The sequence below is a fragment of the Callorhinus ursinus genome, unplaced genomic scaffold (genome assembly GCF_003265705.2).
Source record: "Callorhinus ursinus isolate GAN/ISIS: 27379988/994484 unplaced genomic scaffold, GSC_fseal_2.0 scaffold53, whole genome shotgun sequence".
Lineage (NCBI taxonomy): Eukaryota > Metazoa > Chordata > Mammalia > Carnivora > Otariidae > Callorhinus > Callorhinus ursinus.
Window position 1 is genome coordinate 8,291,253 of NW_027397115.1, and position 142,302 is coordinate 8,433,554.

The following is a 142,302-nucleotide window of genomic DNA, read 5'->3' on the forward strand; positions in this document are numbered from 1 at the left end:
GACCAAGGTGACCAAGCACGGCAGGGAGCTCGGGTGTTTACAGGACCTTTGCGACCATCTCTGGGAAGAGGCGCTGGGGTCAAGGGGTCTGGCCCTGGGACTTGGGGCCCGCCCTGTCCCCATTTCGGGTCTGAGTTCAAGGCAGGCTTTTCTGCCACGTACTTGCTGTGTGATCTTGGGCAAGTCATTGGTCTTTCTGAGCCTCAATTTTCTTATCCAGGGGGATAAGGGCTAATAATGGCATCTATAACCCTGTCACTCACCTGCGCCCAGCGATTACTAGGGATGAAGTTGAGATAACATAGGTCGATAATCGAGCCCAGGGCCTAGCTCATGCTACTCTCCTGATAAATGTCAGCTGTCAATCATTATTTGTAATGCTATTATTCATTATCGAGCGCTTATTTATGCCAGGCTCATTCCCTCCCTGGGAGTGAGGATTATTATCAATTCCATTTTACACACAGGGAAACAGAGCCTTGGAGAGTGGACCAGGCTTGGCGAGTTAAAATTGCTAGTGGGGGACACAGCTGGAATTTGAATTTATATCTGCCCTCAAAATGTGTTCGTGTGTTCGTTCTGGGTTCTGTCTCCTGTGAATCAAACCAGGCTCCAGAATTTGGGGAAAGAGTAGTCCGTGTGACCCTCAGCATCCATCCACACCAGTGGGCGCCCCTGCCTTTCCTAGAGCCAGCCAGCTCAGACCACACACATGTCCTAGGGTGTAGACAGGACACGAATGATGGCTGCCCCAGGGCAGCAAAGGGCCTGGAGAAGCAGAGCCCTAGGCCAGCCTGAGGCCTTCCTCTTGAATCAGGAGTCCAGCCGGGCACCCGCGGCCCATCAATAAACGTGCCCCAAAATAGCTTGCTGGGCCCGGCCAGGACAGAAGACCAGGACGTCCTGTTCCCACTGGCTCTGGCCGGAGAGTGACCGTGTACTTGGCCTTCCCCATTGGAGGCTATTGGAAGGGAGGGCAGAGCTCATCCTGCCTGAGGACTCATGGGAATAAGCTGGGCACCAAACCTCCCGACCTGGGCACCGTGGGGCTTCCGGAAGGCACCGCTGGTGAGGGAGATGGCTTCGGGGGCTGGGGGGGGGGGGGGTTGGACTGGGCCTCTCCTCTTAGTAGGCAGCTTCCCGGGCCGTTCAGAGCGCGGACGCCAGCCTCACGAGCTGTCAGGGTGCCCTCTGGGCTTCACCCGCATCACCGACTTAGCGCTCACACCCGCCCCGGAGGGGGCTCCCGTGTCCCTCCTTTCCAGACGGGGAAACCCTGGCTCACCCACCCAGGTGCACACAGCCAGTTACGCAGCCGCCCCAGGATTTAAACCCGGTTATGTGTCCCGTTGCAACTACAACACACTATGGGAAACTCAGTGGCTTAAAACAACACAAATGGTCGGAAGTCCCAAATGGGTCTCACGTGGCTAAAATCCAGGTGTCAGCAGGGCTGTGTTCCTTCCGGAGGCTCTGCTCCTTGCCTTCTCCAGCTTCCAGAGGCCACAGTCCTTGGCGCTGACCTCTGTTCTGTTGACACATCAACTTCTCTGACTGGGACCTTCCTGCCTCCCTCTTAAAAGGACCCTGTGATGACGTGGGCCCTACGGGATCACCCAGGTTGATCTCCCATCCTAAGACCCTTAACTTTATCCCATCTGCGAAGTCCCCTTTGCTGTGTAAGATGACATTTTCTCAGGTCCTGGGGATCAGGACGTGGACATCTTTGCGGAACCCTCATTCCACCTACCATGAACCCCGAACCCACCCTTTTGGGCTTTGCCTGAGAGCACTGCAGGCTGCAGGGCCAAGAGTGGGCCGAGGAGATGTAGCGTGGTGGTCGGAAGAGTGGGTAACCTGGGTCTCTCCGAAGTGAGCCTGGGGCCCTTATGGGAGAAGGTTCCTGGGCGAGAGACGGCTGGCCCAGAGACGATGAAGTGGGCCAGCCTGGGACATGGGGACCCGGGGTGCGGGGGTACCCAGAACACTACTCCCACTGACTGGTGCCAAAGGAGAAGTAGGCCCAGGTGGCCAGAGCTGTTGACTTTCCAAAAGAATCTGGAAATCCTGGGTTTAGGTGACATCTCCAATTTTTAGGAGTCAGCAAATGATACCAAATTAAGAGGGGGCAAGCCCCTACTCACATGTATATACACACGCTGTGCAGGAGGTCACACAGAACACGTCTGAGGCCAGACGGGACCCATAGGCTGTGAATTCCTGACCTCAGGCCCTGCCCGGGGAAGGAAGGCATGTCCTCGCTGAGGGGAGGAGAGGCTGGGACATCTGTGCGGGAGCCAGACGGAGCTCCCCGGCCAGCTCTGCCAGGTGGCGGAAGCCTGGACAGAGGGTAGTCAAGAAAGGGACAGCGGGCTTCAGCAAAGAGCAGGGGCAGACAGAAGCCAGAAGACTTGAGCTCCACTTCCGGCCGTGACCCCAGGCAGTCAGGTGGGCTGTGTGGCCTGGGACAGGTTACCTGGCCTCTCGGTGCACTCCCCAGAGTCACACATTCTGGTCTATGAGCCAGGTGCCATTCTGGCCCCAGGGACTCAGCACCGCGCAAAGCAGGGCAAGCACCTGCCTCCTGTGGCCGTGGATGGGCCACTGATGTGGAATGAGCCTGGGGCTTACTGAGGAGGAACTGAAAACCATCCAGTTCCTCCACTGACCCCTGGTTTCCCTGCCTCGCCCTTAGTGTGAGGCTAACGGAAGACTTTCACTCATTCATTGAGCACCAACTCAATGTCCTATAGTCTATCCTCAAAACCTCTGAGGCTGGTGTTACTGGCCCCATGTCACAGGTGGAGATGCCGTGGCCAAGACACACAGGCCACATTCGCCAGACTTGGGAAGGAGCCTCTGCCCCAGAAACTATTCTCTTGGCCCCTGTGCCTTAGGTCTCAGCTATTTATCAGTCCTGGGGAAGCTCTTAGGGTCACTGGCCGGGGCAACCTTGCAGGTAACATGAAGGAAGTGTCCTCTGTCCGCTAAACTTTGTTCTGAATTTGCCTCTTTCCAACTTCAAACAGGCGCCAAGTCCCGACCTTGTTGACCAAAGGCCCTTGGTGCCTTTAGAGATTTCAAACAACTGGTCATCTTTCAGCCTTCTGGACTTGAGACCTGGGCAGTTTTCAGCCTCTGCACCCGAGGCTGGGCTGACTCCCTGAAAGCCATTTTTTTTTAAAGATTTTATTTATTCATTTGAGAGAGAGAGAGAGAGAGAGAGAGAGGACAAGCCGAGGGAATGGTGGAGGGAGAGGGAGAAGCAGGCTCCCTGCTGAGCAGGGAGTCCCTCCGGAGGGCTCGATCCGGGGACCTGGGGATCATGACCTGAGCCCAAGGCAGACGCCTAACTGACTGAGCCACCCAGGCGCCCCTCCCTAAACCGTTTTAAAATAACAGTGGCCAAGGACAGGACCTACTGTGCGCCAGGCACTCGACAGACACGGGCTCACTTAACCTTTAACAAGCCTGCGGGGCGGGCGGCTAGGACGGCTGAGGGAGCTAAGAGGCTGGGTGGGATGACGTCACGTGCCCACAGCCACACGAGCCTAAGTAGGACAGATCCAAAGCCACCCTGGGAGCCCTTGTGCCATGTGGCTCCACCAGCCACTGGGTGGGGAGAGGTTTCTGCTCTTCACCAAGAACCTCACCCTCCTTGTACCCACTTCACCGGCAGGGCGGATGCCTGAGAGCTGCAGTTTTCACTAATCCCCTGTTTGAGGGCTGCTTCCTGGACTGGGGGCCAGGTTGCTAACGTGTTCAGGGGGTCCCTTTCCAAGCCCCTTCTCTCGTCTCGTAAGTGGGCTTCCGTGGTGGGGAAATCCTGTCCATTCCCCCCCCCCCCCCCCCCCGCCATGGAGTCTCCTTTGTGGGGGAAGGCGACAAGGGAATTGATGGGGACGCCTTGGGCAGGTTTTGGGGTCCCTGATTCTAAACGCCCAGGGAAAAGCTGGCAGGAGGGTGGGTGGGGAGTTGCCCAATTCAAATTTGGCCAGTTCTTACCAGCTCCAGAGTTCTAGCAGGCGGTGGAATCAAAGGAGCCCCCGGCTGTTTATTTCCCCCCCCCTCCTTTTTGGAACAAGGAGATCAAAGCAAATCCTCTGCTCTGCCCACCTCCTCCCTCCTTTTTCCTTCTCTCTCTCACAAGCCTGAGAACCAAGAATCCCAGAGCTGAGAAGGTTTCCCCGGCGCAGCTTTGCCCTGAGCCCTGGGCCGAGCATTTCATGGGAACAATGGCACAGGTCGTGCAGATGATGAAGCGACAGCTCGTACTAACCCCACTGGCAGAGGACAAAACAGACACCCTGGAGCCACTCTTCACAGGTGGCTCAAGCCTCTCTGACTCCCAGCTCAACACTCTTAACAGCTCCTCGAGCCACATTCCTCCTCTAGATTTGTATTTCCGCCTCGAAAAGTGAGCACAAAGGTACCTAACAGCAGAAATCCAGCTTCCCAGGAATGTTCCCTGGACCTCTCTGCTGTGCCCAGACCCGAGTTCAGGGGCCCCAAACTCCAGTGACCTCAGGGCCCGGGCAAGACACATGGATAATTGAAGGTGGTCAGGTGGGAGACAGTAGGGAGGGGTGGGGACTCTGGTGAATCATAAAGGCCCCGAGTTTCGACTCAGCACCAGCCCATGGCTGTCTTGGGAAAAGGAGGGCCCATTGTTGCCAGGGTTTTCAGGCAAGTCAGAACTCCAGAGGTTTCATGTGAAATCTCTGGATTTTTTAAAATCTGGTGTAAGACAGAATTCTATTTTTTTATTTTTTATTTTTTAAGATTTTATTTATTTGACAGAGGCACAGCGAGAGAGGGAACACAAGCAGGGGGAGTGGGAGAGGGAGAAGCAGGGAGCCCGACGCGGGGCTCGATCACAGGATCCTGGGATCACGACCTCAGCTGAAGGCAGACGCTTAACAACTGAGCCACCCAGGTGCCCCATGATTCTATTTTACTTTAGTAATAAATAAACTGATACTGTACTATGCTGGCACCCTGGATTAAATATTCTATTTTTCCCAGCGAGTTGAAATACCACCTTTGCCATAGTCCTTCCCACCCTTCTTCTATTTCATATTTTCTTTGTAAGCCCCGACATTAGTTTATCCAATGAAAAGACCCCATGGGCCACTACTTGAAATTGCATTAAGTTGATATGTGTTGGCACATTTGTCGTCATTAAGGATGTGGAATCTTCCTGTCTTAGTCTCATCTTATTTTGTGCCCCTTAGGAAGATGCTTTAGTTTTCTTCCAAAGTTGATTTTCAAGTGATGGCAAAATTCCAAGCTGTTGGAATTGCACGGGCCAAGGAACACCTCCTGTGGGCTGCGTTTGGCCTGGGGGGCTCCCTGTTGCCCCCCTGAGATTCAGGGCGGCCTCACCCCATGCGGGAGACTCAGCATGCTGTCATTCAGTGATAACCCTGTCCCAGGCGGAGAGATCTCCAGGGCCAGGCAACTCTGGGCAGTCTGGGCTGAGAAAGTCTGGGATGTTCGCCGTTTGACCCACCCTGTGGGAAGGCAGGGCACCCACTTCCTTCACTCACGGCCAGATAAGCCTGTGGAGTCTCCCACCAGCTCATTTTTGACCAACACTGAAAATAATAAATGGAACCTAACCCAGATGGTTTGCTTTTTAAAAATCAGATTTATTTTTTAAAAGATTTTATTTGAGAGAGCACGTGCGCATGAGCATGGGGGGGGTGGAGAGGGAGAAGCAGACACCCCGCAGAGCAGGGAGCCCTATGTGGGGCCCGATCCCAGGACCCTGGGATCATGACCTGAGCCACCCAGGCGCCCCTAAAAAGTGAATTTTAAAAAATATTAGAAAATACAGTCAATTGATTGGGGAATGTCTCTCAAGGCCAGCTGGGGCCAGGCACTGCCCAAGGAGCTGTGGACGGGGCACATGGGACCGGCTCCTGCTTTGTGGGTCTTACGGTCTAGCGGGGAACACAGATGAGGAACCCAGAACCACGAAAAGCCAAGGCACATCGCAGTGATGACTGATGCATGAAGAGACGAAGAAAGTTTACAGGATCAAGACAGACCAGAGGACCACTGTAGACAGGGGCTTGCAGATGCCTCTCAGCAGAGGTGACATTTTGCTAAGACCTAAATGATGGAAAAGAGGCAGCTGTGACACCCAGGAAAACCACTGTGACATTTGGGCATCTATAACTGCCAACTTTTTCACCTAGCTATATTTTTGTATATTACGTACATAAAAATGTACTTAATTTCTATTTTACATGTTTATATTTTCCAGAAAAACAAAAGTGGCCACACATCGTGTTCTATAACCACCTTCTTTTCCCACTTGGAGCCTCAATTTCCCGGCCTGGAAACCAGAGAAGATCTTCCTAACTACCCCTGGTGAGGGTGAAGATCACCCTGAGTAAGTGGCCTCTACAGCTCATGTGACTGATCCCAGGATTAGCCATTGTCGGTATTTTAAAAATCACTTTTCAGTGGCAGCTCTGAGAGGTAGAGATTATCGCTTCCATTTTGCAAGGGAGAGTTTAAGGCTCGGAGGCCCCAAACGTGGAAGGCTGAGATGTGACGCCGCTTGGGAGCCGGCAGCACGTCATTCCTCAGCCCCCCAGCCCCCGCCCCCTGGCCCTCAGAGCAAAACCTCAGCCAGACATTGCCCCTTCCTCCCCAGAAAGGAAGTTGAGACTGAAACCAGAGGCTTCTTTTTGGTGGTTGTTTTTTTTTTCCTCTCCGTGATGTTGTTCATTTTTATGAGCATCACACTTATCTGATGTCGCAGGTTTTGGGAACCCAAACCGCAAACACAAATATGCCGTGTTATTCTTTTAAGGATTGTGCAGCAAGATAAGGGAGTTTGGGGCTGGGGGATACCACGCAGGGTTTGTTTCTGCAGAATTGGGAGTGGCAGGGTTTGCTCTCTGGTTCAGTCGTCAGCATCTTTGGGGGGAGCTCGGTCACTGGTCACCCGGGCCACACTGCGTGTGCTGAGAATGCATGCCTGGCCCAGCACTAGCCAGAACAGCCAGGCTGTGGGCACAGGGGAAGCCCAGTGACAGCACCAACACCCAGCATCAGCATCTCCTGAGGATGCTGCAGAAAAGCCTGGTGGCCTGGCGTACCTGGGGCTCAGGCATGCTGCTGGTGTCCATCTTGGTAGATTCTGAGTTAACCTGAAAATCCTGTTTGGTTTTCCTGTGCTTTTTTTTTTTTTTTTTCCTGTGCTTTTTGAGAACCACACTCACACACCTGAATCCCCTCTCTGACCTAAGTGTCACCGGGCCTACAAAACCTTGCTTCCTGCTTTTCTGCCCAGGCCCCCAGGCAGACTGTTATCCACACGCAGCCAGAGGGATCCTGTGAAAACCTAAGTCAGGTCACGCCCGTCCTCGGCTCAAAACCCTCCTGTGGTTCCCTTCTCACTCAGGGTCAAAGCCAAATCCTTCCTGTGGCCTACCAGGCCTCTGTCTGCCTGGTCTTCCCTCCCTTCCTCTGCCTGCTCCTCCTTCATCTCTCCCACACATTGCACTGGCCCCCACCAAGCCCCTTTGCCTCAGGGCCTTTGCACTTGCTGTCTTCTTGCTTCCTTCACTGAAATACCTCTTATCAGGGAGGCCATGCCTAACCCCCACCACAAGTGTCTTTCTCAAAATAACTGTTTTCTTATCCCACCTAATTTTTCTTCCTAGCTCTTTGTTACTGCCCAACATCTTAGATATTTATTCTTTTGTTTATTATCCTTTTGTGTTTCTCTGGTGCCTGGAAACTGCCTGGTGCATTGAGTAAGCTCCATAATTTCTTTTTTTGTGTGAATAAATGCAAGAATCTTGGGGCCAACCACTTCACACCAAAGGGGTCAGCTCAGATCACAGGACAATGAGAATCATAAAGGACTTTTAAACCGGGGACTTACATGATCACTTGGTGTAGGAACGATCACTACAGCTTCTGAGAAAGGCCACATGCCCCGAGTGTGAGGCGTGCCCCGTGCGTGGGCCACCAGATAGATGGTGTGGAATACAGACTTCATATCAATGCCTCCCTGGTGGGGATGTCTCAGGGATTAAACCAGATGCTTTGTGTGTGAGGCTTAGCCCCACGCTTGGCATGTGGTTAAGCACAAGCAAATGGTCACTAGAAGTACCAGCTGTAGTGAGCCAGGGAGCATGCAGACAAGAGGATTAGCTGACATCCAGGTTCCTGGACTGAGCAATGGCCAGGAGGAGAATGCATGAGATTGGAAACAAAGGAGGAGGAAGTCTGGGGGGGGGGGCTTGACGTCACGGGTACCAGGGTCAGAGCAGGAGAAAGGATTGGGGGTTCTGCGAAGCGTCTAAGGGAAGGCGTCCAGTTGGCAGCGGGACTTGGCAGAGAGGCCTGGCGTGGAGGTACCGATCTGGAGATTCTTGGTACAAAGGTGGGGACTGAAGGCTTGAGAATGGCCCTGAGTCAGAGATGGGGTGCAGAGAAGGAGCCGAGGTGGGGAGGGAATCCTGAGGGACTCCCAACGTCCCTCCTCTGCTCAGGGCTTCCATCCTGAGACTGCACTGATCTCCTCAGGCTGGAGAGGGAGCCCCCTCCTCGAGCACGCCGGCTGACGGTCCCTCAAATTAAAGAGGATCTTCTCGGCCAGGAGAAGAGCTGACAGGGCTTGAGGACTCCGCAACATCAGCCACACCTCTGTTAACCAGAACTCTTCTGTCCCGTCCTCGCCTCAACTCCCGGCGATCTCATCTCCAGTCCCACTACTAGTATCCGTCACCCACAGCTACAATCATGCTGCGTAACAAACGAGCCCGAACCGTTTATTCTCTTGAATATGGAATGGCTTCCAGTCAGCTGACCCAGGGTGGGCTTGGCCAGGCGGCCCTGCTGGTCTCGGCCGGACCCGTTCCCAGAGCGCTGTTCAGCGGGAGGTCAGCAGACCCGGGCTGGCCTGGCTGGTGTGGCTCTGCTCCACACGTCTCTCATCTTTTTCTGGGACCCGTGGGCCATCCTGGGTGTGTCAGGTGACGGTGGCAGAAGAACAGGAATCAGGTGGGAGCACGCAAGTTCTCCTATTAAAGCCTAGTCGCCCGACGGATGAACGGTCACTTTCATCTCACTGGATTGGCCAAAGCAAGTCACGTGGCTGAACTCAAGGGGGGATATGCTCCGCCCTTCTGTGGGAGGGGCCACAGGTCTCCTGTCAAGAGGTGTGGATACAGGGAAGGGCCAAGAATGGGTTTCTCTTTGTTCTCCCTTCTCTCCCTCAAGAATATTCATCTTCAAGATCCCCCTCCCCAGCCCGATGAGATAAATCAAGTCTCGGGACAAGCCCACACACTGCTGATGGTAGTGTAGAAAAAGAGAAAAAACACACGGCCCTGATAACATCATTGAATCTTTGAGCTAACAAGCCTTGCACGACTTGTGCCCACTTGATACCCACTTTCCCTTGTGTCTTTGTTTACGGAACTCTGGTTGTATTTGGGGTGGCAGGGGTCAGCTGAAAGCACCCACTCTTCTAGACTCCCTCGCACCTGGGAGTGGTCATGTGATCCTGATATGACCCAAATTTGGCAAGAGGGGTTCCTGGGAAAGCTTTTAAAAGAGAGACCAACATGGTGGGCATGCTGCTCGCCTCTTGACCCTTCTTCCTGCCTGTAATGCAGATATCCGCTGGAGGTGGAGTGGCCATCTTGCAGCCTTGACCAACCATGAGGACAAGAGGGCTGAGCAGAAAGTGGGAAAGAACCTGGGCCTCCAGTGGTATCACTGAGTCACTCAGCCCTGGGTGCCTACCCCTGGATTTCTAGTACAGGAGACTGACTAATGGTCAGGTTTTGTGTTACTTGCAGCTGAATGCATGCCTGATGGACCCACCACACTGTTTCTGGTTTCCGACCATATGAGATGCATTTTCTTAATGATTAAGCCAATTTGCTTTGGGTTTTCCTGTATTGCATTTGAATGCATCTTAATGAATATCTGAGTTTTGCAGTGAGTTGACTTCTGATAAACTGAGATATGCCTAATCTTGGACTTGGGTGAAATGGGGGGCAGGGGGGGCCACTCTTGTTCTCCCTGGGAAATCAGATGGTGAGACAGAGGCAGTATGATTTCCTGGGATCTTTCTGCTAGGACCAAAAGGACTAAGGACTCAGGGTCTTCTTCCATGTTAGGTATCTGTGGAGAGTTCTGACTAATGAAGGTGGTTGGATTTTTGGGTTTGAAGAGGGAGGCTAAGGTTCCAGGGGGCAGATTTACCACCTGAGGCTCTCGGCCAGAGCTGGGTCTGCCTGACTGTGGGACTGTCTTCTCTTTCTCCTTCCTGGGCTCCTGTCTTCTCATCAGTGGAATGGGATTACTCAAGATCAAAGCTTTGCAAACATTTCATTTCAAAGTAGGTAAAACCCTTTTATAGCCGAACCTTGACTTGTTGTCCAACCCATAAAAAAAGATAAAAGAGAAATTGCTCAGAGTAAGGCAGGTCAGGAAGCCTGCAGCCTCCTCCCCAGGCCCCAGGGCCCACAGGCACCTCGCTGCAATCCTGGGCTCGCCCTGAGGCTTTTAGGAAGCACCAGCTGAGGTTATCCCAAGGCCTTTGGAAAACCCTGAATCAAAGAGGGGAGTCTCTGATCTTGCAAACATCCCTCAAACGTCTTGCAGAAGACAGGCACACACTCGGCAACAGAAAACCAAACTTTCCAATGGTGCAAAAGGACAAGGAGCAGAGTCACCTCCCTCCCATCTCTGACTCACCGGCCTCCTGCCTCCCCCAGAGATGGTCTGTGCTCTTGCAGCAAATATGGACGTGTATTGCCCCCTCGCTCCTTAAAACACATGCGCGCGCACACACTGTGGTGTTCTAGAATCACTATTTGCAACTTGTGTTTCTCTGTTAACATTACATCTTGGTGGTTTTTCCAAATCCGTGCTCAGAAATCTGCTTCATTCACTTCATTGGTTGCATGATATTAGAATACTATTTCATGTACATGGCTAAAAGTCCCCTATTTTTGGGTATTCAGGTTGTTTCCAGGCTTTTACCACACCAAAGACCCCACAATGAAGCTCCCTAGGTCCGTATATGTGCGTCTTGGTGCATCTGTGTTATTTTAGACACTCGGTTTCTCTCTCTCTCTCTCTTTTTTTTTTGCTTATTAGCATTTTCAAATTTTTATTCCATGAATATGTTCCATTTGTATAATAATTAAAAAGATATGTTTACAGGCCCAGGCCTCCAACTTCAGCCAAGTTAGATAAACAGCCCCACGCATAAGCACAATTCGGAAAGAACAAAAATGGGCCTCTGCCACCGAGGCCTGTTTGGCTGGGAGGTTGTGCTTCTAGAGAGTCGTGTGCCAAGGCCCAGCCCTGCCTGCCGCGGCGCACCCTGCAGAACAGGGTCTGGGTTCGAGACCTAACCATGCCATCAACTTGCCAGGTGACTCCAGGCAAATCACTAAGCCTGGCTGGGCCATCAGAAGGGTGTTTACTGCATGCCAGGCTCTGAGCTAAGGTTGATATGGTGTCTGGGGACATTGGTGTTATCCTTACTTCTCAGATGAAGAAAAAAAAACTCAGGGGGGATGAAGCACTTGCCAGTTTCCTCTAGGTCAGTCAGGGAATCACCATCCATCCAGCCCAGGGGCCCGTCCTGATTCCTCCCCACCTCCCCTGAAAATATCAAATCATCCTCAAGCACCAGCAGCTCTATCCTCAAAATATAGCCCTGTCTCTCACCAAATCCTCACTGTGGCCTTTAAGACCCTCCGTGATCTGCCCCCACCAGCTTTACAATGCCATTCTCATCCCTGACCCTCTCTGCCCCATCACACACAGCTGCATTCTCAACCACAGGGCCTTGGCACTTGCTGTGTTCCCCTCTTTAGCTGCAGGTCTAGGCCCAGGTTGAGACAAGTGAGATGCCCAGGGTGAAAAGTTTAAGGAAGCACTCACTCTTAAGTGCCAACCTGCCCTTGAACGAGACCGAGAGCAAGTGTCCCCTTACATTCTGCTCACTGGGTCACTCCCTGGCCTCACCCTCATCCAGCACTGCTTCCCAGACATGGTTCTTCTCATCCACGGGGTCTTGGCTTAAGTGACCTCCCCTGCTCAGAGAGACCTCCTTGACCATCTTAGTGAATGCTGTCCCCATTACCATCTGGCCTACTGCATTGTCTTGTTTCCTTCATGGCTCTTATCACAAAAGTGACTGTTTTGTGCCCATCTCTGTCCACTGGGTTAGAAGCTCTATTGAGGGTAGGGACTGTGTTTGCCTCCTTCTCGGAATATCTCCCCAGTGCCCGGCACTGTGCCAGCATTCAAGAGATACTCAATATATGTGTGGGATGAATGAGCGAATGAGCTGGCCAGCCCTGAAGCACGATTCGAACCCAGGTTGGCCTGACTCTAAAGTCAGTCCTCCCGTCCGTGACTGAGAAACACGGAGTGTAGATCCAGTCGGCCAGGGGACTCTTGACTGTGGCCTGTGTCACAGCCTGTCCTGTATGTCTCAAGGACAGGCTGCCTAAGGAAACTTCGGGTGGGGAGGAGCTTGGCCAAGTGGAGGGGACTGCTCTCAGCTTCAGGCCTTCCTTCACGGGGCCAGCTGTGCCCCCCCGCCCTGCCCTGCCCTGTCCCATTCTAGTTTTTATTTTTAGCGGCAAGTTTTTGGGCACGGAGAACTCTCCTTAGGAAAAGTCCAACAAGAGGATGAGGGAGGCGGTTTTGAAATCCGGTGGGAAAGTAGGTCAGGCCGGGTTGCTGGCCGGGGTCCAGACGATAAGGCCTCGGTGGAAGTTTAATAACGTGAGTGGCCGTATCCATGACATAATTCATAACTGAGAGGAAATGACAATTAAGGAGCAATTGTGCAACGCGGGACAAGCCTCCTTCGCAGCTCATAAAAGCAGAGGAGGAAGAGGCAACGCTGTCATATTCTGGGGCCACTTGGGGCTCAGCCTCTGCATCGGGGGGTTCACACCCATCTACCCTTCCCTCTTTCAGGCCTCAGGGAACTGGGAGGAGACAATAAGCACATACTATGTGAGCAGATGGGCTCAGGGCTGGGGTGAGAGCCACGAAGCTGGAGTCTTGCTGTGGCTGAGAGATTCGGACACAGCTGCACCATTTTGATGTTACCTTGTCAAAATGGAGAATCGCTTTGATTATTGAATAAACTGTACAACAGACACCCCTGATCCTTATTCCATCTCCCTCCTCCCTGCTCCAGTTACTATGGATTTTCATTTCTCCTTTATACATTCTCTATTTTTTGATCTTTCCATGAGCACTCTTTGCTTTTATAACCAGTCACACACACACACACACACACACACACACACACACACACACACACACCCCAGGATATCCACCCGGGCATGTTTTTCCTCCTTGAACAAATCAGGTATGTGCCCACCCCAGGGCCTTTGCACTTGCTATGCCCTCTACTTAGAATGCTTTTCCCCCAAAACATCCACAGGGCTCACCTCTCAGCTCCTTCAAGTCTTTGCTCAAATGTCATATTCCCATTGACGTCTTAGCTGACCAACCTTTTAAAAACAGCAAACCCATCTGGTGTTCTCTACCTCTCCTGTTTTATTTTTATCTGTAGCACATACTACCAATCAACCCTCTCCATCTGCTGTTCACTTATTTTATGGTCTATTTGGTCCTCAGTATATTAGCACCACAAGCAAAGGGATTTTTATCTGTCTTGTTCGCCGCTGCATCCCCAGAGCCAGGAACCATGCCTGGAACACTGTGGGTGCTCAGGAAATAATGGTGAATGAAGGAAGGAAGGAATGTTCGCTATGATTACTGGCTTATTAAAAAGGCTGACAATGTGCTGGTTTGGTTTGGAAGGCTGCCTTAAAATGGTCCCCAGGTCAAGCCCTTCCTGGACGCTGCTGGTGGGATGAGGAGTTGAAGCAATCGGGGCTGGGTCTGTTGGCCCAGGTGTTTGCAGCTGACATTCGGTCTGAGCGCTCAGAGGGCCTTGTGAAGATTTTATCTCCTCCCTCCTCCCCGGGAGCTCTTTGGCCACTTCAGATAAGATTCTAAATGCATCGATCCGCTGACCCCGCCCATCTACGAACAGTCTCACGCGACACCACAAGCCTCTGTACGCACAAGGGGTTCTATGCAGAGCACGTCACAATAGTGCACATGCACGCACACACACTCAGTGCTCCCCCACACACTCAGACACACCTGACCTGGAGGTCCAGACCCTGCGACACACGCTCACATATGCATGCAATTATGCACACTCATTTTGTTATTCACACACGCAAACACACGCTTACATGCTCAAACGTGTTTGTACACACAGCACACAGATACCTACTCACACCCACACCCACATGAACACACATACACGTGCTTGCTCGCCCTCTTAAAGCTGTACATTCACACTCTCACATGCGCTTAGACATGCAGCCACCCCCACCCGCATGCACACACTCTGGCGTCCCACCCCCCGCCCCCCACCAGCATCCGCAGCCGTGTTCCCAGCCCTTCCTGAAGGTGGAGCCCTGGGGAGCCAATCCTCAGCTGTATTTTGAGAAGTGGGACAGACCGCTGGCCCTGACCCCAGTCCACCTTGGATCTCCCCATGCTGACCCCGCACTGCCAGGAAGCCACCCAGCGTGGGCAGACCGGGTTGGGGCCAGCTCCGTAAGCAGCGGGTGTGTGATGCCCACATCAGCCCTGACTGTGCCGCCTCGGGGCACGTCTGCCTGGCTCATCTGTGCCCAGGGCACCCGCCCACTTCCTCCCCATCAGAGGACAGGCTGGTCCTGCTGACATCAGGCGGTTTCTGGGCCTGCCTGGCACCCAAAACAGAGGAAGGAAGCAATCTTCCCCAGCCGCGGGGGCCAACTGGAGGAGCCCGGGGCGTGCGCGGTGCCCTGGGCCCCGCTGTGGCCGGGCTGCCCGCCCCTCGGTTTGGAGGACGGGGCTCTCTGAATTAGCCCCCAGAGGTTGCGAGCACCTCCCCCTGGCGTCCGTGAGAACAGCGACAACAGTGACTGATACTCATGGAGCTCTTCCCGTGTGTCAACCACCGCTCCGACTCCCCGTGGCCTATCTCATTAAACGCCCACCAGAGCCCTACTGGTGCTCGCAGCACCCCAGCTTACACAGAAACGAGGCATAGAGAGGAGTGGGGACTGGCCGCGGGGAAGGATCTGATCCCCCACTCTCCATCACCCGCATCCCCCGCCCCGGCTTGCACGTGTGCTATTTCTTTGGTTTGCTTGCTTGTTTTTGTGAGCCTCCAATACCCATGGCCTTGCACGGTGCATCTGTCTGAATCTCGGCAACGATCTCACGAGCTGGGCACCAGTATTAGCCCCATTTAAGAGAAGAGGAAACTGAGGCTTAAGTGACCCTACTGGGGCGGACAGCAAGGAAGGGGCAGAGCCGGGTTTGTCTCTGGGTCTGAGGGCTCTCTCTGTGATGTCAGGTCATCCCTCTACCAGGACGGGGGAGGGGAATGGGGGCTGACGGGGGCCTCGGTGGCCATAGAACGTCAGAGAAATAATAATAATAATACATTTAGGACGACACCACTTTTGTTACTTTTTAAAATAGTGGGAAATAACGAACCTGCCCTAAAATCCATAGACATTTATGGGTTCCAGTCAATGAGTTCTGACAGATGCACTCGAGACTCAACCCCCTAAAACAAGATACAAACACTGCTACAACGAGGCTTCCCCAGGCTCCTTCCCAGGCGACGCTCGTCACCCATAGCCCCAGGTCACCACCAATCCGTGCGCCGCCAGCCCTGGGGTATGTGGGGCGGGTTCTGTCTCATCCAGAGTTTCAGAGTGAACCATGCGGTGTGTGCTCTTTGTATCTGGCATCTTCCAAGCAACATGACACCTGCAAGGCTCCCCCCTCTGCTGCAAGGATCCACAGTTAGTGTCCTTTATGGCTGAGTGGCGTCCCCCCCAGGAGAGCCCTCCCTGGCTTGCTTATCCAGCCTGCAGGGGAGGGCGTCTGGGTTTCTGACTGTTGCGAACATCCATGCACACTGAGCACCTACTTTGGGCCAATTGCGGTCCCGACCCAATGTCCTCTGCAGACACCGTGTCTGGTAATCTCCACGCGAGGTAGATGCCACTGTCTGCACTTGGGGGCAGGAGGAAACATGGGCTCAGGGCAAGAAACCCAAAGACACACAGCTCACTGCGGCCAGGGTGGGATAGGAACACCGGGCAAGGGGCAGAAGGTGACAGGCAGGCAACCCCTGGGAACGCATGTTTAGTGGAAAGTGAGCTGGAGCAACCACAGGGATATCAGCAGACTGCCTTTATTAGGCACCCACTATGTTTCTGGGCATGGATCCACCCATTCAGTCCTCCCAACAGCCTCTGTTATCCTGTATCTCCACTGGAGAAACTAAGGCACAAGGAGGATGAGTCATAGCTCCAGGGTCACATAGCTACTGAGGAGCGGAGCTCAATCACTCAGGCGATCGAGTCCTTTAACCAGAAGGCTATGCGGCCACAGTAGTCCTCCTATTTGGTGAGTGCCCCTAGTGGGGCTGGCTCAGGTCCTGGGCTACCCCGGAGGCATTTCCACTCACAATTACCTCCCCTCCTGTCGGGGATCTCCCCCGGACCGGGAAGTTCAGGATCCAAGGGCCTGGTGCTGGGAGTGCAAGCAGAAAGGTTGAAGGTCAAGAGCAGGACTCTAAAGTTTATTTATTTTTTTTAGTAATCTCTACACCTAGTGTGGGGCTTGAACCTACGACCCTGAGATCAAGAGTCACATGTTCCGACTGAGCCAGCCAGGCGCCCCAAGAGCAAGACTCTAAATAATAGCCTCTGAATCGGGCTGTGCCATTCGCTGGCTGTGTGACCTTTGATCAGTCACTTAACCTCTCTGAGCTTCCTTTCCTTATCTGTAAAATCAAAGATGATAGCGATGATGACCTCAGGAGGATGCAGTGAGTACAGCATGGTATTATTAGAGCTGACATTTACCTACATTTTCCTCCACAGTAGCCTTGCAAAGCACACGCTGTTTAATCCCCATTTTACAGATGAAAGACACTGTGTCTCTAAATATCGTCCCCATGGCAAAAATCTCCACACATACATCTTCTGCCAGGATGTCTCACCTGAACTCAGGCTTGAATATCCAGCTGCCACTCAACATGCCTAATCAACAACTCAGACATCCAGGTAAGAAATAGAACTTCTTTCCCTCCCACACGACCCCGCCCTTCCTGCAGCCTTCTTGGCTCTGGAAAACGCCACCTCTATCTTTCTGGGGGCTCGGGCCAAACCCTTGAGTGTCCTCACTGACTTCTCTGTGTCTCTAACCCCCAAACCCCCTTCATCCCAACCATCAGTCTTCAGGAGGCAGCCCCACCCGGGCGTGAGTCACCCAGTGCTTACGTGGATTATGACATTGCCTTCCAAACTATCTCCCCCATTCTGCCATTTCTCCCTAACCAAAGGAAGTCAGATCGTGTCTCTTCTCTGTTCAACACCCTCCTGGGGCTCCCAGAGTGTTACCCAGAGTAAAAGACAAGGTCCTGACAGTGGTCCGTAGGTCCTGCCTGGTCGGCCCCCACCTTGACTCTCTGACCACTCCCCTCCAGCCACACTGGCCAGCTCCCTACCCCTGGAACTTACCAGGCAGGCTGCAGCCCCAGGGCCTTTGTACTTGCTATTCCTTTTGCCTGAGACTCTCTTCCCAAGAGATAACAACACGGCTCCTCTCTCACTTCCTTCGGGTCTTCACTCAGATGTGAATGTATCCAGGAGCTTCCCTGACAACCCCATTGCAATGAATAAGCCCCTTTCACCAGCACTCCTTGCCCCCCTTTCTCTCCAGGGCATCCATCACCAACTGACATGTGGAATTTTAAGTTTTGTTAATATCATCATCATGACCAGTTTTGAATGTCTCTGCCCACTGTGCTGTACAAGGGTGGGATTGCTCTGGAATGTCCATGGCAGCACCCTCAGCACCTCCATGTCTGGTTCGAAGAGCCTGCTCAATAAATATTTGTCAGATGCACGAAGGGGGATCAGAAGGGGTTAACTGACCTCCCAGGCCATCAGGTTAGGACATGTTATAGCCAGGATTGAACCCGGGGTCCATGTCCCAAACTGTGTCCTTAATCTCCCAAGGCCTGGTTCCCAAGTCAGCACCCCAGAGATGCTGGGTGGCCGTCAGTGCCATGATTTTTAGGGCGATGTGCCCATCCTTCCCCACCCACAAGGGAAGACTAGGGTGCAAAAGGGAGTGGTCAGGCTGACTGTGGCCTCCAGCCAGTAGGAGGTGACTCATCAACCCCATGATGACAGGTGACATTCCATCCTCTTCCCTAGGGGACTTTGGCCCGAGATAAAGGGAGCCCTGCTTCTGGGAAGCAGGAGGACAAACTGGTGGGAGAGGTGGCTGGGCCGCTGCTTGGGGGATGGCAGGCCTCAGCCGGGGGGGCCACAGGGTCCAGTGATGAAGTGGGGACAGCCCAGGTTAGATTGGCCAGCTGGATTCCCGAGCCTCCCTTCCAAGGTCAGAGATGTGGAGTCCTCTTACCAGGAAAATGGAGCGAAATTTCCCCTGTGAAGTCAGCACCCCAGCCTCTACGTCAGGCACCCAGGGGGAAAGCGTCTTGGCGACCTTCCATTTACCCCCAGCATTTTTGCATGGGTCAGAAGGACTTGAGCCAGTCGGCACACACATCTTGAAAAGGAATTTCAAGGGGCCCCAGACTCTAGCCAGATAGGCTATATTTGATATAGATCTTAGTTTTTAAAAATCCTAACCATACCAATAATACTTGAATGCAGTTCGTTGCAAAAAAACGCAAGCAACACACTTCCTACTATAGGTTTCCTGCCTCCCCAGGATTGCCTTTGGCCTCAAGTAACAAATAACAGTGGTTTTGCCAGCAGGAGATTCCATGTTTCTTGTCTGAAAGGAATTCCAGAGGTGGATTCATTTAGGGACATCATCAATGAGCAGCTTCCCAGTCTCCCACGTTGATACATGACTTTCAAGCCCGTAGCTCAAGTGGGCTGCTTCCCTGTCTGGCATTGTCCACTCAGCCCAGGCAAGAGGACAGGGAAGGGGCGCAGGGCGTGCCAACCGAGTCCCCGCTTTGATCAAGACATGGTAGCTTTTCCAAAGCTTCACGTGGTAAATTTCCAGTCACTTCTCATTGACCAGAATCAGGTCACGTGGCTACCCCCTTGTACTCGCGTGCCTGCAAGAGGAGTTGGGGAGCTGATTCGTTTGCTTGAACCCATTGCCATCCCCTTCAGAATCAGGGTCCTATTAGGGAGAAAACGGGGTGGTGGATGATGGGCAAGCACCATTGGATCTGCCTCGGATTTGTTCTGTGTTAACTGCATGGGGACAGGCTATAAATGTGGTTTGTACCTTGCTTTTTTTTTCACCTAACAATAGGCGTTTAGAGATTTACCTTATCCTAACGTTGATCTGCTGTGTAGTATTCCATGGGATGGATGTACCACAGTTGATTTACCTAATCCCATGTTCATGGAAATTTAGCTTTTCCCCCCAAAATGTTCACCATTCTAAGCAATGCCTCAGTGGATGTTGGCCTCATGCAGCACTCTTGATGCCCAGATGCGTTGTTACAAAACTAGAACGCTCAGGTAGAGAAGCGTGTCCATTTAAAATCCTGGAAGTGTTCCCAAATCAACACCAGGGTTTTGCCAGTTTATACTCCCTTTGACTGTGTACTGAGAGGACCTGCTTCCTGCACACTCACCAGCCAGGATATTGTCACTAAGATTCTTTTTTTCCCACTGAGATGGGGGTAAAAAAATCATTCTTGTCACAATTTGCATTTCCATGATTAGTATGGAGGTACTATCTGATTATCATATTATGTACTTATCATATTATCATTTATGTATTGGTTATCTGTATTTTCTGATGTATTAATTTGCCTTTTTTTTTTTTTGAGAGAGAGAGAGAGAGGGAGCAGGGGGAGGATCAGAGGAGGAGGGAGAGAGAGAATCTTAAGCAGCCTCCACACTGAGCGCGGAGTCCTACATGGGGCTTGATCCCACGACCCTGAGATCATGACCTGAGCCGAAATCAAGAGTCGGATGCTTAACCGACTGAGCCACCCAGATGCTCTTTCTGTTAATTTGCCTTTTTAAATCATCTGGTCATTGTTTTCTATTGAGCTGTTGTTTTCCTTCCTCATAGGCATGAGACCTTTTTTAGTCTAGCTATATAAATCCTTTTTTCAAAAAATCAACTTTATTCAGGTATAGTTTATGTACAATAAACTGCATCCGTTTAAGGCAGGGTTTCTCAGTCTTGGCACAATGGACATTTTGGGTTTGATACTATTTTGGGGGCCTGCTGTGCATCATGGGATACTGTCAGCATCCTTGGCTTCTACCCCTAGGTGCCATTAGCATGCCCCCTGCCCGTCATGACAACCACAAACGTTTCAGGACGTTGGTAAATCCCTCCTGGGGGGCAAAGTCATCCTTGGTTGGAAGCTCTCATTTCAAGTGCACAGCTGTTGAGCTCTGAGAGATGTGTGCCCCCAAGAACCTACTACTACCTTCAGGAACTTCATATTTAGGTAGCAAATATGTCCCTCAGCCCGAGGCTTGGCTTCAAATCCAAGACCTGCCCCTTCCTATTGGAATGACCCCAGTAGCGTTGCTACGTGACTCTGAAACCTCAGTTTCCCCAGCTGTGAAATGGGGATGATAATTCTGACCAGGCAGTGATTTGTGATAGTTGAAGGACCAATGCTGTGGCTGACACGTAGGAGCTGCTCAAAAATGCTAATTCCCCTGTCCTTCTGCACTAAGTACGTATTCATTTAGTCAGTGCATACTCCCTGAGCACCTGCTATGCGCCAGGCCCTTTGCTAGACTCTGGACACAGTGGAGACCAAGACAGCCAGGGTCTCTGTGCTCAGCTCGGGGAGAGAGACAGTAAATGAGCAAACAAAGGATGCGTGAGAGCGATGTTTGTAAAATGGTCTTATGATGCTGCTGATCGGTGCCAAGCCATCAGTCAGATGATGCAGTGATGCAGCTGCCTGGGTGAGCCGTGGCTTTTTGGGGAGAGCGAGAGGAGGAGCTGGAGCAGCAAGGAAGGGCGATCTGGGCAGAGGGAACAGCAGCATGAAGGTAGTGAACCTGGAACCAGCCGGACACATCTGAGAAGAGCAGTGGTGGCCGGGACAGAGCCATCATGGGGAGGAACAGAGGTGAGACCCAAGGTCAGAGAGGTAAAGAGGTGGGGGCAGAACATGCAGGGCCTTGGCTACTGCGGATGAGAGTTCTGGGTTATTCTAACATGCATTGAGAAGCCACTGCACAGCTGTTAGCTGGGGAGAGACGCGAGTCCCTCATTCACCAAACGTTGAGCTCTCGCTCTGCCTCCTTACCCTGGAGGAGACACATGGGATCATGGTGTGCCAGTTCTCCAGGCCTCTGCCTGGATCTCCTCAATAGTACCTTATGAAGGACACAAATAACCAGCTTTTCTCTAGAGGGACCCAAGGCCTCAAAGCCCCATTTCCCATCCATGTCTTACACCAACCCTGAAAAGCCACTCGGGGCTATGGGTGCCTATTTGGCAGATAGGAAAGCTGAGGTGAAGCTACACAGAGGGGAAGCACCAAGATGGGCCTTGAACCCAAGGCTCTTGCTGCTAAACCTGCTTCTCCTTAATCCCTCGAAGCCCTTAGGGTGGAGGCGGGGGAAGGATGTTCTCCCCCTTCTTTAGATGCCCCATGGAGCAGGGGCTCACGTCCACAGTGCCCATATCAGGCAAGGCTCCTGGGCTGCCCACAGGGGAGGAGAGCCCTACCCACCCCCTCAGGAAAGCAGGGAAGGGCAAGTACTCGGGTTTGGGCCCAAAGCCAGATAAAGCCGCGGCAAGGCAGGAAGTGCGGTGGGCCCAGAGCCAGGTGGGATTAGGGTTTGGGACCTGCCCCACCTGTGGGGCACCCATGGCGCTTCCTCCTTCTGGCTATGGACTCTACACTGTTTCTGTGCCAGTGCCCGGGATTCCCTTGGCTACCCCATCAGGTGGGGTCTTGCAGCCCCAGACCCAGCATCTGTTGGGATTCTGCCGGGCCAAGCTAGCCTCACTGGCCCCCTCTGTCACCTGGACCAGGCTGGGAGTCCCAGGATCTTAGGTGCAACAGGAGCCCAGAATATGTGTGTGGAACTGAACTGGGGCGTGCCTCAGGTTCTCCAGTTTGCACTTCCAGCCTCTGCCATTTCTTCTCATTTGCTGTGTGCCAGGGATGTTGCTCGTGGCTGGGGATGAAACAGGGACCGCCACGCACGGTCCCCTCCCTCAGGGAGCTGGCCGCCTCGCACCAAGCAGGGAACACTGTGCTCGGTGCTGAGGGTGAGTGTGGCAGGGCCCACCAGCATCCACTGTCCTCCATCATCTTTTTCCTCAGAAGGAGAGAATTCTGGAGGGTTAGCAGGGCACATGCTGCCCAAGGAGTGGTTATACTTCTCAGCCTCCTTTGCAGTTAGGTGGAGTCCTATGACTAAGTTCTGGCCAAGGGAATGTAAGTAGAAGTGATGTGAACCCACTTCTGGGTCCTGCCCTTAAAAGTAATGACACTTTCTCTCTTCCTGCTGAGCGGAACGTGGACGTGTGATGGAGGGGCTTGGGAGCCATTCTGGACCTCACTTGGAGGCTGTGGAGGGCAGAGAACTAGATCGAAAGAACCAGCGTCTCTAGAATGAACTTGCAGACCTAAAGCAACTCACCAACCTTGAACCTTCCACCTCCATGCTGGAAATGATGTTCTGTCCCATCGAGCCCCTGCCGATCTCCATTATAGTGGCTCAGATGGTAGCCTGCCCCATACGGAGGAGCAAACACATGTTGTTGGGAGGGCCTCGGAGGTGTTTAACCTGGCCTTGCGCGGATAGGTGTGGAGAGCTTCCTAGAGGAGGCAACTTTTAAATGAAGTCTTGACAATGAGGAGGAGGATTTTTCTAGACAAAATTTCCAGGCAGAGACATAGCATCTGGGCAAATCTAAAGGGGTGAGGGAGAACACGGAGCTTTCAAGGCACCTAAAGAAGCTGAGGGTGGCTGGAGTGTAGAGAGGAGGCACGGGGGCAGAAGAAGATGGGGCGGGGCGGTGCAGGATCCACTCCCAAGGGCCTGGAAAAGCCACATTAAAGCATTTGGATTTAGGCCTGAAGGTACAGGGGAGCCATGGGAGGCTCGAGGCAGGAGGGGGAGGTGATTTGAAAGCTCTCTCTGGCGATGGGGTGAGGAATGGATTTTTTTTTTCGTTTATTTGAAAAAGCTGAAGCTCTGCGATGTGCCAGGCACTGAGGATTATCAGTGAACAAAACAGACTTGGTTCCTACCGCGTGGAGTTTGCAGCCTGGTGGGGTGAGGCATGAGTCACATAATCGCGCACATAAATACGAAGTGTGGTATGGTCAAGGCAGGGAGATGTGCAAGGCTGTGAGGGAACGCAATGTGGGGGGGTACCTGGAGGAGTGAGGGGAGCTTCCCTGAGAAAGGCGATGGGGACCAGCGGCGGGAAGAATTCCAGGCAGAGGGAAGAGCGCAGAGGGCAGCACGGGGAACAGGGAGGGGCAGGCGGAAGATGATGGCAGACGTGGAGACAGTCAAGCGCAGATGGTGAGAGAGAGCAGGGAGTCTCGAGGGCCAGCCAGCTTCCAGCTTGAGCGAGGTGGCCGACAAGAGAGGCTGAGGACGGGGAAGTGATTTGAAGAGAAGACCCTGAGTTCAAATATGGCGTGTTGGACTTGACATCCCTATGGGCCATCCAAAGTGGAGATGGTGAGCCAGTGGTTGGATACAGGGGTCTGGTGCACAGAGGGGCTCCCTGGTCAGTTGTGCTGCCCTCCCAGGCCAGAGCTTGCCAAGTGCTGGCCTTTGGGGCACCTAATATATGCCAGGAACTATTCTTCTGGTAGACACAGTGATTGCCCACTCACATCCTCTTTGCTGGCAGGATCCAGTTTTGCTGGATGTGCATCTATCCAGGGTCTCGGGGGCAGGGGCCATGCCCCTCCCCAGCCTCAGAGTGAGTTAGAATGGGTCTGAGCCAGTTGTGGGAATTCTCACTTCCCTCACCAGTGATTGGTTTGGAATTGGGCACGTGATGTAATCTTGGCCAATGAGAAGTCTGCAGGGGGGCTTCTGGGAATGATCTTCTTCCTCATAAAAGGAGACCCACGGCAGGAGGAGGAGATGCCCCTCCTCTTCTTTGCTTGATGCTCTTAGGTCTGTATGTGATGCCTGGAGCTGTAGCAGCTACCTTGAAACCCTAAGGACACACATCCATAAAGTGCTAGGTGGGAAATGGAAAGAATGTGAGTTTTTGTTGACACCTTCCAATTAAACAACCTTTTTAGATAAAATTATGAATCTCCCTTCCCCTGTTTCTTCTTTTTCTTTTTCCTTCTCCGAAGGTGACTGACAGCAGTGGCTGATTTAGTTATGCTGCTAATTTACTTCCAAAGTTTTGTTTAGCACCTTAGAAATATCTTTTCTTAACGTTTCTTTTTCGCCACCTTTAGGCAAGCGTTCTATTCCTTGTGGCTGAACTCATTCTGATTGATAAAGTGCTTCATTATGCATTCTCTCGTGTAACCCTCTCAATGACCCTCTGAGATGGACACTACTATTGTAGCCCATTTTACAAAAACAAGAAACAGAGGCTCAGGGCAGGTGAGTGAGGTTCCCAAGATCACAAGTTACACAGCTGGGATTTGAGTCCAGGCTGGTCTGATTGGAGAGTGCAACTGGGCTAATGCTACACTCTCCTTTTAAAAGTCTTTCCCTTAACATGTTTTAGTAGGAAGCCATAGCTCTGTTCTTATTTTTCCCTGGAAAACTGTGATTATGGTTGGTGGGAAATTTAGAGTGGGCTGCGTTTCTCTGTACATAGTTAATGGCTTTGATTATATGTTTCTGGCTTCTTCATTCTGAGAAAGGCAACCATTGGTTGTACAATATAATCAAATCATTTCTTATGTAAACAGCCGTCTGGCACAGAGTCAGCGGCAGTTCCATCGGCGGGAAGGTGAAAATGAAACTGTGCTCCCAGCTCCGGAAAGCAATCTGCTATTCAGCAGGAAAAGATCAAGGGTTAATGACACGGAGTTGGGCAAAGGCTGCTCTGTGGCTCTGAGCATTATCAGGAGGCGGGAACAAAGAATGGTTGTTAAATGGGTTTGTTACAAAAGTTATTTCCTAATGTAATTCATGAAATGCTTGCCAGAACATTAGGCACATCCTTCGAAAGCACAAGGGAACAAAAAAAAAAAAAAAAAAAAAGAAAGAAAGAAAGAAAGAAAGAAAGAAAAAAGAAAGGAAGGAAGAAAAGAAGCCTTCTAATGTCAACAGTTATAAAACTCTTAGAAAGGGTTAATATCTTTAATATACAAAGAGTTCTTGCAAAACAATAAGAAAAGGTACACACCTTATTATAAAATGGACTATTCACAAATAAAGAAATACAAAAGGCAGGCAATCCTATGAAGGCAAGATCCACCCTGTCAGTAATCAAGGAAAGGGAAATAAAAGCTGCAATGATATGTCATTTTCCACCTATCACATTGGCATAGAATGGCAGTGTGCACCATGACATCCAACGGGCAGGAATTTTAAAGCAACCCAGAAATTTAGCTTTGGGGCATTTACCCTGAGGATATGATGGGCCAAACATCCTCCATGGACAAGGGTGTTCCTTATAGCAATGTTTATAACAGTGAAGAACTGGGGGAAGAAACCCAAAACGCTACACTATGGAGGACTCGCTAAGAAAACTTAATTAAATACTATATTAAAAATTAAATTGCATTAAATAAATATGAAAATTGTATTACATTGTCATAAAGTACTAATAAAAATGGCAATCTAGAAAAATGCCACAACGTGTGGTAGAGAAAAAAATGTTCACACGCACGTTCTAATTTGTACTAAGTTGTGCGTGCTTTGGCACATGTTATCAAAGAGAGTGTTCTACAGGAGGTTTACTGAAATGTCAGCAGTGTTTATTTCTGGGTGGTAGGATTTTCAGTAATTTGTCCTTTAAGTCAGACTTTCTCAGCCTTGGCACTATTGACACTTGGAGCCAGATGATGTTTTGTTTCAAGGGACTGTCCTGGGATGCTTAGCAGCATCTCTGGCCTCTCCCCACCAGATGCCAGCAGCACCCCCACCCCCAAATAACAACCCAAACTGCATCCAGACATTACCACGGGTCTCCTAAGGAGCAAAACCACTCTCCGTTGAAAACCACTGTTTCAAATACTTTTCTACATTATTTAAATATTTTAGCAGCAAGCACGTATTGTTATCATAATCAGAAAAACAAACATTTTTAAAAAACATTCGGTAAAGTCATTTGTGGCTTTGTGAATTGGCTGTGGGTTCGGTCGATGGAATTCAATCAGAGAGCAGAAAAATCTGTTATCTTGCCTTTGATACAAGGTTCTGGTGAAATATCTAGACATTGGCAACGTTTTCCCTGGACTGGGAAATTTGTTCTTCACTCAAAGAACAAATTCTCCAGATTTTAATATAATTAAGCTCCGGGAGTGGGTGTTTTGACTCTCTTGCCCCCTTCTCTTGGTGACTACTCTAATTTGAGAGAGTAGCCACACCTCGCATGCAGCCCTCCTTTTGAGGGGAGCTAACTCTCTCTGGCTCCAAACATAAGCTAATTTTCTAAATCTCACCGTCCAACTGTGGCTACTGTGTCAGGGATGGACACGGAACCAGTTTGGTCCCTTGAGTCTAGAGGACACTCAGTGTTATGGGCTTCTGGAAAAGATGCATTCCAAGTACTCTTAAAAGCCACTCAAAGAGATCTTCTTCATCTTAACAGAATGAGGCCTGGAATTGCTGTACCCATTTTAACACCATGAAGAAAACCAGCTAGAGGAAAAAAATCAACACACAGGATCACACAACTGGGTGAAACACAGAGGAAAAGAGCTAGAGCCCTGATCGAACCACTCCTGAAGCTCATTTTTTTGCTAGGCTTTTGTTTATGGGAGCCAATACATTTCCTTTATAGTTAAGTTGGTCTGAGCTGAGTTTCTATTACTTGCAGGCCCAAACAATCTGTTACAGCCCCCTTTGATGCCCCCCCCAACTTATTTCATGTCATTTCAGCAAATGCTTTGGACACTTACAGGAGGCCAGGCCCAATGCCCCGATCCTGGAGGAGCAAAGACGACACAGTCCCATCCCTGCCGAACATGCTGTCTGGCTGGGGGGCAGGGATGGAGAAAGGCGAACAAATAGGCAAGGCAGCTTGTGTTCTGATGACGGGGACACAGGGACACAGCCCAGGCATGGGGTGGGGAGAGGAAATCCTGGCTGAGCCCATCTTAAAGGGAGAGTGGGGAGAGGGAGCAGGGTGTTTGGACAGAAGGAGCAGTGGGTTTGCCAGGCTGGACATTTGAGATTTTATTGGGGCTCAGGGCAGGGAACCACTTAAAGGAAGAAAAGAGCTGCTGGGGGAGGGGATGTGACCCCCAAAGACTGTAGGGGACCCGGTACGAAGAGGGCCCAGGTAGAAGAACCCTGCAGCTTTGGAGTGTGGACCCCTGCCTCCCCTATCCCTGGTGCAAACCAGCTCTTATTGGAGAAGGTGGGGGCTTGGGGAGTCAGCACTTCACAAAACCCAGCTTTTCCATATTCCAAGGATGGAAAGACCAACAAATCACTAAAGATGACACTTCATGCCTAATATTCTTTCAACAGCATTCAATGCACACAAGCACTACTAAGGTGGAAGGCAAAAATTAACCTGGACTCATGGCCTGGTAGGAGACAGATAATCACCTAATGACTCTAAAAAATGTAAACTTCAGCCGTGCTCTGGGGTGTCTGATAGGGGTGTTTGACATTCCAGGAAGGTCAGGGAAGGCTTTCTGGAAGATGTAACACTTGAGCTGAGAGCCGAAGGATGAGGGGGTTCTCCGGGCAAAGCCAGGGAAGACGGGGTTGTAGGCAGAAGGAACGGCTAGTGCAAAGGCCCTGTGGCAGGACGGAGTATATGAGGATGAAGGACTGATATTTGAATAAGCCCTTTGCCTTTACCCTGTGCTTTTCATGGGTCCTGGCAGCAAGCATGTATGTTATCATGCTGTCTGGTAGGCCTTGTTATTCCCATTTAACAGATGAGGAAACTGAGGTATAGAGAAGCAAAGTGACCCACCCAAGGACACACAGTCAACCACAGGCTTTCTGTCTGATGGAATGTTTTTCTTCTTCGGGAATTCAGCCGTTCTCAAAGCGCGGTCAAGGATCTCTGGGGGTTCCCAAGACCCTTTCAGGGATTTCACATGATGATTTGCCTTTTTCACTCTCATCTCATGTGAGGGTGAAGAGTTTGAAAAGTTCACTGATAGGTATTTAGATTCCATATTTAAGTGAAATTTCAGAAACCGCCACTGGTAAGTATTGGTGTAGCGTCAAAGAAGAATATCACGATATTACAGCGTCCCCCGTTTCCAGCAGACGCAACTCTGACGATCCAGGTGTCTCCTCTTAGGCCAACCATTCGGGAAAGTTGCAAAATGTGAATGGGGCCACTAATGCCACTTTTCCTGCTACGTTTTTTTATTTTGAAATATATAGCTATTTACTATAAAATATGCTAATTATATTAACATGGACTGGATTTATTACTTTGTGAAATGAGTAAAATATTTTATAAATTTCTTAGTTTTAACTTCCAATGTGGATATCGATTGATATAATCCACTCAAACAAAAGCTCCTTGGGTCTTCGCTCAAAAGGGATCCTGAGACCAAAATGTTCGGGAATGCTGCATTAACTGATCCTTCCTCCCTCTCCTCTGCGCTCCCTGCCCACCCTGCCCACCCCGCCCCCGGCCCAGCGCGGGCCCCTCCCCCACATAAGGCAGCCCAGCCAGTTTGGGCTCAGTGCCTCCTGGGAAGGGATGGGACACTAAAGCAGAAATCCCAGGAGGCTTCCTGGCTTTGGAGTTTCAAAAGCCAAGGGGAGCAGGAAGGACTCGTATTTGTGAAAAACAGCGTCTTGCAGAGAGCAAGCCTCCTCCGTCTAGAGCCAGAGGCAGATTCCGGGGCTGGGGCAGAGAGGAGAGGGGGCAGTGTGGCCAAGGCCTGGGATTGAGCTCAAGGAGGCCAGCACCTCAGTAGGAACGACTTCTCTGGGATTCTGGGAAGGCAGGCTCCAGCCAGCCCCTAGGACTGGCCAGGAAACAGCCAAGGGACCCGGGGACACAGGCTGTGGGGAAGGGACAGCCACAGCACCGCATGGGGCCTCATAGGTGAGAACTAGCCCATCCCAGACCCATGGCCCTACCCTACTCCCGTCCCCAACACCTCGGCCTCACGAAAGGACAGGAACCCAGGAGAAGTAGGGAAGGGGTGACGGGAAGGAAAAGGAAAGAATTGACCCCCCGATGAAGTTTCCACCAGCCTGACAGAATGATGGCACAAAATGGAAATTAAGTTCCACTTGCAAAAAAAACTACAAAATCCATCCAGCTTCACAGTTTGTGAACTGGAAAAACCCCACTTGTGTGAAGTGTGACAGCTGGGCCAGCCCTCTTTCTCTTTGGGCATCAGAGAGGTTGTGTCACTTGCTCACGCTGCACAGCAGGAAGGGGCCGAGCTGGAATTTGCACTCGGGCCTGTCTCTGGCCCCCAGGCCCTTGACCACCAAGCTCTGCTGCTGAGGGAGGTTGTTCATCCCCCAGGCCTGGGCAGCCTCTGCCAGAGTGCGGGGCTCAGAGCCTGAGGCCGGCCTGGGGTTGTGACCCCCGGGATTGCAGGTTTGGACCCCACGGGGCCCTCAGGTGGGGCAGAGGGCTGGTTATCAGCGTCAGGCGTGCAGGGGTGAGGCCAGGCCCTCTTGCCCAGACCTTGCCCCGGGGTGCCCCCTCTGCCTCCTGAGCACCCGGGAGGGGTGGGTGAGGCCAGCAGGACGGGTTCTTCAAGGTTCTCTGCCTGAGCTGGTGGTTTCCTGCACCCTCATGTTCTTCCTGGAGAGAAAGACACAAAGATGCCCCAGAAATGGGCCCCGAGAGGTCAAGAATTGGCCAGGGGTCACACAGAATGTTGTGGGGAGAGCCAAGGCCGCGCCCGAGGGAGGCTTGAGGGGAAGCAGAGACCCTGGGGGGCAGAGGTGGGTCCCCAGGAGGATGCAGGGGCCAGGTTCCAGGTGGGTTTCTGACCTAGGCTACTTGGCCATCGTCCCTGATGCTCCCCCTCTTGCCACCCACATCCAAGCCATTGTAACTGTCAGTTTTTTTTTTTTTAAGATTTTATTTATTAATTTGAGAGAGAGAGAGAATGAGAGATACAGAGCACGAGAAGGAAGAGGGTCAGAGGGAGAAGCAGACTCCCCACTGAGCGGGGAGCCCGATGCGGGACTCGATCCCGGGACTCCAGGATCATGACCTGAGCCGAAGGCAGTCGCTTAACCAACTGAGCCACCCAGGCACCCTGTAACTGTCAGTTTTATGCTTTCAATGTTTCTCAGACTGGGCCCCATCTCCTCACCTCCAGGCCCCCTCCCTCCCACCCACCCGAGGCCAGGCCACTGTCTCCCACGGGACAGCGGTAATCGCCTCTTCCCTGCTCTCCAACCCTCACCCAACGACAGTCCCTTCTCCTCATGCAGCCAGAAAGATCCTGATCTCACCCAAGTCGGATCCAGGGCTTCCTCCCCCTACAACCTTCCATGGCTCTCAACTCACTCAGGGAAAACTACGAGCTCTTCCCGGCGGCCACAGGCCCCTGCCCAGCCTCCCGTCTCAGAGCCACGGCCCACCACGACCACCACCAGCCCCCTCTGGCCCGTGGCTGCAGCCACATGAAACAACGGGCAATTCTCAACGCCCTTCGCTCTGTCCAGCCTCCAGACTTTGGCACATTCTGTGTCCTCAAACTGGAACCTTGTTTGCGCTGTTTTTTATTCTTTTTTTAAGTCGAAGTGAAATTCACATAACACGAAATGAAGCATTTTCAAGGGCCAGTGACAGTACCTTCACAATACTGTTCAATCATCACTCTAACACTTCATCTTTTTAGTTGCCTAGATGTTACCTTCCAGAATGTTCCCTCCCCCAGGAAGCCCATCGAGACTCCACCTTCCCATATTTTGGCTTCAATGCCTCCTTGTGTTTCCCCACTGCAGCTTTGACCTGAAAGGGTTGTATTTGCCTCCATGTATCTGTGTCTCCCTCCAGAGTGCGAGCTGGCTGGACGCCAGAACCATGTCTGATTCTTTTCAGTGTCTCTGGCACCTACACATTGTGTGGCCTTGGACTAACCGGCTGCCACGATGAAAGGGGACAGAGAAGGGGTGGGGCCAGGGACTCGGTGACAGACAGAACAGACACTGTGCCCATCCCTGTGGAGCGGACGTCCCCCCCACCCCACCCCACCCCGCCGCCAGGGGAACACAAGTTGAGACCTGACAACTTCAAGATAGCATCACCAGGTCTCTGATGGCAAATCAGGGAGCACCTACGGGACTCCTGACCCGGCCTGGGGCTGGGAAGGCTCCCTGTGGGTGGCGTCTAAAGGGACCTGAGGTACAGAGAGGGGTGAACAGGATGAGGGGGGAGGGCCGGGCAGGAATATTCCCGAAAGAGACAACAACACGGACAGAAGCTGAGCCCAGTGGTTCCCAACCAGGTTGATTTTGCTCCCCTGGGGAGTTCGGCAAAGTCTGGAGATATTACTGGTTATCTGGAGATGGGGGTGGACGTCAGGGGTGCTGCTCAACACCCCCCAGAGCACAGGGCAGACCCCACCACAGAGAATATTCCCATCCCAGGTCGAGCGACCCTGGCCTACCTGCCGGCCCTCAGGGGAACTAGCTGAGTCTGGCAGGAGTGAGGGTACAAGGAGAGCTCAAAGAGAGGGAGGAAGGAGGGTCAGGCAGCAGCAGCCTCATCGGGGCTTTGCATAAGGGGACTGGAGGCTTGCAGGGGTGTGAGTGTTTGTGGGGGGGGTGGTGCTGGGGTGTTGAGATTCCAGGCAGGGAGGATTTAGGCAGGAGAGGACCTTGCTGAGATTCAGGGTTCAGAAAGCTCCCTCTGGCCACACTGTGGACTGGACTTTAGGGGTGCCATAGTGGAATGTGGGAAAAATAGGTTTTCTTTAGTGCTGCGGAGTCAGGGAGGGCCTGCCTGAGAGGGTGACGTTTGAGCCAAGAATGAGGTAGTTGTGCAGTCTAGGGGCTGAGAAACCTAGGCAAACATGCATAGCAAGTGCAAAGGCCCTGAGGTGGGGACCAGCTGGGTGGGTTCTGGAAACAGGGTGGCTGAAGGGGAGAGATTAATGGGAAATGCTATGTGGGGCCTTGGGGGCTGTGACAAGGACTTGGGGGTTATTCTAAGAGCCAACAGGAACACTCGGGGGCTTTTTCACCAGAGGCGGGACATACTATACCTTGGGTTCTGACAGGATCCCTCTGACTGTGTGGAGAATGGATCATAGGGGTGATGGCAGAAGCAGGGAGACCAAGGGGGGAACCACTGCAGTGCTCCAGGTGAGCAGTGATGGGGCTGTGCCCAGTGGAGGCAGGGAGACAGAACGAGTTATTTAGGAGGTTCGATGTCGGATGAGAAGCAGAGCAGCGGGAGTGGCTCAGAAGCTCCTAGCTTGTTAAAGGGCCTGGATATGCATCCCCATGGGTGTTTCTGGATGCCCTGAGGGCCGCACCTCCCACCCCTTCCTGAGCTGTTCCACCCTTTCCATGGGTGCCCATAACTCAAGCACCTGCCAGGAGCCGGCCCAGGGCACGTGCCTGCAGGATTTTCTCAACGCTGCAGCCCTATCGGGCCCCTCACACTGGCTTCTTAAATAAAAGTCCAAAGAGGAAACGTCCCATGTTCCAAAGCCAGCTCTCAGAAGCACGGCTTTCTGCTGTCTGACAGGCCCGGGTTCGGATCCTGCCTCTACCATCACACCCAGCTGTGTGGCCTTGGGCAGGTCCTTCATGGCTCAGAACCTCGGCTCCTCATCTGTCAAGAGGGCACAACAGGTCCTCCCTCCGAAGGTTGGTGTGAATTCCAAAATAAGATAACCTGGGGAAGGTCCCTGGCACATAGCTGGAGCGTTCAAGAACTGTCAGTGAACACTATTAGCACAATGTTATTATCCGGGCACAGAAAAGCATTCACTTTAAAAGCTCCCCTCCCCAGCTGGAAGGGCTGGTTCGAGCTTCAAATCACCAGAGACACTGGAACTGACGCGGGCCCACAAATAGAGGCCAGTGCAAAGCTCCCAGGAGGACAAACCATGGGGATGTTACCATCACAATTGACAGCTGGCGAAAAACTGTGGTTTTCGAGGTGCTGGTGAGGACAGGGGAGGGCTTTGGACCTGCAGGAGCCCAGCGCCGAACCCCGCCCTCATGCAGATGCTGTGGGACCTGGGGCACGTTCCCGAGCTTCTCAGAGCCTCAGTCTCCCCATCGGCCAAGTGGGAACTCTAAGCCCCTGCCAAGGTTGCTGGGAGGCAGAACTATACCCTCTCTGCTCTGCTCTCCAGACACGGGCAGTGACAAGCCTGCGGGGACAGCATCCCGGCCCCTTTGAGAACCAAGGGCTACTCCGTGTCAGGCGCTTGCCACTAGTGTCTCGTCGATGCTCACACCGTCCCTTCATCTCCTTCTCGCTGCAGACGAGGACGTGGAGCCCCAGCACCGAGGCCGTACCAAGCGTGGCACCCTCCCCGTCAAGGTACCCCTCTCAGCCCTCAAAGACAGTCACAGGGACCTGTCATCCCACCCAGGAAGTGGGGTCAGATGGTGGCAGATTCACGGGCGTCTGTTGCATAATTAAGTGAGGGTGAAAAATGTTTGTCATTAAACAAGGGAACCAATACATCGTCAGCCCCAGCAACAGCTGGGATGGCTCAGGAAGGGGAGGCTGCCCTTCTAGCAGCCTGGAAGATTCTGCCTGGGCTGCGTCTACAGAGGTCCCAGCCCCCCCTGCCCCCCTCCCCGTGCCTTCCCCACACATCCCCAGCACCACCTCTGAACTGCATGGCCTTGGGTCTGACCCTTCTTCTCTCTGAGCGTTGGCTACCCAGCCAGCAGCAAAAGCAGGGTCCGTCCCAGTTCTGTCTCCCCAGTTCCCACCTCAGGGCCTTTGCACTTGCCATTCCCCCTGATGGAAGGGTGTTTTCCACACCTACATCTTCCCAGGGAGACCCCTTTTCCTCCTTCCGGACACAGCTCAGATGCCTCTCTTCCTAGAGTCCTCTCAACTGCCCTGTCACTGTCCTGTCACCCAGTTCTGTTTTCTCCAGAGCACTCACCATCCGAGATCATCTTGTTCATCTCCGTGTTGACTCATCTGTCGCCTGTCCTAGAGCTGGAATGTCAGCTCCAGAGGACAGGGAGCTTGTCGCCTTCACTGCTATGTCCACAATACCTAGTTCAGTGCCCGGCACATAATAGGTGCTCACTAGGTATTTGTCAAATAAACAAAGGCCCCCATGTCACTTTGTCTCCTTCTGTTTCACTCTCTAGTCCACAACTGTGGGGCCATTTTATAGATGAGAAAAACTGAGGTGGGTGAAGAGGGACACACCTCGCCCGGGACAGCCTCCACATCGAAAGTACTCCATGACAGCCATGGAGCCTCCTCTCATGATCCACGGTTCGGGGACTCTAAAGCCAGGCCGACCGGGTCAAATCTCCGCTCTGCCACTCCCTGGCTGGGCGGCCTTAGACCAGTGACTATTCCTCTCTGGACCTCAGTTTCCTCATCTGTGAAAAACGGGATGGTTATACTTAACTCCCAGGGTTATCGTTGCAAGGGTCAAATGAGTTAATACACAAAAAGTGTTGAGGCTAGTGGTATCCAATAAATGTCAGATACAGTGTCCCATAAAATATTTGTTGAATTAAGGAGGTGTGATAATTGTCCCATTTCACAGGCAGGGAAACTAAGACACGGGGAGGTGAAGCTAATTAGGCAATGGAATGGGTATCAAGTCCATGTTTTTCCAACTCTAAAGGCCGCCCTTTTGCAAAGAAGGTAACGCTAGCCAGAAGCTGGCCTCAGGCCTCCCAGATGATGGAAGACCAGTGCTGCCTGCCAGCCCCCATTTCCTGTAAGGAGCCCCTCCCCACCATTCCCAGTCCATGGGGTTTGAGGGGGGCTGACCCCACTTCCAGCTTCAAGGATAGTCACATGAACTTTGTCACCAAACCCAATGGTCACAGAACCTGGCCATGGGTCATAGAGTTTGGTTCAGAAATGGCTGCATAATCCAACCCAAGCCAATGAGATCCAGTCCTGGGACTTTCATAGGAATAATTGAGAAAGAGCACTCACTTTTTCTGGGTAGTAGCAGTAATATTAATAGTAGTAATAAAATAATAGCTAATATCATAGAGCATTAGGTGTGTCAGGTGCTGTTTAGAACTTCACATATATTAATTAACTCAATCTTCCAGAGAGACAGAGAAAACTGATGTTATCATTCAAACACCTGGATCCAGCTATGCCTGAAGCAAGTATACCCCTGGATTTTTTTTTTTTTTTTAACATGACCCAATAAATTCTCTTTTGCTTAAACCGGTTTGAGTTAGGTTTCTGTCCCTTAGAACCGAGAGAGCCCTGACTAATCCACCTGCCTTCCAGACATTATCTACGCTTCTGTCTCTCCATCATTACTGAAGCCAGGGTGGCACGCCCATTAACTGTTTTATGCCCATAGCTGACTCACAGGTTTCCGCTCTAGTACTTGGTCCATCCTGCCCATACGGAGGCTTGCAGGTCTGCCCCCTTTCCCACGCACCCCAAGCCGAAGAGTGGGTGTGCAGATGTGTATGCACACCCTCGTTCCAGGAAGGTGCTCTATGGGGTTTGCTTGGCCCCAGAACAGACCTCATTATTAGTGTGATGACTATTAATAAAGAGTCCCGGTTTCCGCGCCAGGCCGGCTGCTTTGCATACATGGTGATCTCACCCAGTCCTCCCGACAACCCTCCGAGGCAGGCTTGTCATCCCCATTTTAAAAATGAGGAAGGTGAGGATCCAAGAAGCCAGGCCTGAGTCACACAGATCCTGAGCAGCAGAGTCTGCCTTCTCAAACGCCAGCGCTGGGCCCCCTCCAGGACATGGGGTCTGCTTACCCTGCTGTTTGAGCTCCAGGTCAACTGGGTATATAACACAAATGTTGAATCTACACGAATGGAGAATACACACACGCAGGTATTGTAGAGGTGTGGGATCTCGATGTCTGCAGATGTGTGTAATATATGTGTAGACTCCATGCATGTGTATAGTGTATGTGTAAAACTGAGTGTCCATGTCTGTATGTGTAGCATCTACATGCGTGTTGAGTGTGAGTGTGTGTGTGTGTGTGTGTGCGTGCGTGCGTGTCTCACATGCGTGTAGAATCTCCTGGGTTCGTCCCGTACAGCGGGAGGCAGTTGGGTGATCAGAGAAAATAGTGACCACGTCTTCCCAGCTCTATGGTTATTGCGCCAGGCCAGCCACTGTCCCCTCCCCTCTGGACTACTGCAGTTGCCTCCTCCCTGGCTTCCTTGCTTCTGCCCCTTCCCTGGACCCAGGGTCCATTCTCTGTCTTGGGCCAGAGGGATCCTATTAGAACCTAGATCAGATCAGGGCCTCCTGTGCTCAGAACCCTCCACGGTCCCAGGTCAGTTGGAGTAAAGCCAAAGTCCTCACAGGGGTACATAAAACTCTGCCTGGTCTGGCCCCTGTGATCTCCCTGACAGTAACAATCTCCCTCTTTGCACCTAGCCTCAGGACCTTTGCACTTGCAGTTCCTCTGCCTCAGATATGACTTCACTCAAGGGTCAGCTAAGTGTCACCACCCCAGAGAGATCACCCAGTTGCTCCAGCTTCTCATCCTGCTTTGATGGGCTCAAGATCATCCCCACGCAGCATTCTGTGCTGGGCTAGTGCTTGTCGGCCCATTGCCGGGCCTTCCACTAGGAGCTCACCTCCACCAGTGCAGAGACCTTGTCGTCCACCCCCCCCGGCCCCCATGACCACTTAGCACAGGAAGTCCTGGTGCCTGCTGCACAGGATGTCCTCAGCCAGTAGCCGATGGGCCACAAACCCAGCCAGGATTCAGGTCAGCCTTTGCCTTGTCAAATCTCCTTGCTGACCATACACAGGCCTCTCCCCACCACTGTCTTCTCTCCTCAGCCCCTCCCTGAGCCGGAGGCCTCCTGTCTGGCTCCCAGAAAAGGCTCAGATTCCCACACAAGGCCTCTCAGGTCTCTCCTAACCCTACAGTCCTGGCCTGACTATGGAGCGTTCTATTCCTTCAGGTCCATGGGGTCAGAGAGCGACAGCTCAACAGGCCTCCCCAGCTGACCTCCCCTTTTGGGGTCACCACCACCTTCCTAATGCTCACAACGGTCTCCACTCTGCCCACACAGGTGAGACAGGGAGAAGGCAAGGGGCAGGAAAGCAGCCCCCCTGCCCTGCCAGGCCCATGCACCAGAGTCCAGAACCCTCACGGATGGATACAATGGAAGATGCTGGGCCTGGTCTTTGGAGCTGACCTGAACCACCGGCTTACCCTACTCCATTTCCTGGCCGTTTAACAAACAGAAGCTTTCTCTGTTTGCATTTAACGGTTTATGTTTAAAAGGAGCAAAAAGGGAAGAGGCAGGAGCAACTCCCCCATCCTAGGGCATTTATCGATGCTGAGCCCAGGTGGGAAATTCTGCCTTCCAGGGCAGTCCCTCATGCTCTTCGGGAACCAGTGTTCTGGATAGCCGAATGTCTGGATAACAGAGGATGACCTCCTTAACCAGGGAGCTGAGAAGTGCAGCCTGTGGTTGACTCTGACCTGCTGAGAAGCTCTGTGAGGCCAACACTTGCTTTTTCTGTTTTTCAAGCTTTAAAAAAAAAATTTTTTTTTAAGTAATCTCTGCACCCAACGTGGGGCTCAAACTCACGACCCCGAGATCAAGAGTCACATGCTCTACTGACCGAGCCTGCCAGGCGCCCCAACACTTTCTTATTTTAACAGCTTTATGGAGATATAATTCACATACCACACAATTCACCCCTTTAAAAAAGTGTACAAGTCAATGGTTTTTTAATATCTTCACAGAGTGGTGCAACCATTACCACAATCCATTTCCCTCCCCAAAATACCCCACGTCCATTTACAGTCACTTCCCATTTCCCCTCACTCCTACCCCTGGTGACTACTGATCCACTTTAGATTTGCCTCTTCTGAACATTTCATATACATGGAAGCATACATTATCCAGCCATTCTTGTCTGCCTGCTTTCACTTAACAGAATGCTTTCAAGGCGCAGCCACACTGTGGCTGAATCAGTGCTTTACTCCTTTTTGTGGCTACGTAGTATTCCGTCGTACGGCGACACACGTTTTACCCTCCATCGGTTGATGGACACTTGGGTTGTTTTTGCCGTTTGGCTGTTATGACTAGTGTTGCCAAGAACATCCATGTGCACATGTTTGTTCAGACGTAGGTGTTCAATTCTGGGTACACGCTTGCAAGTGGCATTCTGGGTCATGTGGTAACCGTGTTGAACCTTCTGGGAAACGGCCGGACTGTTTTTTCCAAAGCGGCTGCGCCATTGTACCCTGCCACCAGCAGTGTGTGCGCCTTCCAGTCAGTCCACAGGCTCGCCAACGCTTGCCACTGTTCATCTTTTTGATTATAGCCATTCTAGACGGTGTGGGGTGGTAGGCCGGTGCTTTTTCTCAATTAGCCAGAAACATTTAAAAACTGGGAGAGCTGAGGGGTGCCTGGGTGGCGCAGTCGGTTAAGGGACCGACTCTTGGTTTCAGCTCAGGTCATGATCTCAGGGTCATGAGTTCGAGCCCCACATGGGGCTCCACGCTCAGCAGGGAGTCTGCTTCTCTCCCTCTCACTCTGCCCTTCCCTCCCACACTCTCTCACTCTCTCTCAAATCAATCAATCAATCAATCAATCAATCTTTAAGAAAAATTGGTAGAACTGATGTAAAGATCTGGATTTCTGGCTTCTCTTGGCAGTAGCTCCTGGTGCGAGTGGGGCCCATTCGCAGAGGGAGCCGGGTCACCACCATCCCCAGGCCACCGTAGTCCTCCTCCAGCTGCCCACCTCGTTGAGAGGGCCTTGGGCCTCTCTGCCAGTGAGGTCTGTAACACTCTCTGAGCCCAGCTGAGGTTTGCAAAGATGATGACCTGCCATCGTTTGGCCTTTCTGGAGTCATCTCCCCTCACGCCAACCAGGAGGTTAGCTGTGAGTGTGGGTCATGGTATTCCACCCAGACGGGCTGTATCCTCGTGATGACCCTGGAAGGATTCATTGTCCCTGTTTCCAGATGTGGAGATAGGCTCCCAGAGGAGAGGGGACATGACTGCCCTAGGTCACATGCTGGTGGGGACCAAGGCTGGGATCTGGGGTCAGAGGTCCGACCCCACAGCCCTGTGTTCTCCTGCGACATCACAAGCTCCCTCAAAGTCCTCTGGCCCTTCTCCCCACACCCAACACCTACCTTTACCTTTGCAGGGGAGGCCTTGGGGGAAGATCTCTTTCTTGAAAGAATTACATGAAAAAGCCTAGAAAGGCCACAGTGTTCCCAGCTCAGTGTCTCACCAGTTCTGATCTTACAGGTATGAGTAGTCTCGGTTTCATGTGTCAGGCCTTCGACTGACTGACCGTCCTCAGGGGTCCGTGGGCTCCGGGCGGCAGGGCCCTTCCCTGCACACTGACTTCCACGGGCCCGGTACAAAGCACCGGCGGACACAGACTCTGCTACGGGAATATCTGTTTGATAGGAATAAGTGAACCGATGATACCTTCTAAAAAGGAATTCCCCATTTTTTTGCTTCTTATTTTTCTACAGAGGTGTTTTGTTAAATATCTAACCAAACGTGGTTGAATTTCTATACCAGACAGCTTGGGTTCAAATCACGACTCCTTCGCGTATGAACTAGCTAGCCTCTCTGGGTCCCATTTTCCTCATCCAGAAAATGGGGAGAAGCACCATACCTATCTTGACTGTTAACACACCTAAGTGCTCAGGACGCCATTAGGTTTGGTAGCCACCATCACCAACACCATCGTCAGCATTTCTGTTTTCATCTGTGAACCAGGCCAGGGGCTTACAGGACCCAGGTCAAGGGAGGTTCGATGCTGGGGTGACTCAGGTTCCGGGCTGCATCACGGAGGGTTCACAGGAAGGGCCATGGTGAAATGACCAGGAACCGAGTGTTCCATGGCATGAGGGGAAGTGAATGAATGGCGGTTAGCATGAGCTGGAAAACGCACACTCACCTGAGTTGCTCAATCCATCTGGTGACGGCAAGGCCCCCTGTCCCCCTGGGGGAGTCGGGTGCGGGATCTGGGGCCAGAAGGGGCTCAGGGTGCAGTGTGGAGGTGCTGGGGAGTCTGACTGCATGAGGAAGGAGGCCCAAGCCTGAACACTGGAGGCTCTGGAGCGTGTAGTAAGACCCCCAAGGCCTCGAGGGGAAGGCCCTCAAGCCGCGGTGACACTGCGGGGTCTTTGAAGGAGTGAATGCTGCCTCTGCTGTTCATGGCTTCAGACCAGGGTGTTCCTCAGCCTCCCGCCTTCCTGGAACCCCTCTCCTTTCCTCTCAAGATGGGGAGCCTGGAGTCTCCCCCACCTCAGCGGCAGAGGTGGCTCATGCTTCTTACAGCTTCATTACCTGCTTTGGTTGCATCCTTTCTTTCCACCTTAGTCTCCCCTCTGGAGGCTGCCAGTCTCGTTCTGCACCTGCCACCCACACTGGGTCAGCAGAGTTCCTCTGTCCCTTTCCCCAAGGAATAACAACAACAGCAGTAATAGTAATAGCTCACGTTTGTTGAGCACTGACCATGCACCTGTTACTGTAATGGAAATAATTCATTTAATCTTCATAACACCCTGTGAAATAGGTGGTCCCATGACCATCCCCAGTTCACAGACGGGGAAACTGAGGCCCAGAGAGGCCAAGTTTGAGTGTCATGGAGAAGCTGGTAGGTGGTCTCTTGGGAGGCCTCCTGCCTGAGCCCTGCGGACATTGCCAGGCCACAGAATGTGTCTGACAGCCAGATGAGGATCTGTGTGTCCAACCTCCCTGGCAGTGAAAGTGACCTCTACTCAGGAGGCAGGTGGGAAATGTCGAGAGCAATTTGGAAACAACAGCTTATCTACAGGATTTGGCACATTGGTGCAATGCTCTTGGTTGTAAGGAATAAGAACCCAACCTAAAGAGGCTTTAAGAACAAGGAAACTTATTATCTCATGGACCCTTGGAAGCGATGGGGAATCAAGGACTGGTTAATTCAGCAGCTTAGTGACATCAGCAAAGACCAGGGTCTCGGGACTTAGGCTTTGCCCTCCAACTGGTTTTCTTCATTCACTCAAGTTGGCTGCCATTGCTCCAAACATCATGACCTCTCCCCCATCCAACACTAGAGAGAAAAGAGCCTGTTTCTTTTTTTTCCCCTTTAAGAACTTTCATATATAATTGCTTTTCTTTTTTTTTTTTTTTTAGAGGGAGAGAGACAGAGAGAGGGCACATGAGCAGGGGGAGGAGCAGAGGGAGAGGGACAAGCAGACTCCGTGATGAGTGCCAGCCCCACACCGGGCTCGATCTCACGACCCCAAGATCATGACCTGAGCCAAAATCAAGAGTCGGATGCTTAGCCGACTGAGCCACCCAGGCACCCCTAAATTTTTTTTAATGTTGGTATCACTGGAAACTCCACAAATGTTGTTTTATAAATACTCTTTTTTATTGTAGTGACAGCATTTAACATGAGATCTTTTTCACAGATTTTTAAGTGTGCGATACAATGTTGTTAACTATAGACATGATGTACAACAGATCTCTAGACCTTAATTCATCTTGCATAACCAAAACTTTATACCTGTTGAATAGCAACTCCCATTTCCCAATCCCCCAGCCCCTGTGAACCACCATTCTACTCTCTGCTTCTGTGAGTTCCACTATTTTAGATACTTCACATAAGTGGAATCGTACAGTAATTGTCCTTCTGTGACTGGCTTACTTCACTTAGCATAATGATCCAGCAATCCCGCTTCTGGGTATTTATCCAAAAGAATTGAAATCAGGATCTCTTCAAGAGATATCTGCACTCCCCTGTTCACAGCGGCTAAGATGTAGAAACAACCTAAGTGTCCATTGGCACATGAATGGATAAAGAAAATGTGGTCTTTACATACAATGGAGTATTTTTCCATCTTAAAAAGGAAGGAAATCCCACATTATGGTTAATGAAATAAGCCGCTGACTCTCTTGAAGAGCAAGGAACCCTTTCCCAGAAGCCCCCAGCAGATTCCCCAGAGGGTATCACGGGCCAGAATTTCGTTCCACGTGCAGCCTAAGCCAATCACCGGCAAGGGCAAAGGGGTCACTGTGATTGGCTTAAAACAACTGGAACTGGCCACGCCCCACCCCACCCCGTCCCCCGGAACTTGACGGAAGCCCATCTTCTCTGAGTCTATGGGATGGTGGGCAGGGGGGGCCTGAGCAAAATGCATTCAGTAGGAAGGAGGATTTGGGAGGAACGACCGAAACAAGGAGTAGCTAGCTCATTACAGGATCAGCACATCCACCTCGTGCTGTCTGGACCCTCGTGCTTCTGTCTTTGTTTCTGTGTTTTTGTTAACCTGATTCTCCCTCCCCTCATAAATTCTGCAAGCTCCCCTGTTCCTCCAATAAATTCCCCTCCCAGTTAAGCGGGCCAGATGTGATACCCACCCCCCGCCTCCAACATCATCCTCAGCCCGTTATCACCACCTTATGATTGCCGGTATATATCCAGCGCTTGCCACATGCCAGGTCTGGTGCAAAGTGCTTTCCTTAAACCAGCGGTGAGTTTACCCCCCAGGAGACATGTGGCAATGTCTGAAGACATCTGTGCTTGTCACAGCTCCAGGCATGGGTGCTACTTGCATCTAGTGGGTAAAGAAATGAGGGTTCTGCTCAACTATCCTACAGGGCACAGGACGGCCCCGCGACAAAGAATGATCGGCCCCACAAATGCCGATAGTGCGGGGACTGAGAAACCCTCTCCTAACCAATTCTGGAGGAAGAAATTCTGATTAGGGCACTTCACGGAGAAGTTCTGCTCCAGAATGCCCTTTATGTCCAGGTTTGAAAAACTTGCCTGACATTATCAAGCAAAGAATGGTCAAGAAGCATCCTCTGCGTGCCAAGGCCCATGCTGAGCAGCCATCGGGCTGAAGGCCTGGCCTTAAAATGAGCCCATTTTACCTCTTTTAGGTTATTCTATTTGCCCCCCTGCCTTGTTTCAGAAGTTGCTCAAGGCAGCTAGAACCAGTGATCATTACTCGCATCATCCAAGAGTGAGGAAAGAAAGAAGCACATCAGCTCCGTGGGTAAAGATTCAGAGCAGTTCCTCGAGAGGTAATTTCACACAGGGCCATGCAGAGAGGGCTAAGCAGTGAGATGGCAAGAGACAGATTGTGAAGAAAGCTCATGTCTTTGTCAGGAATTCTGGCAATTCAAGCAATGGAAACCTAACCCAAAAAAGCTTTAAAAGAGAGAATGAGAGAGAAAAATATCTTGGCTTCTATCACTAAGAAGTTCAGGGTTATTCTCCTTCAGGTACAGCTGGATCCAGGAGCAGCAATGATGTTTTTGGTACTTGAGCTGTGTCCATCTCTCAGCTCCACTTTGCCTTATATTGGCTGTATTTTCAGACACTCTTTGCTATTGTGATGACACAGAAGCCACTGTTGCTCCAGGCTGATATCACATTAGCTCAGCCATCTCAAGGCAACGACGTCTTCTCTTCTTTTCCAGAGAATTGGGTTCTGTTGGCTTTGATTGGATCCGTGTCCATCCGTGAACCAATCACTGTGGCCAGGGGCCTGGGAAGTTCTGATTGGCCAGGCCTGGGTCCTGAGTCTACCCCTGGGGATGGGGTCAGCTCACCTGATACACACAGACCAAGAAGGTAGAGATACCCCAAGGAAAATCGCAGCCTCTTCTCCAGCAGAGAGGGCAAATGGGTGCTGGGTGGGTCCAGAGCACTGCAAATGCAGCATCTAACAGTTCGCTCGCCAGATCTAACCAGGATCTGCTCGGGGCCTGGCATCGAGCCCAGAAATGAATCTGGCACCTTTCTGCCCTCTGGGAGGAGGGCAAGATATAAATAAGTGTAATTCAAAGCGCTGTGTGATATGTCCTGGGAGAAAGAAACAAACAAAAGGCTATCGACATTGGAGGCACGGCCTCTAAAGTCATCCCTGCGGTGGGATGAGAAAGGGCACCAGGTGGCAGGAATGGCATGAGCAAGGCTGAGGAGGTGGGCAGGGACAGGGCGTGCTGGAGGAGCCCAGGGTGGTCTGCTTCACTGGCCAGGAGGGGGGTGAGGCTGCAGAGGTCAGGGGAGATGGCTCAGGGCCAGGCTAACCCAGCCCAGGTGTTTGGACTTTATCCAGGTGCCAGGGAGCCATCAATGGTTCTAGAGCAGAAGAGAGACAGGGGCTAGAGTTGTGCCTTCTGAAAATGAACTCGACGGATGTGGAAGAGGAAACAGGGACAGGCTGGGAGGGCAACTGAGCAGCTGCTGCAGTTTTCCTGGGGCAGGTGCTGGGCATCTGGACCAGGACAAAGGCAGTGGCAAGGTGCAGGCCCAGGCAGCGGCTTTCCTTTTCCACCTCCAAAACACCCCAACTCAGCACCCCCTGCACTGAGCACAGCCCCTGCTCCCCAGGACTGCGCCTTCCCCCTCGTCCCCATTACAGAAAATGGTCCCACCAGCCTCCCAGTTATGAGACCAGAAACCCCGGAGTCGTCCCAGACTCCTCTCCTTCCCCTGACAGGGCCCCCAGCAGGCAACACTGTAACTCCCACTTTCAAAATACGCCCTAGGGGGCGCCTGGGTGGCTCAGTCGTTAAGCGTCTGCCTTCGGCTCAGGTCATGATCCCAGGGTCCTGGGATCGAGCCCCGCATCGGGCTCCCTGCTCAGCGGGAGGCCTGCTTCTCCCTCTCCTGCTCCCCCTGCCTGTGTTCCCTCTCTCTGTGTGTCTCTCTCTCTCTGTCAAATAAATAAAATCTTAAAAAAACAAAAAAAACAAAAAAAACAAAATACGCCCTGGATGCCATTTCTCGCCATGTCCGTGCCAGCACTCTGGGCCAGGTTGCTCATTCCTGATCCCCATCCCCACCCTCATTGCCACCCCCCCCAACCAGTGTATTCTCCCCAGTGCAGCCACAGGGATCCTCTAAAAGGACAATGCTTCTTTTGTGACATGAATTAAAAAGGCAGTTCCTGCACTGTCCTGCTCAGAGCCCTCCAGTGGGTCTTCATCACCTTTAAAAGGAACTCCAAGGTTCCCTGGCCTGGAGGCCTTTTCGTTGTCCCCCGGGGGCAGGGCACACAGTAGGTGCTCAATAAATGTGGGGAGAATGGAGGACCGGAAGACAGAGGCCTGAACCCTGGCAGTTGCTTGCGGACAGAACGGGGGTCTGTGGGCAGATGTCAAGTTACCCAGTTACGCTGAACGAGCCCCCAGAGGCCCGCTGGGCCCCGGGGAAGGGAACACAGAGACCCCCTCCCCCGCCCTACTGCCCACATTTACAGAGCAGCCCCGGAGCCTGCTGCACGCCCCCAGCCAGGCCAGGGTGTCAGGGGCAAAGGAGGAAGGAAGCGAGAGGACAGAGAAAGCTTGTTCTTTGCCTGGGCCCCAATCCCCTTCTCCAGCTCCTGGCTCTCCCCAGGAAGTCAGGGACACAGAGCCAATGAGCAGGTGGCAGGAAGCCGGACGCAGGAGCTTGGGGGACCACCACACTACCTAATCGGGCTCCAAGCCTCTACTTTCATTCTTTCTTAGAAAGATGGGATGGTCAGAAAGCCGCCTCCTCGACAAACATGTTGGACTTGACAAACACCTACCCACATGGTTCCTTGTGCCCGCGGCAGTACACTGCGGCTAGGGTTATCAGCCGGCTTTGCCCCTGGCCCTGAGAGTTCTAGTCGCTATTGTTGACAGAGGGGTGGGAATCCTGGGGGTGGTGCAATGGGGGTGGTCAGGTTCCAATACTGAGGGATGTCCTGAGAGAGCAGAGACCGTTGAAGCCTCTGGATAAGCCATGGCCAGTTGGGGAAACTGAGTCACGGATCCCTCGCAGGGGCATGAAACCACCAGCTCATAGCACCTGCCAGAGCCAACCTGTCTTCAAACCCTGGAGACTAAAGACAGGAGACATCCGGCCCAGGGAGGGCTAAGCAGATCTAGAAGGGAAGAACAACATGCAGAAAATGGAATGGCGACCCCAATTCCCAAAGCGGGCTGACTGGGCTCTCATGCTTCCACATTCCCCACCCCTGGACCACTCCCCAGGGAAGACTAATGAGACCCAGGTTCCACTTATTATGCGTCAGGCCCTGTTCCAGCATTTTACATGTATTACGGGGTTTCAGTCACTCAGTAAAAATTCACTGAGCACCGACCACGTGCAGGACACTAGTCTAGACCTTAGTACTGAGCAAACCCGGACTTCCTGCTTTCATGGAAGTTCCACAGCCAATAAATATAACATGGGGTGTGTTCGCAGGTGGCAAGGGTGTTGGAGAAAGAGAAAGCAGATATGGATAGGTTATCAGAGGCACACTTTAGAGGTCAGTATGAACGCTGGCCCCATTTTGTAGATGAGGAAAGTGGAACACAGAGAGACTCTGTGACTTGCTCAAGGTCACACAGCTTTTAAGTGGCAGAGACAGGATTTGGAGCCACGCCCTCTGGCTCCAGAGTCCCGGTTCCTGAGAAGAGGAGGATGCCAGGTCCTCTGTCTTTAGCGCAGACGCCCCCAGAGCATCGGGACAGGAAGGGACTTGGGGGAGGGGTGGGCAGGCAAGGTGAGGAGAATGCAAGCCGGCTCTGGCATTGGGCCCGCTCCCACACTTCCAGCCTTGGAAGGCATTTCTCCTTCCTGGGTCTCAGTTTTCACCTCTGCAAAATGGGGAGTTGGGCAATTCCTGCTGGAGTGCGGGCACCCTGAGGTCACGGCCGTGGGACTGCTTCGTGAAATGCACCATGGTAGCCCCGCCAACAGCGTTTATGCTTGCCCCCCAGTCCACTCTCCACCCACAGCCAGAGGCATCTCCACAAAACTCCACCAGACCTGGTCACTCCCGATGCAAGCCCTCCCTCCAGCTCCATCTTACTCCGAAGGACGGTCCCGTGGCGTCCCCCCATCGCTCGCTCTGCTGCAGCGGCCCTGCTCCCCAGCAGCTCCTGCTCAGCCCCCCGCCTTCTCCTGCCTCCTGGCTTTTGTGCAGGCTGGCTCCTCCATCCGAAAGCCCTTTCCTCGCTGGGCCTCAGCCGAAGCCAATGCTCTGCAGTCCCGTTGGCGTCAAGACCCTCCAGAGATAGACCCAGACAGGCCCACTCAACACACCGGAGCACGCAACCAAAACTCTACGGAGACGGGGCTAACACAGAGGCAGATACAAAAAACGGGCGGCTACACACGGGGAGACATACCCTGGCGGACGCAATAGACACCAAAAGCCACAAGGCTGCTCAGACACACCACCGCAGTGTGCAAGACGTGTGTGGGCCCATTCAGAGACAGTGTGAGCAACACACACCCCTCTGTGCGCGCACACACACACGCACACGCCTCCCTCGGGCGCCCGGAACAGCCCCACACCAAGTGTCCTGGGACAGGGACCGCCCGCAGCCAGCCATGGCAGCAAGGTGTCCTGGAGAACAATGGCCCCCTCCCCCACCCGCCGCACAGACACAAGGAGCCATTGTCAGCCCGGCTGGCCTGGCAGCTGTCCCTGCATGTGGGGGCGGAAGGCAGGAGGCTCCCCAGGCCCACTCGCTCCCACCTGCCCACCCAGGGACCCTGCCTCCTCCAGAGCCTCCTGCCTGGTCCTGCAGACCTCGAGGGGCTTAGCTCGCTGGCCCACCTTCTTTCCCCTTGGGGTGGATGAAAGCTCTTCCAGGCGCAGGATTACAAGGGGCAGGGCTTGGTGGTCCAAAGTGTGGAACGTAGATCCAAACCCACCTGTCGTGTGATGTTGAGCACGTGACTTCGCCTCTCCGGGCCTCGGTTTTCGTGACTGTAAAAGGAGACAATGCTACCTGCGACTTCACGGGGTGGGTAGGATGATACGTGGCAGAGCACACAAAATGCCGAGGCAAGCGGGCAGCCCGAGACCTGGGAGGCCTGGGCTCCAGGGCCAACCCTGTCACTTCCTTGCCATGAGGCCTCGAGCGCTGGACAGCCCCTCTCTGCACTGTGGTCTTCTCATCGTGGGAGGCGGATGACCACCGTCCCTCCCTCCGAGGACGCCCGTTCCGTGAAACCCTCACACAGGAGGCCCACGACAGGCCTGCACACAGTAGGCACTCAAACAGCACTGGCCATGATCATTATCTTATGTGGACTTACTTGTTTATTCATTTATCCCTTCTTTTCGTTCACGTGACCAATATTTTCTGCGTACCTCCTAGGTGCTGTGACTGGTGCTAAGTCACCCAGAACTTGCTCTGTTCCTCTAGGCCGCAGTGGGCCCCCACAGGTGTTTGTTGACCGACTGAGGGAGAGAAGGCAATTCAGTCACCGTCAGCATCGCCAGGGACCCCCGAGTGTCCTGGGTCAGGTCAGGTGGCCTAGGTCAGCCTCGCAGGGGCTTGTGACCTCGGATGAGAGCTCTTTGTCTGTAAAAACAGGCACAGGACCGCCGAGCCCTGCTCCACACGCAAGGCTGTGCTGAGGTCAAAGCCAGGCGGAAAGAGGGGAAGTGCCACTCCGTGAGTCACGATGATGCCGGGGCCCGGTTCCCTCACACCCTTAGGTCTCTATTCCCGTGGAGCTGCCCCCAGGCCGCTGTCCCACCTTCTAATCCCTGTTGCCACCCTGGGATCAGTTTCATCAATCAGGACACTCTCAGCACTGACTTCAGATTGTACATGTATTGATATGTCCGGTTTATTATCTCCCCCTAAACCAGGGTTTCTCAGGGCGCCTGGGTGGCTCAGTTGGTTGAGCGACTGCCTTTGGCTCAGGTCACGATTCTGGAGTCCCGGGATCGAGTCCCGCATCGGGCTCCCTGCTCAGCGAGGAGTCTGCTTCTCCCTCTGACCCTCTTCCCTCTCGTGCTCTCTCTCTCTCATTCTCTCTCTCTCAGATCAATAAATAAAATCTTTAAACCAGGGTTTCTCGATCTTGGACGTTGGGGCCAGATCATTCCTGGTCGTGAAGCGCCGTCCTGTGCCCTTCAGGAATCATCTAGCAGCTCCCCTGGCTTCGACCAATGAGATGCCCTCCCCCACGTCACTGTGACACCATGGATGCGTCTCAGCGGTGCCGAAGGTCCCTGGGGAAGGAAACAGTGCCCAGCTGAGAGGGGTTGGCCTCGATAACCAGCTCCAGGAGGGCAGGGACTTTGAGCTCTTTGGTTTCCTGCTATATTCTCCGGTGCATACAGTAGGCATTCAACACATACTTGTCAAGTGAATCTTGAACAGATGAATTCCATGGACATGTGCTGTTCCCCTTTCCTGGAATGCTTTTCCACTCCTTTGTCTGGTGAACTCCTATTCGTGCATCAAGATCCTAGTAGGCAGCATATATTAGGAAAGCGGGCTGAGCGGGGACTGGGGTGAAGAGGAGAGGACCTACTATGTGCCGCTCTGAATGCGGGCACCCCCAGCCCATTCCCGCCTTTCTCTGCCCTGCAGGGATGTGGCCCCAGTCTAGCTAGATCTTCTCATTTTTCTTTTTTTTTTAATTTTTTTATTGTTATGTTAATCACCATACATTACATCATTAGTTCTTGATGTAGTGTTCCATGATTCATTGTTTGTGCATAACACCCAGTGCTCCACGCAGAACGTGCCCTCTTTAATACCCGTCACCAGGCTAACCCATCCCCCCACCCCCCTCCCCTCCAGGAACCCCACATTTTTTTTCCTGAGATTAAGAATTCCTCATATCAGTGAGGTCATATGATACATGTCTTTCTCTGATTGACTTATTTCACTCAGCATAACACCCTCCAGTTCCAGCCACGTCGTTGCAAATGGCAAGATCTCATTCCTTTTGATGGCTGCATAATATTCCATTGTGTATATATACCACATCTTCTTTATCCGTTCATCTGTCGATGGGCATCTTGGCTCCTTCCACAGTTTGGCTATTGTGGACATTGCTGCTATAAACATTGGGGTGCACGTACCCCTTCGGATCCCTACATTTGTATCTTTGGGGTAAATACCCAGTAGTGCAATTGCTGGATCGTACGGTAGCTCTATTTTCAACTGTTTGAGGAACCTCCATACTGTTTTCCAGAGTGGGTGCACCAGCTTGCATTCCCACCAACAGTGTAGGAGGGTTCCCCTTTCTCCGCATCCCCGCCAACATCTGTCGTTCCCTGACTTGTTAATTTTAGCCATTCTGACTAGTGTGAGGTGGTATCTCATTGAGGTTTTGATTTGGATTTCCCTGATGCCGAGTGATGTTGAGCACTTTTTCATGTGTCTGTTGGCCATTTGGATGTCTTCTTTGGAAAAATGTCTGTTCGTGTCTTCTGCCCATTTCTTGATTGGATTATTTGTTCTTTGGGTGTTGAGTTTGATAAGTTCTAGAGGGGGGAGGGTCAGAGGGAGAAGCAGACTTCCTGCTGAGCAGGAAGCCCGATGCGGGACTCGATCCCGGGACTCCAGGATCATGACCTGAGCCGAAGGCAGTTGCTTAACCAACTGAGCCACCCAGGCGCCCCTAGATCTTCTCATTTTTCAAGTGAAGCTGGAGAAAATGGATTTTATGTGAAATCTCCTTGTCTTTCAAATGTTGGCAACTGAAACACATTTTTAAAAACATTTCAAAGGCCAAACCAAACATAACCCTGGACTGGATTTGGCCTGTGGGCAGCCTGTCAGCAAGGTCTGCTCTAGGCAGCATAATGGGTACGGTCACCTTCGAGTATGCTAAAGGGTTAGCAGACTGTCCTCCCGAGAGTCTCACTTGCATCCCCTTTGCTGTAGCAGTTGTGGGAGGGGCCCTCAGACAGCCAAGGCAACTCTGATGGGCAAAGAGGCAAAACCTCCAGCTCTAGGTGAGACCCACAGGCAAAGGCCCAGCCCACCCTAGACTAGACTTTGTGGCTCCCAAATTCCTAAATGCCAGGCCTAGGGAAGACCACACTCATGTCAGGCCTGTTCCTCCCCAGACTACTCAGCCTCTCTCAGAAGTAAAAGCAGGGAAACCAAGGCAGGGCGGGGCTTCGTGGGGACCTTGGCTGATAGTCTGTTGGGCAGGCTCCGAGGGAGCCAGGAGACAGACTTCTCTGGAAAGTCCCTCTTGTCCAGGAACTGGCTGGGTGCCGGGGAGAGAGGACACCCGAGTCCCCTGGTCTCTGAGGCTCCAGCAGCTAGCTCCTTGAGTGTCTGCCCTTCCTGGGACAGAATGTTCCAGAAACAGAAAATTGAAAAAGCCCCTCTATGGGAATCCTGAGCCCCCTTGATGGGAACTGTGAGACTGCTGGGCGGGGACATGAACCTGGTCCCAAGGATCAGTGTTGCCTGGAGACCCTCAATGCCGGAGCCAACTCCCCACTGCCCTCAGCCCTCTCAAGGGTCTGAAGGGCCCCATCAGCCATTTCCCTCAGCCTGATACTAACCAGCCAGCCCAGTTCACATCCATCATTCAGGAGGCCGAGAGCCCCACAGACAAGACTTCAAAGCCTCTTCCTGCTGTGTGAGCTGAGGCAGATCATTGGGCTGTCAGGACTTGGTTCTGTATCTGTAAAAGGCATCCTTCTATGGCAGGAAGTCAATGAGCACATGGCACAGGATTGGTGCCAGGAAGGGAGAAAAGGAAGTAATGTTTAGTGAGCAAGTACTCTGCTGGTGCCGAACCATCTATGTACATCTCTCTTCATCCTCCCCGTATAAACCTGCACTTGTTCAGTCAACAAACCTTTGGGGAGCTTCTACCATGTGTCAGGCTCCAAAGAGTACATGGAGAATAACATAGAACTGAACTCTGTGTCCTTGGAGCTCAGGGTCTGGAGGGTGGGGAGTAACAAACTTCCAAAATTATAATGTTAAGTTGTTGGGGGAAATCAAAGCCCGGTAAAAGGATAAAGAGTAAAAGCGGTTTAAAAGAGGAGGTCAGAGCAGGCCTCCTGGGGGCATTTAAACAGAGACCTGAATAGGGTAAAGGAGAGGTATCTGGGGGGAAGGGTGTTACAGAAAGAAGGAACAGCAAGTGCAAAGGCCCTGAGGCAGGGGTGTATTTAGCATGTTTGGTGGAATAACAAGGAACTCAGTTTAGCCAGAGGGGAGGGAACGAGCGAGAATAGAGGGAGATGAGGTTGTAAGGGGGAGTGGAGAGCAGATCACGTGGGGCCTGAGTAGGCCACAGGGAAGATCGGTTTTTCTTTTTCTGCCAAGTGAGGTGAGAGCCAACGGGAGGATCCTGAGTAGTGGAGGGCCATGACCTGCCCTGCTACTATTATCCCCATCTCAGAGATGAGGAAACTAAGGCTCAGAGAGGTGAAGTTACTTGCCCCAGGTCACAAACCCAGGGAATGGCAAAGGTGGAATTTCAGCCCTTCTCTGTGTGATACCCAGAGTCTTTCCATTTCCTTGACGGGCTCTGGTTCTGGCGCGAGTCAGGGGGCCAATCAGGTGAGGGGGGAGAAGTCCTCTTAGAGCCACTCTTTGCAGTCTCCTGCCTCTCTTCCCCACTTGTGCTTTCTCCCTCGCCCTCAGCCATCCCATAGCTGTCCGGGGCCTGGGTGAGCGCCTGACATTTAAGGCCATCCCTACCCATGTGCACACTGGATTTTCGGTGATGGACAAAAGAGCCATTCAAAGGATCCCAGCATGAATGGAGGGTGGCAGGCAAGGGCCCAGGGCCTGTGGAGTAGCTGTGGTTCTGCCTGTAATTTGCAGAGTGGCCAGGGCAAGTCCCTGGCCCCCAAAGTCACCCTGGCTTGAAGGACAATCACTTTCTTTTTCTTGTAAAAGGAAGAGAAATTGTCAGCTCTTGGGTTTCACTCTGAGCTTGCCGATGTCTTTCCAGTAACTGAAGAACAAGGGGCTGGGCCCCTGCCTGGAGGCTGCCTGCGGAGGCCTTGGGGGCTGTGGTCAATGCCACCTGGCCCGCTGGCTTCACCCTGCTCTCTGCACCCCTCCCGGCTCCTGAATAATTGCGGTATTTGGTTTCCCTTCAACACCAAATGCGAAACTGTGCTGGAGGTAAGACAGAAAGGAATCTGTGTGAATTGAATCTCTGAACTGTGGTTGAGGGAAGGTATTCTTAGGCGCCTGCCTGTGAGGGTGATGAACTTCTGGTGCTAAAAGCAGAATTGCTTTTCAGTAAATGTTATTACTCAAAAGGAAGTTGTCACCGCCGCCGCCACCTCAAGCCTCTCCCAACAGCCACACTGTCTGTCGGCGTGAGGGGTCTCTCGGGGGCTCCCAGGGAAGCTCTGGCTGCTCCCGCTGACTCCCCGGCCGGCTGCCGCTGAAGCGCAAATGCCCGCTGCCTGCCCGGGCGTTGTATCGCAAGGTGCCCCCTGTTTTCTGACTCAGCATTTCAGTTTCCAGGCTCACGTGGTCTCCGCGGGGCTAAGCCCAAACGGAGGGTGGGGTGAGGGGCCCAAGCCTGAGCAGTCAGTTGACTGGGCTTTGTTTTGTTTTGTTTTGTTTTGTTTTCTTCGTGGGTTTTTTGAGATCCATTGTCCATCTTGGCAACTCACCTCCCTTAATACCTGTTTCCTCTTCCCTAAAATGGGAGGTGCGGTGATGATACCCCAATGTACAGAGTCAAACACAGTAATTGACCACGGTAAGGTTATTATTAATAGTGTAAATGACTCTGGATTCAGATCATACGGACCAGGACTTCAGATCTCAGCTCCACCCTCGACGATGTGCATGATCTTGGACAAGTCCATCCGCCCCTCTGAGCCTCAGTCTCCTCCTATACAAAGTAGGGATAGGAGTAATGCCTCCTGAGCAAGACTGTAAATCAACGGGCACACCGTAGGTATGCAGCATCGGCCCCATGCCTTCTTCTCTTGATTGCCTGAGAGAGGCTAGCCCCTGGGTTGTTGCTCCACCTGAGCAGCCTGGCCCACAGGAACCAGCTGCCTTCTTCCTTCGCAGAGAAAAGTCCGTGACCGTGACAGTATGCACTCAAGTCCAGAGGGCAGATGAGAACCAACCAGGCCAACCTCAATGCAGCCTGTCCAGTAGCTACTCTGCAGGATGGTGGGTCACCATCCCACCCTAGAGCTATCAGAAGATGCCTTGTGATCGCTTCCTCCACCTGGCACAGCCCTGAAAGGTAGCAATCACATCGGCTGAGCAGCACCTGTGGGTGAGCACTGTGCTCCGAGTGCTTCCCGTCCCCGAGCCTCCGCAGCAACCCCTTGCGGGAGGGCCTCTCAGTGCTCAGCCTCTTGCAGGTGTGGAACCCGAGGCTCAGGTAGCTGAGAGGTCTGATAGGCTGAGATTTGAAGCCAGGCTGTCCCACTGAGAAGCCGCACGCTTAACCACCACACCACGTCTGATGTTTGAGTTTCTGGCGGCGCCCCCATGCCACCACAGACACAGTTAGATTCAGAAGTGCATGGGTGTAGGGGCGCCTGAGAGGCTCAGTCGGTTAAGTGTCTGACTCTTGATGTTTAGCTCAGGTCAGGATCTCGGGGTCTTGAGATCGAGCCCCGCATCGGGTTCCGCACGCACTCGGTGGCGAGTCTGCTTGAGATTCTTTCCCTCTTCCTCTCCCTCTGCCCCTCCCCACCTAAAATAAATAAATAAATCTTTTTTTTAAAAAAAAGAAGAAGTGTATGGGTATAAAAAATTGTATTTGTGTTCTTTATTGAATTTCTTATTTCGAGATTATTGTAGATTCACAGGCAGCCATAAGAAATAAACAGGGATCCCATGTACCCTCTCCTGGCTTCCGCCAAGGAGAACACTCTGCCCAAATTACAGAACGGTAGCACCAGGGTGTGGACGTGGCTCTAGCCAAGATGCAGAACATTTCCTCCACCCAAGGATCCCTCGTGCCGAGCTTTCATAGCCACACCCAGCTCCTGCTCCCGCCTCTGCCCCGGCTGCTGGCAACCACTTACCTATTCTCCATCTCTAGAGTGGTGTGAGTTCACGAACGACACGTGAAGGGCATCATGTGGTATGGAACCCTTTGGGATCGACTGTGCTCAGCATAATTCCCTGGAGATTTAACCACATTGTTGCATGATCAACCTTTGCCTCCTTTTGGTTCCTGAGTAGCATCCCACCGTACGGATGTACCGCCATTTCCGTAGCTATTCATTACGAAGGGTATGGGGGCGGCTTCTAGTTTTTGCTTATTAGGGATCGAACTGCCATGAACGCTTGTGTACATAAGTTTTCATTTCTACGTCCAGGGGTGCAATTGCTGACTCATATGGTAGATTTTAAGAAATTGCCTGTTTTCTAGAACACGGTACCATTTTACACTCCCACCAGGAATGCGGGAGTGACCCAGTTTCTCCAACCCTCACCAACACTTTGCATTCTTATCATTTTTTGGTGTTGTCGGTGGAATAGATGTGTAGTAGTATCTCACTGAGGTCTTCAGCTGCATTTCCCTGATGGCTACTGACACTGAATGCCTTTGCATGTGCTCACGGGCACCTGGGTATCCCCTGCCATGAAATGTCTTCTCCTGCCTTTTGCTCATGTTCTAATTGGATTTTTTTTTTTACTTACTGAGCTTTGAGAGTTGTGGATACCTCCTAGACACCAGTCCTCAGTCAGGTGGTTCAAAAATATTTTCCCCCAGCCCATAGCCTGTCTTTGCATCCTTCACAGGGTCTTTCACGGAGGAAAGGTTTTGATTTTGATGAGGTACCATTTATCAATTTTTCCTTTTATGAAGTGTGCTTTTGGCATTCAAGTCTAATAATTCCTTGCCTAGACTTAGATCCCCGAGATTGATTTTCTCCTACTTTAAATAAAATAAATAAATGTTTTATAGTTCTATGGGCTTTTTCTTATACTTTTATGTTTTACATTTAAGTCCATGATCCACTTTGAGTTAATTGTTGTATAAGGCATGAGGGGCCTTCATTGGGCCAAGATTCTTTTCTCTTTGCCAATGGATGTCCAATTTCTCCAGTACTGTTTATGGAAAAGGTTATCCTTTTTCCAGGGAATTGCTTTTGCATGTATTTGTGTGGGTCTATTTCTGTGCCCTCTATTCTATCCCATTGACTGTGTGTCTATCCCTCTGCCAATACCACACTGTCTTGATTGCCATGGCTGTGCAGTAAGTCTCAATGTTGGGTAGAATGAGTCCTCCCACTTAGTAGAAAATTGTAAATCTTATTTTAATTTATCAATAAGTGGTGTGGCAAAGCTCTGTTCCACAACTTGTTCATTTAAAAAGAGAATACTGAAGCAGAAGTGGCCAAAGGTCCACCCAGGACTCATGTTCTACCTCTAAAGTGCAGAGCTATAGGCAAGTAGCTGCCCAGCCAGGCGACTACGTTTTCCCAGTTGGCTTTGCACCTGGGTGGAACCATGTGACTAGTTCTGGCCAATGGAATGTGAGGGGACATGTTATGTATGTGTGTCACTCTGGGCTGATGGGTGCCTTCTCCAACCTCTCCTCTCTCTGGCTGGATGCTGATCCCCAGGGTAAACTTAGGAGCTACCAGATCAGCCCCCATCAGTCAAGATACCTGAGTAACTATGTGAAACAGAGCTCTTTCTCCCTGTGGCCATCCCAGTGACCAAAAATGTCTGCATTTATGAATGAAATGTTATAACACTCCTAAATTTTAAAGTTAAAGTAAGCAATACAACTTATAAAATGTCCATCCATGTACAACTTAAAACCATTTCATATACCCCTGGTACATTCACGTTTGGGAAATATATATATATAATTTTAAAGATTTATTTATTTATTCTTAGAGAGAGAACGTGCACACAAGCATGGTGCAGGTGGAGCGGGGTGGGGGGTGGCAGAGGGAGAGGGAGAGAGAATCTCGAGCAGACTGCCAGCTGAGTGCAGAGCCCCACGCTGGGCTTGATCTCATGACCCTGAGATCATGACCTGAGCCAAAATCAAGAGTCAGACACTCAACCGACTGAGCCACCCAGGCGCCCCAAGGGAAATATATATTCTAAACCCTGTGTTGGATGTTAGTTCACAGTCCTTGTACAACTAGAAAAACAGAGGCCCAGACAGGGAAGGGGTGTACCCAAGGTCACACAGCAAATCCAGGACAGAGCCCAAGTAATTCCACTAATTAAGTATAACTGATTTCCATGAAACTTTGATTCCTTCTTTTAAAGGACAGACAAGTCTGAGCGTGTCAACCCAGACTCCAAGTGGACGGTTATAAAAACAAATCATAATTAATAATTCCTTGTGAGGCAGGTCAGAGAGCTTCCGGGGCAGGGTGGCGCCTCCAAGCGCTGTTTTTGGGCAGAAGTAGTTTTAAGACTTCCTGCCTTTCAGAGGGGGTGGGGGAACAATTTAAAATAAGCCTAATAAACATGCCTTATGCAGCTATGCTCCCTGGAGTGAAGCTCTCACATCCAGAAGCCAAAAGCTCAGCCTTTATGATGTGTGGTTTGTCTGTGTGCTGAGGTTATAGGGAAAAAAAGACCACGAGGGATTTATGGGGAGAAACAACATCAGCAACAAGAATTCCTTGTGGAACTGAGTGGGTCAATTCTTTGCAGTTGTTGAACTGAGTGGGTCAAAAGGCATCAGAGAGAGTAACTGCAGAGGAGGAAGGACGGGGGCAGCCAAGGGCTCTGGTGTCGGACTTAGAGACCCCAGTACAAGCCTGTTCTGCTATCTGAACAGCTGTGAGTCCTCAGCCATCGACTTAGCCACTCTGTGCCTCAGTTTCCCCATCTATGAAATGGGAGTTATAAAAGTCCCTACCACCTAGGGGCTATTTGAAACTAAAGTGAGATAATGCAAGTAAAGGTCTTCTCACAGGGCCTGGCGCACAGTAGGCCCTCAACATAGGTTTGCCCTTGTAACATCATTACTGGAGAAATTACCCTTTGGGGAGGAAGAATTGAGACAATCATAGCCCTGTGTTCTGTGGTCCGCAGCCCCGCCTTCGTATTTTTAAACATACTGGTTCCTAGGACCCACCTCAGCAATCTTGCTGCAGTGGCCTGGGGGTGGGGGCGGGCACTGGCTCACCCCCCCCCCCCCGGCTGGCGTGAGAAGTGTGAGAACCCCCACCTCAGGCACAGCATCGTCTTGTGGTGGGGCTCAGTCCATTTACATCATAAGGTGACAAAACATTGGTCTGCTTTTTTCCATTTTTCACTCAGTGTGGTTTGTTTTTTAAGCTCTAACCATGGGGCTGTGAGATGTCTTAGTTCATTGCTTCCAGTTGCTAATTTTTGCATCCTCCATGGTTCCCTCAGCCCCTCCCCTGGCGCGGACCCTCACCTGCCCCCTCCCCCACCACCTTCCACGTAGGACCTCATGACAAACTCTCTCCTTGAATGCCCCTGACCCAAGGGAATTTCCCTGAGACTTCACACTATCAGTAAGGTTTAACCGGGCTCCAAAAACCGAATCTGAATCTCAGGGGTGGGGCTCTAGCCGCCGAAGGCTTTCAAATGCTCTCCAAGCGATTTTGAGGAGGAGTTATAAGGACTGAGACCCACTGGCTTAACCAAAATCTCCATGGCAGAGATAGCAAGAAGCTTCAAGGGAAAACAGAAATGCCAGGGAGCTGAAAGCATAACTTGAATCCCTCTGCCTGTACATTTCTGATAACAACCTGGCCCTTGGAGACACAGATGCAACAACCGGAGTTGAGGCCAAGAGAGTAGAACTCAGGACTTTGTGACACCAACCTGTATGTGCTTAACCTCCAAGACGTACCCCCTGCCTTCAAGTTGTTCCCTCCTCAGTGGGGCAGGCAGGGGTATAAGAGGGCAATTATATCCACTATGATAAAGGCAAATATTAAAGTGCATGGGAGCAATGGAGTGAAGTGGTTTGCTGATTTGGGGGGGGGGCAGGGTAAAAGATGGGTTTTGAAGGATCAGTAAGAGTCTGCTAGAAAAAGATCAGGGACTAGTAAACATCTGTAGCAGATGCTGTTGGTGCCCACCCACATTCCCTAGATGCTTATTCCTACTTGCTGCAAATAGCTCTGACTCTGCTTGAGAGATCTGGTCTGGCTGTGGCCATGTTCCTGGCCAGAAGTTCCAGAAAGTTGATGCCCCTGGAATTGGCCTTCAGTTGATGATGAATGGGGAGCTGGAGGACACATAGCCAGTTTCCTCACCCCTTGTTTGGAATAACTCTGGGGTGTATGTTCTACACTGGCTCCTAGAGCCCCCCAGTGGGTTTGAGCTTCAGTTGCCCACAGTGGCGACCAGATGGAAAACACGATTTATTTGCTTCTTCCCTGTTTCCCTTACCCACCTTGCTATTATGGGTGCTTCCTGGGATTACCTCCCAAATATACTCCTTGCTCTTGATCCTGTCTCAGGGTCTGTCTGGGGGAGAACTCCTTGCTCTTGATCCTGTCTCAGGGTCTGTCTGGGGGAGAACTCCTTGCTCTTGATCCTGTCTCAAGGTCTGTCAGGGGGAGAACGACCAAGGCATCATCCTTGGTAGAAAAGAAGCCTGTGTAAAGGCAGACAGGGGCAGGAAACCACGTGATATGGGCAGAAAATCACTAATAGCTCAGGGCATGGGGTGAAATTAGGCGGAGAGGCTGAAGAAGCCAGAGACATAGGCAGGAAGCAGCCGCGTGGGCCTCAGCTGCCACACCCAGGTCCCAGACTTCTTCCATGTTCTCTGCTCGGGCTGCAGGAACTGGGCTCCAGAGCACGCAGGACAACACGCTCATGGCGGAGGTTCCTCAAGGATGTCCTGGTGAGGTTGGCAGGCTTGAGGGTACCAAATTCTCCAGTCATTGCTGCAGTGACCCCCTAGCCTTTGAGTTTATTTGACTAAGATCCAGTTCTGCCCTGGACAAAGGCAACAGGGAAACTGACAAAAGGCCACTGTCTTTGATTGGCAGAGACAAGCCAGCTGGGTAAGAGCCACCCATCCAGTTTGGTTTCCAACTGGGAGTGCTAACTAGTCTTAGTTTCCTCCTCTGTGCAAGGGGGATTGTGATGGCAGCACCCTCACAGGACCATTGTAGCACCCAGCGAGGGCCCCTTCTCTCGTCCCCTGCCGTGGGGACAATCTGGGGGACAAGAAGAAACACTGACCCACGTTGTCTGCAGAGAACCCGGAGCCAATTTCACCTCGTAGCTGCCCACCACCTCCAAAACCACAGTCTTTCCAGAAGACTCTGGGGTTTGCCCAGGTAGGAACCATCTCTGTGCCTTGGCCACAGTGCCCGCACCACACCCCCATCATGCCCAGCTCCACGGTGGACCCCAAGGGCCCCAGGGCCCAACTTGACAGGTTAAGCCTCAAAGTTAAGTTGCAGTAACTCACTTGCCAGCTGACTCGCCAGCAACTTCCCGCCCTGGGCTGTAGAGGAACTAGGCAGGGGAGGGAGAACAAAGGCTTTTGTTTACCCAGCCTCAGAGAAAGGCAAGAAACAGTGACTCCTGCCCAATCCTGTGGAAGCCCCCAGAGCTGCCTGCTCAGGATTAGAGCCAGAGGAAGCGAGTCAGAACAGCCAAGTGGGAGACCCAGTGCCGGACTCCTCCCACAGAGCCCAAGAAATGTCCACCCATCCACCCATCCATTCCTCCATCCATCACCCATCCACCCATTATCCATCTCTCCATCCATCACCTATCCATCCACCCATCACCCATCTATTCATCCATCCATCCATCCATTCCACAAGCACATATTGAGCATTATGAGGGGCAAGCCCTGCGTTGGGCACTGGGAAAAGAGCTGCAAATAAAGTCCCTGCTCTCAAGGGGCTGATATTCCGGGAAGGGAGATGGACAGTAAACGTTATACATGTACTATAATGACAGAGACGGTGAGAAGTGCTAAGCAGAGAAATAAATCAAGATAGGAAGAGTTAATGCAGGGCTACTGTCAATGGAGCGGTCAAGGAAGGCAAGAGAGAAGTGATGGACCAGATCTGGTGGGGAAACAGCAAGTGCAAAGGCCCTGGGCAGGGACTGGGATTGGCATGTTGGAGCAATAGCCTAGAGGCCAGTCAAGGCTTCATGAAGAGAGGGAAGCGGGTGGAGGGGAATAGAGGGATAAATCTGGACAGGTAGTGGGAGCAGGGAGACCTAGCTCGAGCTCTGGCTCTGTGTAGTCAGGGAATGGCTCCTTTCCCTCTCTAGACCTCGGAGTTCCCATCTATATAATGAAGGCCTAGGTAGGATCATCTTTTCCCATCTGGGGCTCTGTCATCTAAAAAAGATGTCCTTCCTCTTGCCTTGAAAGCTAGAGGAACAGGATCTGGACTCTTCACCAAGGGTAAAGAACACAGGCTCTGGAGTCAGGTATTGAATCTCTTTGAGCCTCAGTGCTTCCAGTCATAAAATGGGAATAATGATAGCCTCTCACAGGCTCTTACCAGGAGTTGATGGGATGGTACAGGGAAAGTGTCTATTCTGGGCACCCTCCCTGGATGTTCTTATAATTTGGTAAGACAGTGGCGGTAAATTTTGCTGACCCTCCAGCTCAGAGACGAAGAGTGTGAGGCCCTCAGATGGCCCTCTGCAGTGCTGCCAGCCTTGGCTTACAGGGCGAGGCTGGCCCAAGCCTAGGGGCTGGGTCTCCACCGCTCAGTTCAAATCATAGGGAGATTGCTGGAGAGGAGTATGGATAAGGCCCTTCAAGCAGCTTGGAGGCCTCCATCCTGGACAGGCAGCTCAGCACCAGCACAAAGCTCTGCTTGGGGCAGGCAGCAGAGGTTCCCATCTGGCTCCACCATGTCTATGCTGTGGCCTTGGGCTGTCCTTTTCCCTCTCTAGGCCTCAATTTCCAAGTCAGAAGCATTGCTATCCCATTTGATGTGTTCCAACCTCAGGGCCTTTGCACTTGCTGAGTTGGCCACCTCTTTCCAAAGCCAGCTCCTTCTCCTCCTTTAGGACTCAGCTCAAATGTCACCTCAGAGAGGGTTTCTCTGACCACCCAATCCAACAAAACCCCATGTCCACATTCATTCTTTGTCTCTGTACCTGGTTTACCTAGCTTCAGAATACTCCTTAAAACTCTCTGAAATTAGCTTCTCATTTCTTTATTTACTTCTTTTTTGCCAGACTCCTCCCACAATAGTGTCAGCTCCACAAGGATAGAAATTGCAGAGATTGCCCATCTTACCCACTGCATCTCCAGCAACTTGCACATAGCAGGTGTTCAGGAAATATTTGGTGAATGAATAATGGGGATTTAATGATTCCTTTGTTTTTCTCTAAAAGTTTTCCCACTTAAAATTAATTTCAATTACATGACTAACACTTTAATTACACTCTCCAAATTTTTCTTTACTATGATAACTTACGGTTAAAATTCCCTTTGACCTCCATCCTGGATACTCCCCAGGGCGGCCATATAACAGGTTTGGTTTGCATCCTTCCAGACTTATTTCTGTGCATTTACACACCACTGTTATTGACATTGGGGGTGTCTGTGTGTAGGTATGCATGTGTGTGTGCACAAGTCTGTGTGTATGCGTGTGGACAAATGGTGGATCAGACAGGGCTCAGAGTAGGACTCAAAATAAACAACTCTGAGTAATTGGGATGGTTCAATTTTATGTGTCCCCCTAGCTAGGCTATGGTTGCTTGTCATAGTTTAGACTAGTGTTCAGTCAAAACACTAGTCTAAATGTTGCTGGGAAGGTGTTCTGTAGATGTAATTAACATTTACACTTAACTAACTTTAAATAAAGGAAATTACCAACAGTTATGTGGGTGAGCCTCATCCAAACATTTGACAGCCCCGAGAGCAAAAACTGAGGTTTCCTGGAGAAGGAATTCTGCCCCTAGAATCTAACCTAGAAATCCTGCCTGAGTTTGCAGCCTGCTGGCCCGCCCTACAAATTTCAGACTTGCCAGCTTCCACAATTGCACGAGCCAGTTCCTTAATTCCTGCTTTGATTTTGTTTCCCTGGAGAACCCTGGCTGATATCGTCATTTACACAGCGAAATAATCTATTAAAAGGAGTTTTGGGGGGAAAGGACAATCAATACAATAGACCAAAAGGGCAAAGACTTGAACATTTCACAAAAAGACTTAACAAATGACCAATAAACAGGCAAAGGTGCTTAATTAACATCATTAATTGTCAAAGAAATGCCAATTACAGCCACAGTGGGATACCACTATACACTCACTAGGATGGTTAAAGTGGAAAAGATGGAAAAATGCCAAGAGCCGATGATGACATGGAGCATCCAGAAGGAACTCCTATGCATGACCGGGAGAAATGCAAAATGGTAGAGGCCTTCAGAAACAGGCAGTTTCCGATAATGTGAGACATGCATTTACCATGTAACCCAGCAACAGGTTTATACCCAACAGTAATGCAGGCAGATGTTCACAAAAAGGCCAAGAATGTTCAGAGCAGCCCTATTCATAAATAGCCCCTAACTAGAAAATAATCACATACCCCTCAGTAGGAGAGTGCATGGATGAACTGAGTCACATCCGGACAATGGAATATTGCCCAGCAATGAGAATGAATGATCTGCAACTGTATGCAACAACATGAATGGATCTCAAAGACATTAACATGAAGAGATAGGAGCCAGACACAAACACATACAGCTTGATTCCACTTATGTTAAGTACTAGAAGTAGACCCACCACCCTTGGTTACCCTTGGGGAAGTCATGGCTGGAAGAAGGCACAAAGGGGCCTAGAATGTCCTGTTTCTTGATGTGGGGTTGGTCACACGGTTGTGCCCCCTTAGGAAGATCCGCCAAGTTATCACTTATGACCTGTGCGTTTTTCTGGATGTAGGTATGCTATACTTGAGGGAAAGTTCAAGTTAAAATAGGAGATTTGGGGAGGCCAGGAGGGTGGGAGAACCAGGTTTCAAGGTCAGCAGGGACAGTGCCCCAAATCATAAATTCTGGGTCAGGTAAGACATCTCTGCTCCCAATGGACTGTCCCTTTTTCCAAGTCTGGGTGGGCCTGCCTGATTGATGGAACCTGGGTCACATGATCAATCCCTAGATACAAGGGAGGTTGGGAAGAGTGAGCATCTAGCAGGTCTACCATCAGTGGTAGAGGAGGGCGGGCTCTGCCTCAAAAGACAGGGAGTCCTCAGACCACTGCAAGGTGCTTCACCCTTCCCTAATCAATGGATATTTAAGTTGTTTCCAACAACCATTTTGGCATATACTCGTTGTGCCTGATGTTTCTCTAAGGGAGATGCCAAATGATGGAACTGCTGAGTTCTAGAAAATATGACTTTACGGTTCTATTGGACGTTGTAGAATTGTCTTCTTGAGAGGCCCTTTGTACTCCTCCCAGCAGCGGTATGTGACTTGTGGCCATCTCCCCCACGGTCCCCTGAACGCTTTACATTATCTACTCTTTTATTTTTGTCAGCCTGAGAAGTGGAAAATGTTATCTAATAATTTTTTAAATTTGCATTTGCCTGATTACCATCAAGGTTGACCATCTTACATGTTTGCCATGTATATTTTGTTTTCTGTAAATTGCCTGTTCCCCTCCACCGCCCCATTATTCTAGTGGATTGGGTTTTTTTTTTTTTCTTATTGTTCAGCAGACGTTTTATGTATTATGGAAAGAAGTCATTTGTCTACATTTATGTTGCAAATATTTTTACCCAGGTTGTCATTTATCTTTTAACTTTGGAGTGACCACATGCTGTTCCCCTAGGCTGACAACTTGTCTGAGTCTGGGAAATAGACGTTGAGGGGGAGGGGTTGGGGATAAAGAGCAAAGGGGGTCTTTCTGCCCTTTCCCCGTTCTGTTCCCACTAGCCCTGAGAACATTTTGTAACATCTCTGCCAGTCATCCTTTCATTTCCTTGTTCTTGTCACCAATAGGAAATAGTATTAGAACCCTAGCCATAGGACTTCCTTTCACTTTATGACTTTTTTTTTCCTAACAAGAAGTTTATAGAACTGGGTGTAGAAAAGAACCATTCCCAGGGTCCTTAGCATTCTCAGTGTCCCTGGTGGGGAAGCGGCGAGGCTGAGCACCACTCACAGGTGTCATTAATTTATTGACCTTATGAATAAAAGAATTAGATTAATCTCAGGAATTTGCAAACTGTTTCAGAAGCTGCCAATAGTGGGCAAATGGGTAAATGGCGCCTAGGGCATGTGGTGAGCAAATGGCCTGGAGGTGAAACTGGGCAATGATTGAAATTATCCTTGAAAATCCTTTATGTTGCTCATAAATGGGCAAGAGAACATGGTTTGGTGAATAGAAATACAGGTGCAATGCACAAAGTCAAGGGTCGGCAAACTACAGCCCTTGGGCCAAATCTCACCCTCCACCTGTTTTTGTACGTAAATTTTATTGGCAAACTGCCACCCCCGTTAGTTTCATATTATCTGTGGCTGTTTTCCAGCTACCACAGCCGAGCTGAGCCATTGCAACAGAGACCACATGGCCCACAAAGCCTAAAACATGTATTATCTGGCCCTTTACAGAAAAAGTTTACCAACCCCTGAATTAAGTAACAAAAAAGCCATAGCCAAGTTAAATTTTTATAGTATTTTTAGATAGAGAGATTAAAAAACGATTAAAAAAATATTTGGCCAACCATGTATAGCTGAGTCTTCCTGACTTAAATGCTACTGCCTAGCTCAGTAATCTTAGCAAGTCACTCTATGCCTATCAACCTCAATTTTCTCATCTGCAAAATGGGGGCAATGACAGTACTGCCCTCACAGGGTTGTGTGAGTATTAAGTGAGTAAAGAAGATTCTTACAACAGTGCCTGGCACATAGTGAGTGCTCTATAACTATTTACTATTATTATCCTCATTGCTGCACACAGACAAGTCTAGATCGGTATTGTGACACTGGGACCTCCCATCTGTGTGACCGAGAGCACATGGCTTCCTTTCCCTGGGACTCACCCGCCCCCTCCGTAAGTGGGATCATAATGGTTCCCATCACCTGGAATTGCTGTGAGGGCTGCGCTCAGCATAGCATCTGGCACACGGTAGGCATTCAGTGCATGGTAGCTATTATTGCCACGGTTCCCACTATTCCGACTTCCTTTCTGACCCCAAAGCCTCTGCGCTGTCCGGAGCTCAGTTCTCCTCCCACTGTCAAAGGCAGGTCCTGACTCTGGACCCGCTGTGTACCAATACTGACTGTTCCACCCAGAGGCTGTTTATTTAACTGTCCTCTTAAGTAACTCCGCAGGCATCAAAGGGCTGTTTACAAACCCCACAATTAGCCTTCCTGGAATAACAAATAAACAGAAACCTAATTAGGCATGTTTCTCCTGGCTCAAGAGACAGTGATCTGAAGGCTTGGGCATAGCGGCCATCAGTTAAATAAACATTCGTGGGATGTGTGGATGAACGATGTGTGGAGGGATAGATGGATGTGTGGATGAATGTATGGGTGGATGGGTGAGTAGGTAGGTGGGTGGATGGATGGATGGATGGATGGATGAATAAATAAAAGGATAGAATGTGGGAGGGACAGAAAAATGGGTAGGCAGATGAATAGAAGGATAGGTGGTTGGAAGTGTGGATGGACAGATGGAAGGGTGAACGGAAGAGCTAGATGGAATAATGGACAGATGGGTGGATAGATGTCTGGCTGGTGGATGAGTGGGTGGATGGGTCTATGAGCAGATGGATGAATAAATGAATGGATGGCTGGGTGGGTGGCTGTTAGTGGGATGCTGGAGAGAGGCGGTGATGAGAACTGAAGTTCTAGGCTCTTTCTGGCCTCTGGGTCCTGCCCTGTTCTTCACTGAGATGCTAGGTCACCACCCAGTAGAAGGGACTCTGGCCTATGGCGTCAGAATAATCCTGGGTTTGAATTCAGGCTCCGCCACATCCTAGCTCTGTGAACTTGAGCAAATCCTGCTACTCTCTGGGCCACAGTCTCCTCCTCTGTAAAATGGATGTTGGTCACTGTTGCGCCACGGGGCTGCTCTGAAGCTGTTTGTGGATGGCCCAGAACGTGTGTTCTGAGGCTTCACCTGGACGGAGGAACATGAGGACCAGCCTGCGCTGGTGGCAGGAAGGGCCACTGACACAGAACCCCAGGGCTGGCATCCCTCCCCTGTTCCCCGGATTCCAGCCTCAGGGCCCCCACTCCGTTCTCCTGATCTGGCGGGTGAGTTTGCCATCCAGACTGCCTAGACTCAAATCCTTCTTCTGCTAACCAGCTGGAAATCTTGGGCTAGTTGCTAACCACTCCATGCCTCGGGGAAATGAAAGTCTCTACCTCAGAAGATGACTATGATGGTTGAATGAGTTAATATAATAAAGTGTGTAGGACAGTGCCTGACCCACAGTACACATGGTGACTCCATATTATTGGTGCATAATAGCTGTTATTAGTAGGGTAATAGTATTATGAGTATATTAGTATTAGTTCTCCCACTACCCCCTTTACCCTTCTGGCCCAGAGCAACCTCTAACGTTTCCCAGCAGGAGACAGCCCTCAGGCTGGGCTGGAAAGGAACAGAAGGGCTCCCGGCAAGAAGGCCACTGCCGGCCAAAGCGCAGTTTGGGCAAAGGGGCAGAGTGGGAAAGCTCCCTGGGAGCAGAGGGCTGGAGTGTCTCTGGCCAGAGGGAGGTGTGACTTCCAGTGGCAGAGGCTGGGCGGGGTGAGGTGAGTCAGTGCTTGGCCCAGCCAGGCCCTCACAGCGCTGTTTCCCATCAAGGGGCGGGCCGGGGCGGCTGCGGCTCTCTCTGGCCGGGGGTGAGGGTCTGAGTCAGCCCAAGTCAGGTAAGTGGAGGAGGACTTGGGGCTTTCCCATGGGCACCCTGGAAGCCCGTGTGAGCAGGTCAGGGCCACCTCCCATGGCAAGTAAGCAGAGGCCTCGGCACGAGATAGAGCCTGGGTGCTGCCTGCCTCCACAGTTGGCCCCGGGCCACAGGTCCAGAAAGAGGCCTGGGAGCCTCTCCTCTGCCTGAGACTGGGGGTGGGGCCCAGAAACCCAGCCGTGGTCCTTTCCTCAGGGAGGAAGCGAGCTCTGGAGTCCAAGAAAATCTGGGCAGCCAGGGAAAGCCTGCCCTGAACAGGGGGCATTTGAACCAAGGCCTGACGGAGGTGAGGAAGTGAGCAGTGGGTGACAGCCGGGGAAGAGTGTCCTCAGCACAGGGAATTTGCAGGCACAAAGGCCTGGAGGTGGAGGCCTGGAGTTTTAGAACAACAGCAAGGAGACTATCGTGCCTGGAGCCAAGACGAGGGAGATTAGGCGTTGGTGAGGGCTGGGGGAGTTACAGGGAATGGGCAGACAAAGCAGGGCCTTCTGGGCCATGGGGAGCACTTTGGTTTTTACTCTGGACGAGGTGGGGGCCCTGGCAACGTTCTGAGCCGGGGAAGAACAGGATCTGACTTAGGTTCTAATGAGATCCGTCCGGCTGTGTGTGGAGAATGGACTGGGGGGGGGGGGGGGGTAGGGCAGAAGCCAGGAAACCAGGGAGGAGGTGACTGCAATAGTCCAGCTGAGCGATGAAGGGGGGACTGGACCAGGGTAAGGGCAGCGGAGCTTGAGAGAAACAGGCAGGGTTCTAGGAATTCCTTCGGGCCTCAGTCAACAGGCCGTTCTGGGGAGCCTACTGTTTGTGAGCCCCGTGTGTGAACTATGGATACAGAGATCCTGAAGGCCAAGCCCTTGCTTACGGTTCAGGAAACAGGAGACAAATAGATGCAATTATGGTGTGTTCAGCGCTTGACCGACTCGGCCCCAGGCCCTGTCCACAGACTTTCTATGTGGTTACTCAATCTCGTGAAATAAGAACAATCACGAACACCCATTTTAAAGACGAGGAAGCCGAGACCCTCGTGGAGAGGTTACGCAACATGCCCAAAGTTAGGAGACTCTGCTCTGCTGGGAAGCAGCTGGTCTGGGTGTCGCACCTGGGTCCGAAGGGCTGCAGGGCTGGGCCCACCTGATTGCTCTGGTCACCTGCGGGGCCTCTGGAATCAGGAGGCCTTCCTGCAGAGGGGAGGCTTGGCCTGCGTTCCCAGGGATGGGCAGGATTCTGTCAGTGAGCAGAGAGGCCATTCCAGGCCTGGGCACGGCACAAACCCAGGCCAGGAGGTGAGACGGATCCTCTTAAGCCCGGGACTTCCACACCTCACTTAAAAGGCATCTTTAAAGACATGAGTACTTTTTATTAAGTAAACTTGATTTTTTTTTTTTTTTTTTGGCTTGGTTGGTTTTTTAAAAACAATTTACTGAGGTAAAATCCACGTAACGTCAAATCAACCATTTCAAAGTGAACAATTCAGAGGCATTTGGTACGTTCACGATGTGGTGCAACCACCACCTCTAACTAGTTGCGAAACATTTTCGTCACCCCAAAAGGAGACCCCGCACCCATCATGCAATTGCTCCCAGTCTGCTTTCTGCCTCCATGGAGTCATCTACTCTGGATGCTTCGTCCTTCTTATAGCGTGTGTCAGTAAAATGATTTTTATTTGTATTTATTTATTTTTTTATGGATTTTGTTTGTTTATTTATTTATTTGAGAGAGAGAGAGAGCAGGTGAGGGTCAGAGGGAGAAGCAGGCTCCCCGCTGAGCAGGGAGCCTGACGCGGGGCCCGATTCCGGGACTCCAGGATCATGACCGGAGCCGAAGGCAGACGCTTCACTGACTGAGCCACCCAGGCGCCCCAGTAAAATGATTTTTAAATGATTTGTATTACAACCAGAAAGGGAAAACAAGTATTCATTTCTACAGACGGAAAGTAACCTTAAAAACAATGATCACGAAACAGCATGATTAAATTCTAGCTGGATCCTGTGGCGGGCCGAGGGCTCTGGGTTGAGGTCTGCTCTGCCTCGTAAAGGCAGGTGAGCAAGCTCTGCGTAAGCGGCAAGGCCCACTAGCATCCATACAAGGCTCTCTCTGCCGGCTACTCAGAAGAATCAAAGAGAACTGCAAAGGGAAGGAAATCCTTGGGGCCCCCTGTTACCCAACTCATCTTGAACTGGGGCTTCTGACATTTCCGGGGTAGACATGGGCCGTGTGGGGTCCCCGAGGGTGAGTCTCCCCAGTGCCCCTGCAGGTGGATCAGAGGGGAGGGCCAATGATGGGGACCCTAATGGGAAGCCGGTGCCCCAGCCCAGACGTAATCCAAAGATCCAAGCTAATGAATGTTGCCCTCTTTCCAAAGCCTTTCGCATCCCTGAGGCGGCATAGGCAGCAGCCGGGTCGGTTTTTGGACTCTCGATGTATTTACTCACGGCTATGCCCATGCCATACTATGCCTTTGTCTGCACCAACAAGTCCTCCTCTTGGGTTTTCTTTTTCAGAACTGTCTTGCCCATTTTGGCAAATTTACTCCTTCCTGGGACTTTAGAACATACCCTTTGAGCAGAGAGGCCTAGCGATGACAGACCCTGAGTCACAAAGGGCTTCACGCTTCCTGGCCCATTTCCAGGATTCCCAGGGGCACAGGGCCACGTCGGGGTGGGTGCGAGGCAGGCAAGCTGGGAGGAGTTGCGGGGGTCTCTTCACCACCCTGAACACACCCATGTTGGTGGGTCCTGAAGGCGACGAGACATGTCTGCTTTTTAAATGCCCTCAAAAACAGCGTTCGCCAAACTCAATTTGCTTTTACAATTTTTCTTTAAACCTAGTTTTAAAGGAAACATTTTTGCCTCTGCTTTAAATGAGCAGCCGGTCTTAAGGGTGAGGTATTTGCTGCCCGGGCTCCGCCCATCTCCCCTCCCACAGACCAAATTCCAGCCGCGAAGCACCTGTCCTTCACCTGCGGGCTCCGCCCACCTGCGGCAGGCTGGAGGTGCTGGGAATGAACACTCCCGGGAGGCGCCCTCAACTCTGGACTGGCAGGAGAGGATGTCTACATTCCTGGGCTCCGTCTCCACCCTTTCCCCCACCCCCAGGGGGAAGAGCTCAGAGGTGCACGGTCTCCACCAGAGGTCCACAGCAGAGTGAGCCCTGGCTGCCCATGGTGGTCGCTTGCTCGATGACACTCGGCATTGACTGCCCTCCTCCCTCACGTCCCTCCTTCCCCACCGGTGTTTTCGGGGGTCACCTCCCAAATAAAGCATCTGACTTCAACGAATTCTCTTCGGGATCTGCTTCTAGGGGAACCCAACCCAAGGCACTTGCTGGAAATCCAAAGATATTCAGCAGATTAGACAAAGAAGTGAGACAAAGGCGGACACCACTGCTGCTGATGGCTTGGCACTGGCTCTGCTCTCTGTTTCTTAAAAAGAAAGAACAGGGTGTAGAAAGGTGGGAAAGACACACAGGCCTCACATGGAGACTTTCCTTCCCGCGGCAGAACGAGGAGGACGGGAAGGGAGCTGAGATGAGTCTCATGATGAGATGATGAGTTTCCACGCAGGGTGGCTGCACCCCACATGGCTACCTCCAGGCCCTTCCATGGTCCACGGCTCGGGAGGTCCTGGGAACAACAGGCCAGTTCCGAGGTTGGTGGAACACCCCCCCAAGCTGGGCAGCTGGCAGGACACAAGCCTGGAGGACCCAGTGGACCGCACCCAGCACTGGGCTGGGCACAGGGGCCAGATCGGGGCCAGGAGAAGGACCTGTGGTCCCACTCTGAAAGAGCCCAGAGGGCTATTAGCCTGACACAAGAGCTGATGGGCTCGACTCTGCTTGGAGTGCGTCTTGGGAAGGGAGAGCTCATGCACTCATTCGTTCATGCACTCATTCATTCACCAAATATTTATTGAGGACCTACTATGTGTGGGCACTGTGCCAGGCACTGCAGAGCTAGATGGCCAGGCCAAAATCCTTTATGGTACTGACCCTCTAGTCGGGGATACAGGCAAAAAACCAAGTGAACGCAGAAAACAATTCTGAAATGAGAGTCTTTGGTGCTACAAAGAAAAAACAGAATGATACAATAAAAAGTAGTTGGGGAGAAGGCTTTTGATGGTATGGCCTGGGAGGGTCGCTGAGGAGGGGTCATTTAAGCTCAGAACTGAATGTGGAGAAGCAGCCACTCATGCAAAGAGATAGAGAAAGGGGGTTCGAGAGAGGGAACAGCAAGTGCAAAGGCCCGGGGGTGGGAATGAGTTTGGTGTGTCGGAGGAACAGAAGCAGACTGATGTGCTGGAGTGAAAGGAAAGGAGGAAGAGTAATGGGAGGTCGGGTGAAGTGGTCACTGGGGCCAGGTAAGAGCAAAGAGCTGCCCGGCAAGTATTTGTGGGATCAATGAGTCACTCAGAGATGGCATCCATGGGCACTGGATGGGGAGCTAAGAGGGGAGATGAAGGTGTTGGGTTTGGGACGTTTTTTCCTCTTGCCGTCTTTGTCAGTGGGAGAGAAGGCCAAGGAGGATGACCTTGGTTTGCATGGGGCCGGCCCAGAATGCAGCTGCGAGGGGCTACTTCACTGGGGCAGATCCTGCTGATGTCAACCAGTCAAATCAGCAAACTCATCTTTGGCACCTCGTAACAGTGTCTACTTGACGAGGCACTATTTATCGGGAATCTATGCACCAGGGTCTGTGCAACCCCATCAGAAGCTACCAGATATATTCCTTCCCAGGAAGACACCCAGAAAAATAGAAAATTTCCCAAAAACATATAGAAAATTTCAATGCAATGTGGTACGGCAAGGGCCAGACAGAGGAAGGGTTATTCGAGTTGGCTTTTGAAGGATAAAGAGTAACCCGCTGGACAGAAATCATCACCAAAGGGATTCCTCTTGCGCATCACTGTATCCCAGCACCTAAGTGAGACACAGCCTGGCACGTGGTATGTGCTTACTCGATATTTGCTGGTGAAATGAATCGGAGCTGCCCACACTTCAGTTATTTAAGTAACTGCCTTCGTGATTTTTTTTAAAAGATTCATTCATTTTTTTTTATTTTTCTAAGATTTTATTTATTTGACAGAGAGAGAGAGACACAGCGAGAGAGGGAACACAAGCAGGGGGCGTGGGGGAGGGAGAAGCAGGCTTCCCGCGGAGCAGGGAGCCCGATGCGGGGCTCGATCCCAGGACCCTGGGATCATGACCTGAGCCGAAGGCAGACGCTTAGCGACTGAGCCACCCAGGTGCCCCTCATTTATTTATTTTAGGGAGAGAGAGCACGAGTGGGAGGGGCAGAGGGAGAGGGAGAGAGAATCTCAAGCAAACTCCACGCTGAGCGTGGAGCCTGACACAGGGCTCGAACTCACGACCCTGAGATCACAACCTGAGCCAAAACCAAGAGTCGAACACTTAACCAACTGTGCCACCCAGGCACCCCTGCCCTCATGATTTCTGTTCAGTCTGCCTTCCAATTCTGCCATTACTTCATATTTTTCTTCATGTTGACTTACTTTTTTATTTAAATACATTTACTTTAAAAGGAAACACTTTCTATTACCCCTAGACTTGAAAAAAAAAGAACACCTGCCACAAATCAAAGATAACCAGAAAAATCATCACAGTGAAAACAAGACAATGTTATTCCCCCATCTGTTAAGAGAACAAAAAGACAAGCCCATAGAGAGGAAATATTTGCAAATCACATATGTGACAGAGGCCTGAGTTGCATCTAAAATGTATAAAGAACTCTCCAAATCCATTAATAAGAAAAAAACATCTGATTTTTTAAATGGACAAAAAGTGTGAACAGACATGACACCAAAGAAACTAAACAAACAACAAAAAAGCACATAAAAGATGCCCAACATCGGGGCGCCTGGGTGGCTCAGTCGGTTAAGCATCTGCCTTTGGCTCAGGTCATGATCTTGGGGTCCTGGGATCGAGTCCCGCATCGGGCTCCCTGCTCAGTGGGGAGCCTGCTTCTCCCTCTGCCCTCCCCTCTGCTTGTGCACTCTTGCTCTGTGTGTCAAATAAACAAAATCTTTAAAAAAAAAAAAAAGATGCTCAACATCATTCATGATTAGGGAAATTCAAGTTAATAGTACAATGACATACCAGTATACACTTACTAGAATGGCTAAAATTAAAAACAAACAAACAAACAAAACCAAAAACCCTGACAATACCAAGTTCTGGTGAAGATGGGAAGCGACCGAACCTTTCCTACATTGCTGGTGGGAATGCAGTCTGTCACTCTGTCCAGGCGCCCTCGACAACAATGACATGGGGACTGACGTGTCCCTGGCCAGTGAGGAGAACACTCGAGTGTCGGAGGCAGCATGCCCGCAGGGCACAGCAGACATGAAAGCATGGACGTGTGAAGGCTCAGCTCCAAAAACACGGGGGCCCACATTTAGCTGGGGCAGTGAGGGAGTAGCTGGATTCAATTTTGTCTTTTTTGTCTCTGTGTCCCCTGGCACCCAGCACACAGCTGGTCCATGGTTAGCCCTCACTGACGAGTCACCCCTGTGGGCTTCTGCACCAGGTTTCTGTTCCCTCTGCAGGGGATACCCCCCCTTCTCCTACCTTGACCACCGACTTACTCCTCCACTCACCTCGGGTGCCTCCTCCGTCTCCTCCCTGTTCTTGAGGGACCCCTGCTCCGCGGTCACCATGCATGCTATATATTTTCTGCCTGGAATCTCTTCCCTTCCCGCCCGCCCCCCCGCAACCCATCCTCTGGGTCAGTCAGAACCTCTTGTGTGCAAGTGACGAAAACCAGCCCAACTGTTTTCAGCCAATAGCGGCTGATAAAACTAAAAAGCCCAAGGGTGTCCAATTTCAGGTGTGGCTGGCTCCAGGGGTTCAAACCCTAGCCGGCTCTGTGTTGATCTCTCTCTGGCAGCCTCTTTCCCCCTGCAATGTCCTCTGATGCCCCGGGCTGTCACTCCCTCACTCTCAATCCAATGGGAAAATTGCATCTCCTTCACAAAGAGTTCCTAGCAACCCAAATCCCAGGATCCAGTTTCACAGGACAAGCTCAGGTACAACTCCACCTCTGTGCTAATCGCTGGAGCCAGACCTGGTCACGGGCCCACTCCTGGAAACGGGGTCCTGGGGTACCCCACCCAAACCTCAGGGACTGAGATGTGGGAAAAGGAGGCTCTCCAGCAGGAGACTGGGATGCTTTACCTGAAAATGACCTGTTCATAAACTTCCCACCTCCTGCCGGCAAACCTTAGCTCATCCTGGCATGCTGTGTGACCTCAGGCTAACCCCTTCCCCTCTCTGGGCCTCATGCTCCTCCTCTGGAAAATGGGCAGGAGGCCGTATAAATATTCCAACATTCCAGAATTCTGGGACAGCTTCCAGAACTGGCGGCTGCTCCCCAAATCCCAGGAACCTTCCGGTACTTCTGGGGACGGAAGTGGAGTGTCAGCCTGAGCCATCCTGGGCCCCCTGGCCTGGGAACATGCTTAGAAGATGACAATTGGGCTCCCTTCGGCCCAAATTCCACTCCTGTGGTGGCCGTGCCAAGGAAAACAAGTCCAAGAACCAGGCATTAAAGGTGAGCATATTTGATGAGTTTTAAGATGACAAATTATTTACACAGGTGTGGGAACCATCCCCTGCACCCTGGTTTCTTTCCTCTCTCTTCCTCCCCTTTCCAAATTCTTTCCCCCAAGGGCGCTGACAGACGTGCCAAGGGAGGGGGGTGGCTGGTCATGGGGATCTGCCCAGAGAGAGCCCAGCAACCCAAGGCAGCAGGGGAGGGCCAGAGCAACAGCAGGGAGGCCTTGCTCTCCCTCACCCTCCCTCTTGCTCTCAAGCCCCGTGACCTGGGGAGATGCGAAGCTGAGGTCCTGGGAATGTCAAAACTACCTGAGCCCTTCTACAGAGTGATGCCCGGTTCATCCTTAGTTATGGGAGTTCGAGACCTACATTGGCTGTAGGGATTACTTAAAATCTTTTAAAAATTTTTTTTAATTAAAAAAAAAAACTAAAACAAAAAACAGAACGAGGGGGAGGGGAACAAAGCTCACAGGGTCACACAGCCAGTTAGTAGCTGACCTTGGAGGCAGTAAGGGGAGAAGTGGAGAAAGCGTTCCTTTCTTTCTTTTTTTTTTTTATTTTTTTTATTGTTATGTTAATCACCGTACATTACATCATTAGTTTTTGATGTAGTGTTCCATGATTCATTGTTTGTGCATAACACCCAGTGCTCCATGCAGAACGTGCCCTCTTTAATACCCATCACCAGGCTAACCCATCCCCCTACCCTCCTCCCCGAAAGCGTTCCTTTCTTAAGCACCTGCTTGTGTGCCTGACAGTGAGCTGAGCCCTGGGAATACACGGTGAATGAAGCAGACAAAAGCCCCTGGCCTGGTGGGGCTGAAAAGGAAACAAACAACGAAAATACTGAGTTGCCTTCACAGATGCTTTAAGAAAATAAAACAGGGTTTAAAAAAAATTAAAAATAAAAAAAAAAAAAATCCAAAAATAAATAAATAAAGTACCATTCAGTATTAAAAAAAACAACAGGGTGAGGGGTTGGGTTGGGGGGAGGGCACTCTAGGTTGAGGAGGTGACATTTGAGCTGAGGAAGATGAGCAGGAGCCAGCCGTGGGGAGACTGAGGGAAGAACATTCCAGGCAGATGGCATTGCACATGCAAAGGCCCTGAGGTTGGAAGTGGCTTGAGGGTTCAAGGAACAGTGAGGCCAGTGTGGCCAGAGCAAGGGGAGGGAGAGGAGATGGATCAGAGGTAGGCTCCAGGCTTTTTGCTTCGGACAAACCCGCAGAGTGGGTAGGGTCACTCTCTTTTTACTGAGGAGGAAACGGGCCCAGAGAAAGGCAACGGCTTGCTCAGGGCCACACAACACAGCCAGATGTCAGCTCCTTGCTTCGGCCCCATGCCCATGCTCCTGTGCTTCGGAGAGGCAAGGGAGCAGGGATAAGGAGGGCCCAGGACCTACAGGCTTCTCAGCTGCAGCTCAGCCCTCGGGAGGAGGGGCACCTGGGGGCAGGCCCTCGGCTCGACTGTGGGAAGAAAGTGGAGACTGGTTTGGGCTGCTGAGTAATGAGGGTACCACAGGCTCCCAGGCCTCAATGAGCTCTGCCTCAGTTTACCCACCTGTAAAAGAAAAATGGGTTTAATAACATGTCTGCCTCCAGTGCCAACTTCAGAGAGGTGCTCTGAGGGTTAATTACTGCCTGGCAATTCTGGAGCCTTGATGAAAGGTGAGGGGAAGTGGGCGCTATTAACCCGGGCAGGTAATTACTTACAGCCTGGGGGAGGACGAGAGGGGTCGCACCTGGTTCTGATTCAACCCCAGGCTCCTTTCCGGATGTGCAGGGGCCCGGCATGCCACAGGCATCTGCCTCTGACCCCCTCCTGCGCCGGCGGGGTGGGGGCTGTGAGCGGTCATGAGCCACACAGGCTGGAGTTCAATCACATCTCTGCCAATTCCCGATCCCCTGGCGGGAGACGCGTGCAATGCTACTCCCCTCTCAGGGCCTTGGCTCCTTCATCTGTACAATGGGGGTAAGAACCTGGCCTATCCCTCGGGGACTGTGTTCTCTCTCACACGTGCACAGATGTTGTGCCACCTGCCCATTTCACCTCCCCCGGCTTGCCTCGGTTGGAGCGAAAAAGTGACATGTCCAGCCCCAGTCACCCATGCTGTCAGCCATCCTGGCCCCCATGACCTGATGGGAAAGGGTGAGGAGCTTTTCTAGAAATAAACAAATGATATTTTAAAACACCCTTGGAGATACTGATTAGGCCTCATGTTGCCCTCCCCACAGGGGGCCCCCAAATCAGGTTCTAAGTGCCTCCAGCCCCTGAAGCCCACCCCTTCTCCCTTCCCTCTTTGGTGGCTCCTGGGTCTTGATCTCTGCCCCCACACCACACACACGTACACGCATGCACACATACACGCACACACACTCACACATGCATACGCATGTGCGGCCCACCTCTTGGTCCAGCTATAAACACAGAGCCTATTCCTCGGTGACCCTGCATGTTTCTTCTCTTACAGGGGTCAGCCCTGGGCTGGGGAGGGGGAGTGAGGACAGATACTGAAGCTGGAGCCCCCTCTCCCTCCTTTTAATCCCTCCAAGAGGCAGCATCATGCCCATGTCACAGGCGGGGACCCTGAGGCCCTGAGCCAGCAAGAGGCAAGGGGGGCTCACGCTCGGGACTGACCCAGGTCCTCGGCTTCCCTGTGGCCACCTGACCCAAAGCCCTCTGGGCTTCGCCCCCCGCTTAAGGGAGGGAATCAGAGTCCTAGCTGTGGCCTCAGCACAGGGGCCTGCCCTCTGCGGTGATCCTGGGCCTGAGGCCCCTGGATGGGAAGAGGCCAGGTCCTTGCTAGAAGCTGGGATGGCAGCTGCCCCTGCAGGTACAAGTTGGGCCCCCGGGAGCATCACATTTACAAAGAGCCTCAGGTCCAGAGAGCTAGTCCAGGGCTAAGGGCCTGCACCCACCCTACCAAGCTCCCCTTGTACCCTTCACCCCACTCCCCATCCTCCAGCCACACTGGAGGCCTAGCCGAACCCCAAGCGCCCTGATTCCGGTCGCCTAGCCTTTGCACCTGGAATACTGGCCCTTTAGACCTTCACACACTGGCTTCTTCTCTTCGTTCAGGTCTCTGGTCAGACGTCACCTCCTCAGAGGGGCCTCCCCAGCCTCTGTCCTTCACACTCTCGGCTTTACTTCCTTCCGATCCCTGACCATTCTGACAGACTCTCCTGATTTGCTCAACTGCAATACAAACTCCAGGAGAACAGAAGGGCTCTTCTCTGTTTTAGCACTGTTGGATCTCCAGGAGCTGGTGGAGCGCCTGGAACACAGTGGTGTTCAATAAACGTTTGCTGAGGTCATGAAGACGTTTTTAAAAGACAAGAATAGGGGCGCCTGGGTGGCTCAGTCGGTTAAGCGTCTGCCTTCAGCTCAGGTCACGATCCCAGGGTCCTGGGATCGAGCCCCACGTCGGGCTCCCTGCTCAGTGCGGAGCCTGCTTCTCCCTCTTCTTCCCACTCCTGCTCTCTCACGCTCTCTCTGTCTCTCTCAAATAAATAAATAAATAAAATCTTAAAAAAATAAAAAATAAAATAAAAGCTAAGAATAATTCGTATCATGAGAGGAGAGGTGGAAGCTCCAGGGGAGATGTCGCCCTAAGGACTGACTGAGCCCTCCAGGGTCTTAGCGTGTCACCAGGCGCATGATCACAACAACAGTCCTGATACTGATCAGGCGCTAACTGTGCCAGGCCCGGTACACAGACCTCACCCAGCCCTCGCGGCGACCCCCTGAGGCCAGTCCTATGATCACCCCCCCCCCCCCCCGCCCCACTCTCAAGAACGTAGCTTAGACAGGTAAAGGGACTCCCTCCGGGCCACCACGAACATCACACCCTAGCCCTCCCCACCCCACGAATCCTGGCATAGCCCAGAGAGGTTGTGTGTCCTGTCCGACCCCCCCAGCGGGGCAGCAGCCTGGAGAGATAACCCCCGGCTCCCTGGCAGCGGCCCGCAGGGAGGGAGGGCAGGCTTGGCGGCTGTCCTGCCCCAGGAACGCTGGGCAGCCAGGAGGTTCTCTCTGCAGACTTACTGTACATGATTCAGCGCCAGCCCCAGTTGTGAAATCTGGGAATCTTGTGGGCAAGGCCAGGCCCGGGGGACGGCTGTCTGGGAAAAAGAGGCCGGGAAGGGGTTAAGGGGGGCGGCGGGCCCTTCCCCGGGGAGGCACAGGGCCAGGCCCGGCAGAGAGCATGCCATTAGCACGGGGCTGGCCACCTCCTGCGGCCAGTCCCTGACATCACAGCTGCGTCAGCACAGCCTGCCCCAGCCCCCCCCACTTCCTTCCCTCCCTCAGCCTGCGTCCCCAGCCTCACTGTCCTCTCTGGATAAAAACGGACAGCACCCAACCTTCCCTCCTGGGAGGGAGGGCCGGACAGGGAGAGGGAGTTGTCAAACATTACCGGGCATAGGGAGGCACTTAAGGGATAGGTGGGGTGGGTTTGAGCCCAACCCTAAGCCTATGAGCCGGACCGAGCGGGCAGGAGGGCGCCGTATCCACTGCAGAGAAGAGGGGGAGGGCTCGCGGGGGCCGGGGGGGCTTGCCCACGTTCACCCAGTCGCAGGGTCACAGTCCCTTGCAAAGCTCACGTGACCGTGTCAGTGCTCCTCGGCTTTTCACTGAAAGCACGTGCGCCTCTCGCCACCCCGCTGGGTTGCAGCGAATGTCCGGAGGCTGGAACGTTCTTGCTCATCTCGTTTATTTTGTTAAGTTTGATTAAACCGAATGGGCATTTGCTTGACTAGAGGGACAACAGAAAGATTTCAGAGGGACCCTTCATAGAGCCACGGCGGTGGCTTACGGTACTGAATTATATAAAGTCTATATTTGAAACTTTTAAAAAGTCACTGAGCGCCTTCCCTGCCCCAGGCACTGTTGACACAAATGAGACTCACTCAATCCTCAAGAAAACGCCACGAGGGCAGCGGTGTTATCACTCCACCTCACAGAGGGGGAAACTGAGGCACAGGGCGGTAAGTGACAGGCCTGAGGCCACGCGGCTGGTAAATGGCAGTAATAATAATAGGAATAGCAGCCGCCAACACTGATGAGGCGCTAACTCCGTGTGCTGTTTATCTCACCTCCCGGGTTTCTCTTATCAATCTAGGAGGTAAATACTCTATTCTCCCCTTTCACAGAGGAGGAAACCAAGGGGTCGATTTGCCCAGATAGCACAGCTACTAAGCGGTAGGGTGGGGATTTGAACCCCAGCCTTCCGCCTCTGTCCCCACCTAGGCACAGAGCTGGATACACAGTGAGTGCTTAGGTAACTCTCGAGCAACCCGGTTGGAGATGCCCGGGGCTGCCAAGGGCATCCCTCCCCCAAGATATCCCTGGCATCGGCTCAGGACCATCCTGTGTGGGCCTGCACGGCTGGTTAAAGATGTGAGGTCACATCTTCTCCGGGATACCACGACTCCCGCTGCCACAGCCCCCGAAATCATAGATACCATCGTTGGAACCACGGGTGAGAGGATTCATTATCCTCCGCACTTTACAGGGCAGAAAAACCGAGGCCCGGAAACTTGCTCAAAGTCACACAGCAGATGTGCGGGCTACAGCCCTGTTTTTACCTCCTGCACCTGCCCTTAGCTGGCGGAGGTCCTGGAGTGTGTTTGAGGAGGAAGGAGCTGAGACTGGCCATCCCCTGCCCCTCCTTGGGAATAGGACTTCCTCTCTCCCTCCCATTTTCCTAATGAGACTGAGCTGCACATGAGCTAGGTCACAAAGAGGAGCAAGAAGGGCATTCCTGGCAGCACGCACAGCATGGGAAAGGAGAGACAGCTCATGGAGCAGCGGAGGCAGAATATCTAGCTAGGCTGGGGTGGAAAGATTGAGGGACTGGGAGTGGGGAGCGATGAGGCCAGGGTCAAGTGAGGGTCCCTGCCCTCACGTCCTCCCACCCTCCCTCCCTCCCTGTGCTCCAATCATACCAGCCTCCTCCCTACCTCAGGGCCTTTGCACTGGCTGTTCCTACTGCCTGGAAATCTCTTCCCCTGATGGCACCCTCCCTCACCTCCTACAGATTGTTGCCCAGATGCCACCTGCTCAGTGAGGCTGTCCCTGACCCATTTATTTAAATCCCAAGCATGCCCCATCTCCTTTTCCAGCTTTCTTTCTTTCATTTGATTATTTATCTTTCTTTGATTATTTCAAATATAATATACAAGTTATTTCTCTTCTTTATTGTTTGCTGACCCCAAAGAAGTGAGAACTCCATGGGGACAGAGACCTTTGACTGTCCCATGTCTTGCTATGTCCCAGTGCCTGACATTAGGAAGTGCTCAATAAGTACTGGTTGAATGAATGGATTCTTTTTTCCCTCAGAGTAATTTAGTGAGGGCTTAGCTGGACCAGAGCTTACAACCTTCGCTTCAGAATCCAGATAGAGAAGTGACTTGCCCAAGGTCATCCAATTCACAAGAGACAGGTCAATAGGGCCCCAAAGTCTATGATTTTTTTCATCCATTCTAGGCTGCCCCTCTGGCATTTAGGCACCGCCCCCCCATCCGCCACATTACCACGACTGGGCCTCTCCTTGGCTCCCACTTAATCTGGAGGCTCAGAGAGGTAAAGTGACCTGCCCAAGTTCACACAGCAGCTAAAGGTGTGAATTCAGGTCTTTCCACCTCTGTGTTTTGGCTACTTTCTGCTTTCCAGTCTCTCTCCCCTCCTCCTTCCCTCTGGAAATATGAGGCCTGCTGTGTGCAGCCTTGACATACAATACACCACATCCCCAGGCTTGGCTCCACCACCACCCTGGCTGGGTCGAAAGCACAGCGCCTGGTCCCACATGCCTCAGGGATGAGCTACAGAGAGTGTGACCAGGCCCAGCTGACACATCTCAGAGCAGATGTGGGTCTGCCTCCCACGGGTCCAGCTGGCCCGAGCCAAGCCTCAGCCCATCCCCCACCCCCAGGGTGTGGTGCTGGGCCTTGTGGGGCAGGGGGGAGAAGAGAACAGTGGCCCCGAGGCGTCACATGAGGCACAGATGAGGGGGCTCAGGGCTGGAGCCAGGGCCAAGGCCCTGGTGGTGTGGAGGAACGAGAGACTGGCTCCGGGGTTGAAAACACAAGGTCAACAGGGGCCAGGCATGGATTTTAAATAAGTAAAGCAGGCCAGGGTCCGACAATAAATAACTACTATTCCTTGACCTCAGTTTTAGAGAGACAAGAGGGAGTGGTGGGGACTGGGGCACATGCCCTGTCTCAGCTGAGTTTGGCCCCCCAGAAATGAGGACCGCGCGCAATCGGATCTTCAGATCCTCTGATTTTCCAAGGGGAGTTAGAAACAGGTTCTTACAAAACATCTACAGATTTTTTTAACGTTGGCTCCATTCATTAAAAAATTCTGTGTGGGCCAAATGAAGCCCACCCCGGGGGCCAGGTTCAGTCCCCTGGGCCCGGCCTGCCTCACAGAGTAGCCAGAGAAGCACCCGATCACAGCCCAATCCTGAGTCAGGATCTGAGGGTCGGACTGCGGCCAGGACCTGGCTCCAGCTTCTTGGAGGGACTTCGGAGAAGGTTCTTGTCGTCTGGCCCCTTCCTTCATGCCAGGGGGGATGAGCCTCCCTCTCCCGCCCCAACCCGCCCACTCCAGCTGGCTGTTGGGGGAAGGGGGCCCCGGCGGGACTGAGGTCTCCTTTCCCACATGGGACACAGCTGTGGATGTGTTTGCCAGGCGGATCCTAATTTCTCTCTCCCGTCCCCCATGTCCCTGCAACACCAGGAAGGAGGTGATTCCTTCTGTGCTCTGGATCAGCCCCCAAAGCCCTGCCTTCGGCAGCCTGCTTATGGCGCTGCTCCACCCTTGTGCTCCAAGCTGCATGCTTCCACAGGCATCCCCGAATCTTTATCACATCCCTCAGTGACCAATTTCCAGGTGAGGAAACTGAGGCTCAGGGAGGGGAAATGTCTGGCCCAGGGCCCTGCACCAAGCATGCAGAGGGGTGCACTCAAACTCAGGCCTCACACACTTGACCATGGGAGCTTCACCCCATCTCTTCCTGCTAGAACTCAGCCCGGGCTCAGCTCGGCCCCTGTGCTTCCTCCTGGGTTATCTGACCAGCATCCAGGCCAGGCGCTGGATATTCAGAAATGAACAAGTAGGGTTTGTCTCAAGACCCCTCACAGTGTTTGTTGAATGAATATTTCATTCAGTCCCTGGGAGTCTCATTTTCCTGAAAGTCGTGGGCCCCCGTCCACGGCCGGCCTGTGTGTCTCAGCCCCGGCATCTCATTTCTCTGACCACAGGTCTGCATGCCTCCCCGATGCCTGCTCCTGCAAGGCCCCCAGGACACTTCCCAATCAGTGCACCCAAAGTGAACTCAGCAGCATCCCCCAACGGCTCTCCTGCCCCCACCTCCTCATAGGAAGGCCCACCCATCTGCCCAACGGCCAAAGCCAGACCCCAAGCATCATCCAAAATGCCCCCCCCACCACACTCTCAACCCAAATGGTCCCCAGGGAGTATCAGCCTCAATGGCCTTCAGATCCGTCTGCCACTCACCTCCCGGGTGACAACACCTGCCTCCTCACTGGTCACTCTAGGTTGGCACTCTCTCACCCCCCAATCCAGCTACCAGATGCAGCTCCCATCACCCATCACCTTCAGAAGGAAACCCAAACACCGTGGTCAGCCTTAAAACCCCAGCTTGGTCTAGCAACCTCTCCCCTGTGCCCTAGCCATTCCAACCAGCCTGCACCATGTCTCCAATATGCTGTGTACTCTCTCATCAAGTCTTTGCACGGGCTCTTCCTTCTGCCTGGAGTGCTTTTCCCTCCCCCACCCCATCTCTTGTCTGCTTGTTCCAAAAATGCCCTTCAGGATTTGGCTTAAGTGTCATGGGCTTCATAAACCTTGCCTGATCCCCTAAGCCTGGTTTAGGTTTCCCTTGGGGTCTGACAGCCCTTCCCTCCCAGGGTCCCCGTCCCCCTCCCCCGTGTGTGAGCCAGACTCCAGCTGCAGGAACCAGAAACCCCTCTAGGTGTGGAATCCAGGGGCGCCTGGGTGGCTCAGTCGTTTAAGTGTCCAGCTCTTGGTTTCGGCTCAGGTCGTGATCTCAGAATTGTGAGATCGAGTCCCGCATCAGGCTCTGCGCTCAACGGGGAGTCAGCTTAAGATTCTCTCTCTCCTTTTGCCCTTCCCCCCACTCGCACTTGCTCTCTTTCTCTCTCTCTCAAATAGACAAATAAATCTTAAAAAAAAAAAAAAAGATGGAATCCAGGGTGCTAACAAAGCCACCAGAAGGGCTGGCGGGGCTCCAGAACGACATGGCAGAGCTGGCCCTGCGGGCGGCCACCAGCTCAGCCAGTCAGGGTGGCGGGGAGTCAGGAGGCAACCACGGGAACTGCTGGTTTTGAGAATACACCACTGAGCAGTGATCCAAAGATCAGGAGGTCACTAACACCATCTCTAGACTCCTCCACACTGGTAACCAGGCAGGGTATGTTGCTGCAAGAAAATGCCACCCATGACCGTGTTCGCCCGCAGAGAGACAGCCAAGGTGAAACCAAGATGGCCCGAATTTCACCAGATTCCTGAAATTCACAGGAGAGCATCTGGCGGGCGGGACCCAAGGAGCATGCAGAATCGGCCTGTAAAGGAGGCTGCAAAATGAGGCCTGCAGCTTTCCAGTCTCTGCAGCCTCCAGCCAGAAGGCCATGCCCACGTAAATGGCCAATGGGCCCTCAAGGTGATGTGTCAGGACTCCCCACTGCAGCCCGGGCACCGTGTTGAGTGTATCCCCTGTTCACTTGTCGGTCTTTCCTCCCAGACGGTGAGCACTTTTAAGGGACACGATGGTGCCTCCGATACCCCTGGCTCGCCAGCATTTTTTTTGAGCAGTTACTATGTGCTGAACACTGAGCTATGTGCTTTTTATACTGATTCACTTTTTACAACCCAATAGGGTGGGGATTATGGCTGTCCCTATTTTATACATGAAGAGGAGGCCCAGAGATGTGAAGTGACTTTCCTAAGATTACTCAGTAATTATTGGAGATGAAATGAAAAATGAGATCTGACTTCGAGCTCCAAACACTTGCCTCTATGAAAGGCAGATTTGTCTTCTTGCAGGCATCCAGGAAAGTCACAGAAATGCTGTGCAATGAACAAATGAAGGCACAAGTGACCCCTCCACTGGGACACCTGCTGTCCCCACCCCAGCTGGCTTCATCCCTCTGGGTCGGGTTTCCTCTCCAAGGTCAGGGCTCATGGACTGCACTGCACCGAGACACCTCACCTAGGGTCTAGAGGTGGCTGCTAGGCTTGAGGACCGCTGCCTTCTTCAAATTTCCAGCAATATTTTGGGTCTATGTACAATTTTCTAGAGCTAGGGTTTGTTGTTTTCAAAACTTTCAAACTCCAAAACCTTGATAAACTGCTGCACTGGGGAGAGATACGGGGATCTTTCTGCCATTCTGACCTCAGTTCAGACCTTATGACATTGCATGCATTCACTCATGCATGCACCCACTCTCCCATCCACCCATCCATCCCTTCTTCCATCCACTCACTCAGCCATCCACACATCAATTCATCCATACATCCACTCACTCATCTACTCATCCATCCATACAATCCATCCATCCATCCACTATCCCATCCATCCATCTGTCCACTCACTCAACCACCCACTCACTCATCCATGCATTCAACCATCCATCCATCCATCCATCCATCCATCCATCCATCCATCCATCAACCCACCCGTCCATTCATTCATGGAATCACCAATCCATCTATTCATTTATCCCTTTATGTGTTTACTCACCTAGCCATCTATTAACTTATCCATCCTTTCATCTATTAATTTATTTACTCATTTAATTATATGTTTATCTATTCATTCACCATCAATAATTCACAGATTCAGCCATGAAATCAACCACACCAGCCGTGTCATAACTTACCATCCATCATCCATTTATTTATTCAACCATCCATCCATCATCCATCTATCCATTTATCCACTGATTTCTTTATTCATCCATCCTTCCCTCCATCCCTCCATCCATCTACCCGTCCATTACTTCAATTGTTTATCATTTCATTCATCGATTCATCTACCTTCCATTTATCTGTCTCTTCGTCCATTTTGCCCACCCATGTATTCAGCCATCAAATCATCCATTCCACCATCTACCCACCCATCAAATCATCACCCATCCTTCCACCCATTAAATTCTCCATCCACTCATTCTGTTTCCTGTACCAGAACCAAGAGATGAATCACAGCTGGTCCCTCCCAAGAGAAGCTCACAGTCTAGCGATGGGAACAGATAGTTACAACTCAAGGTGGAAAATCTTAAGAGGTCAAAGGGAGCTCTAGGCAAGTGCCCCCAGAGGAAACGACTCAGGTCCATTTGGGATTCAGAAGTCTCCTTGGGGGAGGTGGCATCCAAACCAGGATTCATAGAGACAGGAAAACAGTGGACAGGAAAGACAGAAACACAGAGAACAAGTTCTCTTAGATATCTCAAAGGGTGACTCAGAGCACCTATCTACCAAGATGTTCACTGAGCTTAAGACATTAAAGACCCTGATAAGTCCTGCAGCAAACATTAACATTGTTAAACTCAGTAATTCCCAGACTCATTGGACCATGGAACTCTGTCCCCACATCACTCCTGTTAATATCTCAGAGAATCTGTGTCCTTCAGAACCCCAGTTGAGAAATGCTGGCCTGGTCAAAACTCCTTGTTTTCATAAACAAGAAAACAAAATTCCACAAAACAGTCTCTGCCCTCAAAAATTGTTCCATCTGGAGGTAAGATGCAATATTTGTGCCCAGGACTCTTTTTTAATCCCCAGAGCTGAGCACAGTGCCCGGCACACAGTAGGTGTTCAATAAGCATTTGTCAAAAGAATGTTGTTGAAGGAGTCATTCCAAAACGACCCCTGGTTCTCAAGCTCTCCCTGTTCCCCAGTGACTCCTGTGTGACCTCGGCCAACTCCACAGACCCCAGCCTCAGTTTTTCAGTCTAGGAATGAGCAATGACATCTTCTTGGGCAGGACCGACAAAGGAAGCTCATGCGCACGCTTGGCATCTGCTGCAGGCTCTGTCCCACGGTGTAGTTCTGTCCAGCCTGCTACTTTCTCACCCCAGCTGGCTGAGTTTCCAGCCAACGATGGAGGTGAGACCTAGAGGCCTCTGGGCCTCGTTGAGCCTTTGTGGCGGAGGCTGGTACCTGGAAACCGCCTGAGTAATCCCATGGCGTCCCTGCCCAGCCTGATGGGGCATGAACTGGAAATTCCCTATAATATTCGCTAATTAAATGATTCCTCCCCCCTCCTCCGCCTCCTTTTACAGCGGCCTCCTGCTCTCCCTTACTCAGCTCCCAGAGCACCTCCAGAAACCTCTGCAAAGGAGTCCAACTGGTTTGGGGAGGACCGGCTGGCCACCTCCCCTTCCTGCCACCTACCTGCCTGCCCACTGCCGCTACTGGGGCCCAGGACGTGGGGCCTGCTGGGAGGTGTGGGCTGTGCAGTTCTAGAACACTGCGCCGGATGCCCACGCCAGATAAAGGGGCCAGTTAAGTGCCTCCTCAGCCCAAGCCCAACCCTTGTGCAATCCACATCTTTGTTCCACAGAGACAGCCACAGGGATGAGCGGATGTGCTTATCTGATGGGGCCATGAAGCTTCCAGATCATTCCAGGGACTGTTTTTGATAGTCAGTCCTTGGGCTCCTCACTGCCATGCAACTGTGCCTGCCCTTTCCCCACTTGGACACATCCCCATCCTCCTGCCAGTTAGCCAGTCAACACTTATTAGGCATTTCCTCTGTGCCCAGCCCTGTGCTGGGTGCTGGGGACATAGAGACAAGCAAGTCTCTCCCCCTGTGGACCTCCAGGCGAGCGGGGCAGACACCAAAAAAAAAAAAAAAAAAAATGGTTGCAACAACATGGGTGAACCCCATAATCATTATGCTGAGGGAAAGAAGCACAACAAAGGTTAAATATGCTATATGTTTCCACTTACAGAAAATTCTAGAGAACACAGACGGACCTGCAACAACCGAAAGCCTACTGTGGTTGCCTGGCGATGGGAGTGGGGAGGTGGGGTCTAGGAGGAATGAATGATAAAAGGACACAAGGAAACCTGTGGAGGGGACAGATCTGTTCCGCCACCTTGGCTGTGCTGGTGGTTTCTTGAGTGCGTACATGTGTCAAAACGCATCAAAATGCACACTAGGATATGTGCCAGTTATTGTATGTCTGTCCCTGTTATACAAAGATAATTGTGAGGTGGTGTGATCAGTGCAGCAATGGGAAACCTCAGGAAGGGCATGGGAGGACTGGGAAGGCAATCAGGGAAGGCTTCCTGGAGAAGGAGACTATTGAGCAAAATTCTGAAGATGAAAATGAGTTACATAAGGAAAGAAGAGAGTGGTGTTAAGTTCCAGATGGCCTGAGCTCAAATCCTGACTCCTCTGCTTTCAGGCTGTACAACTCTGGGCAAGAGACTGTACCTCTCTGAGACTCAGCTCCCTCATCTGTAAAATGGACCCCACAATAGTATTTATCCCATAGGGCTGATGGGGGATTTAAATTATGGAAAGCACTTAGCCTGGTATCCAGCGGTCACAGCATCAACACTGCAAGAAGGGGCAGTGATGTGAACAACAGTGAGGGAGTCAGAATGGCTTCATCAGAGAGGGAGGGAGAGGCTGCAGGGGCCAGGGCTGTAGGATGCCTGGGCCATGGTGAGGGCTGGAGCTGTCTCCAGAGGCCTGGGATGTCAAGAAAGAACTGAAAACAGGGGAGTTTCATGATCAAGGCTGTTCTTCTATCAAGGTCACATTAATTAATTCATTGATTGATTGATTGAATTTACAGTGGGGAAACTGAGGCTCCAACAGAGGATTAGACCGAGATCCTGTGAAATCACAGAGCTTGAAGGGGAGTGGTTTCTCATTCATCTAAACCTCTCTGCGACCCGGTGAGCAGATGAAGGACTGCTATCTGGGTCTGCTTGCATGCCTTCAGTGATGGGAAACTCACTATCTCAACTGTTGGGCAGTTCTATCTGTAGGGCTTAATTAAGAGGCCTCTCAAATTGGCCACAGCTCCTCCCCCTGGCCCTGCCCAGACACCAACTGCTCCCTTGGCCAGAGTCACACTGAGAGGAGCCCAGTGGACGGGGGAGGAAGTGGAAGGAGATATGAGCGATGACAGAGGCGTCCCGGGTGCTACCACCAACGCCCCACCACGAGGCTCAGGGACATACCCTCTCCTCCTCTGTGCTTCGCTTTCCCTATGTGCAACCCGGAGACTTTCCTGCTCCACAGTCTCCTTCCAGCTCTCAGAAGTAGATCTGGCTCTGCCAGGGCGCCTGGTGGGGGCCAGGGCGGGCACAGGGGTTCACCAGTCCTGCCCATCCACTCCCATATGGGGGTCAGGGTCGACTTCAGGGCAGGCGGGCCAGGCTCTGTCTGGGGATAAAGGCAGGCGCCCCAGGGTGCAGCCAGCTTAATAACAGGCTGCAGGAGCCAGGGGGTTTGAACCCGGGAGAAGAGGTTCAAACACAAATTGAGCAGCCCACGTTCCTGTCTGTGGGTCTAAAAGCTGATCGTTCCCACACCCAGCGGGCCTGGCCCCTACTCTCTTCAAACCCATTCACCCCGGGGGTGCCCCATCTGTATGTCTGCCAGGTGCCAAACTTCTCGTACTCAGAATAAGATCCACACTCCTGACCCTGGCCCATGAGTTCTGGCTCTGCCCATACATGACCCTGCCTCCTACCCGCTCTCTTCAGTCACTCTTCTACCTAGGGCCCCCCTAATGCTCTGCGAACATGCCAGGCCGGTGCTGCCTCAGGGCCTTTGCACTTGCTGTTGCTCCCGCCCAGAACTCTCTTCCTCCAGATCTTGCCATGGCTGCTCATCCCTTAGGCCTCAGCTCTCAGGTTACCTCCTCAGAGGGGCCCTCCCTGCCCTCACCCTGTTGCTCCCTCTGTCTTCATCCTGCCTTGTTTTCCTCCCCAAAAGGCTTCATTGGGATTTCTTGTCCCCCTGGTTTGGCATCTGTCTCTCCGTGGATTTGGAGCCTTAGATGGCAGAGCCTAGGGCTGGCCCAGCACTGGGTCTGACGTCACGAGCACAGCTTGGCGCCCACCTATTAGTGTCAGGTAAACGAACAAGGGAAATGGGTGTTGGAGATTTTGACCCAGTCTGGGGGCCGTCAGTGCTTCATCTACATGGACCCTCTCACCTCCTCATGGACGGGCTGGAGGGAGGCCCAGACTGGTTCCCTGTGCCCCTGTACACACCCGCACATGTGAGTGTGCGCACACGCATGCACGCACGCACACACACCACCAGCACCGTCTACCCTGTCCTCCACATCAGCCCTTGGCACCCAAACGTCTCAACTTTCCCTCCTTTAACCAGGCGCCAGCTGGCCCAAGGCCAACTCCTCTCCCCCGACCTGCTTGCCCGCCCCGGGCACCAGACTCATAAAGGATGAGGAAGGGCCTGGGGTGGGCTGGCTGGGTGCCATGTGAACGCAGCCCCTGGGGCCCTCACCTCCCCCTGTGTTTCCAGACACCTGTGTAATGAGTGTCATTACTGGGGACCCGCCAGGCAGGCCCTGGCTTGCCCCCCGCCACCCAGGCTGCGATCATTGCTGGGGATGGGGTGCAGGGAGTGTGGGGGGCAAAGGGGTGGTGGGGATGTCTCTGCCATCCCTGGCCCCAAAGCTCAGCCCTGGGTTTCTGGATCAGCACAGAGCTTCCCAACTTCCATACAGACTCCCAAGCCTCAGGTCCCTATCATAGTCCAAGCTGGGCTCGGAAGGGGACGAGGGAGGGGAAACACTTCAGTACCTACTGTGCACCTACTTGGTGCTAAGAGCTGGTATTGTCACTTCCCACATCAGACACCATCTTGTCCACTCACCTGCCATCTGCCGGCCTACAGTCTCTCTCCCTTATTTGAGCCCAAGCATGGGGAACGCTTCCTGAGCACCTACTGTGCCCCCGACTCCGTGCTAAACACATCACAGGTATCAACTCATGTGTCCTTACAGCAGCCCTATGAGGTGGGTACTATAACTAGTCCATGTTACAGATAAGGCTCAGAGAGGTAAAGTAACTTGCCCAAGGTCACATGGTTGATGAGCGGTGGGAGAGGAGCTACCCCAGGCCATCGGGCTCCCGAGTCGTGTTCTTAACATAAATACCACCTCTCCCCTCAGAGCAAGGTTTTCGTCACTGCTGTGTCCCCAGCACTGAGCCTAGTGCCTGGCACATAGTAGGTGCTCAAAAAATAGTGAATGAATGACTGAATGAGTGAATGAAAGAATGATCTCACAGAGCTCTGACAATATCTTTCCAGGTGATATTTGCAGAGGAGGAAACCAAGGCCCAGGAGAGTGAGGAGGGGAGACAGGTGCCCATCTTGGTGTCCATAGGGTCCAGCCCAGGCCCGGCACACAGGAGGCCTTCAGAATGAAACCCCAGCTCCTCCCCCTCGGCTCCGAGGCCTCCCAGGATCGGGATCCGTAGCACATCCCCCATCACCTCTCCCTTCTACGTGCTGTTCCCTCTACCCAGACCACTCTTCCAGCACCTTGCCCCCCACCCTCGGCTTAGAGGGCACTCCTCTGCCCGGAAGCTTGCAGCACTTTGGGCTGCAGGGCCCCATTCTGCTGACCCATGAGCCCTCTAGTCCTCAACCCGTGGTCTCACTTCCCTCTCCTTTGGGGCGGTTGTCCTGCACTGGCCATCCGGCCACCCTGGGTTTCATCCCCACCCTGCCGCTGACCTCCTGGGTGAACTTGGCCTGGGCCATAGTTAGCTCATCTGTCAGACGGGTAGAAAATTTGAATGTCAGAGTATGTGAAGGCTTGCTGTCCGTCACATTGGGTCACATCAGTGCCCTCCCGACTCAGATCCTGCCAGTGGCACTCAGCCCACAAATAGGGATTTGATCTCAGCCCTGTTGACCTCTCCAGCATCATCTCCTGTCACTCGCCGCCACCCCTCACCTCCCCACCCCCCCGCCCCGGTTCTGTTCAACCACCTGGCCTCCTACATTTCCTGGAATATTCCAAGCCCAAACCCACCCCGGGGCCTTTGCCCTTGTTGTTCCCCCTGCTGAAAATCCCTTCCCCTGGGGTCCATTCCTTCTCCTCCTTTAGATGTCTCTCCACACTACCTCCTCAGAGAAACCCTCTCTGATCCACGCAGCTCCAAAACATCCCTACTTATCTCTGCCGTGGCCTTCTCCCTGCCTGAAACTCTCTTATCTGTTCATGGGTTTGCTTGCTAATCTCCTGTGTCCTCCACGGGAATGCAGGCAGAGACCTTGTTCGCCACTCTGTTCCCTGGAGTCTGGTATACAGTAGGTGCTCAAGCAATGGTTGTAACATGAAGGGAAGATCATCAAAGTGCTGCCCTTCCCCTGCCTACCCCCACCCCCAGCCCGAAGTTCAGGGACTGGGAACCAGGTGGCTCCCTCTGAGCCCCAGAGCCTGTCTGGTTCCCAGCCCCATAAAAACCACCACTCTCACTTTGCCCTTGGGCAGCAAAGAGCGAAGGAGGCAGGCGCGGGGCCCAGAGACTGACCCCAACATGGCTTCCGAGACCCAGGCCCGGAGAAGATGCGGACCGTGACCATCAGTGTTCATGGGGCACTTTCTGCAGGCCCAGGAGCTGTTGGAACACTACAGACAGCGCTCACGGCCACGCTGCAATGTCAGGATCACCACAGTGACCCTTTGCCAGTGAAGAAACCGAGGCGTAGCAGGGTGCAGCTGCATGCTCCAGCCGAGCAGCCAGGGAAAGGCACAGTCAGAATTCGAACCCAGCTCTGCTGGGCACCAAAGTCCGTGTGTGCGCTCACCCACCCTTGTCAGCCCACGGATATCGCCTGAGCGCTATATGCCAGGCACTGGTTCTGAGCACTGGTCCTTGAAGCCGACTAGTACTGAGACCGCAGGCACAGTACTCAGCCCCTCTGGGCCTGTTTCCCCAGCTGTGGAATAGACCGCGTGGCCCCTCCCTGTCGAATTGTTGAGGAATTGGAAGGAGGTCACCTGAGGTCAAAAAAAGCTGCTGGGATTCAGTGCGGCCCGCGTGGTTGCATGCCCTTGCTCCCCTCTGAGCCTCAGTTTCCCCATGTGGCATTCGTTGTTTCATTAGGGTTGTCGTAAGACTAGGATGAGATATTTGCCCAGTGCCTAGAACACCGTAAGCGCTTAATAAGTGTTTACAGTTATTTACTCCAGTTCTCTGGGCCTTGCTTTCCCCATCTGTAACCCCAGAGGGCAGCCCTGATCACCCACGACCTCTTCTAGGTCACTGGGGCAGAAGCCCGGGGGTCCTGGGGTGGCCCCACCGGGGAGAGGAGGTCCTGGGGTGGGGGAGGGCGGCAGGGTGGCTGGGATCAGGGAGCTGAAGGAGGCCGGGTTGACTCACCGGCCAGCCGGGCTTGAGGGCTGGGCCGCGGCCCCCCACGCGCCCCTCTGGGCCCGGCCCCGAGCCCAAAAGTGCTGTGTCATGCTCTGTCATGTGGCTCCGGGTCATTAATACCCGAGTTCTGGGAAGCTTGGGCCGAGTTCCCGGAAGGGGTCAGTCAGTTCAGTAAACAGATTGGCTGCTTGGTCGTCAGAGCTGAGCCGGGCGGGCCTGCAGCTCAGGAGGCCGGAGGTGGGGCCTGGTGGCCACAGGGGACACAGGAACTGCCCCCATCCCTGTGCAGGGCAGGCACCTCCCAGGGCAGCCTGGCCCAGGCTCTGCAGACGAAAGGGGAAACTGAGGCTCAGAGCGGGCAAGGCACTTGCCAGAGGCCACACAGTGAGTCCAGAGTTCAAACCCAGATCTCTGGACTCGTCATCCAGTGCTCTCGGCGTCTGTCTGACTGAAGGGCAGGAGGCTCTGCATCCTCCTTACCCCCAAATCCTAACCTAGACCCTGAGGCCAGTTGACTGGATGAAGTCAGGAACACAAGGAAGGCCATCTGGGAAGGAAGCAAGTTTGGAAGGATATCGGGCTGTCCCCTGGGGTAGGTCCTAGAGTAATAACACTTAGCATTTCTTGAGCACCTACTCTATCCTCAGGCACATGAGTGCCACTGAGGGCACTACTCTAAATGTCTGACATTAAGTCGCTCACTCACTTATTTATTTATTTAAAGATTTTATTTATTTATTTGACAGAGAGAGACACTGCAAGAGAGGGAACACAAGCAGGGGGAGTGGGAGAGGGAGAAGCAGGCTTCCCACGGAGCAGGGAGCCCGATGCGGGGCTCGATCCCAGGACCCCGGGATCACAACCTGAGCCGAAGGCAGACACTTAACGACTGAGCCACCCAGGCGCCCCTAAGTCACTCATTTAATAGGCAGCCACCTTCACACAAATAATCCCAGCCATCATTTTTTTAAAGCACCTACTAAGTGCCACACACTGAGCTGGGTGATTGATATGCACCACCACTGATCTTCGCATGGACCCCATCCAGGTACACACTGTCCTCACCCCCATTTATCAGACAAGGAAACAGAGGCCTGGGAAGGCAGGCAGCTGTGTCATCTGGTGGCAAGAGAGGGGGCTCCAGAGTCAAGTGGCCCTGGGGATGCAGGCCCTGGCTCCACCCCTTCTATTTGTGTGATGTCACGGAAGTGACTCTACCGCTCAGAGCCTCAGTTTACCCCTCTGATAGGGATGACTCTGGTCCTCAGGTCACAGGGAGCTAGACCTGGCGGGAGCACATGAGGGTCATTACAGAGCAGAGGTTAGAACATGGACTTGGGGCTCAGGCGGGTCTGGGTTCCAATCCTACTGTGTGACCTCAGGTAGGGAGCATAACGCCTCTGGGCCTCCATGTCCTCTGCAAGATGGGCATCATAACACCTCCCCAATGCTGCCGGTGGGAGGAAGAGCTGGGCATTCCGCAGGCACTCAACATAGGTGACTTATTCTGATATTTCACCTCAGATGATTCCGCTGGGGTGAGGGGAAGCAGCCCTAGGCCATGGATAGAAGGACAAGGCATCCACACTCTCTGCCACCCTTCTGGACCCACGAGCAATTTAAACAGAGGAGGTCAGCTCCTCATTCTTCTTCACACTCTCCGCTCTTGGGCCTGGCTGTGCTCCTGACAGGTCTCAGCTTTGCCCTTTGGTTCCTGTAGTGCCTCTTGCCATGGCTAGCCCCAGCCCCGGTTCCCTTGGTCCAGGCCCCCACCCCATGATTCCCACCTTCACACCTGCACACACAGGGCCCTCCACCTGGCATGCCCTCACTTACCCTAACCCATCTGCCTGGTCTATAGTTCACCCATCCTTTGCCACTGGGGTTAAAAACCGCCTCCTCCAGGGAGCCTGCCCTGATCCTCCCTGCTGAAAGCACACTCTCTCGGATTCTCTCTAAACCTCCCTTATCCCTTTCTATCATTATACGTCAGCTATTTTTGCACACGTCACCTCAAATTTTGGCTGCTGTGAGGTGGAAAATTTGCAAGGGAGATTTGGAAAATAAATGTTTTTGCCTCTAAAACACTTAAAGAAACCTGCTCAATCGAAATGAATAAATCTTTCATTAATCCACTCAAACTTCACAATTCAGCATTAAATGCCTAACACAGTATTTACGAAAATTTTCGTGCCGTTTGAAAACAAACTGCAAACGAGAATGTTCCTTGTTGGGCAAACACTCCCTGGTGTACGTGGGGATTGCCAAGAACCCAAAGTCAGTGGTAAAATAAATGAGCTGCTTGTTGCCAAACAATTTCGGAAGTGAAATTATTAATATTATTGAAGTCCTTTTGTGATTTTTTCCAGTCCTGCTTTTGGTCTGGCCTCTCCGCGTATTTCCTGGTAACACACACCCATTATCCCCTTCCCTCCTGGTTCCATCACTTCTTATCTCCCTCCTCCTCCTCGAAAACAGTCTTCCATAGTCCCACCTCCACACCCTTGCTCACACTCCCCCACCTCCTGGAATGCCCTCTCCTCTTTTTGAGTCGGCAGCTGACCCTTCTTCAGAGTGGAGTCCAGGCCCCACCTCCGTCCCTGAGGGCTCACAGCCCCGCCCGACCCAGGGGAGGCCGCCCTCCTCGGCAGCAGCTACCCCTCCGGTTCTCCTCCGGGGCGCCCCTCATCTGCAAGATGAGAGAGCTGGAGGGGGACAGGGATGTCAAACGCATGGCCCTCAGGGCAAATCTCTCTATTCGTAGATTTCCCCAACATTGAAAACTCCAGAAAAGTCAATCCAGATTTATAGCTTCTGGTGGAAAACTGGAAATCCTGGCCTTTCCACATGGCGCCGTTGGGCTGAAACTGAGCCGTGCCCACCCTTGAGACAGGCCTGCCCCTCTTTCCAGCCACGTCACCATCGGCACTGCTTGCCTGGTCCTGGAGTTTGCAATCCTTGCACTGGAGCAGGGGTCCCAAGGCTTCCTTCAGTCTCAGAATCCCTTCTTGAAACACCCTAGGTGGACGGACTCTCTCTCCCTCTCGCTCTCCAGGGGGCAGTTCAACAAATCCTGCTCACCTCACCTTCAAAACAGGCTCAGAATCCAAGGGCTTCTCCTCTCTTCCGTCCCTCCACTCCCTCGCCCTCCCTGGAATGCCTACAGCCTGCTCTCCTCATTCTAAGCTAGAGGAATCCTGTTAGACCAATAGTTCCCAACTGGGGGCGATTTTGCACCCCAGGGCACATTTGACAATGTCTGCGGGTATTTTTAGTTGTCACAACTGGGTGGAGGGAGAAGCGCCACTGGCTTCCAGTGGGGAGAGGCCAGAGATGCTGCTCGGCCTCCTGCAATGCCCAGGACAGCCCCCACAACACAGAACCAGCTGGCTGACTGTCCAGAGTGCCCAGGCAGGGAAAGCCTGGGTCGGAGCCTAAGTCAGACCCTGCCCCTCCTAAGTCACAACCCTCCAGGGGCTCCCACTTCACTTGCAATAAAATCCAAACTCCTCCTCCCGGGCCCCCACAGCCCTGAGTGATCTGGGCCCTGCTGGCCTCCCCCCTGCTCACTGGGCCAGATCGCTCTTCTTATCTTTCCCCAACAATGCAAAATTTTTCCCACCTCAGGGCATTTGCATCTGCTCTTCCCACCATCTGGAACACTCTGCCCCAGATGTCTGCAGGACTGGTCCCCTCACTTTCCTCCAGCCTCCTGTTCCTTCTGTGACGGGCCATGTGACACTGCAACGCCTATACTTCTCGTCCCCCTTCGCCCCCTTCACTGATCTCACCATCCGATAAGCTCTTTCACTCATTTGTCTCTTGATCGTCTCCCCTGCTAAAATATAAGTGCCACAAAGGCAGGGAGTTTGCTTGTTTTGTTCCCTTATGCGCTTGGCACCTGACAGATGCTCAATAAAGATCTACCGAGGGGCCGGGCCTGGGTCTCCCAGGCCCCCCATGCATTCGAATGTTAGAATTGCAGGGGCTTGGTCGACCAAGAGCCAGGATTCCTTTGTCCTAGAGGGAAGAATTCTCTGTTTCCAGGACTCCATGACCTTGAGCATCCACCGAGGTTCTGTTCCAGGCTGGTGCACTGCTGAGGGTCACCCAGGTCCTGGCTTGGAGAGAGAAAGGCCAGAGGGCAAGACAAAAGTGGAGGCAGGGACTAGGCCAGAAGGTTGGAAGGCTGAGGCCGCCGGTGGGGGTGATGGATGATGGGCCCCAGCTTGCGAGACATCCCAGGGCTTCCCAGCATTGGAGATCCTAGTACCCCTCACAGAACATGACCTGCGCCTGGCCGTGCAGGGGTCGGAAATTCTGGAGAACTCACACGGAAGCTCAGAAAACAAAGGTAGACAATTTGGCCCAGTAAAAAGCCACATAAGGTGAATTCATCCAGAATTGGGGCCAAAATTTCAAAATAAAGATCCACCTTAAAGAAATTTGACGAGGACCCTATTTTGCAATGTCTAAAAAAAAGGTGAAAAATATATTGATTTTCCCTTCTCCTCACATATAACTATGCAAATTCTTAGGATGAACAAAGTCAATCAAGTGTTGCTGTATTTAAATATATTTAAACAAAATTGCACGACAGCAGAGTGCAATATCCTTTTCATTGCATTTGACCAACCCTAAATAATCACAGAGAGAGGCATCTCTGCAAAATTATTCAGTCTGCCCTGTGACTGCCACTGGGCCCTGGTCACTGTCCCTAGAACTGGCCCGCCCACTGCAGCCTCTGGAAAGTAGAGGAAGCTGTGGCCCCACCCACCCCAGAATGGACTCCTGCGCCCCACCCCCAACATTTCCAACTTCTGATTCATAAAAGCGGCATGGATGCGCCTGATTGGTGCACACCAGTCACATGGCCTTACTCAAGCTTGGAGAGGCAGCCCTCAGCCCCTCCTTCTCCCTGGCCAGGGTCCTGCCTTCCCCCTGAGCCCCCCTTCTTTAGCCCCTCACTGGCTCCTAATGTGGTCCTCCTGAGCCCATTGTCGGTGGGAGAGATGACTGAAAGCGCGATCCCCAGCCCCACGGTGACCAGGGGCACCCAGCGGGCTGTGGGAGAGCAGGGACACACTCACCATCCAGAAAGATGAGGTGAAGAAGAGGGGAGAGTGTTCCAGGCAGAGGGAGCTGCTTGGCAAAGGTGTGGAGGGAGAAGGAACTCCAGCCACAGCTGGAGTGTGTGTGGGCAGGGCTGACTCTTCTAGAACCTTCTAAACCAGACGTGTCCACAGAGTTGGGTTGTTTGTTGTTTTTAATTTGATTCGTTGGCCAACATTTAAAAATCAGGACTTTTCACATGCGACCTCAGATTTCTGGCTTCTCTTGATAAATTGAAAGATCTGGGCCGAGTGCCGGCCAAGAGGCAGCTGTCCCCTGAGAAGGGCCTATTCTCTCCAGTTCATGGCAGTCGCCACCCAGCCCACCTCACTCAACATGTCACCTCCTGACCCCCAGATGTCTGAGTTTCTGACTCCCTGTTCTAAAGCTATAGCCAAGGAGGAATCGGGCCCAGAGAGTTTAAACAACACTTCCAGGGTCACACAGCACAGGGATCAGGGCTACGGCCCCGGGACTCAAGACCCCCAGCCCCGCCCAGCACACTGAGCGTCTACCCCCCAGAAGCCCCCCGGACCCCACCTCAGTCCTCCAGGAGTGGCTGACCCTGGCCCCGAGCCCCCGAGGCCCAGGAGGCCGTGCTGTGGGTGCGGGGCAGCAAACTGGGGAAGGCCCTATCCTGTTTAGGTTTTGTGGTCTCGTGAGTAACTGAGTGGAAAAAAACAAGCTTGAAAAGATAACAGTTACAACGAAATTAAATCAAATCAGGCTCGTGACTCATTTATGGAGCCGTAAAAACAGAAAACAAAAACAAGCTGGCTCTGGAGAAGGGAGGCCAGGATGAGGAGGGGAGAAGTCGGGGAGGGAAAAACTAAACCAGCAGCAGCGGTGGTGGCCTCCTGGGACTGTGCGTTACCCCAACCATGAGGCCCAGCGCCGGCCCCAGAGTGGCCCGGGCCCGGGGGGCTCCGGAGCCGGGACACCTGAGGTCCAGGGAAGGGGCCGCAGACCTGAGATGCCGGCCGGATGGCTGGTCTTGTCCTCCCAAACACCCCCATGAGCTGGAAACCATGAGCGCGCCGTTCTACAGACAAGGAAACTGTCACTCAGAGGGACCGAGGGACAAGCCTCGGATCACACGGCCAGGAAGTGGGAGGATGAGATTCAAACCTGGTCTCAAAGCCTCTCCGAGAGTCAGTCTTGCCATCTGGAAAACAGGCGCCTGAGTCCCAGGCCTGTTCTGGGAGCTGCCCTGGACGCCTCAGGAGCCCCAAAGGCGAGCCGCCAAGCACGGCTGCCCCTCTCTAGTCTCGCTGTCCCATTTGTGCAATAGCAGGGTCACATCAGGCCACGTCGAAGGAAGGCCCAGGAGCCCGGTGGGTCTGACCCAGGGGAGCTTCAAAGCATGGCTCTGCCCATTTCCCGTCAGCCTCTGCCCCCCCCGCCGGAGGGGGGGGATGTAAGAAGAGCTAGAGGTAGAGCCTGGGGGAGCCCGCCCCACAGCCCTGTGACTCCCCAGAGGTTGCCCTGACCCAGGGACGAGATGGTGTCGGCAGCGGGGAGCTGGGCCGGGCGGACAAAGCAGGAGCACAGGGCTGGTGAGAGCAGGATTTAAGGCAGCTGGGAGTGAAGGGGCACTGGGAAGCCACTGCCGAGAAGCACACCGTTCACCACGCTGGGGAGGGAGGGCTTAGCATGGCCCGGCCTGGTGCTGAGCGCTTGACATTTGTTCATTCATTCATTCAGCCACTCTGCCAAGTCTTCAGTGAGCACCTTCTTGAGCCAGGTGCCATGCTGGGGGATAGGAACATAACAATGATCATGAGGGACAGAAATGGAGCTGCCGTCCTTGGGGCGGTAAACAAAGAAGCAAAACCATGATGTCTCAGGTAGTGATAAAAGCTACAGAGACGAACTAAGAGAGGAAGGGGGTGTCTGGGGTCAGAGGAAGCCTCGATGAGCTGTGACGTTTGCGCAGAGACCTAAGGGAGGAGTGAGAGCAAGACACCTTTGGGAAGGTATAGCAGGCCCTGAGAATGGGAAGGTCAAAGGCCCTGGGGTAGGACATGCCTGGCACATTTGAGGGATAGCAAGTGGGTCGGTGTGGCAGGGATGGGGTGAATCCTCCCAACAGCCAGCAGCGCGGGTACTTCCACTATCTCCCCTTACAGAAGAGGAAATTGAGGCTCAGAGAGGGGGAAGTGACTTGCCCGGAGTCACAACATCAGGAAATGGCAGCTCAGGGAGCAGAGTACAAGTCAGGCTGTGCGCGGAGGGGGAGGTTTATGTGACAAGGCTGCGTGGCCCAGGGGTGACTCCCAGGCAGCCTGTGTCACCTGCCCGTGTCATAACCACGGATGTGGTGACTGTGTACCCCAACAAACTTACACCCTATCCTCACCAGCCTGACACTCCTGCTTTCTCTGCCCAACCCCGAGAGCCTCAGCCCTGCACTCACCCTGCCTTCCAGGCCCTCTGAGGTCTAGAGGGCACTGGGTAGCCGAGAACCCAGGAAACTCATTCATGCTAAATTTTGAGTGACTGCTAACAATCCCTGGTTTAGCCCTATGCCTGGGTTGACCTTTAACCAGGTCATAGAAGTTTTGCAGCCTCGGTTTCCCCATCTGTCAAATAATGGGTCCACTTAGGTGGTCTCCACCAGGAGTTGAAGATTCTTGGGTGCACAGAGGGACAGGGCTTCCTGAAGTCACACAGCCAGGGAGGAACGGAACCAAGATGACCCCAGCCTACTGACTGCAGGGCACCGCTTTCTCCTGGAGCTCAGCCCGCTGTCCTGTCTTCACCAACCTCTCCTCTGCCACCACCCTGAACCCCCTCACTGCTCACAGTCCCAGGCCTTTGCACATGCTATCCCCTTCTTGGGAGTACCTTTCCCCTGGGAAATCTCCTCCACTCACAAAGAACAAATAGAGCAGGATCAGGGTGCAGAGAGAGACAGTATAAAGGAGGTGGAAGATATTGATGCTGGCAAGGGAAGGGGGCTCAGAGAAGGCTGCTCTGAGGGGTGGCATCCATGCTGAGACCTGAAGGGGGAGCGAGTCATGTGAATAGGTTTCCAAGCACAGGGAATAACATGTGCAAAGGCCCGGGGTAGAAAGGTCTGAGGCTTATTAGAGGAACAGCAAGGAGGCCATTGGGTTGGGAAGGAGTAGCAGGGGGAGGGTGGGAGGAGATGAAGTCATCAGAGAGGTACAGCGTTTGCTGGGGGAGGGGATTACACAGGGCCTTGAGGACCACGGGGGTGACTTTGGCTTTTACTCTGAGCAAGGCGGGAGCCCTGGGAGGTCTCTGAGCAGGGGAGGGACAGGATCTGACTTAGGTCTAAGGGGATCATCCCCTCTGGCTGTGTGTGGAGAACAAACTGTACGCATGAGGCCCCCAGGCTCGTGGCCTGGGCCAGCGCAGGGCAGTGAAGATGGGGGGGGGGGGTTGCAATGCAATAGCTTGTGGTGAGCAATCAGATGTGGGAGCAAGTGAGAACAAAGGGTCAAGGCTGACTGCCAGGTTTGGGGGTACACCTGGAGGATGGAGGAGCCAGTAACTGAGACGGGAATAGTTTTGGGAGAGGATCAGGGGTTTTTGTGGGTGAGACTCTGGTCTGGAGTCAGGGGAGATGTCCAGGTTGGAGAGATGCGTTTGAAAGTCTCCAGCCTTTAGGTGAGGACAAGGGCTGTGTCTTTGGCACCTGTGCCGTCCCTCACCTTCCCTCCCCCCAGCACCAGGCTGGCCTGGCGGAGGCGTCAGGGAGCATCTCGGGGACCCTCGAATGAATCCACAAGCACGTGTATTGAGTACCTGCCGTGCTTGGGGCCAAGCCGAGCTCTTCCTTTCACAGACTCATTTCTTTCTCGCAACATCCTAAAGGGGTAGATCCCACCGGAGCCCTATGTACAGAGCTGAGAGTGAAGGAATTTGCCCAAGGTGTCCCCAGCATTGGGGAAATAAACTATTGAATTAATTAATTTGGGAAGGCTGCCCTCAAAGAGGTACAGCAGGCAACGGGCGGGGCTGTCAGGGGAGAGCCCCCTCCATGCTTAGCAGCCACTGATCATGATGCTGGGGCTGGGGGAAGCCAGAGGTACCTGAGTCACCGACATCTCAACCCCCAAGCCAGGCGTCTGCTGCAGTGGGTCAAATACACAAGACAGGGAGAGAGACACACAGTCAAAGAGAGACAGGACAAAGACAGGGACACAGGGATCCAGGGAGACACAAAGAGAGACGGAACTCGGGAGGGGCTGACTCCTTTCCCAAACCTCCCTCCCCCAGGACTCCATCACTGACCCCATCATCCTCTCCATCACTACCATCCCCCTCCGGGGAAAGACTGAGCCTTCCCGCAGACAGTACTGGGCTGGAATCCTGGCTCAGGGGCTGCCCACCAGGTGACGTTAGACAGGTGACTCCCTCTCCCCATCTGTGAGGCAAGGCTGATGCTACTTGCACGGCGCCCTTGGCTGCCAGATGAGGTGGAGCGGGGGGGGGGGGGGGGGGGGGGGGGAGCTGGTATCTGGAACCAACAAGCACCCAAGAATGCTAGGTGCCCCCCACCCGGGGCTGAGGGGGGTAGTGAGGACACACTTTCTGAGGTCAGGGCCTGTGTTCCCCAAGGGGTCATTATTCATGTCTTCGTTCTTTCACCAAAGATTTATTGAGCCCCTACTGTGTGCCAGGTGCTGTGATGGGCCCAGGGGACACAGGTAAGTGAAAAAGGCAAACAAAAGCCCCTCCCCTGGTGGAGCTGATGTTCTAGAGGGAGAGACAGACAAGCAACCGACAATTGATGCACATGCACCAGGTAGAGAGAGGGGCAGTGGCGGGAAGAAATCAGGGCACATGGGGAAGAAACGCCTCCCGGAAGGGGGCTCCTTATCACATACTTGCTGAGTATGGGGCACTTTCACTGGATTTATCACACAGAATGTCCCTAGCAATCCAGGAGACAGCTCCTCTTCTTGTCCCCATTTCCCAGGTGAGGAAATAGACTCAGAGAGGTGAAGTGACTTGCCCAAGGTCACTTCTTGAAAGGGGCAGAGCCAGAATTTGAATGGGCCCCAAAGTCCTGGGCACAACCAGAAGCATATCATCCAAGGTGGGATGAGTCAATAGCACTCCAGCGAGATACCAGGGCAGGGGCTTGAATGCGGGACTGTCAGGCAGAGAACGAGGCTTGTGCCAGAGGCCTCAGCAGACAGCAGGCTAAGGACCGAGGGATCTAGGTCCTTGGGCTCCCTGGCAGGGCCCCAGCTCCAGCACCCACCAGCAAGGCCCTAGTTAGGGTGACAACCACACCCAGGCTCAGCCTCTGGCCCGCGCCGCCTGCTGGGAACACACAGTCCTCAGGACTAGGAGGCTCAAAATAGAAAGCTCGGAACCTGGGTCAGAGCCTGGAATGCCTGGGCAGGCAGGCCGGGACTCCTGGATCAGCCCGTGTACTGCCTGGCCCCGGGGCTGGCAGGGCGACAGAATCATCAGGATTCACTGCTAGGGCCTCGGTCCCATCTGCTCCGCTCCTGAAAGTTTCGGAGGTGCCAGCTCCAGGATCTCACGAACCCAAACTCATCTCCTGTCCTGGCTCAATCTCAGACTAGCTGTGTGGCCTTGGGCCGGTCACCTACCCCGAGGGACCTCCGTGTCCTTATCTGCCAAGAACTCGTAGAGTTGTTTGTTCGGTCATTCAGCAAATGTTTGTTGAGCACGGATTACGTTCTGGGCACTGTGCTGGGCGCTGGAGCTACAACAGAGAACAAAGCAGACAAAACTCTTTTTTTTTTTTTTTTTTTTTTACTTTTAAGATTTATTTATTTATTTGAGAGAGAAAGAGAGAGAGAGAGAGGCGCGAGCAGGGGGAGGGGCAGAGGCAGAGGGAGAGAGAGAATCTCCAGCGGACTCCCGGCGGAGCACGGAGCCTGACCAGGGCTCGAGCTCCACGACCACAAGATCATGACCTGAGCCGAAATCAAGAGTCGGACGCTTCACCAACTGAGCCACCCGGGCGCCCCGACGCAGACAAAAATCTCATGTCCTTGTGGATAAGTAAAATCCACAGGTGTCAGATGGTGATGAGCATCCCAGGGGAACATAAAGCAGGAAAGGGGGGGGGGGAAATACGGGGGGGGGGAAAGAGGGGGGGGGGGGGGGGGGGCTCCATATGAAGATGACACTTGAGCAGAAACCTGAAGAAAGGGACAGAAGGGGGCCCTGTGGACACTTGGGTGAAGAGTGTTCCGGACAGAGGGAACAGCCCGTGCAAAGGCCATGAGGCGGCACGAGCTTGGCCTGTTGCGGAGACCCCGAGGAAGTCAGTACAGCTGGAAGGAGGAGTGGCGGGGGAGGAGGAAGAGGAGGTCAGACGATGGGGGGCCTTGTGAGTCAAGGGAAGAACGTGAGGACTGATTCTCCAAGCACTCGGGGTGCAATTCAGCAGGAGAACAACACGGCTGAGCCACAGTTTTAAAGGACCCCTCTGGCTGAATGTGAGGAGGGAATTTCTGGGGGGGGGGGGGCGCCTCGATGGAAGCTTCTGTGCCACGGTGGACAGGAGGCAATGGTGGCAGTGGAAGCAGACGGAAAGACTTGGAGGGCCCGGAGGGCCTCAGGAGGCCCAGCAGGAAGTTGGTGGTCAGGCAGCCCAGCCCGGGAGGCTGACTGGTTTGTCCAGCCTGAAGCCTACGGCGCCCCCACCCCCACCCTGTATGGGCCTGTGGCAGCCCCAGGGCTGGGAAACGTGCCTGGAATGTCAGCCATGAGGCCCAGGGGTCGGACAGTGCCCGTGGGACCCGCCAGTGGCCGGGCGAGCACCCCGGCCACAGCCCTGCCCACACATGGAATCTCTTGGGCCCACTGACCGGGGTAAGTGGTAATTACAGGCCCTGGAGCAGAGGGGGAGGGGACCACAAGCCAGAGCCTCCCCCACAGCCACTCCCATTTACTGAGCACCTATTTCATGCTGAGCCCTCACCACACACCATCCCATCCCCTTGGCACCCCAATCCTGTGCCGCTGGGACCTCCACGTGACCCATCCTGCAGATGAGGAAGCAGACCTGCTGACAGTCCCATAGTAGGCGTCGAGATTAGTACCCAGGACCCCAAACCGCGCTGCCAACAAACTGCTCCAGAGACCGGGGAGAGTCAGGAGAAAGCTCTAGAATGTGAATCCCCTGGGGCTTTCTCTGGGCCTCAGCCCCCTCATCTGTCATTCATTCATTCATTCATTCCCAAGTGTTTACTGGGACCTGCTCTGCACAGGCACCGTGCTGGGAGCGCGATGTAGAGCAATGAACAACACAGACAAAACTCCCCACCCGAGTGATGGTGACATTCCAGGGGAAGAAACCAGTCAAGAAGTCAGATAAGCAAGCAGAGCAATTTTCTAGAGTAGGCTCTAAGTCCTAGGAAGAAGATGAAACAGCATGAGCCGATGGAAGGGAGGGCTAGCCAGGGACGGCCTCTCTGAGGGGTGACTTTGGGACCAAGGCCCGACTCACCTCATGGGGAGAGCTGGGGGGAGAGTGTTCTCCAGTCCAGAGGGGACAGCGAGTGCAAAGGCCCCGAGGCAGCAGCATAACTGGCATGTTCAGCCATAGGCAGGGGGCCAGTGAGGCTGCAGCTGAGCAGGGAAGGGGAGAGAATGGGTGGGCTGGGGTAGGAGGAGGGAATGAAGTTAGAAAGGGCTTCCGGGCAGGGGAGGTGATCCCCCAGAGCTTTGTGGGCTGCTGTGAGGACTCGGGCTTCCACTCTGAGTGCACTGGGAACCATGACGTTTCTGCGCAGGGGAGGGACAGGGTCTGTGTTGGGTTCTAAGGGAATCCCTCTGGTTTAGGAGGGCAAGAGCGGAGGCAGGGAGATGAAGAGAAGGCTGCGAGGGTCCCAGTGGGAGAAGGCAGTGCTGGCCCAGGGTGGGCCAGTGGAGGTGGACGCTTGGACGCTTGGAAGAGCTCACTGACGGCCCGGCCATGGGGCAGAAGAGGGATACCCGGGTCTGGAGCTGGGCAGCCAAGTGGCTGGGGCTGCCATCACCATAGTGGAGTAGATCCCAGGTTTGTGGTGGGGGCAGGGGGCTCTTCTGGGCATGAGGTCCCACTCGGGGTAGAAGAGGGGCACCTAGTCCCCCGCATCCCTGCCTCAAGCACAGTATCAGTGAAGGGGGTCCCATGGTCAGATGGCCCCAGAATCTATGAACCCAGAAATGCGGTGCTGTCGACCTGTGAGAGCCCTGCAGACACAGCTCCCATGACCAGCTCAACCTCAGCCCGGAGTGAGCAAACTCACTGCTCTTTGCTCTGCTCTGAGCATCCCGCCAGGCTCCCTAGAATTCTAGAGGGTAGGGGGTCGGGAGCGGAACAAGGTTGTATGTCCTTTCCACCCGTGTGCCTCCCCCGCCAGCCAAACGGGGCTGAGGAGGACTCATGGCCAGCTCTTCCCTCCACATCTGCATCCAGCCTGTTGCCTTTTGCCCTCTTCCCTGCCTACCCTACCACTGGACTCCGGCTGCTTGCCCCCCGCCTGCTCCCGAAGCCTTCAGAGATGGCACCCAGCATCCCTCGTGGGACTTACAGCTGGGAACTTGGCTCCGGTCCCCGTGACGCCAAACTCCCCGTGCATCTCATCATCACTTGGTTCTCCGATTCGAAGTTCCTGTTTCACAGATGGAGGAACTGAGGTTCTAAGAGAAGGGGCAGGTTCCCAAGGTCACAGACAAGGCAGGGGCAGCGCCAGGATTTAAACTCAGGTCTAATTCCAAAGCTCTTAACCCCCACACGGTACCGATGCTGGCTTAGGTGGGCAAAGACAAGGCTTGGAGTACAAGCATTTTATTTGGGAGGTGATTCCAGAAACGCCAGCGGGGAATGAGGAAGTGAGACAGGAAGGGAGGTGAAAAGGTCGCCTCTGTGGGCTCAGCATCCAGGAACCTCTGTGAGAAGGAGCAGAACACGTGTCTGCATTGCCCCAGCGCATCTACGTGCCCACTACCCCCTCCCCCGGCTAGGGTCTCTCACGTCTGCCCCACACTCTGCAGCCTGAGTGACTCAGGACCACAGCCACAAGTGTGCCCCCCCAGGTAGACACGGAGAGGACCTGGGACTGTGACCTTCCCAGAGGTGTCTTCCGTCCCTCTCTCTTCCCACGCTGCTTCTGACCCAAGAACAGAAGGCTGAGAAACCAGAGCTGGTACAGATGGGAAAACTGAGGACCAGAGGGGCCACCCACATGCCACGGGCTGCTCGGTGGGAGAGTGGCCGAACGGACCTCCCTTCTGGGCCACCTGCCTTCTGGAACAGTACTGGCCCCGGGTCATAGACAATGACCCGCAGGACGCGGCTGAGCTGTGTGACTGCGGGCCGGCCGCTCCTCTTCTCAGAGCCTGTGTCCTCCTCTGAAGAAAGGGACCATTAAGACAGTACGACAACAAAAAACTACCTCCCAAGATTTTTGTGGGGATTCGCTGGGACACTAGATCTAAAGGGCTTAGAACAGCACATGGCAAACAGCAGGTGCTCACATAAATGTTGGTGTTTAGAGGAGGCCATGCCCGGCGCACAGAAGGCGCGCAGCGAGGGTGCGCCTCTTTGTCATTAGAGTTGTCATCGTGGCTTAGGGCCCGTTCCATAACAGCCCGAGCCCAGGCGGTCCCCCAACAGGGACACGATGCTGGCTGAGTGACCTCCCCAATTTCCTGGGTCCCCCAGCCTCTTGCTTCAGGCTGCTGAACTTGGGAGAAACAGAGGAGGAGGAGGAAGGGGCCGGGGCCTAGGCCAGGCCTGCTAGCGCTAACTGCGGGCAGTGACCCCGCCGGAGAGGCCCCTATTCACCCGTCCACCCATCCGCCGGAGCCGCCTGCCCATTCCACGCAGGGGACGCCTCGTCTTGCACAAGACAGGAAGAGGGAGGCCCGGGGTGGTGGCGGGTGACGCCAGGACCCCATGTCCACCCGCTGCAGACAGGATGGGCAAGGGAGGCCCCAGCCAGGCTTCCTGTGTGCTGAGTGCACTGGGCAGAAAGGAGAAGTGGTGTCCGGGGTCACAGGGAGATCCGGGCAGTGCCTCCTGCTCCCCGGCCCAACTGTTCCACCCGATGTCCCTGATGCAGGGGCCCAGAGTTGAAATCCCACCTCTGCCATCTCCCAGCTGCGTGACTTTGGACAACGCAGCTCAGGGCCTCTGAGTCCAGGCCCTGCTGGAGAACAGGGAGGCCGTTCCTCCAAGCCTCCCAGCCCCTTGGGGGTATGTCACCACCGTGCCCATTTGACTGATGAAGAACCCAAAGCCACAGGCTGTTTTCAGGCAGCATGTATTATACTTGAAGATGTAGGGGCACGATGGGAGAGGATAGCTCTGAGGACCCAGTGCATGCTGGAGGCACAGTGATGAAGCCAATGTGCTCTCCTATCCGAAGTCCTGGGCCCCCAGCAGCCATTTACTAATCAATTATGACTCTCTCTCCAAGGAGTCCAGAACCCTGCTCAAGATAGCTCTCCAGCCACTGTCCGATCAAGCACCTGAGACCCGAGGAAGTAAGGAGAGTACGTCTGCTTGCTCCATCCCAGCACCAGGCTGGATCAGAGAAACGCTCCCAAGAAAGAGGCTGCCTTCTGGCAAGCTACCTTCGGATAGTTCTTCTAGAATCAGGGACCCCGAAACAAATCGACTCCTGCCCGCCCAGACTCTCAAGGCCCCCGCCTTGGGGACAAACCTGATCTGAAGAAGGCATCTCCCCAGCAGGGTTGCCAAGTGGTATACGAAGAGCCCATAAGGCAGAAGCGGCATACTGGGGGGACCACAGTGGCAGAGTACCTAAGTAACTGAGAAGAGGCTGGGTCCAGGCTGGGGCGGGGAGGGAGCCAGGAGGGGGACAGGCCAGGTCCCCGGCACGCTGCGGGCTCCACCAGCGGCTCCAGGGAAAATCCAGTGACCCGGAGCCCAAGCGGGGGGGGGGGGGGGGGATGGTGTGAAAGGAAAAATGAAACTGAATGCAGAGCCCTGGGCCTCCCGCCAGCCCCTGGCCATCCAGCTCTGGTTCACGGCCCCCACCCTGGTCCAAGCCACCGTCGCCGCTCACCTGGAAACCCGCAGTTGTTTCCAAGCCGCTCTCCCTGCTTCACCCTCGTCCCCAACACAACCTCCCCACGTGGCAGCCGGAGGGATCAAAAGTGTAACCCTGACCAAGTCACTGCCCTGATTCAACAGCCCCCCACCCCCGTGACCTCCCCTCACATTTAGGATAAAATCCACATGACCATGCCTGGCCCCAGCCCCGGATACCTGGCCCCTGCCCCCGCCAACGCCACCTCTTTCTCTTCCCATCACTCACCTCCCCAGAAATATAAACGTCTTCCTGTTCCGAAAATGAGTCCACCCCGATTCCCACCTCCAGACCTTGGCTTGCTGTTCCCTCCACCTGTAACAGTTCCCCCCTCTTTTCCCTTGGTGGCTGTGTCTCAATTAGTCAGGTCTCCATAAATGCCACCTCCTCTCAGAGCTCCCCCCCCAGCCCCTGCCAGGGGGGTTCCCCTGTTACCCACCCCCTCACTGGACCCCTCTGCTTATGTCTCTATAGCATGTATCCGTGTCCGGAAGGACCTCCTTATTTGTACGTTTGTCTCTCTCTCTCACCGGAATGCCAGCTCCACAAGGGCAAGCATCATATCCACCCTGGTCACTATTATGGCCCGAGCACCTGGCACACAGCAGGTGCTCAAAAGATGTTTGTGGAAAGAGACTGAGAGGAAACGGCTTCAATCGTGTAGTGTAGGGGGTTCTCACTGGGATCTGCCGAGGCCATATTCGCAGTCCTTCCCCGGGAATGAGAGGTCGGTCCCCCTGGGGTGCCAGGCCCCAGCCTGCTGGCAAGAATTCTGAGACCAGTGGGAAAGATGATTGATTCGTGATGTCTGCCACAGGGCAGGCAGGATGGTGGGGCGTCTGCAGGCACGTACGTCTGGTTTGCTCATCGCTGTCTTCGCAACACCGGGACAAGGCCTGGCACACAGCGGGTGCTCAATAAATATTTGTTGAAGGTCAAATACATGGGTTCTTTATCTAATTGGCTACTCCCTTCAGGAAGAAAACACCTTTAGTGCATTCAACCAACAACCATTGGCCAGCCCTTCAGTGAGGCCCACCGTGTGCTAATCCTGAGAACAGGCAAGGGAGAGGTTCTGATTCTCTAGTTGGAAGGAAGAGATGAAGGACGCCCAGCTAATGAGGCTCGATCACAAGGTCACCCAGCTGGGTTCAGCTGACCAGAAAGTTCTTCAAGATCCCAGTCTGTCATGCCTCCCCAGGGCATCCCTAGCCCCCTCCCTAGGGTTCAGGGGATGAGGACAGGCAGCCTCTACTTCCCTTTTGGGGCATGCCACAGGGCTGTGGTTCAACGGAAGCAGGGCCCCTGCCCATCCCAGGCGCGAGCCTCTGAGGGCCTCACCCTCCCCATTCCCAACCCAGACTCTTCCCAGCTGACTATGGGGCGTCGGTTCTCCGTTCCTCTTTTCTCTGGGCAGGAGGAAGTGGGTGGGGTCATGGGAAGATCCGGAGACTCAGTTTCCTCGTCTGACAAGTGGGTTCAACTCCTGGCACCTTCAAAAGCTGGTCTTCAGAAGTGGTGGAGATTCAAAGAGACCATTCATGAAAGATGCTGAGCCAGGGCATGCCAGGTAGTCAGGTGAGAAGGCAGAGGCAGGCAGAGATGCCTCATGACCCCATCTCCCTGCTCAGACCTTCCCAAGGCTCTCCGTTGCTCTCTGCATAAGACCAGCCTGCTCTCCCGCTGTGGAGCCTGTCCAGCCCAGGCCTCAGCCTTCCCTACTCCCCACTCACCCCTCACCTCACAGCTCCAGCTACAGGGTCTTTTAGGTTCACCTACTCCTCTGTTCTGTCCCACCACCAGGGCCTTCACACTCGCTGTGCCCACTTGCTGGAACATTTGTTCCTTCCTTTCTCATCTACTTGGCCTCTGTCACCCTTCAGTTCTCAGCTCGGCAGCTTCTAGGAAGTCTTTCTGACCTCCCCAATCACATCAGCCCTCCTGCCCGTTGCAGGCCCTCGCCGCTCTGTACTTCTCAGTCACAAACTGCCATTTCTGAGAGTGATTTGGCTAATGTCCATCCCCCAGAGTGGACTAGGAGCAGCTTGTGGGCAGGGGTCGTCGCCTCCCCAGCACCTGGCACAGAGTAGGTGCTCCATTAACATTTGCTGAATGAATGAATGATAAACACAGAATGAATAGTGCAATGGACACATCATGCCCCCAGACACTCCCTCTCACATCCTGCTCTGGCCTTGTGCCCTGGGCCACCCCTTACCTGCCCAGACCCCCTCCCCCAGGATGGCTGCTTCAGCTAACCCTGCTCCTCGTCCCCAGAGCACGACCTCCCTCGCCTCTCACAGCCTCATTTTCCTGGATGGAAACCAGAGACGTGGACCTTGATCATGGGCTGGGTTCCCCCGAGCCTGGTATTCTAAGGATGGGTCTTGGGGTCACCCTGGAGAAGAGGTCAAGGCCAGGAAGCCCCCATTCCCGATATCAACTAGAATAGCAGCCCCCCCCCCAATTATGTTATACTCAGGGCAGTCACAACTTAGGTACTTTGACAGGAATTCGGTTATACATGCTCGGGAAAAAATAAAAAGACAGCCTCAGAGAGAAAAGAGCCGACTGATGGTGGATATGCCAGGAGGGGGAGGTATGGGTTAGCGGTTCCCCCACAGTCTCAGTCTGCTCAGATGCAACCCTGTTTCCACATCGTGGCCCCCGGAACACAAGCTAGGGCTCCCCTGGGCGGGACCCAACACAGGAGGGATTGGTGGGCTGAATTTATGGAAACCGTACATCCGCCTCAGTTGGGGAGGGCTGTGTCCTTCCTGTGGAATCCCCAAGGGGAACTTGGCCGTGGTCAATTTCCACCTTACAAGCCAGCTTTAGAGCCTGCACTTGGGAGACGTGGGCCACTGCACTGGGATCTTCTGTTGAACAATGGGTACCACCTCTCAGAAAAAAAGAAAAAATTCAAACCATCGGACAAGATGTCCCCACAGGGAGCACTGAAGGTGGGCTGAAAATTCCTACAGTCCATTCCTGCCCAGTGTCACCTCCGGGCTCCTGAAGGCCCTGTTGCCCTCTGTTCTCAACAAGGTGGAGGTTCAGAGATCCTCTCCCCACTGCCTGGGACCCTCCCCTGCCCCGAGGTCCAGGCAGCACCCCGGACCCTCAGCCAGGAGTCACCTCCAGACCCAGACATAGTCTCCACGGCCATCCCTGGGAGGTTATCTTGCCAAGACTGTTGCCAAGCACAGTGTTTTGTGCACCACCTGTGTGCCAGGCCCTGTGCTGAATAAGACTCTAGCTCCTTGCTAGTGCTCACCTTCAGGGTGGGCACATGACACTGAGCAAATGAGCACATAAATAGGGGACGACAAGTGCACAGCAGAAAAATGAATGAGGGCCGGGATGGAGAACGAGGGAAGGGCTGCAGTAGGGGCTGGTCTGGGAGGCCTCTGGGCAGAGCACAGGCCCAAGTGAGGAGAGGGAGCAGGTCACGGGAAGACCCAGGAGAACAGTGTTCCAAGCAGAGGGAACAACAAGGGCAAAGGTGGGGAAAGTGCGGGGGGGAACCGTGGGGTGTTGTTTAAGAAGGAGTGAATGTCAGCACGGCCAGAGGAAGGCTGGAGGGGCGGGGAGGAGAGGGGCCCAACCTGCAGAGTCCCCTGAGATGGGGAGGACTTGGCTTTCCTGGAGGCAGGTGGGAGCCACGGGAGGGCTCTGAGCAGGGCAGCAGTGTGAATGACTGAGGGTCCGGGAGGACCCCTCAAGGGGTAAGAATGGCGGCAGAGGAGGGGAGGCAGGTCAGATTCTGGACACGGGTGGAAGGTAAGGCCGATGGGGTTGGGGAGAGCAGAGTGGAAAACAACTCCAGGGTCCGAGACCTGCTGGGTGGGATGGCAGCACCATTCTCTGAGCCGGGGAGCGGAGGGGGACATGGCGGTTAAGTGACACCCACGTCTCTGGAGGAGGAAGAGGCTGGGCTCAGGCAGTCCGGGAACAGGGGACCCCATGCGGCTGGCTCACCAGGCACGGGCAGATGAAAGCAGCAGAGAGCTCCACCTCACCTCCAGGGCCACTTGTGAGGCCCAAGGAGGACCAGGCAGGGAGGAGGAGGAGAACCAGAGAGCTGGCACCTGGAGGCCTGGGAAGACGGTGTTCACCACCAAGAGAACAAGCCAGAGAAGGTTCGGCACATCCAGGCCTACCGGCGCGGTCTAGAGGGGAAATGAATGTCAGCAAGGGCTGGAACCGGTGGCCGGCCTGGCTGCGGCCCCATCACCCTCAGAGCCATATTTCTTTGGGGGCAACCACAGAGGCTGAGTCCTGATTGATCTAAGTCAGCCATGGGAACTCCTCTCTGGCTTAAAGGTGGACATGTGACTCCACTGTCACCCTGTCACAGGGAAGTCTACTGGGACATTTAGGAAATATTTTCCTGCTTGATAAAAGAGTGAGTTTCTGGATGAGAAAAATCCCTTTTCTGCCCACCCCCTTCCCTTCCTAATTAAGATGTGGTTATGTGGGATGTGACATCTGGTGCCACAGCAGCCACTGGGGCCCATGAGGAAAAGAACAGTGAAGAGATACCAACCTAGAACCCAGATAGCGGATCCCAGAACAGCCCCATATCCCGACTTCTTGTTCTAAGATTTAATTCAATGTCTTCACTGTTCCAGGCGTGGAAGATGAGCCTAATTGGGACAAAAGGAAACTGGGAATGAACCCTGAGACAGGGAAGAAAATAGAGAGGGGGTGGGAATGAGGAGGCTGAAAAAGGGTCTCTCATTTATTTATTTTTGAGATTTTATTTATTCATTTGACAGAGGGGGAGAGAGAGAGCGAACACAAGCAGGGGGAGCTGCAGGCAGACGGAGAGGGAGAAGCAGGCTCCCTGCCGGGAAGGGAGCCCAACGCAGAGTTCGATCCGGGGACTCTGGGATCATGACCTGAGACGAAGGCAGATGCTTAACCGACTGAGCCACCCAGGTGCCCCTAAAAAAGGAATCTTTTAGAGAGGATTTCATTTGGGGCAGCAAACTCCTGGGGGAAAAAACAGTGTGGCCTTACAGACGCTCAAATCTTCACCTATAAGTCTAGGATGCCGTGGACAGTCACACCTAATGTACAGATGGGGAGACTGAGGCCAGAGGAAGTCAGTAGTGGCCCAAGGCCACACAGCAGAGGCAGACTGGCTCGTGCATCCAGCTGTGCCGACCACCTCCCATGAAGTTCCTTGGGCCCTTCTGAGCCTTGGCTGCTCATCTGCCAATAGGGATGTGAACGGCAGGTGGCCGTCCCAAGGTGTTGTGAGTCTCAGGGATCCCTGAGGCACTCAGCAAACTGGCTGAGAAGTGGTGAGCACTCAGAACCATCGAGGCACAGGGCCTGGGTGCATGGCAGGCTCCACAGGGGTGAGTTCCTGTGTCTGCAAACAGCAGATGCTCCATGAAGGGTGCGCCTCCTCTATGGCAGGCACATTGCCAATCCTGGGCATAACATTGACTCCTGTAATCTCCAAGAGGCCTCATCCACTCCCCAGCTCCTGGCTCCCCAGGCCCCATGTTCAGTGAGCCACCGTTAGGGAGCACTAACTCCCCACTGTGACCTCACTGCGTTCCCTCCACCTCTGCTTGCATGCCTCTTGGGACAGGCAGCTCACTATTCCTCAGAGAGTCCAGGGGCCTCCCCTGACAAAATTCTTTGTCTCTGTGTGGCCCTAGGCAAGTGCCGAAGGCCTCTCCGGGCCTCCCTTTCCATGTGTGTAAAAGGGCATTCACGACAGTCCCGCCTCCGAGGCTGGTGGTGAGGATCCAGGAAGGCCCGAGCTGCAGTGTGTGGTCTACTGTCCCGGAGCAGCATGAAGTCTGGTGATTAGCCATTATTGCTCCCCGCGGCTGACCCTGCTTCCTGCCTCCCACCTCCCGCCGGAGCCCTGGGTCTGTCAGGTTTGGGAGTCAAGGTGTCAGGAGTGTCCCTAGGTCCTGACCCAGGAGCTAGAGGAGAGGAAAGGAGTGCTGAGGCTCCCGGCCCACAGCCTAGCCCTGCGGCCCCTGGCTCCGACTCCCACCCCACCCGGGGCCACCACCGTCTCTGAGGACCCATTGTTCCTTTCTGGCTCCACTCCAGGGTCCTGGCCCTGCCCAGGCTCCCACTTCCCTCTAGTACCCCACCATCCCCAGGGCTCAGGCCTCCCTACAAGAAGGTGCCAGGTATGGCAGCAACTGAGCCATGGGAACGCAAGTTCGAATCCCTGCTCTGCCACGTCCCATCTGTGTGACCTTAGCACTTCACCTCCCTGTGCCTCGGTTTCCTCATTTGTGAAATGGGGTGACAGGACCTCACAGAGCTGTACTGAGCATTCTATGAGTTTGGGGGTGGCAAAGTGCCCGGCATGTAGGAAGCCTCAGGGGACACTAGTCCCACGTCCTCTGCTCCCCCAGGCCTAGAGGGCAGAGCCAGGAAGAGCAGATGCAGGGGTGGGGAGGGTGCCACTGGCCATGAAGCTGGGGTGCCATGAGCAGGGCACTGGATGAGGAGTCCAAGGCCAGGGCCCTGGCTCCGACCCTGCTGTGTGACCTCTGGCAGGCTGCAGACATCTCTGGGCCCCAGAACGAGGGAAAGAAGAGGCTGGGATCTTCTGCTCTCCGTAGGAAGCGGGGGAAGGGGCGGGGGGCTTGGAGCCAAGTTTTCTTTTCATTTTTTTCTTTTTAGCACAAAGGGCTTGAATGAAAACCAGCTGAAGGGACAGAGAATCCTATTGTGAAGGCACCTGAGATTCCTGGGCAAGCGGAAGGGGCAGCATTCGGGGTGTTGGGCTGGGCAAACAGAAGCCAGGGTATCAGCCAGAGACAGGCAGGGGGCAGCTTGGTTGGGGGTCTCCTACCCCTCCCTCAGGGTGCTAGCCTGGGCGTCCAGGGCCCTCCCTCGGGCATCTCCTGCTCAGCCACAGTTTCTATGTGCAGACATGGGTAGATCATCTTGCCCCTGTTTCGCCATCTGGAAAATGGGTACAGTAACAGTACTGTCCCTCTAGGTAGGAGCAGGTATGTTGTTACAGTCTCAGCGCAGGCTCCTCCGTCCGACAGGCTTGGGTCTGATAGTGGCTTTGCCACTCACTTGCGTGACTTGGGGTAAGCCACTTTAACCTCTCTGAGCCTCAGGTTCCCCAGCTGGGAGACGGAAACACTAACAATACTAGCCTGCTGGGCAGACGAACCGAAATGACTCAACATGGAGCCTGGAGCACGGCAAATAGTAACAGTTATTACTGTTGCTTTTCTTCTTATTGTCACATGAGCTCGACCTGCTGAGGCCCCCTCAGAAGAAAGCAAGCCCTCTTTCTTCTGAGTACTCATTCATCTCAACAATTCCATCATGTATTTCCTGGGCACCTACTATGGGCCAGTCTTGGTGAAGCCAACATTCTGGGAGAAGAAAGATGTTAAAGTCAGGACTTGTGTGTGAAAGGCTTGCTCAGCAATACCATCCACCCAAAACCTGGCCACCCATGGCGGCTCCGCACTGGATTCTTGCTGGGCTCTGGGGACGCAGCCCTCATCTGGGTGAGGGTGGGAGACTAGCACGTGGAAGAGGCAACAGCCCGTGATGGAGGGTGCCCCAGGTGGCCTCAGGAGCCAGAGGAGGTCAAGGTGGGCTTCCTGTAGGAAGCGATTATGAATAACAATATGTATTGAGTATTATTATGGGCCAGGCACTGTTCTTTTCACAACAACCCTTCACAGGAGGTTTTCTTCTCACACACTCATTCTGTGGGTAAGAGTCTGAGACCAGGGAGGTCAAGTAGCCTGCCGGAGGTCACACAGCAAAGACACGATGGAGCTGAAATTCAAACCCCATAGTCTGAGTCCCTGCACTGCTCCCCAGACAGTGCTCTCCAACCTCCACAGGCCCCTGCCCATCTCCCCCGGCCGAAATCATCTGAAGCTTCATCCTCCTACCTTCCAGGGGTCCTGAAGGCCGGAGCCCTTCACATAGGGAGGAAGGGGTGGGGGTAGCCGACAGGTGTCAGGTGTCCCGAGCACAAACTCCTCAGAGGCAGAGCCTGGCCCTTGTCATCCCAGTAAACGGAAGGAGGGGACAGACATTTTTTGAGGCCTCCCTGCACCCCCGCTCACTTGATTCTCATAAGAACTCCCAAGGAGGTCAGCACTGGGTAATCCTCACTTCCAGAGGAGATGCTTGAGGCAAGGAGGCTCGGGGGCCCATTTGATTCCAGACCCTGCTGAAGAAATGAAGGGGGCAGCCGCCAAAGTGACTCACGGAGCCTCAGTTTGACCCTTTGTGAAATGGGGATGACCCAGGTCCCACCTCTCGGGACTTCGGGGAGGAGCGAGGTGCAAACGGACCTGTTCCCCAGGGGCCTGGCCGGCTGTTCTCACCGCCACTATTATTGTTATGGTGGTGCCACACCCCGGCAGGCCTGTGAACCCCTGCAGTTCTTCCTGTAACGAAACCCGCCTGCCCGTGAGACCTCAGCGAGGGGCCCTGATCGCTCACTTAATTATAATCTTTGGGGAAAGGAGAACACCCCCCCTTGAGCTGCTGGAGAAGCCACTGGCGTGGCTGCAGCCTGTGGGGGGTAACCTGATGCCCCTCGGCCAACCCGGCTCCCAGGTCTTTGTCTCGGTCCTGCCCAGATTACTCTATTTTTCCAACCCCAAACCAGGGCTGGCATGAACTCAATGCTCAGCATTGTCCTGGGACCAGGCCCTCCCAGGGCCCCCGGGGCCAGGCCTCATCCTTCCTCCAGCTGGGGATCCGGCCCCCAGGAGGCGTCTCCCGGGAAATCAGAAACCCAGCAGGGCCAGCTGGGGCAGCCTCCCGTGTACCGGGTCCTAGGCTGCTTGCCTGTCACCTCATCAAACCTTTACCACTTCGCTGCAGGGAGGGGCCCGCTGTGTGCCCATTTTCCAGAGGGAGAGACTGAGGCCCGGGGAGTCAGATGCCCACCCTGGTTGATGTAGGTAGAATTGGCAGAGCCCAGGCCAGGCTGAATCAGGATGCCTCCCCCGAACCGAGTCTGGGTACCCCAGACCTGTAGCTGGAACCACACATCAGGGGATTTCCAGGGCAGTTATGTCCCTTCGGCGGGAGGTCCTCCAGGGATCTTCACAGCGTAGAGATGGAAGAAAGCTGGATCATGAGGCAGAAGGCAACACGGCTAAGGGCTCAGATTTCCACAGCAGCTGCTCCAGGTTCAAGTCCAGCTCTGGGCCCTGCCTTGCACAAAGCCTTGCTCCTCTCTGAACCCCTGTCTGAAGCTATAAAACTAGGTGGGGAGGGGAATCAGGCCATCGGCTGGGTGAAACACTTAGCAGGTACTAAGTGCTCCATTAACAGGAGCTTACAAACCAGAGCTTGAAAATGGCAAAAGTTATTGGCAGGCACGCAGCAGCTGGGAAAAGAGAACCCAGACAGCAGGAGAGCCCTCCTGCCCCGTGTCACCCACATCCGGGGCCAGAGCTGAACACTGAGCAGCACCATGGGCTACCATGGATGCCCACCCACCACTCCAGGTGGGGCAAACTGGTGACACACTCTCCTTTGCTCCCTCTAGATCACCACCTTCCCCAGCCTAATCTGTGCCTCGGAGGCTGACCTGGAGGGATGCCACCAACCCTGCCCTGAGCTTCCTGTGGGGTTCCCTGAATGGAGGAGATGGGAGGGCTGGGGGAGCCTGACAGCCCCCTCCGTGCTGTGCCCCCAGCCCCCAGGCTGGAGCTGTCCTTCTTGAAGTTCTCAGCTCCTGCCAGGGGGGGGCCTCTCCCTGCACCCCATCCCTGCAAACATCTGCTCCCCACTGATGCTGGCCCCACTCTGCACCTTTCCTTTGTTGGTTCCCTTAACCCTGCCCACACCTTCGAAAAGAGTCACTTTATTCAATTTTCCCTGAGGTATCTGGTTTGAGAGGTCTGTTTCCTGCCACACCCCGACGACGACAGATCCGAAATCAATAAGGTAAAATGTTAGGATTTGACTGAGCAGCTGATGGGGACCTGAGGCTCCTTATAACCATCTCCTGTGACGTTCCAGGTGGTTGTGGGCCTTCCTAAAAGAAGAATGAGCGGAGGAGACAAAGTAGGTTCGGCAGCCAGGAGGCTCAACCAGGATCCTGGGTGAGGGCCCTGAGGTCAGTGGAGGTCAAGGGGTCCATCCCCCAGTCTGGCCACTTCTCCATCCCGGGTCCCTTATCCTACCTTTCCCCTTGGCTCAGCACCTCCCTGCAGGAAATGGGAACCACATGCAGGAGATCATTGCAGAGGGGCCCCCAAGCAGGACCACTGCACCCCCACAAGGGAGGTTCTGGCTCCTACTCAGGCCCCAGCCAGAGAACGGGCAACACTGAGGAAATCTGGCTCCAATGGGACCTCGCAGTAGGGGGGGGGCTGGGGGGTGGGGACACCCTGGAGAACACCCACTCCCCCAGGTTCCCTTCTAGTCCAACCTCATTTCCCCCAACTGATCAGGCTCCTGCCCAGCCCTTCTTGCAGAGAAGAGTTTGGGGGGGTTTCTGTTGTTGTTTTGGGGGTTTCGTGGGTTTTTTTTTCTACATCTACATACACGATTACTCAGTCTGTAACTTGTCACACATGCCTAAATGGAATCATTTTGTGTGCACTGTTTTCATTTGGCATCTGGCCTTCTTTTTTCTCTTTTCCTTTCTGCAAAAGCCTTCTCTCTCCCCGTGTTGACAGTTGAGAATGGGTTTTTACATATTTTTCTGTAAGCATGAAAATCCCATACAGACTATGCCTGGACAAGGGATCTCTTTATCTGTCATTTCTTTTACAAATCAGGACCACATTGTACACCCTTTCCAGCATCTTGCTTTTCTCATGTAAGAATCTCCGCACAAACAGGAATTCGCCTTGATTGTTCACAGCAGCGGTCTTCACAATTGCCAAAAGGTGCAAACAACCTAAATGCCCATCAACAGATTAATGGATAAACATAATGTGGCCTATCCACACAATAGAACATTATTTGGCCATAAAAAGGAATGAAGTACTGACTAATACATGCTAATTAAAAGAAGCCAGACCGGAAAGGTCATATATTGTATGATCCCATTTATAGGAAATATCCGAAATAGATAAACCCAATAGACACAGGAAGCAGACTAGTGGCCATGGGGGGCGGGCGGCTGGGGCAGCCGGGTGAGGCGTGGCGTGTTTAGTGGGTACAGGGTCTATTTAGAGGTTGATGAAAATGTTTTGGAACTAAATAGAGGTGGTGGTTACACTGCAAATGTACTCATATCGCCAAATGGCCCACTTCAAAGTGGTTAACTACTTAATGACTAATTAAAATGGTTACTTTTTCATTATGTGAATTTCACGTCAATTTTTTTAAAACTATGAAAAATATAAATGTATATATTCTCCTCCTTTTTAAAACAAAGGTAGAAGACTATGTACACTGTACCCTACTTTGAACTCTTTCAACTAAAAATAAATCCTAGAGAAAAAGATGCCTCTGTAATAAAGATTGTTTAAAAACATACAAAGAAGCTGAGCCACACAAGTCACCTGGAAAAACTGTGAACCATTCTTTTCAATAGCTGCATAATAGTCCATGGTGTGGACAGACCAGAATGGTGTCACCCATTTCCCCAAGATGATGCATGGTGAGTTTTCATTTTGGCTTTTTTGGGGGGTGGGGGGAGAAGGGGGGAGTCTCTTTTCACATGTAGGCACTAAGCACTTTACAAACAGGGTTTTATTTTGCCCTTACTCAATCCCATATTTTCTCCCATTTTTCAGATGGGAAAACCAAGGCCCAGAGAGGAAAAGGTCAGGAAGTGACTGAGCCAGAACTCCAAAGCCAGGCCTGTCTGACCCCAGAGCCACATAGCCCTGGGCCCACTCCTTGCTGGGAACACAGCAGGGAGCCACAGTGACCCAGGCGCCTGCCCTGGGGGAGCTGACATTTTAGTGGGAGACAAGACAGGAAATAAGATGAACCAGGAACCTACGTGGCCTATTCCAGGGAGTCAAGATTATAGGGAGAAATAAAGGCAGGAAGGGAGAAAAGGGGTAGCAGGGAGATTAGATTTTTAAATACAGCAGTCAGGGAGGACATCCTGGGAAAGGGACATTTGGGCAAAGATCCAAAAGAGGTGAGGGAGGGAGTCCTGTAGCTTTCATCCATTTGGGAGAACAGTGTTCAGAGCAGAGGGAACAGCAAGGGCAAAGACCCAGAGGCAGGGAGCTACAAGGAGCTGGGTGTTGCCGGGGCAGGAAGGAAAGAGGCAAGGTCAGACCACAGAGGGCTCGTAGCCCAGCCACCTCTGAGTAACACGAGGCCATGAAAGGGTTTGGAGCATCAGACTGGGGACTAGATTTCGGTTTTGGAAAAGCTCCCTCTGGCTCTCCAGGAAGGGTGGGGGAAGAGGAGAGCAGTCAGTGGGGGCCCAGGCAGGGAGCCGCTGTCATGGAGATGGAGAGAAGCTGTCTGATGGTGGAGGGCTGGTCTGGGGGAGAGGGAGAGGCCCTGCCCCCCTCCCCTCCACTGCGCACCCTTGAATTTAGTCCCCCTTGGAGGAAGCCAACTCTCAATCTCCAGAAAGGACCAAGAGGGGAAGGAGAACTTTGCTAATTCACAGGCCTGGGCTTCCCAACTTCCTTCCAGGGGAAACCTGAGCTCAAATAATGGGGTAGGGAGCCTCATGGAGGCTGAGAGCAAACAAATAAAGTAATACAACGGTGATAAATGATAAAAAGTTGGTTAACAGAGTGACCTCACTTGGGGGGGGGGGTGTCATCAGGGAAGGTTTCCTGAAAGAGGTGGTGTTTGAGCCAGAATCAGAATCAGAAATAGGAATTTAACCAGGCCAAGGACAGAAGGAAGAACATCTCCAACGGAAGGAATAGCACCTGCCAAAGCCCTGAGACTAGAGGCAGCCTAGTGAGTTCGAGCCTCTAACAGGAGGCCCGGCCAGGCAGAAAGGGCCCTGTGTGCCAAGCCCAGGGCAGACAGTGGCCTAAGCCAGGAACACACCCATTCCAGGCCCACACATGGTCAGCTTCTGGCAAGAACTGTTTCTGCTGCCAGGGAGGTTGCAGCGGTGAAGTTCCCCCACCCATAAACTTCGCTGAGCTTCACCGCAAGCCAATAAAATAATAAGCATATTTGGAAGAGAAATAAAGGAAGTCCCAGAAATTGTTAACACTCTTTGTAGAGACAAGGAAATCGGGGCACAGAGAGCAGAGAGGTTATAACTTGGAGGAGGCACGCCGCGAGAAGGTTGCTAAGAGCTTCCAGCCTCCCCAGCTCGCTTCCCGCTCTCACGGGACCAACTTTGTCACACCTGGAGGGGTCCTCATGGGGTAGATGGCAGCTACGGAGGCGGAAAAGTGTCCTGCAGCTGGAGCCAGCCCGGGGCCCATGGAGGCGAGGGCAGGGGATGACAGAGGGGAGGACGGACACACAGAGGAGAGACAGACAGAGAGGGATGGCGAAACAAAAAGGGACAGAGAAGAGAAAGAGACAGAGACGGAGGAGAGAGAGACAAAGAGAGGGACAAGAGCGACACAGCGGGAGGGACACACAGCAGGGCCTGGTCCGGGGCAGGCGGCTCCCAGAGCCCCTGAGTCTTGAGCTCTCCATTGCTGGAATTTCAAGAACTGTGCAAAGACTCCAATGCCTGACTTTAAAGCACTAGTGCTCACTCATTCACCAAGCACTCATTGAGCACCTACTGCATACCGCACACCAACACTGTTCCAGGCCCCGGGGCACAGCCCCCAGACCCAGCCGGCCCTCCTGGGACTGACACCCTGAGTGGACAGGGGCAGTTGCCCAGTGAGCAGACCCATGAACATGTTTCTTCAAACAGCGATAGAGGGCTTGGCGGCTGGAGACAGGGAGCTTGCACGCAGGTGTGGCAGGAGGCCCACTCCTGCAGGTGGGCAGGCAGGTTGCTGGGGGTCGGGCTGACCCCACGAGAGGAGGGGAGAAACCGCCTGCTTAGGGGGCAGTACAGCAGTCAAAGAGCAGGAGACCTTCATGGGGCAGCAAGGAGGCCAGTGCCCTGGAACCGAGGCAGTGACGAGGCTAGGGGCAGGTGAGCTCAGGAGGTGATGGGGTCAGTCATGCCGGGCCTTGTAGGGCCTCTCAGTGGGGGGCCTGGTCTGACTTCGTTCTAAGGGCTCCTCTGGCTGTGTGTGGAGAACTGGCAGAGGGGCTCTGGGTGGAAGCCAGGGAGCCCAGGGAGGAGGTGACCCAGTGGTCACGGCAGGAGACAACGGGGCTGGACCAGGGGAGGTGGGAGATGGGAAGGAGCCCAGAAGCTCTGCTCTGGAGACAGTGAGGGGTCTTCAGGTGGAACCAGCACCCACTTTTAAGACCTTCATTCTCAAGCACTCCATGAACCCCGCCCCCATTCTTCTGACCCAGTGAGCTGTGCCCCTGGCCCCTCTGTAGCCCAGACTCCAGAGACCTCACACATTCTCAATGGCCCCGAAAAGAGACTTCCCAAATCTGGATGCTTCCTTCTGCTGAAGAGTCTGCAGGGGGAAAAGAACAGAGGGAGGGAGGGGAGGGGAGGGAAAAGAAGGGGGCGAGGAAGAGGCGCCCTCCTCCAGCCACAGACACAGGCACGCCCCCCATTCACCTTCCCCAAACCACAGCACGATTCGTAAAAGAAAGGCACTCCCCTGGAGGTGTTCGCGAACACTAGAGTGGTGATCACTTTGCAGTAGATAAGTGTATCAACTCAACAGGTCGTACACCTTAAATACCACAATGTTATATGCCGATTATATCTCAAGAAAGCTGGAAAAGACAAAGAAAGCCACTCCACAGTGGACAAGGGCCCCAGGGTCCATTGCCTCTTTAGGAAACTTTGGGAGTAAGTGATTCATTCTGACCAGAAATGATAATAATATCAGTCACTGCTCCTGCATACCAGCAACATGCCAAAGGCTTCCCAGATATTATTTCTATTTTTATAAATTGTCATTGTGTATTTGGATTACAAAATTAAGAGACTCATTGTAAAAAAAAAAGAGAGAGAGAGAGAGAGAAGAGAGAGGAGGGGAGAGGGATGTGGAAAAGGGAAGGAGAGGAATTCTAACATTGCAGAAACATGTAACTCAGGCTTTTTCAGTCACGCTGGCCTTCTCTTTGCCCCTCGAACACTCCAGGCCCACGCCTGCCTCAGGGCCTTTGCACTTGCTGTTCCTTCTGCCTGGAATGCTCTTACCTCAGAGAGCCAGCCCCACAGCTCCCTCCCTGCTCACAGAGACGCCTTCCCTGACCAAGCAGCAGCCCCTCTGTCATGCCCATGATTGTTCTTCACAGAACTTCACGCTCCCTGACACTATACTGGTTTACAGTCTGTCGGGCACCACTAGATTGTCAGCTCCGCGATGGCAGGCATTTTCATCTGCTTTGTTCGCCGCTGTATCCTCAGTGTTCTGAACAACTCCTGGCACACAGTAGGTATTCAGTAGTGAATGAAGAAACTAATAAGTACCAGCATGAATAAAATGTCTCCTGGGGGGAGCTAGACCAGGGAGGCCACAGCTGAGGTCTTCCACGTGTCTGGCATACAGCAGGTATGTGCAGAATGAACGGATGGATGGGGGGGGGGGCATCAGGAACCAAGAGGTACTGAAGCAAAGGAAGAAAGAGGGGGAACTCTGTATCCAGGAGCCCTGAGTGCCTGTCCTGTCCTCAGCCCACCCCATACGTGAGCTCCCTTCATCCTCATAACAACACCGTGAGGTAGGATTTAAGCCCATTTTCCAAAGGAGGAGACGGAGGCTGAGTGGAGAGAAATGTTTTTTCCCAGGTCCCACAGCCAGGAAGGGGCAGGGCTGGCATTGAAAATCAGTCATGTCTGCCTCCAAAGGCAGGCCTCCAAGCTGAGTGCACCTGGCCCATTCACGCTGTCCACAGCAGCTGAGCACCTACTGTGCGCCAGGCACGGGGCTGAACCAGCTGGTGGGAATGTGAGCTCGGGGCTGCCAGGTTTTCAGCCCTTGTAAGATAGTCTGGGTGTCCACGTGTTCATAGGAGATCTCTTGCTCTTCAATACTAGAAGCAAATCAAAATTCTAGAAGACACTGTGCAAGCTAAAGAAAGCATATCTGAGGGCTCCTAGGCTTGGGATTTCAGGAACATGGACGTCACTGAGGGTGGTGCAGGCAAAAAAGACTTCCTGGAGGAGGTGAAACTAGGCTGCTTTGGGCCTGAGGAGGCTGGGACGGGCCTGAGAGGAGGGGCCAGGCTTGCGCTGCCTCAGGCCACACTGGGGGTCAGGGCAGGCTCCTGTCCAGGACTCCCTGAAGAGGTCCAGCAGGTGAGACCAGACTGACACCAGGAACATCTCACGGGCTGCCTGCCCGCTCCCTGCACCCATGCTTCCTTTCCACCCTCCTTTGCCCCTCTGGGATCTGCGCTGCCTAGGGCATGTTTCCCAGAAAACTCTGTCCCTGCAAATTTCCCATGGGGCCAGCTGGAGGGAGGTACTGAGAATGGCCCAGCATGGTGGCCGGGGAAACTGGTAAGGGCGAATGCCCGAGCTCTTTCATCTGTCAGTCATTAGAGACAACGGAACCTCAAGCAGAAAATGTCTGAGATCCAAAACACGAATGTACTGGCTTCCAAGGAAATCATGACATTTAAGTGAGGTATCTTTGAAATGTAATACTATGTCAACAAGTCAGCTGTGAGGTAACATTTGGGGTTTTTTTCTTTCTTTCTTCTTTTTTCAGTTGTGTTTAAGTTTTATTAATGATGTAGGTGCGTTTAATGTTTGGTATGATTGAGGGTGGGTTTGAAACTTACTTCATCACTTACTGGCTGGGAGACTTTGGGCAATATGCTTACCTTCTCTGTGCCTTTATGTGCCTCATCGGTAAAATGGGGTGAAGGGGAGTAACCAGGACCCGGGGCCAGTGTAAAGATGATGCCCATTAAGCAGACAGAACTCAACCATCATGAGCACTCAGTAAGTGGTAGCTATAATTATGGTTATCAATATGGTGACACACCACTATTTCAACTCACATTATAAAACATAACAGATCCTGGAGACACCAGGATGAACTCATGTTTGGCTAAATACAGGTACAGGTGGATACATAAAAAAATATTTATAGACCGGTGCATATACATGGGTTAATATGCACACATAACTTTCTTCGCTCTGTCAGCTAAGAAGGCCTAAAAGAAATGCCACCCCACTAGTCATGGGCACACCCGGCCCCAGAGCTTGGTTTCTAATACCATTCTCCCGTAGAAGAAGCCACTGCTCCACATGGAGAAATGGCTGATTCTAAGACTGGCGCAGGAAAACATACAAGATGAGCCCGGAGCATCCTGTGGTGCCAGAGATAAGAAAGTGCTCAAAACAAAAGCCAAACAAAACACTAACCAAAAACACCAACATTGACGGGAGCACTCCAAGGGGCAACTGAAAGAGTTCCCAGTGGTCAAAGCTGGAACAACCTGAGCAACAAAATACAGTAGTGCTGAATTATAACCCAACGTATAAATAAAATAAATATCCTTGAGTCCCTACTGATACAAGCAAAACTGAATCGCAGAGTGACTTCCTTCCAAAGAGGATACTATAAAAAGGGGAAAACAGAGTAACTTTTACCATGGAGGAAACTAACAAACACTACCTGAGCCAGGTGACCAAGGTCAACACCCACAGTGATACATCATGTTGATAGGACGTACCCTTGATATGATATGATAAAAATGGCACTTTCCTCCTGAGAACTTCCTCCCCGGACCATAAGAAAAACATCAGTGTATTCCAACAGAGCAGCAGCTTACCAAAAATCTGACCAGCACTCCTCAAAACTGTCAAGGTCATGGAAAACAAGGCAAGTCTGAGAAACTGTCACAGCCAAGAGGAGGCTAAAGGAACATGCTAACTAAATGCAATGTGGAATCTTGAGTGGGATCCTGTACCAGACAAAGGATGTCAGTAAAACCTGAGGACATCTGAATAAACTGCGGACTTTGTTCACCGTAACGCCTCGACACCAGTGCCTTCATTGTAACAAACGCACTGCACTAATGCTAAAGAGTTAACCATGGCAGACACTGGGTGTAGGGTGCCATCTTCTCCATTTTTCTGCAAATCTAAAACTGTTCTAAAAAATAAAGTCTACTCTTCGAAACTCATTTCTTTTTCCAGTCTGCCTATTCCACCCCGTGCTCTTAGAGCCCGTGGAATGGCTTTCTCCGCACCTGGCCGCCACCTCTTCGGCATCAGCACCTTCATTGTGCGGCCGTCCATTCTGAGTCCCCGACCTCAGGTTTCCAGGTCACAGCGTGCTCATCCGCAGGCTGATGGGAAGTGGCGCTCTGTGAAAATCGTTGTGTGTGGAAATTGTGTCTTGAGCCAAAGGGTCTATTCTCCTGACATGGGAGTAGTTCCCGGGTTATTCATCCTGTAGATGCTTGTCGTTTACGTCAATAGCCAGCATTGCCACTGGGGGGGTTAACCCTCGGGGATCATTACTAATTCTAAGTGAAATTCTTCCTTCCCTGCAACTTTATGATCTCCAGGCACCTAACAAGGCACTGAGCATAATTTGAATAAGTTACTTCCCCCGCTGTGCCTCAGTTTCCCCATCTGCCTTCCTCTGCCCCTGCTTCTAGGCAGCGGTCCATAGGAGAGATGGTCTGAAGGCTCCACCAGGATGGCCTCCGAAGCAGAGGGTAGATTATCTGGGTCAAAATGCCAGTGGTGACACCAAGAAATTCTTCAGGAGAGTGAGGGGGCGGGCCCCACATCTCCAGACCCCTGTCCCAGGGCTCCTCCCTGGCCCGGAGGGCAGCTGACTCTGTCTGGGAGGAAAGAACAAAGGTGAAGCGCATGGCAAGACACCCATTTCTCAGAAAGTCTGGGGCCTGGGTTCAAGTCCCGCATCTGCCTCTGAGTCATAGTGTCACCTTTGGCCACTCACTTCCCCTCGTCTGGACCTCAGGTTCCTCATCTGGGAGTCAGGGGGTTGGACCAGCTGATCTCCCAAGCCTTCCCCAGTTGACACGGTGCTGTCGAAATCAGGGCTGGTGATGTTACGCGCCCCCCCGCCCCCCTCAACCCCCCAACAAAAGAACCGAAGGCCAGACGCCGTGGCCACAGTCGCAACTAACAAACACATTTGCATCTTACACACTGTGTTTGCACCTCACCGATGGCAGTGACCTGTTCCCTTTGTATTTCTTTACACAAGAAAGTAGGCAGGGGAGGGGCGTGCAGGTGCTTTTCTTTCAGGAGCCTGATCCAAAGTGCCCAAGCTCTGGGCTGGAAGTGAATCACCATGAGTTTGCACTTCGTATATTGTAGTCATTCAGAACTCTGGTCTTTGTTTATAATTATCACCGTTGGAATGAAATTCCAAGTCCTCACCTCTGCCTCCCTCCCTTTCCAATCCTCTCCTTCTCCCTCACCCTGCGCCCTCCGTGGTGGCGGCCCTGTGAACCCACCTCACTTGTTCCTACCTCAGGGCCTTGGCCTCTGCCGTTCCCTGCACCTTCAATACCCTTCTTTTAGGCCGCAGCTGCTTCTCGGGGAGGCCCTCTCCAGCCCCCCTCCTTAAAGAAGTGCCCAGTTACTCTCTATCACACCTCCCTGCTTCATTTCCTTTTTCCTTCTAAGCCTTTACCATGGTCAGAAATGATGCCGTTTTCTTCCTTGTTCCCTTGTTCACTGTCCCTCTGTCCAAAGGCAGAGATTTTGTCTGTTTTGTTCTGTGACGGGCCCCTAACACTCTACCCAGGACCTGACACATAGTAGGGTCTCAGGAAATCTGGTGAAATGAAGGAGCGGACAAAGACTCACAAATCCTCAGCAGCTGCCCTACTCTGTAGCTACAACAGCTGGGGTTATTGAGCACCTACTATGTGCTGGCGGTGGTGCTACTGTTTCATCCCTGGGGCGGGTAGTTTTATGGTCTCCATTTTGCAGATAAGACCAAGTTTTCAGACTTCAGAGCCTCAAAGGATAGAGCAGCTTTGAGCCCAGTCTGAGAACTCCAGGTCTGGGCTCCTTCCACCCTGCCAGGTTCCTCAGTGACAGAGAAGCAGGGAGGGGGGCCCCGCCCCCACGCACCCGCACCCCTCATCTAAGGCAGAACCTTCTGAACACCTCCCTGTCCCCGCCGCCTGGTGGAGCCCCTGGGGCCAGGCTGGGAACCGGGTGTGCAGGTAGTCCGCCTGTGTGCCAGGGAGTTCTAAGAACAGGCTCGGAGAGCAAAGGGTCTGAACCGGCCCAGTGTGAGGGTGATGTGGGCCCACTTGTCCCAAGAAATTCTCAGTGTTCACTGGGGCATAGAGGGTACCAGCAGGCACTGGGGCTCGGGTCCCCACCTGCCTTCCCCTGGGGGTAGGGCCACCCCCCAAGGCTCTGGCCTAGCTAGCTGTTGCTCAGTTTCATGCTCTCAGCCCGAAAAAGGTCAAATCATTCCACACGCCTTCTCCAAGCAGCCCAGGCCTGGAGCTAGGGGATGCCAGGCACCGAGCTAACTGGGGCTCCCAGGACCTACCCCCAAGAGGCCCCCAGCCAGGGTGGGCAGGGAGGTGGCAGGTAAACAATAACCCAAAGGCAGCCTGTAAGTCTTGAGTGCAGACCCCTCCCCTCTTTAAATACTTGCTAGTTGTGTGTCCTTGGGCAAGTCTCTTCACCTCTCTGGACCTTCATTTCCTTCCTAGGAGATAATCCTGCCTCCAACTCCGGGAGAGACCCCAGCATAGTGGCTGGCAGGTGGGTGTTGCCGCTGATTCGATGGAGGCCCCCCACATTCAGGGCCTGCCCCAGGAACAGCAGACAGGAGAGAGAAGAGAGGGGAGGACAGGTTCCCCCTCCAGCTGGGGAAGCCCCCCAGTCCACCTCCCACCACCAGAGGAAGTACCTGCCCAGCAGGGCCTGGAACAGTGCGTGGGAGTTTGGCACAGAGATGCAGAGGGAAGGGCACTCCCGGCAGAAGGCACAGCTGGGGCAAAGGGAGGGCATTCTGCCCAGTGAGCCTCCTTCTCTCCCTTGGGCCCCCGCTCAAAACCACCTTCTCAGATGGGCCCTCCAGGTCGCTTGATCTGAAGGAGCCCCTGTACCCTGCACACTGCCCCCTCAAAGCAGCAGGCTCATTTTCCTCCTTAAACTTACAATAATCTTACCCATATGCTTATTATTTGTCTCCGCAGCCAAGTTCCCCAAGGGCAGGGACATTGTCTGTCCCAGAGTCTAGCACAGTACCTGGCAGGCAGCAGGCGCCTAACAAGGCACTGAGCATGATTTGAATAAGTTACTTCCCCCCACCGTGCCTCAGTTTCCCCATCTGTGAAACGAGCACCACAATGACACCCACCTCATAGGGTTGTTAAGAATTAAATAAGTTAATATTTGCAGAGCCTCTAGAATAGCTCCTGGCCTACAGTAGGTAACCTGTATTTTTTATTTTTAAATATATATTTACATATATATATATATTTTTTATCATATAGATAAAAACCACGATGAACAAATCAAGAGAATTACAGATGCAGAAATCACGAAGTCACCCTATTACAGATCACCCAGGTGTATCATCTGTTACACTACACCTCATGTTTACATTTCATTTCCTATTTTACTTTTCCCCAACTTTTCCTTTTGACAAATTTCAAAATCAGAGAAAGTTCAAAAGAAAAACCCAGCACAACGCATGTCTCAATTCACTAGTTGTTGACTTTTAGCTTCATGAGCTTTCCCTCTCGCTAGATAGAACAAGATGAATATTTATACTCTCATTCCCTTTTCTTGTTTCTTCTTTCTGACCGATGTGGGAGCAAGCTGAAGGCACCAAGGTAATTTATTCCTAAATTCTTCAGCTGCTGTGATTTTTTTAAAAAATCTCTCCCCCAGTGGATGTATGAATTCTCTGGAACCGATTGTAACTGATTCCCTGATTTTATAAATCTACAATTCTATAAATCTGCTAATCCATGAATCCTTGAACCTGGAAATATTGGTTCTAGAAACCAGCACCTGCTGGTTTTTGGAGTCCCCACATGTCGCTAATCTGGGATTTCCGGCGCCCTGCCCCCATGGTTCAGTAAATCTGCAAGGCCACAAGCCTTACTGCTCTCAGTTAGATCCCACTGTCTGGCGCCTCTGAGCCCTGATTCCCACTTCCCAGAAGTGATGCCCAACAGGGAGCAAGGGGAAAACCCAGCCGCCCAAATCCCGACACAGAGCCAAGCCCCAAGGATGCCAAGAGGCACAGGGCCCTAGTCACAGGCCCAGGGGTGAGCCCCTGGCCTGGCCGCATCCAGTGGCCCCGAAGGGCCTTTTGGGTGCCCAGGCCTTCCTCAGGCCAGCGGGGTGAGGGGCAGACGGGCGGGCGGCCCCACCCCCGCTCTACTCGTGGAGCAATCCTCTGAGTCACCCCCACCTCATGACTCGCCTCCCGCCACCACTGAGGCCTGTAATTATGGCCGCCGCCTCCCCCGAGCTGGGCCTTATCGGTCCATCGGGGCAGGCCAAGGAGGGGGACGCCCGGAGGTCCCCCACAGACGCGGCGGTCCTGGAGCTCAGTGGCACGCGATCTGGGCATGCTTCTGCCATCAGTGGCAGCTAGCCACAAGCCCAGAGGTTGGCTTTCAGTTCCCAGAACCCCCACCATTCTTTCTCTGAATGGCCTCGGCTTGCACCATTCAAGCCATTTTGCTGCTAGAGTGTGCACTGATCACTCACAAGACGTTTCAAACGCGGCTAGGGAACCCACTCTGTAGGTCCCCGAGGGGCCAAGGAAGATCCAGTGGAGAGCTGCGTATGGCCTAAGCGGGAGAGCTTGCAGTGGGTGCTAGAGAAAGGAGGGAAGAAGGGACGTCGGTAGAGCGATGGGCGCCAGGGACTGGCGCTGGAGGGGAGGAGATGGTAGGCAGGTGGTAAACCTGCCCTTTACCTCTGTACTTCCTCCCCTTGTCAGCCACCCTTGACCCAGGACGAAAGAACTCTGGTTCCCCATTCTACAGATGAAGAGACTGAGGGGCTTCAGAGAAACCCGGGACCAACTCCCATCCTCCGGGGTATGACACTGGCGATTGTGCTGATGCTGGGGGCGGGGGGCGGGGGGGGCTTTCCCTCCACCCTAAGTAGAGTGTGGAGACACCAGCAAAGGCCGTCTAGCTGCAACCAAACATCCTGAGTTCAAATCCCAACTGAACCCCTCTGTGCCTCAGTTTCCCTGACTGTCAACTGAAGACAATAACAACGCCAGCCTTACCTGGCTATAGTGAGACACCTTCTTGAGGGCACACTGTAGGCTCTTTCCTGCCTCCTCTTGACATTGGCAGAGCCTTCCTGATAGGAGCTGATGGGAGGCAGGGAGGCAGGGAGGCCAAGATGGGCCTCAAATCAGAGAGGCTGACTCTGTGCCGCCAATCGCCTTCTCCACATACACAGGCCCCTGGGAAGCTGCAGGCTGCCCCTCCCTCCAGGGCAGGGTCCCTAGGATTAGTGCCCCCAATCCTGCACCTCATCTCAAGGGCCTGCAGCAAGGTCGGCTGCTTTGCAATTATTAATAATTTCCTCCCTCCATCCCTCCCCCAGACCGGCTCAACCAGTCTCCCCACAGGCAACAGAGCAGGCCTGACATTTGAACCAACTATTATTCTCTCACTGCTGAGAGAAGCAAGGAGGTCTGCGTCTTAATGCTGGCAGAGGGGTGGGGGGAGCCGCATGGGCCATCTCCAGGTTCCCCCCTTGATGCTGAGTTCCTGGGCACAGCAGTCAAGCTCCCCAGGACAATAGGTTCATTGCTCCTTTCCAGAACACCAGGTGAGAGAGACAGATGAAGCCCCTGCCCAGGGGCAGACTGGAAAACCCTCCTGAACAGAGGCAGCAGTGGGAGATGGTTAAGAGTCAAACTCGGGGTCTGCACTCATGTCCTGGCTCTGCCCTTTCCTCACTGTGTGGCCTTAAACAAGTCACCTCATCTCTCTGAACCTCCACTGTCTCACCTGCAAAACGGGGTGATGAATTCTCACACTGCAGGGTCAGTGAGATTTCAAAAGCCTCAGAGCCATACCCACCAAAACACATGGGAAACAGGTCTAGGGGGCCAGGATCTGGTCACACTCTGCCCTCGGAGCCCAGAGGGGCTGGGCCACAGTGCTAACCAGAGCTCTACCTGCGACAGCCCAGAGGGGCCTTGAAGCACCAAGACCTTGGAATCCAGTCCAGTCTCCAGCCGTGTCTGAAACCCGCTGGGGGGGACAGGCCAGGATCTGTATGCCCCGAGTACTCCCTGGCAGTTACGGAGTGTGCCTGCAGCACCCAGCTCACCAGAAAGGTCCTGTGCTGCCCGAGGCACCCATGCTGGCTGCAGGGGCAGAGGGTAGCTCAGACCAGGGGGTCCTAGGGCCATGGGGAACCACTGAAGGCCTCTGAGCAGGGGCAGGACCTGAGCTGGGAAGGTCAGAGGTTGAAGTCTAACATTCAGAGCCTTGCCAGCTATCCCTTGGCCTTTGTGAAATATTAGAACGGCCAAGAGCTCAAGCTGCCTGGTTCAAATCCAGGCTCCAATCCCTACAGCTGTGGGACCATGAGCACGTGACTGTTTTCTGCACCTCAGTTTGCATCTGTAAAATGGGGGTGATAATAGCCTAGAATTCTGGGGAGTTTAAATGCAGCAATGACTTTAAAGCACTGAACACAGTACTTGGCACATAGTAGGTACTCAATCAATTGAAGTGATAGTCGGTTCTGCATCCACCAAGGTGTTTCGCTCTTCCTGCTGTCCCTTCTGCCTGGTAGGCCCATCTCCACACTTTTCATTTGAACTCCTATGCATCCCTTAAAGTCCCACATAACTGGTCTCATCACTGACCCCTCACATGTGCGCACGCACGCGCACGCGCGCACACACACACACACACACACACACACACACACACACGGGAAGTCCTCTCCTCTGGGCTCCCTGACACCGCACATGGGCACCTCCTCCCACAACCTGACCACACTGCAGGCAGATGAGCTGGTGCCTGTGGGGTTCACCGTTAGATCATCAGTGCCTGGCATGGAGGTGTGTGGGTAAAAGGTTCTCTCTCGCTCTTGCTCTCTCTCTTTTCCCTCTTGTATAATTTCAACCCAAGACAGACACCCCCCCCCCAACCCCAGAAACATCCCTGCAGTTTCCAGTCAAACTTTGAAAATTTCCTCAGGCCATCACCAGAGTGAAGGATGGCACCAACCCCAAAATGCAGAATTCAGGATTGAAAATCCTTCCATTAAATGTGTTATACAGATTATTTGGGGGGGGTGGGGTAGGAATGCCATGTGGCAGGGTAAGACATGTGGGGCAGCACACAGTGTGTCCTATCTGGAACAGCCTTCAAGATAAGTTGTCAAGTAAAACAGAAATAAAATGAGGAGCAGAATGGAATATAGACCAGTAGGCTATCATTTGTGTGTGAAGGAAGGACGGGGGAAAGGACAATGTATGTATTTGTTTGTATGTACGTATATTAGCTCTAGGGGTGGAAATCAGTTAATGGTGGCTACTTCTGGGGAGGAAAAGTTGGAGGCTGGGAGTCAGGGAGGGCGGACACTTTTCACTCCCTATCCTTTTGTACTTTTTGGATTTTAGACCATTTGCTCACAGTAGCTACTCAAAAATAAGTACATAAACAAAGTATAGGGCTTTGGAAGTCACATACTCCAACGCCAGACCCAATCTGATACAGCAACCCTCCTCGGCACCCTGACAGGTGATGCCTCCTTGAATGCTCCTAGGGACGGGGAGCTCAGTAACTCACCAGATAGCTAATCCATCTTGGGATAACTTGGAAGGGTGAGGTTGGGCTCAAAGAGACAAGGCAGAAATGTGCTTCTGGGGCTGCAAGCAGGTGCCCCTCTCTTGCCCCTGACAGTGGGCACAAATGTGAGTTCCTGCCTAGGGATCTGCTTCTAGGGCCTACCTGTCCCCAGGCCCAGGCGGGAGGTGGGCAGGGTGGCAGGGTGTGCTCTGTTGTGACTCAGGCCCCACGGGCGCCCGAGGCACAGCCAGCTTCCCAGGACACAGGGCTGTGACTCAGGGCCACAGCAGGGCCAACCCAGGTGGCAGTTGGCGGGCCACCAGCACACCCGCGCCCTTCCCAGCCTCGAATCCCAGCAGGGCCTCTGTCCCAGGCACACACCACCTGGCTCACCGCTGCCCCCCTTGGCAGACAGTAGGATGAGGAGATTAAGGCTCTGGCACCAGACAGCCTGGGTTTAAATCCTGCCTCTGCCATTCACTGACTTGAGCCTCAGTTTCCCCATCTGTATAGAGGGGAACCACACTGCCCTGCCTCCTCATAGGGCTGTTACAAAGATGATCTGCGTTAACTGGGAAAAGCATCTGGATCAACCCCAGCATGGAGTCTGCACTCAGTAAATGTCAGCCATTACTCCTGTGGGGGCCCAGCCTGATGTGGGGTCACTGACACCAAAGCCTCAGCGGGAAGCTTGGGTGCCCCAGCTCACCCTGCATGGCCTGGCCAGCAGGCCCCGGAGGAGCAGGTCTCCAGGGGCACCTGGTTTCAGAAAGATCTACCAGGCAGCCCCCAAGGAAGGCCTGGGTCCCCCTGACAGATTGTCAGCCCCACGAGGACACAGCTTTCCTCTGTTTATGAGCTGTGTCCCCAAGCCTGGAACAGTGCCCAGCACAGTCAGGGTGGGCTTCACGGGTATGCAACCCGCGCCATCCCACAAGAGTCCCACGCTTAGAAGCTGCCATGTTTGGTTTAATCTTGAAGCTCTTATTTTGAACAAGGGGCGCTGTATTTCATTTTGCACCCAAATTCTACGGTCACTCCTGTACATGGTTGACACCGAGGATGTATTTTTGAATGAACGACCAAATAAATGTCACCTGTGGCAGCTTTTCTCATTTTACCCCGCAGGCCATGGACTCCAAGTCTCCTTTTACAGAGGAAGAAACTAAGGTTCATGGAGGTGAACAGACTCACCCCAAATCACCCAGAATTTGGACCCAGGCCTGTCAGGCCCTGAAGCTCCAGTGCCTCTGGCCTCCTCAGGGGTAGCTGGGGCCGCCTCTCTGTGCCAGGCGAAGCCACAGCCCCACGGATGGGGATCTCAGGGCAGCGAGGCCGAAGAGCAAGCTCTGCCCGCCCCACCAGAGCCACTCTGCTGCCCTCTTCTCAGCTGGGGAAACTGAGGCCCAGCTCAGCGTAGGAGCTGCCCGCTTGGCAAGGGTGCCTGCCCGGGAGGCGGCCTGGCCCGGTGCCCGGTCAGGGGGCGGGGGCCTCTGTGAATCGCTCCTCAGTCCCCGCCGACCACAAGCGGGTTGGGTGAAAGACGGCTGCTCCCCGCCCGCTTCCCCGCCAACGTGGGCCCGAACAATGGGCCTTTGTGCCTGACGTGGGCGGGTTGTCAAGGTGCGCGGCCCTGGCCCTGAGCCCTGGCCTCAGCCTTCACGCGGGCAAGGGCCCGGGCCAGGGGGTCTGCGGGGGCCGGGAAATCCAGCGGATGAGGGAGTGAGGCCTACCTGAGACACTCACGGCACAGGAAACCAAGGCACAGAGAAGGAACACCCGGCACCCAGGGCCACACAGCACACGGACACCAGAGACAGGTCGGGAACCAGGACGCCAGCTTCCCTCTCACTGTGGCCTGTGGTCCCCACCCCGCAGCAAGGAGCCTGGACATCCCTGCTGCTAAAACCTTCCCTTGGGGGGTCAGCAGAGCCACAGTGCCCTTCCTCTCTCTTCTCACCACCCCCATGCCCCCTTTCCAAAGGGGCTCAGTCAGAAGCGCCCCCACCCACCCCATCTCCAGGAGGCCCCCCAAGATTGCATCCACAGCTTTGTTAGGAAAACGTCGCCCCCTCACAAGGCCCCACCTACCCACTCTAGAGCTCTTTCCCTTTTCTAGATCATAAGCCCAGCAGGAACCTCCTGGTCAGGCAGGCCCCGCCACGAGCCCCATATTATAGGAGAAGACCGAGGCTCTGGCAGGAGCTGGGCTCACCCAGCTCACCCACCCGGGACGCAGCCGTGGTGTGTAGTGAGACTCCACAGATTTCTGATGACCCCGGGGAGGAAGAGGGGGGCTAAAGGCCAGGCCATGCCCTCCCGGCACCCACCTTCTGAAGGAAGGAAAGAGAAGGCAGTAACGACAGCAATGATAAGGCATAGCTCTCTGTTCTGGATCGTGTAATAAATGCTTTATGTATGGGATCTCACTGCATTGTCACAAATCCACCAGGAGGCAGGTAGTATAGTTATCCCCCTTTTACAGATGAGGAGAGGAAAGGATGAGGCTGCCTAAAGTCAGCCAGCTAATAAACGGATTCAAACCCTGCCTAGTCCACGAATGTCCCTACTCGCCCAACCCTCACAACCACCCTGCCATACCGGGTGAATGATCCCAAAGTACAGATCAGAAAACCGAGGCTGTGACAACAAAATCAAGTGCCCAAGGTCACCCAGCCAGAAAGTGGGACGAGGGATTCAACCATGGGCTTCTGGCCCCCAGCGTCCCAGTCCTGGGTCTTATTTCCTTCCTCCTCCCCCCACAATCAGGTTCCCTAAATGTCCCTCAAATCCATCTGTACCAGCGGCCGCTCGACCTCATCTCCCACCAGATGGATGCAATAGCTCCCCAACGCCCATCCTCGCTGGCCTGACCCAACACATAGGAGATGATCATGAAAATCCAGAAAAAGAATCCCAGAGGAACAAGCTACATACGCATGCACAGGAGCTGGGAGATCACTGCAGTTTGTTTACATGACAGATCCTACACTGGGAACAAATAGATGCATCCAAGCTGCTACACCACCAGGCATGGAGCTCTGGAACAGGACTTGGAATGGAAAAAAAAAGCAAGTTGCAGAAGCAAATGTACAAGAGACACCATCTGTACCATCACACCCACAACAGAATCAGGGCCCCCGAACCCTCAGGGATGTGTGTGTGTGTGTGTGTGTGTGTGTGTGCGCGCGCGTGTGTGTAAAAGTATAAAGTAGTGGCACAACGACTTTGGGAAACTGGCCACAGCTATAAAAACTAAATACGCAAATACCGCATCATTTTGCAATTCTCTTCTAGAACAGAGACTAAAAGAAGTGTGTTCTTATGCCCACCAAAAGATATGCACAAGAACATTCCCAGCAGCACTACTCAAAATACCGGAAACTGGAAGGAATGTCCATCTCCGTACACAGGTGATTAAGGGAACTGTGGTCTGTTTAAACAGTGGACTACAACATAGCAGGGAAAAGGAAATGAACCATGGACGCAAAACATTGAGAGAACTCATGGGCCTAATATTGAGTGAAAGTGCCAGATACCACACAGCACATACGGAATGATTCCACGCATCTGAAGTTCAAGAACAGCAAGACCAAATACTAGAATCGGTCTATAACTGGATGCAGGTGGTGATCCCATGAGCTATCAGAGTGTATAAGTAAGATTTTTTTTGCGTTTGACGGTGTGTACTGAATACCTCCAGCGAACAAACAACAGAAGAACCAAGACACGCATGGGATCCTGAACACCAAATCCGGGGTTGCAGCAACTTTTAGGAGAGAGACGACTGGGGAGGGGTTTCTGAGGTTGCCAACGATACTGGGGTGTTTTCTTTGTAAGCTGAGTGACGGCTGCGCAGAAGCTTATTTTATTACCCTTCTTACTTTTTTGATTGTCTAAAATATTTCATTGAAAACCAAACCAAAAACAAAAACCATTTCTGTGGCTTCTCCTGCTCTAGAACGTACAATGGCTCCCCACTGCCTACAAGCTAAGGCCCACCCTCCTTCTGCATGCCATTCAAGGTCTCATCCCGGGCCTCAACCTGTCTTTCCAGCCTCCTCCCTCACCCCTCCCCACCAGCCAAGCTGGTCTCCTCACTCTTCCCTAACACGCCTTAAACATTCCCGTCTCCACGCCTTTCCTCCCACCTGGAATGCCCTCCCCATTCCTGCCTACTTGCTCTGTGCCAGGCATTATGCCGACTGCTTCCGGCTATTAACTCCTGAAATCAGGGGCTGAGCCACGGTGAGACTGGGGCATGGCTTTCAGCCCCAAATAACCTCCATTGTCACCCCCAAAGACCACCCCAAATAATCCAAGTACAAAGAGTGGTCCTGCTGTGCCCAGTTTCAAGACAAATCCTCCCAAACTCCAATCATTCCCTGATATAGAGAGATTCTGGCCCACTACTGGATTTTAGCATTTTACAAAGGGGGAAGAGAGGATCAGAGAGAGCAAGTGACTTGTTTGAAACACTCAGCAAAGACTGTCCTGTTCCCGAGATCTTTTCCTCCTCTGAAAGCTTCCAATCTGCCTGGCCCCCAAGCTTGTTCCTGCCTCAGGGCCTTTGCCCTTGCTATTCCCTCTTCTGGAGTGTCCTTCTCCTGGAACTTTCTATGCCCAGATCCTTTTCATCAGTCTGGTCCCTGAATTAAGGTCAGAGCAGCCTTCCCAGACCCTTACCCCCGGGGCAAAGTAACTCCACCCCTATCTTTCTCTATTATATAACCATATTTTATTTTAGTCAGATAACTTAGCACTCTCTAAAATTGTCCTGCATATTTGTTCACTCATGTCTGCATTATCTGCCATATGCATACCCCTGTGATCTCAGTGGCATGAAGCAGGGCTTTTGTCTATCTCGTACGCTATTGCATCCCAGGGCCTGATGTAGCAGGTGCTCTGTAAATGAGTTGGAAGAACACAAATCACAAACTGACTCTGCCTACCCAGGGTCCCGCAGCGAGGATATGATGGAAGAAGGCCCTCCGTGGCCATCTGGGGCTAGAATCTTTGCTCTTCATCATTCTGCTCTCCCCAGGTCCAAGGCTGCACTGGGTCCAAAGAAATAGGAAAGAGAGGCAACCACGGGCCAGGCTGTCGGTCCTGGCAGGCCCCCACCACAGCCCACCACACAGACAGAAAGGGCCCCACGTCCCACTGGAAAAGTGCATTTTTTGCCATTAATATTTCTGAGCTTGTGTAATGGTATGGTTTTGCCCTCATGGTACTGCTCCTTTTCAGCCTGCATTTTCCTCTTTGTATTCTAGCTTCATTTTTCCAGGCTTTTAGCATTTTCACAGATGCTTATAAAGCTCATATGGCCTCACGAGAGAGAAAAACAGAGAGTCAGAGACAGCGAGAGACAGGGAGACAGAGTCCAAAACAGAAGGAGAGCCAGATGGGGACCAAGAGAGACAGAGGGAGTGGTGATGGTGGAGACAGCGAGATCCAACTCCCACATCTTACCTAATGTGCATCTCCCGAACAATGACAGCATTTAGTGAGCACTTACTATGCGCAACACTTCTCTGTGAGTGAGCACATCTGATTCTCACAAGCACCCCGGGGAGGTGAGGGCTACTTTTGTTCCTATTTAAAGATGAGGAAATTGAGGCAGGGAGGTCACCCAGCTCAGCCCCAGTCACACAGCCAGTGGGTGGGGAAGCCAGGTTTGGCCTCAGATCTGCCCCAGAGCCAAGGCTAGACCATTTCGTCCAGGAACAGGTCTTGGGGTCTCTGGGTTTGTTTTAGGGCATTTCTCCAAATTGTCTGTGCCAGCCAAATGGAGGTCCTGACTCAACAGAGCTGGGGTGGGGCCCAAGACTCTGCATTTCTAACCGCCTCCCAGGCTGGCCCCAAGCAGAGTGTCTTAACCGGGTTTAGAGGAGTCTGTTACTATGTTACTATGAGGGTCCCACCGGCAGCCACTCACACCACCAGCCATACCCACAGGCCCCTTTGGTTCAATTTTCTCTGCTCAGCACTTCCTGTCGATCCGTCCTGATTCCTGGGAATTCCCCGTAAGCTGGCTGCTCCCGCACACAAAGACAGCTGCACAAAGATGTTCATTGTGGCGTTGTTTATAGGAAAGACAACTTGGAGCCACCTAAATGTGCACCAAGAAGGGACAGTTACACACACCGGGATCTGTGTAGCCATTACTGATGATGGCAGAGCAAAGCTCAAAATACACATGACCCCTGACCCAGCAGTTCGACTTCTAGGAATATATGCTACAGACTTGCACATGGACACAAAGACGCTTGCACAAGGCTCTCTGTTGCAATTTCGAGTGGCGAAAGCCTGTAAGTACCTCAATGGCCATCAATAAGAACTGGGTCATTAAATCCTGGTCGTTTCCACAAGGGACTACTTTTTTAAAAAAGGAAGGGCATTCCTTACGCACTGATGTGGACCATCTCCAAGATCTACTGTTAAGTGAAAAAACAAGGCCCAGAAA

At 53.1% G+C, this 142,302-nt stretch overlaps 4 long non-coding RNA genes across 10 annotated transcripts; 2 read left to right on the forward strand and 2 right to left on the reverse strand.

Annotated features, from left to right (window-relative positions):
- Positions 1–946: 946 nt before the first annotated feature.
- On the forward strand, positions 947–35,577 carry LOC141371014 (uncharacterized). The gene is made up of 3 exons (XR_012375616.1): positions 947–1,068; positions 6,272–6,400; positions 35,460–35,577. It is a non-coding gene; the product is annotated as an uncharacterized lncRNA (long non-coding RNA).
- A 2,495-nt stretch (positions 35,578–38,072) lies between these two features.
- Positions 38,073–40,510, reverse strand: LOC141371012 (uncharacterized). Of its 3 annotated transcripts, XR_012375613.1 has the most exons (3): positions 40,290–40,510; positions 40,005–40,170; positions 38,073–39,779 (listed from the first exon to the last, which is right to left on the reverse strand). It is a non-coding gene; the product is annotated as an uncharacterized lncRNA (long non-coding RNA). The 3 variants fall into 3 exon arrangements; XR_012375612.1 differs by having other exon boundaries at positions 40,026–40,510; XR_012375611.1 differs by having other exon boundaries at positions 40,005–40,510.
- Positions 40,511–45,206: 4,696 nt separating this feature from the next.
- Positions 45,207–108,974, reverse strand: LOC112809879 (uncharacterized). Of its 5 annotated transcripts, XR_012375608.1 has the most exons (7): positions 107,562–108,848; positions 104,622–104,737; positions 55,123–55,222; positions 52,805–54,788; positions 51,652–51,790; positions 48,420–48,564; positions 45,207–48,087 (listed from the first exon to the last, which is right to left on the reverse strand). It is a non-coding gene; the product is annotated as an uncharacterized lncRNA (long non-coding RNA). The 5 variants fall into 5 exon arrangements; XR_003204684.2 differs by lacking the exon at positions 52,805–54,788 and having other exon boundaries at positions 107,562–108,822; XR_012375609.1 differs by lacking the exons at positions 52,805–54,788; positions 55,123–55,222 and having other exon boundaries at positions 107,562–108,817.
- On the forward strand, positions 66,924–71,191 carry LOC141371015 (uncharacterized). The gene is made up of 2 exons (XR_012375617.1): positions 66,924–67,258; positions 70,416–71,191. It is a non-coding gene; the product is annotated as an uncharacterized lncRNA (long non-coding RNA).
- Positions 108,975–142,302: the final 33,328 nt, after the last annotated feature.